General features: G+C 40.0%; 3 protein-coding genes and 1 pseudogene across 5 annotated transcripts; 2 read left to right on the forward strand and 2 right to left on the reverse strand.

The window, feature by feature from the left end:
- Positions 1 to 24,353: 24,353 nt before the first annotated feature.
- Positions 24,354 to 71,346, reverse strand: ntsr1 (neurotensin receptor 1 (high affinity)). Its single transcript, XM_044038928.1, has 4 exons — positions 70,602 to 71,346; positions 49,862 to 50,063; positions 37,186 to 37,270; positions 24,354 to 25,217 (listed from the first exon to the last, which is right to left on the reverse strand). The coding sequence occupies exons 1-4, from the start codon at positions 71,268 to 71,270 to the stop codon at positions 24,962 to 24,964; spliced, it is 1,212 nt and encodes a 403-aa protein (XP_043894863.1). The 5' UTR covers positions 71,271 to 71,346; the 3' UTR covers positions 24,354 to 24,961.
- Positions 71,347 to 106,239: 34,893 nt separating this feature from the next.
- On the reverse strand, positions 106,240 to 123,419 carry slco4a1 (solute carrier organic anion transporter family, member 4A1). 3 transcript variants are annotated; one of them, XM_044039365.1, is made up of 12 exons: positions 123,402 to 123,419; positions 115,727 to 116,768; positions 115,148 to 115,238; positions 113,920 to 114,041; positions 113,326 to 113,437; positions 112,430 to 112,584; positions 111,067 to 111,337; positions 109,589 to 109,754; positions 108,032 to 108,207; positions 107,712 to 107,776; positions 107,470 to 107,618; positions 106,240 to 107,002 (listed from the first exon to the last, which is right to left on the reverse strand). In XM_044039365.1, exons 2-12 carry the CDS (start codon positions 116,562 to 116,564, stop codon positions 106,832 to 106,834), a joined length of 2,316 nt encoding a protein of 771 aa, XP_043895300.1. In that variant the 5' UTR covers positions 116,565 to 116,768; positions 123,402 to 123,419; the 3' UTR covers positions 106,240 to 106,831. The 3 variants fall into 3 exon arrangements, with proteins under 3 accessions (XP_043895300.1, XP_043895298.1, XP_043895299.1); XM_044039363.1 differs by lacking the exon at positions 123,402 to 123,419 and adding an exon at positions 119,518 to 119,726; XM_044039364.1 differs by lacking the exon at positions 123,402 to 123,419 and adding an exon at positions 117,501 to 117,559.
- Positions 123,420 to 125,178: 1,759 nt separating this feature from the next.
- On the forward strand, positions 125,179 to 127,297 carry LOC122777799 (annotated as a pseudogene).
- Positions 127,298 to 128,045: 748 nt separating this feature from the next.
- Positions 128,046 to 131,924, forward strand: LOC122777798 (zinc-binding protein A33-like). Its single transcript, XM_044039283.1, has 2 exons — positions 128,046 to 128,371; positions 129,303 to 131,924. The coding sequence occupies exons 1-2, from the start codon at positions 128,105 to 128,107 to the stop codon at positions 130,851 to 130,853; spliced, it is 1,818 nt and encodes a 605-aa protein (XP_043895218.1). The 5' UTR covers positions 128,046 to 128,104; the 3' UTR covers positions 130,854 to 131,924.
- The last annotated feature ends 12,255 nt before the right edge of the window (positions 131,925 to 144,179 follow it).

Below are 144,179 nucleotides of genomic sequence, written 5' to 3' on the forward strand. Positions count from 1 at the left end.
TTATGACTAGCACTTCATAGTTTGATCTACTTGAAGCTCTTACTTACTTCTAGCTCTTATTTGTACTCAAATGTTTAAATGCACTTTTGTAAGTCGCTTTGGATAAAAGCGTCTGCTAAATGACATGTAATGTAATGTAATGTAATTTGTCTGTCTTATCGTTAATAAGGTAAAAAAAATACCAACACACCAGCAGAGATAAAGATAATTGAGTTGTCTGCATGACTGACGCGTGGGAGATGGCGGAGATAGAGCAGAGTAGTGTGTGTGTACATGTCTTAAGTAGGCTGTGTGGATTGTCAAGCAAACCTTTCTTTTTTGGCTAATCCACACAACTTTAACAGTTTTATTATTAGTATAACTCTAAAACCAGTATTAAAACCTGGTTTTAGAGTTAATTAGGTTTGATTTAGGGTTAGGGTTGTGATGGTTAAGGTTTGGGTAAGGGGGTTAGGGAATGCATTATGTCTGAGTGCCTGTACCAGAGGTGTTAAACTCATTTTTGTTCAGGGGCCACATAGAGCACAATTTGTACTTATGTGGGCCAGACCAGAAAAAAAATAGTATAATAACCAATAAACAAGAACTCTTTAACAAAACATATTATAACCAACCTACAATTTCTTGAGAAATATAAATGCAATTTCAACAATATTATGCCGAAGTTTTACCATTTACACGTGTGCATAACAACTTATAGATCACACTGAATCTACAAAGACACAAAACATTTAGTCACAAGTATCTTAGCTTCATCCTGCGGGCTGGATTGGACCCTCTGGTGGGCCGGTTCTGGCCTGTGGGCCATATATTTGATGCCCCTGGTCTACACAAAGAATACAAAACAACCAGCGTGTGTGTGTGTGTGTGTGTGCACACATTTGTATTTGTGAACCTTTTATTGGGGTAAGACACTGACCTTGTCAGAACCAAATCCTGGTCCTAATGAGACAGCTCCTCATCTCTGAGAAACTGGTAAAGTTTAGGGCATTTGAAATGGGGTGAGGTTAAGGTCAGGGATAAGGCTTTTTTTAGGCTATTCAAATTAATGGAAGTCAATGCAAAGCTTTGTAAACCTGTGTGCTCCTTTGAATTGATACTATCAGGTGTTCACACTGCGGCTAAAATCATTACACACATTAATTACAGTGGCTGTTACAGTCTGGAGAATCAACAGTGTCTCATTTAGAAGTCTTGGAATTTCTGCATTTGTCTGGGCCGAGAGCCAGCAATGGATTTTTTTTTTGCTGGTTCAGTGGCGAGCTGTGACTTCCTTTTCTTTCACCATAATAACCTAAAGACTGTGAGCAGCTGCAGGGATTAGTTCACAGCTCTGTAATTGTTTTTTTTCTCGTTTCCTCCAATTATTCTCTTAAGCTGGTTTTTAGGCTACTGTAAGAATGTGAGAAAAGGAAGGGAGTAAAGTGAGTGAGCTAAGGAAACAGAGGAATTGCGCAGTTGTCTTTTTATACTTAACAAGGAAGTCGCACTGAGATTAAAATCTCATTTATAAATGAGACAGGGTCAGTTACCAACACTATACATGTGACTGGACAAACAGCTCACAGTAACAACTTCCTTTATTTATGTTTTGGAATCAGTCAAATGGATGCGGATTTCGAGTTTGAGGCAGAGTCAGAGGCAGAGTCGGCAAAAGCTTTTATGAGGCCCTAAGATGAATTTGATTTGGGGGCCCCCTCACACCACCTCAGAGTAGCCGTTCCTTGATTACTATTGATACAAATGTAGCAAAACTGTAGTATCAATGGAATTAATTATACTTGTGTTATTCACATCTAACCAGTGTCACTCAGTGCCAAAAGTGGCCGAGTATTGATTTGCTGAGAGTGAAGCACTAAGTTCGATGATACTGAACTTGAATGAGCAAATCTTCAACTCCAAATTAAACATTAGATATGAAAATATATCTATTAGGGGTGTCACAATTCTCCAAATCCTTGATTCCATTTGATTTTCGATTTTAAGGTCAATATTCCATTTGATTCTCAATCTTTTTTTCTTTCTCTTTTAGCGCAGATAGATATGCCATTTTTAGACTTGATCTAGATTCATCTAGGATAATTGGTTTTATGTCATGATAACTAATTCCCATTTCGATTGTCTATATGGTGTCATGAGTTATATAATGTCTATCATTTCTTTGCAATATACGACACTATATATTGTCAAATTTAAGTAATTAATTAACAATAGGAATGTAACAATAACCATGAAATGTTTAAAACCAGGGGTTTTCCACCACTGAATAAGGTCACATGTTTGATGCTACAAACGAACATGTCTATAGCGCTAGTTATCACTTTAGCATGAGTTGAATTTGAGGAAGTTTTTGCTCCAAATGAGGATGGAAGAGTTGCCTGTGTTACCTGAGTTGTTTCTGTAGATACATTTATGTGCATAACATAGCTTTCACACCGTGGTGTTCTCACAGCAAACGCAAAATATTTCTGAAATCAGTAATGGTTGTAGTTACTAGATGGATAGATGGATAGATAGATGGATAGATAGATAGATAGATAAATAGATAGATACCTATGGGGGAAATTCACAACCTCCAGTAGCTCTTGAAGTGCAAAACAGGTATAAAACAACAAAAACAACAAACAATAAATAGTAAAAGCAGAAACTAAATAAATAAATATTTCACTGGGACAGATCAACAGTCATTGATAAAAAGCCTGATGGCTGTGGGGGCAAAAGATTTCCTGAACCTTTCTGTCCCACATCGTAGTGGAATGAGCCTCTTACTGCAGCTGCTTCTCTGTCCCATCAAGATGTTGTGGAGTGGGGTGTATACTACTAGTCGGCAGCAGCTTCAGGTTAGCGGGAGGAGGTATAAGCAAAGTATTCCGTCAAATGACACTGTCTGGTTGTTTATATATACGTGTGTATATGTATATGTATATGTATATATAGATATATTCTTGTCTCGTGAACACAGACAATTTATATATAGGGTCTTGCATTTCCTGTGTTTCTCAAATGCAGTTGCCGACCTGTGACCAAAGCAGAGGATCAATAACATGCAGAGAGGGACTGCTCCAAGCATCAAACAGCTTCATCATTAGTCGTTATACTGTATGTACCAAAAGTTTCTGGTGTGTTCTTCTGCTTTATGGTTTGATGTGCTGTGCATTCATTAATGGTTTTCTTGCAAACCTTAATTGTAACCAAGTGACAGTTATAGTATGTTCCAATTACAAGTCTGAACTCTTTAAAGCCTTGAGATTGTGCCATGTTTGCTAACAGAAATTCACAGATATCACCTGCTATCAGGCTCCTATTGGACAATAGGGTTAGGGTATATATGTAATAACTTCAAACATAAACTTCCATTTGAACACAGTTGTTTTCAAGGAGTTGCCCCCTGGGGTCTGTATATTGTTACCTCATCCACTTTTTATATACAATAAAAAGTTACTGTTGCCTTTCAGTCACCTCAAATCAGTCTGATCCTCCTCCTCTGACCTCTGAGATAAACAACATTTTCTCCCAGAGAACTTCTGCTCACCGGATATTTTATCTTTTTTCAGATCATTATCTATAAACATGAGAGACTGTTAAGTGTAAAAATCCCAGAAAGATCACTTTCTTAAACACCCAGAGCAGCACCGATGCCACATTCACAGAAAGTCACTAAAGCTGCAAGGAACCTGGAAATAGTTAGAAGCCGAAATGGAAGTGAAAGTGGTGTTATTGTGAATTTTAATGTTATTTTAAATCGTTGCCCTGAAAGTCCACTGATTTGAGCCTTTGTCCTCCATTGCACTGGTAGGAAGAGAATCATGTAATCGGGATAATGTGAGTTTACGTCAGGGCTTACTGATGATGTCTAAATGCATTTAATTGCTACCGTGTGATTGGCTGTTTAGTTAAATGTATTACATATCAGTTAAAAAGGTGAATAAGTAGCTGGTATGAATTTTTTTACATATACTTTAGGTTATATTTGTTACCTGAGAGCTGGTGAGGAAGACTGTTGCATATTGCACCTATCAGGATTGACAGAAAAATAAAACTGTGTGTTGAGCAAAGGCTTTCACTGCTCTGCACACATTCTGGTCCACCATCAACAGCTGCTGTCAAAAACAGAAAACTACAGGATGGTGAGTTACAGTGTCATTCATCTGGAAAAAAAATTGTTTTTCTTACAAAACTGGAAATAATCTGTCAGGTTAAAAGTTAGGAATTTGACTTAAAACGCTGTGTCAGTAAACATATTCAGTAAATAACTCCTGCCTCCTCTTCCTCCTCCTGTGTTTTAATAAGCATGTGACAACCAATTCTTTTCTCCCAGTGTTACTGGAGGCTTCCCAGAGCACCAGTGTTCCACTATCAGTTTGGACAAGAGATTCATTTTCTACCAGCAAGTCTACTGTACCACTTTACACCAGTGTGATTCATGCTACTCGTGCTACTTTGTCTTTCATTCTCCAATTGGTGAGTGTGCTATTGTTGTTTTTACCGGATGTTTTTGATCATTCGGACTGTCTTATTCCCCTACATTACCGATCATGAAGTCTAGTTTGTGAGCACAGCACCATGGTTCGTAATCCATCACAGTCAGTGTCTCATTAGTGCTATATAAATCTGAGACAAATCTCTGTAGTGAAGGTCAACCAGGCATTTCATATCTGAGGGTTAGACCTGACTTGGCATGGACAGGCATCTGTTACTGATTGATGGCTCGTTGCTTTGTTATCCGCCATCTGTTTCTCTGTATTTTCAGACCTTTGCATTAGTTTAAACTTTTAAGATTCTTGCTGTTGTCGTAAGATTGTGATATATGTCCCACTCGTTGCCTGCCACTCTATTTCCAGCAGCTCTATATTCAAGCTGTCAAGTGTCAACAACACTGCGTTAAATCCATACACCACAGTCAATTTAAATTCATGATCTTCAAAAAAACACCTTTGAGGTCCAAAGATGTTACAGTTACATTTGTTGGGAAACAAATGTGGACCATACAATCACAGGAACAGGCAAGTACACCTGTTCAACAGCTGGAAGAATCAGAAGGAGGAGAGGAAAGGTGTCTAAATCTACATTTACATTTAAGCATGTAGCAGACACTTTTATCCAGAGCGACTTACAAAAGAGGAATAAGCTACAAAGTAGAATTCTTGGAAAGAAATCCAGGAGATCGTTCAGGGCAAGTGCAGAAGAAGATCGTTCAGGGCAGTGGGTAAGGTAAGTGCTCTACTGGGATTTTAAACGCACAAACATCTCTAATGTTGACAAAGATTGTCATGGTCCAAAAAAAGAGTGGGCAGCAGTTCTCTGGGAGAAAAATGCTTCGTTGACGTCGGAGGTCAGAGGAGAACAACGTTGCTGAAATATGACTGCAACAAGTGGTTACTCAAATAACCACTTGTTGCAGTCAAGGTACAAGGGAGAGCATCTCTGAAAACACAACATGACGCCCGTTGCATGTGAGAACCTCCTGAACTGCTGGACCTTATATGCAGGGTTGACCCTGGACATCTGGGGGCCTTATCATAAAAAAAAAGGTTTTGGTTGGTTATTTCTAATAATCAGTTTTTCAAACCTGTCAGAATTCTACTAAAGATTCTGAGAAACCACTCTCATGTCACTTTCCTTGTGCTTGTAGACTCTAAGTGTCAGTGCCATGATCAGCTGTTCATCAGCTGTTTTCTTCAGCCCCATTAGTGCTGCAACACACCTGACTCATTAGCCAATCATCTGGGTGCTGTCTCTCATAAAGGTCTAGTGTGTCAATAGTCAACAGTCAGTCAACCCCTTATGACCTTATAGATGTTTTCAATAATAATATACATTAGAATCAAGAGTACCTACTCACATTCACCTACAAATGTCTTATAACTGAATGCACAGCAATCTCTTTAATTTTCCCAGCCGTTCATAGATTTTAGCATCGACATAATCTCCCTTGAGGCATTGTCTAAACTAGTTTCAGCATCAAAACCTACAACCTGCGGATTGGATCCTCTTCGAGCTAAACTGTTAAACGATCTCAGGGACATAATGCTGAACATTGATAGTCGATGACCTGCTAACTCAGGTATTTTTTTAAAGTGGCAATTTTTCACAAGTTTGTAGACACAGTGTGAGTAACAAGCTCTTGTATTTGTGCCAGAAAAACTGTCATACACCACAATCCCCAAACTTCTTTTTTTTCAAATTTATTTAATTTATTGATCAGTTCAAGCCTGATCATGGATTTTTCTCATGTTTGAGAGAATTTCTTTGAGTCCTCTGCTGTTGTTTTCTCACTGCACTTGAAAGAAACAGACAAGGTTTTTAAGAAAATATATTAAATTTTTAATATTATTTTTGTCTGTGTATAAATATGCATGTATGAGAAAATTAGCCCACTTGTCATGTAGGCATCCCTTCCTCTCTCACTTACTTGTGAAGTTTGCACAGTCTTCTGAACAAAAAAAACTTTGTGCCAACCCTGAGACTAGATCTTAGAATTAATGGAAAATTGGTTCATTTGTATGAAAAATGAATCATACAAAAAGCACAAAAAGGGTAATACATCCATGTTCCTCAATCGAATGCATTCACACAAACAGTTAATAAAAAAAATTCAGATCCTCACAACACCATTTTTCCTGCTTCATAGAAAGCATTCATGATACGATAATAGCAACGCGTGCTGCACATTGGAACAGTACTGACCACCTGATGATGTACCGATAAGCCGCTACTTTTTCCGCACGCTTTGAACCCTGCGGCCTATACAACGGTGCGGCAAATTTATAGATTTTCACTGGCTAACGACCACCGGGGGGCAGACTTTAGTGGCTTTAATGCGCAAGAAGAAGATGAAGATAGCGACCAATGACTTTTCTGGTAGGCTAAAGTGTTGTCTTTTCTAAACAGACGTGTTACTGTCGTGTTGGTGCAGTGTTTATTTTCTAACCAGGCATGTTGATGCCGTGTCGGTGCTGTTTTATTTTCTAAACATGCAGGCATGTTCCCACCGTATTTAAAGGAGACATATTATACCCTATTTCCCCAAGTTAAAATAGTTCCCTGGTGTCCTAATGAACATGTCAGTGACATGCTTTGGTCAAAATACCATAAGGATGAAGCACCATTGCAGTTCAATAACCCTGCTAAACCCGCTCCTTTCAGAACGCTCTGTTTTGTGCATGGTCCCTTTATATGCAAATGAAACACAGGCAAACACACACCCACTTCTTCCAGGGGGTTTCTTATTTGTCCTCTTTACAGCGCTTTACAGCTCTATTCGTCTCCCCCTCCCTCCACTAGTTCTCTGACAATATCAACATGTCAGCGAGAGCGCCGTCACAGGAAGAGACGTCCAACACAAGGATCGAGCTGAACACTGTCCAACTGTAAATCAGTTAAAAACACTTAGGACCAGCACCACTGATCGCCACAAAATGTGTGTGTTTGTACGTCGCTGACTAAATACGGCGACCACTGGCCGCAGTCTGATGTGAAGTGGTGCGAACACACAAACACACGTTTGCTGACTTTATCCGGCACATTAGCTTCATATATAAACTTCTCTGTAAAACACTGTGCTCCACTGTGCAGCCACCAACAGCACACTTGTCCCTCCGCATTGACATAATACCGCTTGTCCTCCCTCGCCTGCACTCTCGCAGGGACAAGGTGGAGCTAAGGTGGAGCGGTAACATTTGCGGTGAAATGCGCATGCTGCCGTCATAAGCGCAGGGAATTCAACATTGTGTGTTTTATCGCCTATACTTACACTAAGGGGGACCACGAACAAATTACTGAGTATTCTTTTTCCACACCTTGGCGACTGGTAGGGCCTCCAGTGTCCCAAATATAAGTACTGAAATGGTTAAAAAGTTGATTTTGCATAATATGTCCCCTTTAAATTATGTTGTTTTAATAAAAAAACAACAACGAAAAACTTCTGTGTAGCGTCTTTCTATGTAAATATCTCATGTTACAACCATATGTGGCGTTACAGGTGGGCCCACTTTTGTCCGTGGCCCCCTCGTGACCGCGACGCATCATTCAGTGCTAGTCACGCGCACTCACTCGCCATTCATAAAGTTGATGCATTCATTAACAAACTCCTTTTATAAGAGACTGAATCCTGGCACCGCTACTGATTATAACATGAAAGCCTGCGGCTTATATTCAAGTGCAGCCTATATATGTACAAAATTTATTTTCTTTTAAAATTTAGCTGGTGTGGCTTGTAGTCAGGTGCGCTCAATAGGCCGAAATTTGCGGTAATGAGAATAAACAGTATTAAATCAAAAAGATGAACTGCTCTGTGTTGAAACCACAGCAGTTAGAAACACTGCCCTCTCAGGTCCACCACAATTAGAGCAAATTGCAAGTCCAGTTTGCAACAGGATCAGTCAGTCCGTCTTGACAAATGCAGAGTGATGTGAAATCAATGGACATGATTTGTGGCGGTGAATGAAAGCTGGGCTTTGTAAAAACTGACACGTGGTCAATAAGCACTTCAGCCACCTGCTTGTCTGCACACTTGTGTTCTCATGCACACCCTTTGTCTTCATGTTGATGCATGAAAAAAGAAAATCTGTAGCGGGGTGGTTCATTGTAAACATGAAAAACCCCTGACTATACAGACGCTTTTAGTGATTTCTACCTTTCATTTCTTATCCAAACAAAGTCAAAGTCTGCATTTCACACACTGGTGCCCTTAGAAAGTTGCTCATTTTGTCTGTCAGTCTGTCAAGTGATCTGTTTGAAAGACATGTCAAGAGCAGAAACATGGTCATTTTCACAGAAAAGACAGTATGTGTGTGTATTTGTCATGTTGTGGGTGTAACAGACAGAACTGGACCCAGATGCAGGATGGTGGTAAGTAAAAAAGTCTTTATTTTAACACACAAAAAGTAGGCAAACCGGAAGGAAGATCCTAAAATGTAGGCAGGCGCGGGATCAACGTGGGACTCAACACGAGATTGGCAGTCACAGAAGCACCCATCCAGCAAATAATTCCACTGGTCAGAACTGTGAACCACAAGACTGCGAGAAGAACTCAAAAAAGATGTGAAGAAGACAATCTCAGGGGGAGTGGTTAAATACACAGAGGAATCAGGGAGACGACGAACAGCTGTGACAAACAAGACACATGTGAAACAGGTTGGGATAAACAGGAAGGTGAAAAGGAAAGTGCACGCAGACAAGGGACAAAAAAGACTTCAAAATAAGAGGGAACTTCACAATAAAATGAAATTGACAACGGAACATAACAGTGGGGACCTAAATGTGTTTACACACTCACGTTATGGGGACCTGCCTTCCTTATGGGGACAAAAATCAAGTCCCCATAACATTTAAAGGGGCAGACATGTTGTATGGCTAGGATGAGTTTAAAGTTAAGATTAGGGTTAGGATTAGGCAAGTAGTAGTAATGTAGTAGTAGTAATGGTTAAAGCAGGAACTTTGGTCACCTTTTTGCCTTTTTCTCTACAGAGCTCCCCCTACGGTTTTAGAGTACATATTTTTATGACACCACTGTAAACAAGCATCCATCCATTGTCTAACAATGTAAAAAAAGGTTTCACTGATGATGCTCCGCCTCCTTTCCTCTCTCCTGGCCATGAGCCGTGGAGTCATGTCCATCCCGGTCAACATTCATTTTGTTTACTTGTGTGTGACCTCTTGCTTGGTCAGTCATTTTCCTCTGGACACTTAATAGACAGATGTTCCTCAAAGTAATATGTACATATATATACATATACTATAAATTATTAAGATAGGTCTGGTATTTTCTCCAGATCTTCACATGATCTTAGCATCCCATCTGTCAAGGCTGTGGTTTGAACTTGGCAACATGGCTTATTTTTAACAACTCTTTTGAGAGTTTTAATAGCATCTGGTATCAAAATCTGTCTGTCCACCATTTTAACAGATAAGAATAAAGAAGAATCAATTCTGAATAAATTCTGAAGGTATATAATAGTGTACTGCTACTGGGCACAAATAACCTATAATAATGTGAATCTTCATATCTTCATATAAGTGAGCGCCAACCTACTGTATGATTATTAACAAAATATATAAGTATAATCACATTTTAGGCTTACAGGACTTTAGTATGATCAAGATGAGAACATGAATATGTAAAATGAATTCCATGAAACTAAACAAAACAACTTTTCTTAAATAACTGTGTTGTACAACTAGTAGATTATTGATGTGTGAAATTAATTGAGTGACACTCATTAATGGTCAATAAATATTCTCCAAAAATGTACTGTACTTTAGAATAACCAACAGCAGGACATTGATGTGTGAAATGAATTTGAATGGTGCAAATGCTGCATTTGAATGAATGTAGTGAATATTTCCTTTTTTTTCTGCGCTGCACTTTGCCGTCTAGGTTTTTCCAGCTCAAAGGACGACCTTTTTTAAGAAAATAAATAAATATTAGCTCATAGCCCATGGTCTACACTACTGCAGTTTGCGTGAGGTGTTTCCATTACTTTTCACTAATATTATTGATCGCTCATGATTATTGATCTTGAATCATTTGTTTTTTAATTAAATCCATCATTTTTTTTAATGTTTTGATTTCATAAATGGCACCATAACTTACAAAATGCCAGGAAGGGCATCTGGCATGAAAATAAAATATGCAAAGAAAAGAAAAAAATCAACTTACTTATAATTCTGTGTAATTAACGTGTAAGGCGTAACAGCACTTTGCGACGATTATAAAACAACATATTGCACAGCCCTGCCTGTCAAGTATTTTAAAAGCACTTATGTTGATGGTCTCCAGTGAAGCCGCAGACAGCTCTGTTTGCCGCTTTAGCCTCATAATCCTGCACATGGATTCATAATTCCCACCTTCAGATTTACTGAGGTGATGAAAGTGCGTTGAGTAGAGCTTTTTTTGTTACCTTGTTCGTGCTGATGTCACTGTTATTGAAAGACAACAATTGAATATAAAATGCCATTCGTCCAGCTGTCAATTTCAATTACCTTAGAGCTACAGGCTGCATTAGGCCCATTGTGGCACCACTGTCTCTCTGCGGGCTGTAACTGAGGCTGTGAATAACCTCATCACCAAGGGTGTCACTGTCTCTGAAAAAGCAATTTTACATAAGCATAAAACAGTGGTTGTGGACAGACCACAATTCAGACATTGTCATACATTGACACCGTGCAGCATTCTCTTTTTATAGATTGCAGTAACTCACATTGATCCCTTTACTGCATAACTGATGTTGCTGTAGCAGATAATGAGTGCGAGTACTGCATTTTTACATATAGAATTTTTTTTCTAAATATGTCACTCTTGCAATATAATTTATTTTAATTCTTGTTTTATTTTGCCATGAAGACAAACTTTCTCAATTGGAAAATTAGGTTTTGCAAACTGTTCACTCTCCCACACCAAAGTCCATAGAGAAAATCAGTGATTTTAGCTTATGGTGACACAGGAGCTGCTGGTCTACTGCTGCCTTGTTTGGCCAGTTTGTGTCACTGAGTTAAATCTGAACAAAAGATATAAAACAACACAATCACAAAATAACACATTTGGACTTGGTGATAGAGGCAGAAGTGGATCAACAGTTACTGTGCGCAGTGATGTAAAATTGCTGATTTTCTTCCATGGACTTTGGTGTAGAGGAGAGAGTGGTTCATAAATCAACACATGTCTCCATTTTCCCATCAGAAAAGACTTCTTTTGTTGAGATTAATCATCAGACATATTGTTTAGATACCACAGACATTTGGCGTGTTTCCACCGGCTCTACTCACCTCGGCACCGTTAAAGTAGTGTTTCCACTAGCATAGTAGATGGTACCAGGTACTATTTTGCTGAGGTTCCAAGCATGCCTCTTCCTGTCTCTTCCTGTCACAGGAAGAGACGTCCGACACAGAAATCAACCGAACTGTAGATCAGTTAAAACTACTTAACATTCCTAAAAACGTGGGTTAATCTCCAACAACTACCAGGAGTCTGGTGTATTTAGGGACAGCACTGCTGATTGCGACTGGCGAGCTGCATCACAGACCCTGCCACTGGGTTTCAGTCCAGTGACTGTGTCAGATGGAATCTGTGCTCTGGTCATGGAGGACGTACTGAAGTCACCGCAGTTTCACGCAGCCGTGTAGTGATGTTTCCGCCCACACTGAGAAGAAGTACTTTTTTGAAGTGGAGATGCAACCTAAACCGCACCGTGTCGTGCTGTGCCTAGGCGAGGCGAGTTTAGCCGGTGGAAACACGCCATTAGTTCAGAGGCTAAAATGCACAGCAAAACTCTCATCGTCTGTAACATATCAAAGCCTCTGTCTTAATGTTTGTGGCACTTTGATAAATTCAAACAAAGGCTTTCAAACCCTTAACCACAAAACAACAAAATGCTGGACACAGCATTAGACTGTTTTAGGTCAGTTCCTAAGTTTCCTTTTTTGTCCAAAGTTTTAGAGAAAATAGTCTAGGGGCAAATCCGATCTCACTTGGAAAAGTTTCAGTCTTTTAAGACATTTTAAGATTTGAATGCTCTTGTTTGAACTGTTGAACTCTGCTGTTCTGGTATCTTTCTCTCGTGACTTGAACTCTGCAGTCATTGAAAGCACTGTTCCTAAATGGTTTAAATCATACTTGTCATATTGACTCTCTCTCCGTTCATCTCAGCCAGGATTCCTTAGCAGCAGCAGTAGCTTGCATAAGATGTGGCATCCCACAAGGTTCAATGTTAGGCCCGCTCCTCTTTTTCCGTTATATGTTGCCTTGGGAGATCCATTTCTAAAAAAGCATAATGTTTCTTTTTTACTGCTTTACTGATGACTATTGAATTGACTTCACTGGCTTCCTGTGACCTTCCCGATCCAGTTTAAGATTGTATTACTTGTTTTTAAATATTCTTGATAAAAATGCACTGCCTTACATGTCTGAGTTGTTGACCTCAGTGCTCAGATGGAGCAGTTCCTTGACCTTGCATGTGCTTGACTTAAGACTCAAGGAGACAGATCCTTAAGGGTTTTCAATCTTCCCTCAAGACCTTATTTATCCGGTTTGTTTTTTTTACTCCCAGTTGAGCTTGTCTGTATTTATTTATTTATTTTTGCGCAAGTAATGTTGTTCCTTTATTTTTTCTATTAGGTGTTATGCACTTTGGGGCAACAGGGGTAAATGTGTTGTATAAGTAAACTTAACCTCGACATCGACTGACAAGCTGTTTCCTCTTGTGTGATAAAAAATATCACCTTTTAATCAATGGGCTCTGGTGAGTGTGGACACACGTGTCAATTTCCTGTTAGGTGCTCATGGCTTCTTGGTGTTACAGCCTTTTCTAAGTTGTCAAGGCAAATTTTTTTTATTTCTAAATCACAGCCGTGTTGATACAGAACTTGCTTCCACACACCCACGGATTCCTGCAGTTTGCAGGCAACCTTTGTGTAACAAGACGCTGATGGTGTACCCTCATACAACCCTACCTAAAAAATCCCAAACAATAGTGAAAGGAAGATTACTGATGATTGTTAAAAGTTTGTTTTTATTCCTGACCTGGTCCTTCTACCTGACTGTTTTCACTCCTTTGTCCAACTGCAGCTAATGAGAGTCTCCTCGTGGGTTAGGAAACCTGTGGGAAAATCATCTATAAACTCCTATGCTGGCTCTAAAACAAAATGTGTTGTGCAAATCCTCAGAGTCTGGATGTGGATTACCGTCCTGTGTTGCTTTATCTTCCTCCAGTGACTGAGCAGTAAAACATGGTTCAAATGCCTGACCACATCTCTCTCTCCCTCTCGTTTTGTATTGATCAAAGTGTTCTTGAAGACAGAGTAAAAAACATAGGATTAGGATAGGATTCCATGTTTGTTGCCTCCACACAAACAGAGCTACTTTATCTTTAATAACAATTCTGTTGTATTTGTTTCATAGTTAATCAGACATATTGCTAAGCTGCTTGTGTTTAAAATACCAGGTAGAGCATTTCTAGCAACTGGCATTGTTAACAATGGCTAATGATAGCTAGCCCAAGGTCAGTCCCTGCAGAAGATAATTTAGTGACAAATTACCGTAATTTCCGGACTATAAGCTGCTACTTTTTTTGTTGCTTTGGACCCTGCGGCTTATACAACGGTACGGCTTATCTATGGATTTTTACAGCTAACGGTCACCAGGGGCGCACTATCAAGGAAGCACAAGAGCGAAACAAACCAAGTGAGCCCAAATGCAGTACGAGAGATAGAAGCCACTTGACATCAGTGTGAATCGTGCTTTTAAAGTGGCACTACGAGTTCAGTGGGAGGCATGGATGACTAGCAGCGAGAAATCATTCACCAAAACTGGTTGCATGCGAAGAGCGACTTTTGCTCAGGTCTGCCAGTGGATCCTGACAGCGTGGACAAGTGTGAAAACATCCACGATCCCCAACTGGTTTCGAAAACGATGCTTGTTATTTTGTTAAGCAGCCGTGTTTCTGCACCTTTACTGCCATGTTACAGGCAAGCATTTTTAAAAACAAATTAAATTTAGCCATTTAACGTTATTGCCTCGTCAAGCGCTGTAAGCTTTGTTTTTTGTTATACTGCACTATACGGTACTATGACTGCAGGATGTGCGCTGGGAGCGCACCGTTGTATTATTTGTGCACTGCACGAATGCTGTTCGTCATGTCAAAGATTTGAAAGTTTGATTGATTTATTGTGTTTCTCAAATGTTAATAAATGGGACACTTTGCGTTTCCAAACAGTCATCTCTGTTCCGACAATCCCCTCTGTGGTAGCAGGAACCCTTATATACGGTAATTAAACATTAAAATACCTGCGGCTTATAGTCGGGTGCGGCTTATGGAACAATCTGTATTTCCCCCAAATTTAGCTGGTGCGACTTATATTCAGGTGTGCCTTATAGTCCGGAAATTACGGTATATCATTTAGGGAGGGCTGTGATCAGAGGGATGCAGCAGCGCTCTGCTGTCGTCCCCTCACCACGCTAAAATGTTAACCTTTTTTCATTTTAGGCCACGTTGAATCCCTCAGGACTAACTACTTAAACAACTATTAACATGAAATGTAACACATTTTGGATATATTGGAAGATTTAATTGCTAATGTTACCTTAGGGAAGTTGTAAGTGAGGCTCTGTGCATATAGCTACGTATTTCATTCTGTCGTCATCATTATATGTCATCCAAAACACATTGGCTTGACTTATCCATGAAGACGTTCACCTCTCATCCGAGAGGCCTCGTCAGTATAGAAGGTCTGTAGGGTGAAACCAAGGAGATTTAACCTCTGTGAGCAGTGGCCAGTGCTCACTGTAACTTGACTGTGCTCTAACAACAGTTGTTGAGCTGCTCCAGGGTGTGATATAAACTGCCACTGAGAGTCTATTACAGTCATCTGAGTGTTTAACTTACATGATGCCATGGCCCAAGAAGTTCATTTAGACAAGTCGTGTAATCTCCTGGGCAGAAATGAGCGAGCAGCATTATGAGTGGGAGATACATTTATACGGTGGTGTCACAGACCTCCTCATATCAAATGTGCACCAGTTTAATGTGAATTCTCTGTTGTTACCGAGCAGCAAAGGTCACAGCAGCCACACAGTCTGCAATGCATCCTCATGGATGTCACACCGCTGCTTTGGCCCGGTGACAGAATGCAGTGCATCACTCTGCGCTGCCCGTGAGGCTGTTTTGTAAACTGTTATGTCATTCACTGAATCACTGAGACCAGCGGGCCTAACATCGGTCGTTACAGTACAGCAGCGTCAGTACACCTGCAGGAGTGTGTGAAGGTTCTCCCCAGAGCAGCGGTGTATACGGCCAGCCAAGTGAGTGACAGCCTAAGAATGTAGGGATTATGGTTCTTTCTAACTAACAAGCAGGTTCCTCTCAGCCGGACGAAGCTTTGATCCTGTTCTTATACATGAAACTTTCTCATTAACTGCAGAATACTGATGTTTCCAGAGAGCCAGTGGAATTCTTCACGTTGAAGGTCACACATGAGAAGTGTTGCTTAAGTGGGAAGCAATGGACATTCCTCCTCCTCCAGTGTGAGATAATCAACCAATGAAATTCAAGTCAGCTATGAGGTTTCTAAACCTTATAGAGCAGTATTTTCCAAATTTCCTATATGGGTATCCACCTTTACGTTGATAAGTAGTTGTAACAATATTCTTTTGAATCAGTGAATTCATCAGTTAGATGTATATTTCGTACCTTAACAAAAAAGGATTGGGGAAATTTAGCAAATTTCTTTTGGCACCCAAAATGAGTCTTCTGCAACCCATTTCTGTGTCCCGACCCAGTGCTTGGGGCAGGGTATGTGACATTTTGCATGTGATTGCAAATACACAGTGAAAATACAGAAAAAACACGTACAATGAAGACTCTACAGTTACATTTAAATGTATCAGAAGCTAGTTTTAGTGGCATAGAGGCAAATAAAAACAAAAACAAAAAACACAAAAACAGGGAGAACACAAAGGCATTTTTCATTCTGAAATGGTTTTTATTACAGTCTTGCTTCAGTGGATAGAAAACTATCAAGTATGTGTGTGCGTATTTGTATTTGTTACCTCTTTAGGGCCTTTTCTGGTCTTTTCTTGTCAGGATCTGTAGTCCACTTGGAGAACAAAACCTGATCTTTGTGAAGCAGAACTTAATTTCTGAGAGTGAGTTAAGTTAAGGGCTACATTTTGAATTAAGGTTAGGTTAAGTTCAGGCTTAGGCATACCTACCTTTGATGGTTAAGGTAAGGGATAACACTTTGTTAAGGCTGTTCAGATGAATAGAAGTTAATGCAGTGTCCTGAGAAGAAGAGCTCTTTAAACCTGTGTGTGTGTGTGTTTTACACATTAAAACTTTTGTTTAATGTGTATTTTGAGCTTTATTTCAAAGTCTTTTATTTTACGCCTATAACTTAAACTATAAGCTTAAATGTCCATACAGAGAATTGCACCAGTTCTGTTTAACCATGATCCAGCTCTCCAGTCAGGTTGATGAAGAGGTGGATGTATAATTTTCTGTCTTCTCTCTGGTCTCGCCCGCGTCCACACTCTGTTCCAATCCATTCCGCCAAATGGAAATTTAAGCACATGGTAGACCACAACAAACAGAGGCCATACATCACCTCCAAGTGGAAGAACACTTTCTTTAATGACCAACAATGGAATTCAAGTGGGAGCATATGAGTTGCTTTATCACAGCAGGTTGACATTTATACACCCTCACCTCCCCCCCACTTTCTTTCTTTCTTTCTTTCTTTCTTTCTTTCTTTCTTTCTTTCTTTCTTTCTTTTATTTGTGTGTTTTCACGTCCATATCCTTCCTTGTTTGTTAAACACTGTCAGATTTTAATGGCAGAGGTTGAGTTGTGCACTGCCACAGGTGACGCTAGGCTAGACTCTAAACCTATTCACACCATTCCACTTTCCTCACCTGAGGCTTAGTCCTTGAGTTTTTTTTTCTTTTTCCCACAGTGGCATATGTTTTTCTGTTGCTAGGAAACCACCATCTGGCTGTCAATCACTTGTGTGTGAGGTGGTAAAAGCAGAACACTATCAACAGGAGCAGGTCCATAGGTAGGACTGATGATCTCTCCTGTGATGTGCTAAGGTCAACCTGTTGAGATGGTGCTGCAGTATAAATATTTCAGCTCAGTCCATTGAGTATCAAGTGGATGTTGTGTGTTATAAAGGAAATAAGACTGAAGACTGTCTGAAGGTTTTTCATTTCATTTTCATTTCTGTTCAAGCAGTTAAAACGTTTCAGGAAGGTCCTCGAACAACTCAATGCTAGACAGCATTTCTTCCAGTGGGACAGATGTTTGTAAACCTCTTACTCTCCCACACCAAAATCCATAGAGAAAATTGGCATTTTTAGCTCTAGGGAACAAAAGAACATGCCGTTCTTATGGTGGTTCTTCGAGCACTGCTCAGTTTCTTGTGGGTCCTTGAAATCCTTGAAGGTTTTTTCCCTAAATAGACATGGGGTCATTGAAAGTGCTTGAATTTTGTGCAAGAAAAAATAAAGTTGATATTTAAATAAATGTCTCCTTTGTCTGTTGCGACGCCACCTACTGTTTCATGTCCTGCATTGCTTGATGTACTCCTTCCATCTTAAGCTGTGTCAGCCCATTTGGTTCTTGAATTTGCGGGAACTGGCCCTGGAAAGTCCTTGAAAACTCTTTGATGGTGTGGGAACCTGGCTTATACAACCACACGTCTTCTGATTGATCATACCTCAGAACAGGCTGTGATTCTGTTGGTCAGGTCTGTGATAAAGTGTGACATGTCATGTTTTACACTTCTGACATACAGTAGTCGACATTTTCCATACATTTCATGCTTTCTACCTTCTTGAAAAGGAACTTGGACATTTCCTTTTTTTATTCCCCAGTTATTGTCTTCAGTGAGACATGTGGCTTGTTTCCTGTACTCAAATGCATGTACTTTCTGAGGGATATTCTCTCTAATCCTTCAGCTGCTGTCATGTCTGCACTTTAGGAAAGGTCAAACACTGTTGTGCTAAGTGGTGTCTGCTAAGTGTGTGTGTGTGTGTGTGTGCGTGTGTGTGTGTGAAATGACACGTATACTCATGTCCATGCATAAACAAGTTGAGCTAAAGTTGTAGCTGCACTACGCCGGTCTGTGAGACTACTGTCATTGTCCCACTACACAAGCACAAGTGGGGAATTGATTTATTGTCTGAAGCTTGTCAGCTTGAGGTGGTTTTTGGTTTAGTGTGCAGCTTGTCTTCCTAAAAATATCCGATTCTTAAAGCTGGATATACTGGACAGAATTTCCCCACGATTTTGTCACACTTATCTTACTCCTCTGAGTACTGACCTGTTTTATTCATTTAATCTGGGGTGGGGATGGTGGCACAGATCACCCAGATCCAGTTTGTGTCTGACTCTGGTCAGACTGAGGATGAATGCAAAAAATTATAAAAACCATAATCAATATTATTTATACTGTTACATTTGTATCAGTAATCAAGAACCGGCTACTCTGAGGTAGTGGGAGCGGGGGGCCCACTACAAATCAAATCCAGCTTAGGGCCCCATAAAGGCTTGGGCCGGCACTGACTGTGCAGCAGAAAAATAGACTGATGACTATAAACAGCAAAGTCAGTACAGCATTTTTCTTTATTATACAACAACATTGTATCATGAAACAAAATAACACTGTATTAGAGGCACGTGTGCAAGACGGTGAAACATAAGTGAACATAAGTAAAACACATTCATTTGATTTAAATACAATAAACACAGTGTCAAGACACATTTATGTCATTATACATCCATGTGCAGGTCTGCACTGCAAAGTCCAGAGAACAGAAACATATTACTGTGCATGCACTTTGTGTTGTTTGCAACTTTAAAGGGATATACAGTCTTTTTTTTCTACTTATATTCCATTCAGTATAGCTGTCCTGTAAACCCAACATTTGATACTACTTTTTGAACTCTTGATTTTTGATGTGTGTGTGTACATATATGCAGTGGTGGTCTGTCAGGGCCAGCAGGGCCTTCTCTGCTGGCCCTGACAATATCCAAAAAGTATTTTTTTTATAATTATAATTATAATTATAATAATAATAATAATTATTATTATTATTATTATTGTTATTTTTAATAATCAAATGAATGTGTGTCTGAACATGTCTGAATTGATGACTTTTTCATAATGTTATGATTATATTTCCAGAAAGAATATGGTTATTTTTGTGAAGCTGAGCTGGATTTTCCTGGATGTCATTAAATGCATCATAGCTCCATGGACCTGCTCTAGTAGTATTGCTGGCCTTTCGTTGAAGCTGCCATTTCCTATTTGGTTCTAACTTTGACTGACGTGTGTCGTCAGCCAATCAAAATGTGATATCATAGTGACAGAACGCCCCAGGCCCAGCGATGTGTCTGGCGCGAGCCCCCAGTGATGTCATCAACGACGTTTGAACCTTTGGCGGGTTTTGAAGTAAACTATGATCACTGCATTAACACCACTGATCCATCATGTTTCTCATCTACTTTTCACGGCGATCGTTTGGAGAAAAGAAGGAAATTATTTCAAGAGGAAGACCTACACCCAAGAGGTACATGATTTCCGGCAGTTTGAGTGTTAATGATGAATTTATAACATTTTTTAGAAGTGGTGAGGACAAAACTGTTGATCATAAATAGTGCCGCCACGTAGTTGACGCCTATGCTTATGTGGAAGCTTGTTTTTGTATCATATGGTGGCTTGTGAAATTGCGTGTTTTTTGTTTTTTGTTACTGAAGGCCCTGACTGAAATCACTACTGCATACAGTATATGTATATATACAGTATACAGTATATGTATATATACATATATATTACGTTATTACATTATGTCATTTAGCGACTAAGCGACTAGGAATTGAGTACAATCTGCCATGGGTGGAGTTGAACTTGCGACCATGAATTCTTTGCACACAGGGTCTTAACCACAGGTGGTCTTAACCACTGAGCCACTCCACCCCCACTATATGTATCTATATATATCTATATATATATATATATAGACACATATAAAATAACACAAACATACATACACTGCAAAGGAACCAATACACAGTACAATAAGAAACTGTCATCAATAATATGTACATTACTTAGAAAAATGACATGTCAGAGCAGAATTACAGGTGTTGCTGTAAAGTGTTTTTTTAGTGATGTTTGCACAAAGGTGTCGAGCAACTATTACAGTCTAACAAAGGGGTGCATTGCTGAGGCAACTGTTCCATAAAAATACCAATCATTTTCAAAATTGCAGTTCAAGTCTTTAAAGCGTCACTGAATCAGCCAATCAATAGAAAACAGTTAAGGTATTTTCTATTTTATTGTTGTTTATTATTTTATTTTATTCTATTTTTATGTTTGCATTTGTATGTAAGGTGACCTTGAGTGTCAGAAAAGTGCCAACAAATAAAATGCATTACCATTATCATTAACATTATTTTCAGTGCACTGCACATATGAAGGCTGGCTGACAACATTGTCTGCCATCTTACACTCATGTTTTAATTATTGACTGTAATTATTGATTCTACAGCCTCATGTAGAGAAGCTAAGTCTGTAATTATGGAACACTCTCCTCAGTGTTCAACACATGGACAAGTTTTCCAAAACAAACTGATAAAGACGCTGTTTTTATCAGATATTGTGATATTGAAAACTGGTGGTTTGTTTTGTCAATATTTTTGTTTGTTTAGTAAAAAAAATGAAAATCACATAATACATGAATCTGTCCTCAGAATTAACCTGATCTACTGTTATCTTCAAATGTATACACTTCTCAAGGCCGGTATGTGATTGATTTATTGTTTTATATATTTTAAAGGGATATACAGTCATTTCAAACATATTCCATTCAGTATAGCTGTCTAGTTAACCACTGGGGAGGTGAACTTTTGCCACTGTTAAAACTTTATCCAAGCTCTCTCTCTTTCTCTCTCTCTATATATGTGTGTGTGTGTATGTGTATGTATATACATATATATATACATATACTAATACTGTATAATATTTGCTATACTGAAGTGTCGATAAACACCCTGTCTGGTGAGCATGAAGACAGTGGTAAGTAAAATAAACCTGGATCCACACTCCCTTTCAAGTCTAAACCACATTTTAATGGCTTCTTCCTTGAGTCAAAGCCTTTCTCTCCAAGTTTTGAGGTCAAAATGTGTTCACATGCCAGTCACAGCAGTCTGTGCTGTCATTTTAAAATGGCCTTCACAAAAACGCTGATGCTGAGTCATGGATGTGAGGAATGCATTTGCTTAATCCTCGGCTCCGATCCTCCCTGTGCCTGAAGAAAAGTCCAGATTGCTTCACAGCCATCATGTTCCCACGTTAATAGAAATAGAAATTTCCATGTTTTGCCACTGATTTTCTCAAGCATCTGCTGTTGGGAAAACATCAGCAGCTGGCAGCGGCTCAGTGGCTGAAGAGCGTCTCTCTCTCTGGCCCACAGGAGCAGCAATGATGCTGCAGGCAAACACGCTTGTATCTCAGAGACAATTAACTGTGATGTGTGTTAACTTTCTCACACAGAAACTATGAAGACATAATGCTCAACATGCAGTAATTCTGACATTTGTTCATCTGTCAAATGTTTTTTTTAAGTTTGATATCTGATGAAAATCTCGAGGGAATCCGCTCCGATCTGTTTGACTCAAGAATGAACTTTCAAAGTAAATTTGACTCACAAATCAAGTCCAGTGTTTAAGAAATAGTGACTTCTAGTGGTGTGACTGCAGACTGCTACACATGTGGGAAGTTTGAAAAGTTTGACAAAAATGCAAAAGGCATAAAACAATATGTGGTGGTTTGTTTTTAGCGTCTGTGGAAACATGACAGTGCAGAATGTGTAAAAGACTTTTTATAAGGCTCTTTTACAGTGATTATATACTCTAACAAACAAACTTAAGGGTGGTATATTCAATTTCTATCGATAAACCTTTACAAATGTTAACGTACTGAACCTTAAAGTGAATGTATATGTTATACGAGAATACTAAAAATATGAAATGATGTACAAATGCAGTAAATTATGTGCAAATATTAGGAAAATGACATTAATTTGATTTGATTTCCAGTTGCATTTTTCCACAACTAAGACAGGACACGAAATGTTAGTGATCGTCAATTTTACCCCAATCACTTACTGTGTGTCAACATGCAACATCATTCATGAAAGAAAAGTACATTATAGAAATTATGGAAGGGACAGTTTGGAGAAGTGGGAGAGAGCTCGTCCACAGATACATCCACTGCAACCAGAGTCTGTTTTACTCTCAATAGGACCATCATTTACAAAATGGACGTCATAACACTCTATTGTCCTCACATGAAAATGACGTTGGTTTTTATTTACAGTCTGTGAATATAACAGTATTTCGTTTAGAGAGAATCACAAACCTGCACAGACACTTGTTTAAACACATACAACTTAGATTTTGCTTGTCAATCTAAAAAATCGTTGTTTGTTTTTATTATTTTTCCATGTGTTTGTGTAACACGGTCACCACAGCCACAGCCAGGGACAAACACTTAATACTTTCAATCGCAGCCAACGTCAGCCATGTGTTTACACTCAACTATGTATTTTTGCTAAATTTTGAATACGTACAAAATATGACCTGGATAAATAAACACATGATAATCACAAAGTGTGGCTTTGAAACAGATGAATGCGCCTGGCAGAGGTGGATTCACTGTTGACGTGGACAAACAGGAAGTCGAGGAGCGGGAAGTGTGCGTCCCATCACGGCACACAACTGCTCAAAAGTGGTCAGCATTAGGTTGCCATAGCAACCATAAATGATGGAAATGATTGACAGAAATGCATGGCATTTTAAATGTTCTCAAACAGATACAACAAGACAATGGAAAAACCCAGTCAGTCACAGTTTATAACTGAATCATGATTTGATTACAGCTTTCATATTTCAGAGATTCTCTATATTTTGCCTCATTGTCTTCAGACTCGCATTAATCTGGCTGTAATCTGAACTGTCACATTTTAATTAAAACCAAAAAAAATGATGAAGGCGATTCTTCCCTCACATCAGGTCAGAGATGTGATAACATTCTACTTTACAAGATACCTGGAAAAAAAACACATGACCGATGTAAATACTGAGTATTCTCAGTATTCCTATTCGACTGCAGGAAATCCCACACCTTGTGCTGCAATTAAAACTTGGTGTTTGTTTTCATGCTATCATAGCTGCGACGGCTTCCTGGCATTAGGACTGTCCACGTTTTACTCAAATTAAAAAGCGGGGACCTTTTACCTCATACCTGCGTTTATCACAGGGCAGCATTTGTATTTCAACTTAACATTCTAATGTCCAGCTTTTGAATAAATGCTTTTGTTTTGGTCTGACGTGCATGCCAGGGTTCCTACACCTTGGTTGACATCAAATTCAAGGACTTTCCAGGGCCAATTCCCTCAAATCTAAGGACCAAATATGCTGACACAGCCTAAGATCGGAGGGCAACTTGTAAGAGCTTGTCTTTGCCCACGGCGTCCACTTTTATTGATTCGCTGCACGCTCTGCATCTGGACGAGTGATTGTCCATGGGATCTTGGTCATAGTTGTGTAAATTTTCCTACCAGTCCTCCAACTGAAACGTACATATAGGTCGTGACTGTGGGTCGTTTTTTTCAAACCCCTGTATATATAACCGCTAGGGGCGCATGTTTTGAAAATGTAAACATAGGTCGTAATTCCTGCATACGACCTATATGCATGTTTTATTGGAGGACAGTCTCAAATTTTCTTTGGTGAGAGAGAGATCTTGGAATTTTCATTCCCCACTTAACGTTACTCGCTCATTGTTCTGCACGGAATCTCATGTCAAAGGTGGAGAGAGACAGTGGACATTGTCCACAACACCGCTGGTAACCGTTTGCTCTGCGTAGGCCTAGGTGGGAGGCATCGTAAACAAACATTTACCTAAATATTAACTTAACTTCTTTCTTGCACAAAATTCAAGCACTTTCACGGACCCGTGTCTCTTTAGAGAACCCTGGCATGCTCAGTTGCGCCGAGTCGCGGTGTCTCCCGATCAAGCAGGTGTGAATGATCAGTAAAAAAATGCACATATAGAATCACATTTTAGAAAACATTTATATATCAACTTCATTTGTTTAATTTAAAGTGTAAATTCTGCTCATGTCCACCATCCCTTCCTCCCATTTTTCACAATTCCTTTTCTACATATTTTTTTACACTATTTTATGCTCCGTAAAGACACAGAAGACGATAAGTGATGACACAATCAGAAATGGAATCACAGCAGCGTTAGTGTGATACCTCGATATCACATCAATAATGGCCACCACTGCAATGGATTAACCGTTGTACAGACTCTGACGCCCAGATTTCCATCTGCTTCAAAGCAGCAGCAGAAGCAGATGGTTTTTTTTTGTGGTAAATTGTGTGTCAGTGTGGCGCGATCAGTACGCCGTCTCTTTGATGATGTTGGTGGAGAGGGTGTGGTTGCTGGAGATGCTGATGGAGTGGCGGGTCAGCGGGTGGGGGCGCCTTCTGGGCGTGTTTTGGCAGGGCATGCAGAAGTAGCGCAGCGTGGCAAAGAAGATCTGACGGTAGGTGGCCGACACCAGGTTGTAGAGGATGGGGTTGATGGCCGAGCTGACGTAGAACAGGACGTTGGTCACCATGTAGAAATAGTGGTAGAAGTCGTACAAGATCCTGTGAGGAAAAACAACACAGGCTCAGTAAATAAGGCTTCAGTCCAAACAGAGACTCTTAACAAATGCTCCTGAAGTATCTGTGTGTGAATGATGTGTGTTAAAATGATAATGTAAAAGCCCAAAAGAGCTATACATGAATACTAGGGGTGTAAAGATAAACTGATACTAATTAGTACTACACTCCAATTGTATTTTTAGGGCATCAGCGAGCACCATTCAAGGTTGACCACAAGTGCCGTACACAGCCAAATCAATAAAGGAACAAACATAAATCAATACAGTGCATGATCGCACAATGCAGCAAACAAGTCCAGCTCAAGCTGAACTAAAAACCAAGGAGAAAAAGAAGGTTTTCAAAGAAGATTTATTAAAGATGAGAGTCTGGGTAGACCAGATCCTTCCAAAGCCAGTAGCTAGTGGAGCAAAGCCAATATTGGGATGATATGATTGCGTTTACATTTGTCGGTAAAAAGACGAGCTGCAGATGATTCATCAATGCCAAAATAAGCAAGGGGTTGCAGTAATCCAGCCTCGAGGTGAAAACATGGATTACGACAAGATGCACACAAAGAGGTGCAATACTGCCCTCCACAGTTCATGTTTCCAATCACATTTTGAAGTCAGTAATCTTGTAATCCCGTTCTTCAGCGCAGATCTTCATTCTCATCCTCATTCTTCTTCCCTGGTTTCTTAAAAAAGTTCGCAGCTCAAAGTTCTCCTCCGAAATGACCTCAGATCTTTCGTGGGGGAGGAGGCCTATGATATTTGCAAGATGGCTAAGTTGGTGAAAAGTTGAATGTCAAACTTAAAAGCCCTATCAAAGGTCATACTAACATTTTTGACCAGATATTAAGGGAAAAGATGCAGAGAAGGCCAGAGGGACGGTCAGAGAGTTTGATCTCAATCTTGTTTTTCATGAGATTCAACAAGTTTCCATTCATCCAGGATTTTACATCCAAAACATACAAACACAGTAGTATTGATTGTCCTAAATGCACTCAGAGCTGATCCATGTTCTGTGTCTTTATGTCATGAATGAGTTTAATGAAGCTGTTACTGTGATATTTCCTCACTGTGTCGCTTCATATGCTCATAAAAGACTTTCATGAGACTCACAACACTCACAAAAGTTCATGTTTTAATCCGTATTGCCATCGTGTGACCTCACTTCTCAAGTTGAAATGATTTGGCTTTAGAACTTTGAGGTATTATGAAATGAGAAAATGAATGTCTGTAAATAAAAGTGAAGTGTGTCACAAACAAACACATTTCTTCTAACTGTGCCTGTACATAAACATAATGACAGGTAATGTCTTTTATGACATTTCTCCATTTTATTTTACCATTGAATCGTTACATCATTTCCCCTTGAACCTTATTTTCTGTTGTTGTGTGAAGTTCCCTGGCAGCACATGCCTCTGTTTGGCACACAAACATGACAGACTGATTCCAAAAATGAAGATTAAGTTTGAGACATTCCCAGCTTAACCCGGCCCATAGTAAATTCAGCACTAGTTGACTAAGATGTGCTGCGGCTGTTTCTCATTTGTAAATGGCGTGCTACAGTACATAAAACAACAGAATTAATCACATCTTGTTTTATTCCACTGGGCAGATACACAATAAACTTTGCACTGAGATCTTGACAGGCTTGAAGATTTAGTCGACCAAAAAGTGAGGGAGAATAATGTCGAGTGCATACTAATAGCTGTTGAGCACGTATTCCACTGACGGTAATCTTCTTTTTAGATGTCACTGCTCATTTTAGGCCTCACTGGTCCACTGCCCAAGAAATAGTGTTGTAGCTTCCAATGCCATCAACAGCTCAAGGCAGCAAGGAGAAACACTTCATGCACTGGAAACATAGACGTCAGGAGCAAATCTTCAGCTTTCTAGAAACGCAGGAGATTTTTCTCCTCACGAACAACCTAAAGAAAACACTGCAAATATTTAGTTTTATACTTTATAAATGTGAAAGTCTTTTATTGCTAAGGGATTATAAAGAAAAATATTATTGAACGCTCTACACACCTGAAGAATAAAGCCTGTGGTTTGAACTGACTGAGCGGAGTCTGTGTTTCTGTTTGCTGTAAACAGAAATGGATGAGAAGAGAATCTTTACAGCCAGAAGACATGAAGGATGTGCTTATAATGAGGAGTGGGACATGAGACTGGAGGAAGGGAGGAAAGATGGAGGAGGAGGTTTTTAATCACAATCTTATTTTTCATCTATCTGGATCTTTTTTTTCCCAAAACTTGGTCAGCAGGGACCTCATTGGCAGATTAAATGAAAAATTATACTTCAGTCTGTATGTGGACAGCACATGTGTAAAAACAGAAGCAGCATCTAATTGAAATTACCTTTAATGCGCGGTTACTACGCCGCTCAATTGGACGAGTGTCCTTCAAGCACTAGTGGGGATTTGATTTATTGACTGAAGTGTTAAAACAGCCACTTTCAGCTTGTTGTGTTAGGCAGTTTCTGGTTTAGCTTGCGGCTAGTTGTTAGCATGTCAAATGCCATTCAGAGTCTTCCTTCCAACCATTAATTTCTTTGAACTGACATTAGTATCCTTGTTATTCCATCAAATGAACCGGCCTGGATTTGGTCGTGTTTTTGTCACTGTTGTTTGAGTCTCCTCTAAGACCAGGATGGACATGATTAAAAAGTTTTTTTTAAAAAAAGAAGTTAGTTTTTATTAATCCCCTTAGGGAAAGTATTCCTCTGCATTTTGACCCATCCTAGAATTAGGAGCAGTGGGCTGCCACACTGAGTGGCGCCCGGGGAGAATTGGGGTTTGGGTACCTTGCTCAGGGGTACCCCAGCCCTTTTTGGCCGGGTGGGGATTTGAACCGGCGAAATTGAAATGAGCATATTGGAGCCACAGCTCAGGTTGAGCAGTTTGCAGAGGAGGGACAGTGATTATACTGGACAAAGGATGATGGAGGAAAAGACCACAGACAAGGTTCATGGATGTTGTGAAGGAGGACATGAGGACAGATGGTTTAACAGGAGAGGACACAAGGGAGACGACAAGATGGAGGCAGATGATTCTGTGTGGTGACCCCTAAAGAGAGAAGAAGAAGAAGAAGAAGCGGAAGGGTGGGAACTGTGGTGCATGCACAGAACACCCAAGGACTCAATAAGACCAATTATCCACACATGTTAGTCTGACTCTGATGACCAACATTTGATTTGGTACCATTTCAGTTGAATGAACTTGCTTACGTCTTTTAAAAAGTCAGGGTTTAGTCGCACTGACACAATAATCTAAATGATGAGGCTTTCAATCCGTCTCTGTTCAAGTAATGTATTCACTCACAAGACACTTTATTGGTTCACCTGTTCAAGTGCTCGCCAATACACACATTATACGCCAATCTCAGGACAGCAACTCAATGTTTTTTGGCATGATTAGGTTTAAACTGGGACTTAATGTAGTAAGTCACCTTATTTAATTAACTATTGTTCTGTGGTGTTTAAGAAACTGCTAATCTACAGAGACATTCACATACAACACTCAGTAGTGTTTCCAGAAACAAATCCAGTGAGCAGCAATTCAGCGATGCCTGGAGTCAGAGGAGAAAGATCCGGCTTGTTGAACCTTGAAGCCGTAACCCTAACCCTAATCCAAAAACAGCCACACTGCAGCGTCTTTATTGTGCCCTGTGTACCTAATAAAGTGGCTGGTTGAGTATTACAAATAAAATTCAAACCAGCCAATAAATTCAGGCAAAGGTAAAGCTCGGAAGTCTCATCATATCAATATGTCTTAACACACACACAGTGCAGATACTCCTGAGCATCACGTCAGTCACTTGAATTCCGTGTATTGATCTGTTTTGCTCTCCCGATGGACAAGAATCATTGGAGTGTGCAGAAAGTCAATGATGTGTGTGTCTCTCTGCACACAGAGACACCATTACAGGCCAACGACACCATTACAGACCACCAGCGACAGTAGGAGTGAGAGGCCCCACAGGGACAGCATTGAACATGACCTTTTCATTATGTAAACTCAGGTAATTGTGTGGCCCGTGCTTTATGTAATACAGGACGACACACCGTGAGCATTTGCACGAGCACAGTTTTATAATTCCACATAACGTCGGCGGCGGGCGGCCGGTGGGCTTTATATGTGCTGAATTTCCACAAGTGATGATTCGGTCTGTTTCCTCTTGTGTCAGGTTTGCTCTCAGTCTATGTTGTCCAGAATGTATCAAGGAGGACAACAATTACCAGTGACTGTGTGTCTGCCAACACTCACTGATCCCTCTGAGTCCCAGTGATGTGAAACACATTATTTCCAGTGTTTCCCCGCAGATTTATACTGTCTCACAAATTCCATTTACTTACTTACTTACTTACTGCTGCCTCAAGTTGAAATGTGTTATTTTACCCGAGAGACACAACTTAGCAAACGAGGCAGCAGTAAACCTGTAGCTAAAAAAATTCCTTTTCTCTATGGACTTTGGTGGAGGAGAGTGAGCATGTTATAAACTGCCATCACCAACAGTGAGAAGAGGTTTTCTTAAGACTGTTTGTGTGTGACTTTTAACCCTTTACCGGGCAAAGACCTGTATTTGGAAACTTCCTTAGACGTCGAAGCTGCACGTTACCTCAGGTTACGCTACCGCACGTTATCGCATGTTACCATGCAATACAGAACATTACCGCACGGCACGTTACAGTGCGTTACCTCATGTTACGTTACCGCACGTTACAGCGCGTTGCGTTACCGCATGTTAAAGCGCGTTATGTTACTGCACGTTACCTCATGTTACGTTACAGCTTGTTACCGCACGTTACCAAACTTTTTTTGTTGACTTTTTCTTTTTTTTTTTTTTTTTGACCATGGACGGGCAAGGAACCATACATGAATCTTGATTTTCTACATGAAAATAAAAAAAAGAAAAATCAAACAAAAAGATGACATTTTTCATTTCCAATTATTTCAATGCGTGAACTGTAACAAATGTCTCTTACACACAAACCATTGTCACACAATGCTGACAATTCAGACTCTCTCTGTGCTTGTCACTATAGCAGTGTATGGATGTTATATCACACAACAACATGTCACTGCACACAGGAAGTGATTTCTGTCTTACACAGACGGAGGCAACGGCAACATTGTGCGACATGTTTTTCTGAGGGTTGACAAAGTCAGAGGAGATACTTTCTTCACTTTACAGGGACTTTTATAATCACCACCTGACAGAACATTTTATGGTGGTTATTCATCGGTATTCATGGCTTTAAAAAAAAAATCAATACTGTGACAGCGTTATTAGAACACAAATGAAGCGTGTGTGGAAAAAATATTACATCGACTTTTTACTTTGGTCCAATTGATTTGAATTGATTAAAATTGAAGGTGGGGTATATAACCTCTGCTTTGACTTGACTTCTGGAAGCAATCATGTTCTCCGTCTCTATATAGGACACAGTTTATGGCTCTGTAGGAATGAAAGTGATTAATCATTAATTTAATCCCCATTTGTGAATTGATTTTCAGTAGTTAGTTAATATATATCCGTCAAATCAGTCAATATATGTATCCAATCAGCCTAAGAGATGGAGGATGTGGTGTAGACTGATCTATGAGGGAAAAAACGAGTGCCCGCTGGTCTCTCTCTATCTCTTCAATACACTTCAATGCACAGATAGTGTAGAATAAACAGGCACCTTTCCTTCACTGCTTATCAGCATTTGCATTTTTGTTACGGTCCATTATCCTAGTTAACAACATTGTAACTAGTAATACTGTTAATGTGCACTTAGGCTGTAGTAAGCAAGATGATGATAGTTGATTTTCATCCACAGGTTGTTGAAATACTAACAAATACACAGTTTCATTATGCAACAAAGCCGGTCGTGACAGTTCTCTGGTCTGCTCCCACTGACTTAAAGGGGACACCATTGATCGCCAGCGGCGATCAATGGTGAAATGCGCATGCTGCCGTCATAAGTGCAGGGAATTCAACATGGAGTGTTTTATCGCCTATACTTACACTAAGGGGGACCTCGAAAACATGACTGAGTATTCTTTTTCCACACTTTGGCGACTGGTAGGGCCTCATATATAAGTATTGAAATGGTTAAAAAGTTGATTTTGCATAATATGTCCCCTCTAAATACTCTCCTAAAGGCTTTATGTTACCCCTCGACCTCTCTGTTCATCAAAGGATTGTCGTCTGGCGGTACCAACACCCATTACATTACATTACATGTCATTTAGCAGACACACAAGACAATCCAGACTCTTTTCGGGTGTCGTTCCACTGGTGGAATGACCTACCGGGCGCTACCAAAACAGGGGCATCCCTGTCTATCTTCAAGAAGCTCTTGAATACCCAGCTCTTCCAAGAGCATCTTCTATCCTAGCACTACCTTACCTCCTACCCTGCACTTGGATACACCTCTGCCCTCTCATCAGGCCACTGGTCCTATATAGTGAATTTCTTTCCAAGACTACTTCTACAGTACAGTATGTAGCTCATTCCTCTTTTGTCAGTCGCTTTAGGTGAAAGCGTCTGCTAAATGTTTAAATGTTATAATAATTGATATAAATACTCCAAGTGTCTACTTCTGATCCATCGAGCTGTCGCTCAGAAACTCAGTAGCCAATCTGTGAGAAGCTTCCGAAGGCTCAGAATCGAAAAAAAAACAAACCCCGAAACAAATCTATTTGGTTCATTTTCGTTTGCTAAATTCATAAAGTGTTGTTTGCTTCTTAAAAAAGTGTTGCCTGAAAATATTGACACAAATCTAATCCCATAGAATCACTGAACTGGTGACATGGAGGACACTTCCATTGTCCCATGTGTAATAAAACCATTCTCTGCCTATAATCAGCATCTCCTGTTTCACTGGACGTGTCAGTTTCCTCCTCAGTGCAAACAGTCACATCTGTTGCATCCTCTCCCCTGTTTCCACCGTCTACCATGACCACACGTCTCTGCCCTTTCTGAAGTAGCTGCTCCTCCTCACAAACAAGTTCCGTCTGCTGAATTAACAGAACTGTCAGAAGAAATAAATGGTTTTCCACTTTGTGTCACTTAGATATAAATCTGCAACAGAAGCTTCCACCAGAAATGCCTTCACTGAGTTTCTTGCATGCACTTCAAGGCCTGACGGTGGAGTCACAACATGAAAGCAAATGAAAAGTGTGGAAGTATTTTGGGTTCTACAACAAGGATTATAGAATTTATTTAGCTGTTTTAGCAGATTTGTGTCATGTAATATTTGTTTGAACTTAATTTTAGCTAATGCCAGACAGCTAGTGACAGGTGTTCAGATTGCTGGCACAGGTCTTGAAAGTATTGGAAGTAAAGGAATATGGAATTTTGAAACGTAGTTTTCCAGACCTTGAAAAGTCTGGAATTTTGTGTGAAAGTCTGGAAAAAGTCTGGAAAAAAGTTTAGCTCATAGTAGAATTGTACAGTCTGCACATGTTTGTGTGGAATTTGTTTTGTCAGTAAAAACTAATTTACTGTAAATTTTGCTTTTATTAAAATTAACTTTTCCACTAAACAAAACAAAAACAATCTCAACAAGAAAGTAGGCATGAAAGTATAAAACTTGGAAATCTGCAAAAACATGTTTTCGGTTTTGAAAAAGTCTGACATTTTTATTTGCACAAAGGGCAAAGCAGCTCCCTGTCGGGACAATTTAATTCATTCATTCTGTCTGTTTCTCCTGGTTCTTCACAGAGCTTTTTGTTTGTTTTCAAATATCATATTTCAACAATTGCTTGAAATGTTAATCTATTCTCCACTGCAAAATATCACTGATGTCAGTGGAAAAAGACGGAGAAACTTGCCTCATCATTCACACACTCCATCACTGCTTTGTTCGTCTGTGACTGATAGGTGAGGTCACCTCGACTGAGCAGAAGACAAAAGAAACCCAGAGAAGAGAAAAAACAAACACAAAAATACAAATGTCGCAATATTCAGACGAATTTGGCTGAGTGACCTTTTTTTTTGTCGTGGCTGAGCAAAATAATTTCCACTCTCACATTTGAAATGAACCAAAGCTGGAGAAGTTTGTCTCGGCCCACGCTGTCCTCATGACAGCCACACTGAGTGCTGGTCCCTGCAGGGTTTGAGAAGCAAACTGAGAGAATAATAACAATGTTCTTCCTCTCGGTAATGAATCCACTGCAGGCAGGATGCACAAATCACACCAATACAAGATGAGAGTCAAAAGGCTGCTCTTTTTGTTTTTGTTGTCTTTACAGCCGGTGTTGGGCGACACACAGAGAAACTAAAAATTCAACATCTTTTCCCCCCAGCAGTGAATCTGAAGATTGACACATTGGTTAATTCAATTGTAAAATAACATTAATAAGACTTTGTAACTGCACTTTTTGGGGAACATTTGTGCTTTATTTGAGATTTTATAGTTTTTCATTCTGATAACGTTAACTTTTACACTAATTATAGAGCTGAGCAAAAATTCTAGAACAATAAATATCACAATTTCATTTCCTTTGCTCTCAATATAACAGTTCAATAAATACATAGATATAATGATCATGCAGTGACAAAAAAACACCTCAAATACAAATGGAAGAAGATGCAACAACAACATCTTTTCTACTGGTGATAACACTTAACATTATAGTACAGTAATGACATGGCAATAATTCAGTAATAATTCAGTAATATTATGGTTGTAAAATGTTATTTCTAATGTTTTTTACAGCTTAGTAATACCAATGTTAATACTGCAGTAATAAAGCCGATATTGCAATAATACCATGTTATTTACAAAGTAATATCCAGGTAATTGTACATGGCAATCAGTGTAATACTGAGTATCAAAATGTAAAAATATCAAAATATAACGTTGAAATTCATCCTGTGTCCCACACACACATACACCTCATCATTATTACTAAGCTATTACTAGGTTATTTCAATATTTACTTCCAAAGCAATGTTGACCAGATAATACTAATACTTATAATACTATATTATTAATGTACAGAGTTAAGAGGAGGGAGAAAGTTAAGGTGAGGTGGGAGGGAAGGAAGGAGGAGGGTAAGGGATAAGAAAATGTATTTGGTTTTTATTTGTCTGGGTTTGAATATTCTTGTTTACTTGTTACATTTATTTTCTACATTTAAGTTGGTGAAATGTCATGATTCTCATGATTAACTAATATTCATACTCAAGTAGTGTGAGTTTCCCATTGTTTAAGACTTGCCCCCCCCCCCATAAAATAAGTAAAAAGTGAAGCTTGAAGTGCATCCATACACAGACAGCCCATAAAAACTAACAAATAGGAGCTTTCATTTTATAATAGGCAGATGAGAAATGTGTCCACTGCACAGCGCTTCTCCTCTGTCAGTGATGAAGAGGAGAACCGAGCAAAGACTTTAATAAGAAGCACGAGTTGATTAGAAACAACATATGGCAGACACTCTGTCACCTCAGTTCATTGTTGCATGTCTAAAACTAATAATGAGAAGCTTTTATCATTTGACTTCTTATTTTTCTCATATTTGAATCCTCCCGACTTAAAACTGTCACGTTCTACATACTTCTTCTTAGAGGAGGATTATATAGCATGGATATATTTGTAGTGATTTTATTTTTCCACTGTTGATTGATATGTTGACATCGTTTTCTGGATTAACTGATGACAAAATAGTCATCAATCAATTTAATACGGGATTAGTTGTGTGGTCACCTCATCCCCTCCAGGCGGCCTTATCATCAAAACTCTGTAAGTTGTTGCCTGTAGTTGTTTAATTACTGGTAATAATGTTACATTGTTATCAAGTATTATTAAGCGTAGTAGCAATGCCTTAGTAGTTCAAAGGGAGTGGAAATGTAAAAGAAAAAAATCACACACACAATATTCATGGCTGAGGGTAAGTGTGCCATACCCCCAGAAAACAACAGGAGAAAATAGAAATCAAAAAATAACAGACTGCAGAAATTACCATGGCTCTCAGAGGCATCTCTTCCCCTTTCATCTCCCTGAGCCGAGCTACTTAAGGATAATTGAGATCGTTCCCATTTGAGCAGTGAATCCTCGCTGACTGTTCCTGCTACAGAGAAAATCACGGGCCTCCACATCCCTTCAAATTCCTCCAGCCTGTCTTTCAGGACACTTTCAAATCCTCTCCAAATGAAGGGTTTTATTCAGAATTGTTACACAGGCCTCTGAAGGAAACCACATTGTTGTTTTTCCATCACAAAGTGGCCAATAGGACAAAGGTTGTTGCAGTTTTAGCATGTGGTTCAAAAACATGAATATTTTACCTTTGCACTTTTCCATTTGTACAGTTCTAACACAACTCAGCTCAACTCGGTTTGGTATCAGTCACATCGTTTTCCAATACTTCATAGTACCTCCTCAACATGAGCGTGGTCATCATCGCACGGCTGTGTGAAACTGCAGTGACACAAACACACAAACGGCACCAAACACAAGAACATCTGCACCTCGTCGACAGTCCATGGTGTATTTATGCAGACAGCAGCCTTATATGTTCGCTGCTCATGACGGTCAGTCAGTGGCCGGCTGTCTGTCAAAGTCACATTTTAGTGTCGGATCAGCTCACCTGGAACCTCATCAGAGCAAGTATTAAAAAAAGCACCAGGTACGAGGTATTATTATAGCAAAAAGTTAAGTCTAACTGAGGTGAGCAGTGCTAGAACTGTATAATGTTAAGTGCCAATAGTATTTAATGGAACATTTCTCACCTGGAAGTGAAGGACATGATGGTGGTGGTCGTAAAAAGAAAAAAGTGAGCAAAAACAAGACGTTTGCCAATCAGCAGGTCACAGTTTGAGACGCAATCAAGACCAAGTCCTATTCTGATTTCTCACTTTTACCAAAACCTCTTCCTGGAACCCTCACCCATTAGAACTGAGATACAGGTGGTGGTTCAAATGCAGTCCAAACGAAAGCATCATTTATGGTTTTTGTGGCCATGCAAATAAAAACAATTCAGTGTATCTAGTAATAATATATGTTGATCTAGGTGCAAATATTCACAGTTTAGTGAGTATTAAAATTAAACCTTGTTACCCTGTGCTCAAACACCAGCTACTGCAATTACTCAAATGTTACCATTGCTTTCTCTCTTGCCTCACTGGTACAAACTGGGACAAGCTTTCATCACACTCTCCACCAGCTCAGAGGCAGCGAGAGGCTCGTTGTCCCAGATTCCTCCACCTTTTGTAAATGCTGGAGGTGTCACCTTTCTTTCTCTAGTACTTGAAGCACCTACTGTCCCTCCCTTCTCCAGTTCTCAGCCCACCTCTTGGCATTATTTTTTTCAAATCAGGCACTGGGCAGTTTAGTTGAGACACAATCTCCAAATGTGACATGACTCTAGCACTGGGTCTGACAAATCAGTTCCATTCATGTTTGAACCAAGTCTCTGTCTGGTTGAACTGAACGGGCCGAGTGTTTACAGTCAACGACTCGTGATGTGAATGTATGATCGTTGTTACTGTCATTTCAGTTACATGTTTTCATCTTTCAGGACGAGATGAAGGAAGAAAAAAAGAAAGAAAGAAAGAAAGGCTTTCACAGCAATTACATGCATTTTCTCAAACGGTGTCTGACACACACACACACACACGAAGAAAAGAGGGTGAAAGAGAGCGAGAGAGCATGAGAACGTTAAATGAAGGCAATCTAATCAGTAAGATGTATCAGTCCCCTTTGTCAGATGATCTTAACTGATGACCCTCTAAATGATCGCTGAAGCCAATATTTGTGTGTGTGTGTGTGTGTGTGTGTCCGTGTCCAGTTTGCACATGTGTGTGAATATGAGTCATCTACAGTTCAAGAAGCTCTGTGTGTGTGTGTGTGTGTGTGTGTGTGTGTGTATAAGCACATGCGGCCGGGCTGTGAGTGTTTCTGTGGAGATAAACAGAACAAACCCGACTCATGGAGGTTCCATCACACGAGAGGCAGAAGAATCATTACTCACTCAGACCATTCGGAGACGTAGCAGAACATAAGGCGGCGAGCGTGATAGGGCAGCCAGCAGACCACGAAGGCAACAACCACCACTCCTACACATGAGTAAACAAAGACAGACCATCAGAAACACAGAGTATATGCAGTATACATACATTTTTATATATACATATATATCCACTTTAAGTCAAATATACAGTATAAATACATTTTGGCATATGACTCAAAACTTGGGAATCTAGTAAATTTCTCTTAGAATGGGGCATCGTTAAGGATGCACAATATTCAATACGGATATATACTGTGCGTCATACTGCAGAGGTCATTTAGTCTCTTCTGTAGTGAAAGGAACTGTTGGCATAGAAGTCAAGGAGGTAGCAGCTTTTTCAGCCTATGTTTTAGTCATTAGTCATATCTCGGTGTGTTTGCCAATAATATTGTGCATCCCTGGGCATGATTCATTAATTTGATCTATAAAGAGACACTGGACACCATTTAGGTCCTTCTAAAACCTGGTTTATACTTTAATGCTCAACATATATTTGTGATATTTGTGGTTTGACAAAAACCTGACAAGTAGTGCGACATTTTCAATTTACACTCCGGCAACATTGGGTCGTTTCCATAGTAACCGGTGTTGCGTCTTCATCAGAGTACAGTTTGGTAAAGTAACGGTAAAGTCCTGGTCAGGTTGTGGCTGTTGAAGAAACGCCAGCTATTGACATTTTCTGTCACCCAATCAGCTGACTGTCATGGGCTGAGCCCAGATTGTACCCTACCATTTCACTGCGGTAATCCAAAAGAAGGGTGCCAAAGACATGGAACGGTTGGGGTTATTTTGGTACTATTCCTAATGGAAACCTAAAAAAATACATACTGTACAGTTACAAACTGAACCGTTCCACTCAGTGGCAGCACGGCTCAACTAGGGTTTTGATTCAGTTGTAAATATAATTGCACAGTAGGAGCTTTTGAATTGGCTCTTACTGAGAGTTCAAAGACTCAGCAGGGGGCAGAGGTGGTTCATGGGTCAGTTGAAACAACAAAGAGAACATATTTTGGTCCAGTAATTGAGAATCACAGTGCCAGAGGACAGTACCAACCAATACCACTGTGCAACAAAACATCATCAACCTATAAACACTTCAACAGGTAAATGACTGGAGGAAAGAGTCAAGCCACACTGATTTCTCTCCATTTCTGTTGCTTGTCAAATTTAAAAGTATAAATCAGAAGTGAGTCATTGCTCATTAAATATGTCTGACAAAATGTGATGTAGCACCATGAAAAGATCTGTTACTCTACCAATAAATGACGGTCATTTTGTCGGCTTTTTGTTTGAACTGAGCCACAAAGGATCATTTGAAACTATTTGAAAAAAACAGACCTTAAATGCACTCTGAGTCATGTGAAATAATATCCAAAAATAGAGTTTATACATATTATATAAGACCATCCAGATGAAAAGCTTCTTTGTGCGGGCACTATTCATTTGATTCTCAACTTCTCAACTTCATGACTGCATTGTCTGTAATGAAGTCAGACTTTAATAAAGTTGAGGTAAAAGAACACGTGATTTACGAACAACTGTGGCAGAAACAATGGAAGATTGATCAAACTAGTCATGGAAAATGCAGCCAGTTCTTCTAATAAGATAAGATAATCCTTTATTAGCCCCACAGTGGGGACATGAGCAGTGTTACAGCAGCAAAGACAGTAAAGCTAAAAGGAAATAAATTATAGCAGTGTTAAACACTAAATTCAACACAAATGCAGATTGTATCTTAGTGTTAAACTGACACCTTTTACGTTTCACGTCGTAAACTCTGACTTTAACACTGCAAAATTTACTGTGTAGCATGTGTGAGTGTGGAATATTAATAATCAAAGAAATATCAAATACCTGGTGCATTAAAAACAGAATGAAAACACCACAATTTCACATTAAGGGAAATCTTTATAGGACATCATCATCATTATGTCCTCGTGTCAGTTCCCTCCATTTCTTCCGGTCTTTGGTGTCCTCGGGCTTCAGATTCCAGGTCTTGCCAGGTCTTCTATGGCCTCCGGCGTTTCCTCTTGGTGGGTGTCCACCTTTATCACGATCGCAACATACACAAATACATCTGTACTAATGTGTCATGTGAGTCTTCTTTCTTGGGCCTTCACTGCGATTCTTCCGGCATTGTCATTGTCACCTTAGCCCTAAATACTTGAATACTAACTAATTGAAGTGCCAACCAATGAGTGAGAATGCTACATTCATATCATGAAAAACAAGTTATTTTGAAAGAAAAAGGTAGGCTGTTCCAAATTCTGAGAAATAATCAGAAGAGCCATTATCTGTGGACCTCAGGTCACTACCTGGAACACACAGGATTAGCAGCTTAGTGAGAGAGTGAACGTGTCAGGCCAGAGAGGGCTGCAAACGTATAAGGAACTTGGACTCTATTTTAACTCCGAGTGGCAGCCGATGAAGTGCAGCTCAAGCCAGACTGTTGGCAAATCTCCCGTAGTAATAAATCACGTAGCATCTGCAGATGATGTGATGACTTTTGGCTGATTTATGAATACTGGACAGGGACATTAACCGCTCTGCTGAAATCTTAATTTTACAAGAAAGACAAGACTTTATTTTAGATTTCCTTAATCGAGCTTCAAAGCACAGTGTGTTTTTTTTGACAAGTGGCTTCACATAAAGTATATGAGATCTTACAAGACAGAAGAACAAACAGGAGACTCTCTGGTTTATCTGCACTCAGGCGGAGACACGTCTCTGCTAAATGACACAAACCCATCGAATGAGGCAGCAGGATTTTGTGGATTTTGGTGCGGGAGAGTGAGTGGTTTACAAAGTTAAGTTTCTAGTAGAAGAAGGTTATCTTGTGTGTAATAATATGAAATAAAGATTCTTAAGACATATTTTAACTGGGTTGGCCGTCGGTGAAAAAGATTTTATCCCGCTGGTGTCCCTGCTGACGGCAGGTTTACAGTCGGAGCCATCGTCCTTGCCTAAGGGCGGTTCCCAGCACTTTTGTGTCAGGTGCTGATTTGCTGTGGTAAATAATGTCCCTCTGGTTCTCTTTAGTTAGGAATCCAAAAATATAGGAGACAACTTGTAAAAACTTCACATTACTGTAATCACATTACATGTCATTTAGCAGACGCTTTTATCCAAAGCGACTTACAATAAGTGCATTTAAACATTTGGGTACAAATAAGAGCGAGAAGTAAGTAAGAGCTTCAAGTAAACCAAACTATGAAGTGCTAGTCATAAGTGCGATGTATACGTTTATTTGCCAGGGCAAATATCTGGTTTAATAGCCGGGCGTCTCCTCACAGCGGGGTATTATATTTCCTCCACTGAAGAAGGAAATGCACAATTTGAAGAAGCCTCCAAAGTGTCCACATGCCTGATCATTTCACTTTGTTGAAAATAAACCTACAAAAGATAACCCAGGTCCAGAGAAGTGTCTGCACTATGAAAAGCCTGTAAAACTTAAAGGTGACATCAGCAGGTGCAGGTGAGCTGTTCTACACACCCACGAAAGAAACTGGCTGCCAAATAATGAGCTGAAATTAACAGGAAGTCAGGTTCTTAATTACTTCTGCATTCAAAAATAAGGTCTATAAAAAAAAGCAACTTTGGCTGTAGTCAAGCGTTCATTTGTGTCATGGCCACTGAATCATGGATTATTATGGCCCAAACTGTGACTGTGCTGATAACATGAGTGACAGCTCCATGTGATTGTCCAGGTCAACTACAGTCACAAAAGGTTTCAAACGTAGGAAGATTCTACAATCTGCTGCAATATTTCTTTCATCACCTCCCTTAATCCCCCATGACCCTGAAAACCATATTTGTTTGAATTCAGAGTGGATTGCTGCATTCATGACCGCATTTCTCATTAAATCAGAAACTACCTTACACAAAAATCTATACACCAGCAAACACACACCATGCGACTCCTTTCTCATCATGTTAAACTGAGCTGTGTGAACTGAGAGTGACACAAATCCATGGTTCCTCGAAGCAGCGGTGCAGTGTCTTTAACGAGATTTATTCAGGCGCTCCTCCTTCTCTTGTTCCTCCCTCTTGTTCTTCTTTTTCATTTGTGTCTTCTGCCTCACAGGACTGTAGCTCAACTGGACCTGTCACTTCACCCAATACGATACATGTACGTATTTCCTGGACACAGCTCAACTGAAGCTGAGACTGGTACCCCATCTTCTGTTTTAGCACCTGTGGTCTTGGGCAGTTGAATAACTTTGCTTTGGATTAACAGACTTTATAACTCCCCATGTAGAAGTTTAGAATAATAAGGAATAAAATTCAATTTATAGAATAGATAGATAAAAGTTTTTGTCATCCAAAGGGGAAATGAAAAGCAGCGCTCAAGTCATTAAATATATAAGTATGAATCAAAGTGCTCATGTTGTCTATATTGAATTTGATCTTTTGTGCTGAAACTAATCAACTCTCACCGCCAACTTCATTATTCCAAGTTATCTGCTGAGTGAGAAAGAAATAAACTTCTTCTTCCAATAAGTTCCAGCAGGCTGAACACAGATTCAATACAGCGCTCCACACTTCCTAGTTTCGTAATCACATTTTGAAGACCACAGTCACAGTTCGAACCTCTTGAACCCTTTATCGTCATCTTTATTCTTTATCCTTAATCTGTCGGTTTATTCCATCTTGGTGGTTCTTCAGCACAGAAGTACAAAGCCTCTCATTGCAGATCAAACTCTCTTCTAAAAAAGTTTCTCCTGCTTCATATTTGTATAGACAAATATGACTATAAACTGCCTTAATGTCAAGGTGAAAAGTCTGAAAGAACATCTATTTTTTTTAGTTTGTAGAATCAGTAATCAGCCAAACTAAGATATCATCTCAAAGTCTTCCATTGCCGTAGGCTCAAATTAAAAAATCACCAAAATATATGATCAGTTTCCCGGCCACAGCTTTAAATGAACCTAAAAAATAAATACCACATATATGTAAATGAAATCATGGGATTCCTTGAAATCAAAAGTAAGTGTCACTGCTGAATTTAACTCTCGTAATCTTTGGAAATGTGCAACATGTATGAGAGTGCGACAGTGGTGGTATTTAACATCGTCTTTCCTGACGTCAGCTTCTAATCAATACTCCCTCTTCTCGTCTCTTGAAGCTCTGCTGTGTCCGTGAGAACGCCTCAGGTGTGTAGTAAGTGGTTTGCAAGTACAACTCGGGTATTCTTCAGACATGTCTCCTCGTCTTGAAGAAACACTCTCAGCCTACGATGTTACATATATCTGTCCTGTGGTAGACATTCAGGCTCTCATATGTCATTCATGATAATATTTACATGATAATAAAAGTGGCATATTATGATATAAATGGCACAGCTGCATGTTGATGTATTTAAGCCATAAAGCATGATAATAATACAAGGATGGCTGAAAGCCAGATCTGTTTGCTGGGACACAGGAGCTGTTTGTGTTATTCAGGTAAATCCTAACAAAGGATTCCAAACGCAGTCATCACCAAGAATCATAATTGAATGGATGGAGGCAGCAGTGAACCAACAACAACTCCCGTTTTCTCTATGGACTCTTTTGTTTCAGTTAGCGGCTTTCTAGCTGAGAGATACAATTTTATTTTGAAAGATAACAACAGTACACAAACCCCACAGGAACAGAGCTTAGAGAAACAGCTATGAGATGCATTCAAGGAACTCATCACACCAACTGGTGCTGATACCAATTTGTGACATCAAGTTCAAACTAATTAGGCCCTTTTTAAACTTATTTTTAAGCATATCCAGAATGTATCTAGCTTGATTTTTTGGCAGTTTGGACAGCTAAAAACACACCAATTTTTACAAAGCTGATTCAAACAACATACTGAGGTTTTGAAGGGGATTCTGATTGGATTGAAAGCGTAACTCGAACGGCAACAACAACAACAACAACAACACCAAAGTAGAAGTTAATTGGATAGATGCGCAGGTTCGCGCCGTGGCGCTACATAACCATTTGGGACGGAAACAGACAGATTTCTGTCATCCATTTTGTTTCAACTACCTGTTTTTCTGGGGCGTGGCCTGAAACTATAGAAATCCATGTGGAAGAATAGACTAGACAATGTCAATATGGACACAAGCAGACCGGATCTGAGGGAGGGAAGACCTGGGAGATCAGATTCTTATTGCATATGCTTACAAATCTGATTTGGGCTGCAGTCTGAACAAGGCCTAAGTCATCAGCTCAAGTGTTGGAATGGACTTTTTGGTACTCATAACTGTTGCTCTCTGTCGGTAAAATCCTCATGATGGATGTCATATCACTGTATTGAGCTTGTATTAACCATGTGGACTGAACTATCAACACAAACTTAACAGTGCACACAGGTGGTAGAGAATGAGGATGGAGTCAGCATGATTGATAAATGGGTAAAGTCTGTGTGTGTCTGTGTGTGTGTGATGACCAAGTGACTTAATGGGGGCAGCTGACAATGACAAATTGCAACAGGCAGACAGCTGAGGAGGGAGGTGATGTGATGCAATAGACAAAATGACAAATGAGGGCGTTTGCATCGGAGTCATTGATGGATTAGAGAGGTGAATTGCGCGCACACACACCAGAAACTTATTTACCCAACACACTCACATCTATTAGAAACATTTACTCTGAAGCCAGAGGGATCATTCTTGATCCACAAGACTTTTTTTCAGATGGTATGCTTTAATATTTAATGTAATGGTACATGTACATTTCAGAATTAGGAGTGTTTCATACCGTCTGATAGCAAAATAACATGGGTTAGACTGCACTGAAAAAAATGGGAACATATCAATACTGTATTTTGGAAACAAGTCTCCAACAAGGCAATCCGACTTCACCTCATTCACGCAACAAGCCTCTGTCGGCCTCTGTTGGTCTTTTTGACAAGTGAAGAAACACACACAGACAGACAGACAGACAGACGGACAGACACAGAGACACTAAAAACATTACTTCACTTCCACTGTGTGAGGTGAAGTAATGAACAGAAGCTCTCTGAACCACATTGTGAAGTGGTCCAGTCTGCTGATTGGTGAGCAAGAAAAAAACTCTCATATGAATGAATATAACAGATGATGGTTGAAACACAGTGGAACAAAGCATAAAGTGAGTCACTGCAACCTGCTTCTGCAGTAATGACAGTGCTGCTGGAAGGCAAACAGGGCACTGGGATTTTGTCAGTACTTATAGGAGAAGCGATAACGAGCACCAGGTGAAAACAATGAGCAACAGGTGTGAGTGAATCAAGGCAGTGAGAAACACAGAAGCACTGAAAGTGGAACAAGACATGATGACAAAAAAAAGGCTATGAAATAAAAGATAAAACAAACAAGGCACACTACACAAGCACATGAGCCCAAAATATAAAGTCTAAACTACAGAAAAAATGACCACAGAGTCCAAGTGGAAATATAAGTTAAATGGATGTATCTGATGTGCATCCACTTACATAAGTATGGACTCTGGACATGTAAAAAACATTCAAGAGGAAAAGGAAGACATGTCATTGTGTTTATCTATTTTACAACAGGCCTATTTTATTACTTCTGTAGAAGGACCTGTGGTCATTTAATGAATATCATTATAACGGTGGACTTTTCTGCTTCTTCACTACGTAATACTGCACTGTAGTGTGTTGCATTCATGGTCTGTGTTATTGTAGGAAGCAGCTATGCAACCATTTTATAATTGGAACAAAAAAAATACAGAGAACACAATGCACCCTTCAAAACGAGACAGATTGTTCCTTAACATTTTTTTGTCTAATTAGTTTGATTTTTTACCTCCTATCTGCTCAAACAACCAACATTTTTAATAGGGCTGCAACATTCTAGGATAAAATTAATTAAGCTGAGCTTAATAGAGCTTCTGCTGCAAGTGACAGGGCTGCAGCTTTGCAACACACACACACACACACAAACTAGTGAGGACACATCATTGATGAAATTCTCTCATTCTCTAATCTTCTTTTTGACTATGCAGGATGTCGTTTTAAGTTTATAATAATAATAAAATTAACTGGCTATGGTGCTGAGGAAGAGGAATGTGGTGGGGGAGGGGTAGCATACGGTACCTACTTCTAACCATAACCCTAAAACCAGGTCTTAACACTGAAAAAAAGCCCTTTGTAATTGTATGGCCCAGATAAAATGTCCTCACAAGGATATGTTTGTCATTTTTCTTTGGAACTCACAAAGTACACACACTTTCTTACACACACACACACACACACAAAACAAAACACTGTTACACTGGCAAAACACTCGGCTACTCCATATGATGATGTGTCCTTGGGCGAGACACTTAACCCCGCGTTGCTCATGACGGCTGTGTCGGCAGCGTGTGAGTGGGTATGAGAGATGAGTAATGGAAAATGAGCAGCACATAGATGCGCTGTCTGAAACTGTGAGTGAATGGATGAATGGCAAAACTGTAGTGTAAAGCAACTTTGAGTGGTCATGAAGACTATAAAAGTGCTACATACTGTAAATACAGACCATTTAATAATAATGAAAATAACAATAACCATTTAAATCTGAAAACAACATCCTACACAACAGGAAACAGACACACACACACAAAACCATCCAGAAAGTTTTCCGCTTCATTGTGGCCACACAGTGTATTAAATTCATGATCTGTATCATGTGTGCATTTCTAAAAGCTTGAGCAAACAGAAGAAATAAACTTATGAAACAACTTATTTTTCCTCTTCACATTTGCGGCTGTTTCTCTACTCACTGCAACTCACTGCCGGCAGCTTTAATTATAGCAGGATGTCGGACATTATTGTGCTGCAGAGTGATTATTAAAAGCTGTTGCTGGACTGTTAAACAAAGCAACAGGTGGACAGAGACAGTATAATTATGATGACAAAGAGGGTTTTGAATTTGCATCTCCTGACACACAGAGACTTACATATACAGAGGAGGTGTAATGAAATCACAGAGAGGCTATAATGATGGAAAAAGGGAAAAAAGGTGAAATTAATCTGCGCTCCAGTCCCGGTCAATATCTCGCTCTGCTTTTGTAATGAATGGCCATAGAATGAGGAGGTCAGACGCTCCGTGTCTGTGTGAGGGCAGCTACAGTCCGAGCAGGGATCAGAAATCATTGCAAAATGCTTTTAACCTAAATTAAATTGCCTGACATTATCAAACCAATTGAATTGTCACAAAAGTGCAACAGCAACGGCTGGAAATGCAACTATTTCCAGCCAAACTGGGCCCAACTGGTCACCACTTAATCCAATAACACCTTCAAATTATATCTGTGATATAACGATGCAGGTCAGAATAATTAATGCAAAATCATTTGAAAAGCCAGCTAGATTTTATTACAGATACCAAAAAATATCAAAGGGACCCTTTACAGTTGCCTGTTTTCTTCATTTTACGTCGTTTTCTATATGAACATTACAACATTCTGACCTAGATGGAGCTGTTTTTCTGAGCGTTTATTTTCACTTATTCTAATTATTCTTTGACTGGATTTGAGACGAGAGTGCTTTCAAAAATCACATCTTTTTGTGTCGCTCTGTGATTGGATGTATATTGTTTGTGTTGTGAGGAGAATTTAATCATTTACAATACATCTGTAAAGCATTTACAAAGGGTTTAAAAGCCTTGGTGTCCATTTTGACAGCACTCACAATTTGATGAACATGGATTATTGGCTGAATTATTGTCATTCTCTGTAAATTAATTTAGACCAATCATCTGTCCAACGACTCCAGAATGCTGTGGTTCGCCTTTTGACAGGAAAAAAAGAGGAGAGACCATCTCACCTGTGTTGCTCCTCCCTCAATTCAAAACATGTTAGAATGTTAGCTACATTCGGTCAGGTTGGTCCCTTGTGGTGGCGGCTCTGATCAACCCTCCACCTGACCTTGACATTTTGTTGTGCAATACCAGTTGTTGTATAATGACAATAAGATGCTTTCCTTCCTTTCCTTTCCTTTCATTTTCGCAACCTGTCCTGAGCTCTGAGGTCTGATAAACGGTTGCTTTTAGCTGTGCCAAACAAATCTGACTTGAACCTGAAACTTGGGAACAATTTACCCATTGGAATTAAATCTGATGCCACCACTGAACATTTTAAATCACATTTAAAGACCCAGCTCTTCTCCTTGGCCTTCATGTCAGGATGAGAACAGTCAACCTGGACACTTCTATCTATATTTTTATAATTGTATTATTTTACTATTTTAGTGTTTTTATTGTTTTTATGCCTTGCTGCTGTGTTACGTAACATCGTACGTAAAATGCGACCATATGCCGTCTCTTCTCTTTCTTCCTAACACTGTAATTTCCTCCGTGTTGACATCCAGGTAGATCAACCTAACCTCCGTACCTTTTAGTTTTGATTGGCTCTCTTCATATTATTCTTCTCTTCTGATTGGTTCTCTTCCCAGTTTTTATTTGTTGCTGAAAGAGTCACTAGATTTTATCACAGTTTTTGTCATCTCAACTTTAACTTGATCAAGAAATGAACACTTTTATTGAGGACACAATGTTTGGATCCGGTGTGATTTCCACCTGTGGACTATATTGAGACTTGTGTCCTTAATTAACTGTTTGTGGCATGGAACAAATTTGCAGGCCCTTCCACTGTTTGCATTTTGCATTCTACCAGCCTCGCACATTCACGAGGAAGAAATTATATAATTACCTAGCATTAACTACCATTAATCTAATTATAGTGTTTTGGCACGTCCTTATGTTAGAGTAAGATGGAACATTGCTTCGTTCCAGCATTTCAACATTCAATAATGGAAGCTGGTGGTACATGTTTGTGTGGCAGTGGCAGTTTATAAAGCAGTCACATTGTCCCACGTTGTAACCATTCATTTGGAGGGCAACATGAACTTGTCAGATCATTATAACACATCTGACAATTATGTAAATGTTTAGTGTTTATAATCAAGGCTGTTACAACAGCCGCATAGTAATAGAACACCAACTAGAAATGAGATGGAATTAAGAATTAATATTACATCTGCCCTGAAACACATATAAAAGTCAAAAAAGAAAAGACCTGACATCAAAACAAAAAAAAAAGAGTACAAAAGAGACAGTTCTCATCAAGATACACGACAATCCACTTTGTATTTTCAAAAGTTAATTTGAGTCAAAGTTACAGCTCGTGTTTACTCCTCAGTTTGGCAGAAAAACAAAAACAAAGAAAAGCAGAAAACAAATCAGAGAAGTGTTGTGTGCGTTTGTTTGTGGATACAATGATGATCAGCTGCAGCTCATAGATCATTCTCCTTTGAGTCACCACTACATCACTGACAGTGATAATGATGATTAATGTTGTGGTTTCAAGTATTTTCTACATTTGAATAAGAGTGAAGTGCAGAGCAGTGACAGTTTAATGGATTTGACTTATAAATGTCCTGAAATCTTTCCTCTGTGTGTGAGTGTGTGTGTGTGTGTGTGTATGTGGGGATGGGGGAGATTGAAATGTTCATATATTTAAAATGACTACCCTTTGCAAAGTCCTGTCCCCTCTTAGTTACTGTTGCTAAGTCCATCAAGCTTTCTGAGCCAACATGGTGCTCCCACTGCTGCTAAATGCACACCATGGAGAAATCCACACAAGCTGACCGAACAATCTGTTTACGTACATGTTAAAAGTCCGATTTTAGTCAGACTAAGACAATAATTTGAGTTTTCAAATGTCATGTAAAGTCTGACTAAGACTACCTTCAATTTAGTTGGACTAACGTGTTTACATGACATTAAGAACATCTAACTATCATACCTGGGTAATGCTATTCATAGTCCGATTACTCCTGCATGTACTGTATATTCAAGAGGCGGGTCTTAGAGGAAGGGCATGGCATCGCATTGGTGACTCAACATCATGCTGTCCATCAGCCTTAGGCAACCTGCCCAATCCTCCCAAAACTAACTAATGTTCTGCTGTTAAATCTGGGGTCTAGAAGTCTGGGAAAGCTATAGAAATAGAAGCTTAAAGCAGTAAATCCCTCAAATAAATAAGACTCTATCATTACAAATCTTTACCATTGCAGGATCATTGAAAGGGCTCTTGGGACTTTGTCCATGTCAGACAATGGCCTGTGACCAGCTTCCTCAGGGGATATTGTAAGGGTCAGTGCAGGAATATAGTTTTCCAGGACTGTGACTATCAACCATCTGGCCCATGATTTGTGAAAGAGATGTATCTTTATTCCCGGCAAGAAAACAGTCCTGTTCCTGGTGGGTATTAGCTTCCCCCAGAGTCTTCATTCATGTGACAGGAAATGTATGGAAACATTGTTATGGACATGCACTTCAAGGAATCTGAGGAATCTCAGCAGTCATGCCTGGTGGAAATAGCTCCCTAACGCCAAGTTGCCATGTCAGATCATAAAACTGCTGGTCAGTTCATACTCCTCGTCCTAACTTTACCACACAATCAGGTCAAGGTCAATCAAACAAGTTCCATCTTTGAACCTCTCACGGTACGATGTAGGACAACCATGTAGGAGCCAAAATCAAAGAAATCACCATGATCGTACCACGTTCATTTGAGACAACCCAAAATCGTACTCAGTATGTCATTTTTTAGTCGATTCACTGATGCTCATATGAGCTTTGCATTGCGCTTTGTGTGTGTGTGTGAATACTTACTGAGAACAAGTACTCCATGGCGAAGTGACTGAGCACGGTTGGGCTCCACTGTGACGTTGAGCGTGGTGGGATTTCCTCCGACGATGCAAACTCGGTTGTCTTGCTCTGCCTCACGGAACATCCGCAGCAGCTGATTGGCTATGACCCCATTCAGCACAGATATGGCCACCATGGGAACCACGAAGGACAGAAAGGCATTTACCTGTTCAGGGAGGGAGAGGCACAGAAGACTGTTTAGGACAGTCAACACACACTGATCGAGATCAGAAAGTATGTAAGAATTTCCACTGTTTTTATCTTGATCTTCTCATAATGCTACAAAATCAAATCAAAGTTAAGGAACAAGTGCAAATTAAACTCAAGTGATTGAATTGCCACAAATTTGAGCTGAATCTACAAAATATGAGACAGAATATGTGTATTGCTCAACTACTATGAAACATGCACTGGGGTAAACAGCTGTTGGTGCTACTTGTCTCAAGTGTTTATCTCTGCCTCATTGTTTTTGTCTCAGGCGGTTTGAATTGTCAAATGCCTTGCACTATTTACAGGCCTGTTATTTCCACTGCAGTTTATTTGCGTGAACGTGTGCCAACAACAGGTGGATGGAAATGCACAGGCAGAAATTGTCTGAGAACAGGTGGAAATTGAGTATCGTCTTGATTGTCTCATTTCCCTTTTACTTTTAAACTCAGAAAAAACTGAGGTTATTATACTTGGCCCTAAACACCTCAGAGAAGAACCTTGGAGTTACTTTTGACCAGGAAATGTCTTTTGATTCACACATAAAACTAATTTCCAGAACAGCCTTCTTCCACCTGTGGAACATTATGAAAATTAGAAACATTCTGTCTTTACAGGATGCTGAAAAACTAGTTCATGCTTTTGTTACATCTAGATTAGATTACTGTAACTCCTTATTATCAGGATGTTCTAACAAGTCTGTTAGAATCCTTCAGTTAATTCAAAATGCTGCAGCACGAGTTCTGACAGGAACTAGAAAGAGAGACCACATAACTCCAGTGTTAGCTTCTCTACACTGGCTCCCCGTACAGTTTAGAATTAAATTTAAAATCCTCCTCACGTACAAAGCACTTAATGGTCAGGCCCCTTCATACCTGAAAGACCTAGTCTTACCCTATCACCCTAATAGAACACTTAGGTCACAAAATAGAGGATTCAAAAAGGAAAAATCTTAAGTAGGATCGGACACTCGGTAAGTGATAGAGAGATGAGACTAGTGGGCAAAATTGTGAAGCAGGAGAAACAGGGAAACATGTAATAGTGCAAGAAAGAGCAAATTGAGGCAGTACATTTTATTCTTTTAAGGGAAAACCTTTTTGCAACCAAGATAAGTCCTACTTTCATTACAATAATTTAGCACACACAAGTGAAAAAAATTGATCAAAGGGATGCTTTTTGCGAGAATCATTTTCTTCACACTGCTGATCAAAACAAAACAAAGAGGGAAGAGAAGTGAAGTGAAGAGTGACCATTAATGAGAGAGAAAACGAGAGTGAGATGTGACAGACATGAGTTACTAGAGATGACTTTCTATTTATATTATAAATGATGAGAAGTGATACAAAAAAATGCTTAAAGGGGACATATTATGCAAAATCAACTTTTTAACCATTACAATACTTATATTTAGGACTCTGGAGGCCCTACCAGTCGCCAAAGTGTGGAAAAAGAATGCTCTGCTGTTAATTTCATTTTAAGATCGACGTCAGAGGTTATAATCACTGTCGTTACCTTACAAAGTCCAAGTTTTTCCTTCACAACAACTGACAGAAAGTAAGTGAGCTGGCTTATATTCGTCACGTTAGTGGCACTTTATAACTGGCATTAAGGTCCTGGTATACTTCCACGATATCCACGCAGCATGTGTGTGGATATCGTGGACCTGGTTTATCTGTCTGTATGTCTATTAAGAAACGACGTATGTGAATGAGGTGTTAAAATCCCTTCTCCAGCCAGCAGGAGCGCTGCTGAGTATGAGCTTTAACACTCACACACTTCCAAGTCCCCACTTTGCTTAATATTCGTTTAATATTCATATTAAAAATTCTTAGACATGATTATAGATTGATTTAAAGCATAACAAAGAGGGGACCTAAAAAATGTCCCCTGTTCAACGTGGAGTCCCCTCTTTGTGAGTGTGTAACGACGTCAAAGTCCCCTGTTCTACTGGTTCACTGGCCAAGTACACGCACACACACGCAGACACACACATTTGCAGCTCTGCTGTTTTTCTTGGGGATAATCACGGTTGAAAAATGTTAATGGCTTTAATGAACAGCCTGGATGACTTCAGAGGGTCCCCTGCCTCCAAGTCATTGATGACTGATTAGAGTTGAAGTACAGCAGAGGGAAAAGCAAGAAGGCAAATGCCGGCTTAACAGCGAGACAAAATCCCCATCTCTAGTCGAAAGGAATTAAAAAAATAGATGAAAAGCAGCCAAAAAAGTGGGTAAGATATTAGTGATGGTTGAGTGGAGGAGGAAAGGGCGACACACTGGGAAAATAACAAAAAGTTATGACTCCAGTTAAGTTTTGAAGGTGTTAGGTCAAGAACATATTAAAATTAAAATGTTCTTTGCCTTCACAAGTTAAATTACAAAGGGTTTACTTAACTGACCTCTGCCAGAGCATCTGCTGCAGTACAATAATGAAATTGACAGCCCATGTTTCTCCTTTATCTTCTTTTTCGAGCATCACAATTGGCTGCTTGTGGAATGTGACTGTTCAAACTTGTTGATCGTGTTTTGTTTGTGGACACAGATCGGCATCAGTGCTTAAACTCGTGCAGTACCTTTGCCACTTTTATTAAAGGGAAGCACATGCATTTGTTTGTGATGGCTCCAAAATCACTATTTTGTGTCTCGTACCAATACCGATATGCCAACCTTGACTTGAACCAGCATAGTGTTTTGATTTTGTGGCTTGTAGGGCTTTAAAATGCCAGTGGAGTGTGGGTGACAAGCTTATCTGCAGCAGAACAGTGTGTTTTTAAACCAAAAGGGAGTCGTGAGTACAGGAGCCAGAACAAGCTGAAAAGAAAATCGTTTTACAGGCAAGACTTAAATTGATTTTGGTAATTATTTTACCAGTTTAATAGATTGGAGATCTAAAACAGGGATGGTGCCCGGATTAAAGCGGACAGTTGTCACTAATCAATCATTTCAAATAACCTTTCAACAGAATGCACATCAAAATGTGCCATTGTCACAAGTCGACTCAAAATGGCAGCCCATGTAAACGAAGCCAATATTCTTATTCATATATTAAAACTGAAAACTCAAACCCAACAGTCAGTCAGTCAGTCATCATCTAACCGCTTTATCCTCCACCAGAGGGTCGCGGGGGATGCATCGGGCGATAGGCGGGGTACACCCTGGACAGTTTACCAGTCCATCGCAGGGCCACACACAACTAGAGACAAACAACCATTCACTCTCACAATCACTCCTATGGTCAATTTAGAGTGTCCAATTTACCTAATCCCCACATTGCATGTTTTTGGACTGTGGGAGGAAGCCGGAGAACCCGGAGAGAACCCACGCACACACGGGGAGAACATGCAAACTCCATGCAGAAAGGCCCTTGTTCCAACCGGGGCTCGAACCTGGGTCTTCTCGCTGCAAGGCGAGAGTGCTAACCACTACACCACCGTGTGGCCCCAAACCCAACAGTATAAAACATATTTCTGAGTAGTATATTCAATCTCTGCCAATACATTGGACACAGAGGGACTCATCAACTTGCTCTTGGCGATGATAATGTGAAACAGAGGATACTCGGAACCTGAAGGACTCTTCTGGTTTGCTCTGTCAGCCAAACTGTGTGGCAGGCAGGGCTTTGATCAGGGAGATAAACAAGAACAAAAAAAAGAACCCCAACAATATTAATGGTGAAAGACAGGCTCTGCTCATCAGCTGGTTGATACCATCATTATATGGAGGGGTGAGGGGCGTCAAGCAGTGGCAGGGAGAGTAAGACCACTCACGACTGAGGGAGGGATGCGGCAGCAAAAACAGAGAGGTGCTCGAAACTCTTTGATCATGACAATGACCTGTTCATGAATGGTCCATCAAAGGCTGAGATTTAAACCTCATTGAATCGGGGGTGGGAGGGGCTAAAGATCGCAGTTTCATTACAACACTTATGTGAGATTATCTGTGAGGGAGAATCAGAGGAAGAAAAGGTGGTTATCGAATCACCTAAACGAGCTACAATTGTGTCAGTGCTGCTACCAGCTGAGCATGTTTGATTTACAACAAAGTCTTCCACCCAAAATAGATTAACCGCCAGTGCGCTGTAAGGGACAGTCATTTTCTTAATGCATGAGGTGCAGGTGATGGCACGGAGCCACTGTATGCAGCTTTTGCCTCCAGCTCGGCTCCCCGAGCTTTAGCTCATTTTGAAATTCCACATTTATTATTCACTCACTGCTTTGGAGGGATCCAAGCCAGTCTCCTGGGAGTAAGTTTAAGACTGGACGATAATGCATTCTCCAGTGCCAATATTTAATGGTAGCCCTCTGCAGTAGCATATCATTGATTTCCTATCAACTGAGAGCAAGGACTCACAGATGGGTTGAGTACTTTCCAGCCTTTCACATAAAAGGTCCATTATACAATATGTCACAGGGTTTATCTGCAAAAAGTAATTACACTAGCCATACGTAAGTTTGAGTAAGTGTAAAGATCATTTGTGGAACGCAGTGAACTCGTGGGTGATGTCACTTCCGATCTAAATGTAACACAGCATTTGCTTTACGGAGGCCATCATGTTTCTAAAAGCAGCTTCAATGGACAAACCAGCTTACGACAAAGAAAGTAGGAAACGAGAGAGTGGAGAGAATTGTGAAAGTTAATTTATCATTGTGCAGAGGAGTCCTCTGTTTGTTGCACTGTGCAGACTCACCATTGAATGTCAATAATTCTTACCCAATTAACTGTGAATTATTATGTTATATATAATATAATATAATATAATATAATATAATATAATATAATATAATATATTATATGTAAAAGGCTGTCTCATGTCACCAATTCTTACAAACTGGATCTTTAAACATAAGTTACTATATGTGAAAGAATGTGGTTCGTCTTCAAGTAAAACATGTTGATAGAGGCATCATTTGAGCCTCTGTTTCCAGTATGTGTAGAGTAAATGGTTTTCTTTGATTAATGGTGGATGCTCCACTCCAGATCTATGTATGTATAGTGCTGGGAAGTGTATTGCCTTCCTTGTCACTTATCATAAAGCCAAGAAGAAGAAAAGAATGTATTGCTCTCAGCCAAGAGACTAAAAGCACACATCATATAAGTCAGAATGCTGCTTTAAGATCATGGCATCTGGAGTGTCATTATGTGCAATTCATTTTGTTTTTTCGTGCTGAAATGATAACCTGACTTGTCAGGTCCTTTAATTAGACTACCTGTGGTTTGTCCGGCTTTTCCTTTCGGTCCACTGGCTGGTTTCAGGTGCTTCTCTCACAGCATGGGTTCACTGTGTGAACACTGTGCCATGCCACTCTCTCCTCTTTCAAGCTCCCATGAAGGGATCAGATTTTCTTCAAAGAGCTTGTTGAGAACTCAAATATTAAGTAAAAAAAACACACCCTCATCCACACCAGATTTTGTTGTAACCCTCCAAAACAAACAATTTGTAAAACACTCCCACTGCGCACAGTGATTGGCTGAGGTGACAAGGCTGCAGAGGAGACCGATGTTTCTAGTGATACATCTGTCACATTTTTACAGATATCGCTCACATTTCATATCCAAACACCGCCGGCACTGCACACACTGGTAGCCTTAGTAAATCGTGTTTTTGGACAGTTATATCATCGACAAACGGATGTTCTTTGTATTTATTTACAGTATATGACGATCTATCTTTGTATTTTCGGCTGAAAGCGGTTCACACAAATCCAGATATTCTGCTTTAAAAGGTCCTCTGTGTGAGAATAACTGAAGATTTGTGACATTTAATGTGAAACAAAATATAATAAGCCTCAATCACTTAGTATAAATCTAATTTGTCACACGCTTGTCCCCTCTCTGCAGTTTGGACACTGCCGCATCTCTTTTTTTCTCTCTATATAAAGACAAGTTTGATGATTTATGAGCGATGTCCGACTAAAGGTGAAAAACAGGAGAATGAGAAGACATGATGAAGCAACAGAGGTGGAAGTGTGTCCTAAAGAGAGATGATGACGAAGGCAGGGGAAAAAAAGAAGTAACTGAGTTGGTAATCCTGTTGATTACCAACTGAAGTAGGTGTTTTAGTCTAAAGCCTTTCCATTATATAAAAACTGCATTGATTTGACGTGCACCAGCTTTGGCAACAATAACACATTATTGTGTTTAATAATTCATCATCCACACCCTTACGGTCACCAGTAATCAGAGTGTCACTGACAGCCTCATCAATGTTTATATGAGAGAACTAGAGAGACGCGATGAAAGAGTGCAACAGAAAAGATGAAGAGATTAAAGCTGTTGTTGTCAAACAGGCACAAACTAATTATTATCACCATCATACCTGAAGCAACAAATTGCACTTGTCAGATTGAGTGTTTACATTTTTGCCGCTGTGTCATTTCTACGACTGCATTAAAAGCGAGAGATTTGAGCGCTTGTTCCTGAACCTGACCTTCTGTTTGGATAGATAATAGAAATACGCAGCTACATATGCTCTCTGGCCACTTGTATAGGTCCACCTCCACAACTGCTGAGCTGTTTCTATGTGTTTTATGTGTAAGTAAAGAGAGGAATGAAAAACAAGAGTCTAATTTGTATGGATGCTCATATTTGGCCAATAAAACCAATGCTGGCTGACTTTAATTTTCAAAATTAAATCGACTTCAAACCAAGAATTGGTTGATTCTCCGCACCCCGAGCTGGACTCGATGGATGCAGTATGTGTTGCACCATCTCAGCCTTGAGAAACTGAGACTTAAATGCATGGCTCCTTGGCCACATTTGCAAACGTTTGGCAGCCGCTCACATACTACATCAAAGACAAGCTCCTAACTCCCTCACCTCATCTCATTTGAATGTATGTGTTTTTGACTGAGAACAGTACCATACCTTGGTCGGCGGGTGAGGGCCACAACGAACAATGAGAGTGAGTGCCAACAGACAACATTGGCAGGCTGCTGTTAGCTGGCATGTTCTTCTTAGTGGTAGAGTGCTTAGACTACGTCTAATACTGTGGTGCTAATGGCTGCTGATTGTTTGTATGTGTAAAAATCATTTCCAGGTTCTCTTCCATGGCCGCTTACTTTCTATTTCCAAAAAAACAATTAAAAAACAAAACTTAAACCAGAGCACAGCAGAAAACACATGACTCAAATAATCCAGCATGACCCAGGCAAAATATAAGAAATGAAATACAACCCCCTAGTTGTTGGGGGAAAACTCACAAATACAAAGGAGATACGGCTCCTACAGTGCTATTTAAAATTGCCTCAACTTCCGTGGGATATTTATGCAGGTTGCAATAGTGACATTTTTCTGTCACCCAATCCAGCCTAGCTTTGCTGTACCATTTTACTGGAAGGGGTGCCATAAAATGCATACCGTATTGTACCAGACTGAAGTGCTCCACTGGATGGAAACACAGCTCTAGAGTTTGTTTCTTTTCTATTCTGTCCTGTCCAACCTTAATGGTTGTAAGAATCCATTTAAAGTACGGGTGGATATTCAGAAAATCTGCAATTGGAATGTAAAACATGAAAACAATAATGTTTTTTCCAAAGCTGATGTTGAGTAGTTGTGATGGTCTGCCCTGTGGCAAACACGTTCAACTGGAGTGTCCCATAAAACAGACGACTGGGAATAGAAAACCCAGTTTCTATAGGTCTACAATTTGACTCAAACAAACAAACAGCTACTTGAAAGATGTTCCATGATACAATCAAAACCATTGAGAAAACATATGTACAAGATCATGCATGGGTGTACTTGGTAATCAAGATTACAGGGCGCTTGATTGACTATGAATAATGAGCGTAGAGGCCGATGTGGCTCTTTTGATGATGCAGCGCCAGACTAAACAATTACAGGAGATGAGAGCAAAAAAACCTCTTGAGTGTCTGCAGCTCTTTCTCGCCCCCGCCTTCATGCCCGGCAGATTTTTCAGTGACTGGAGTTTTTGTTGGAAACACTCTCTGTCTGTTAGTTTGGAGAATGGAGATGGGATTTGCTTTCCCTTCACTTCACGGTTTACATTTCACCCCGTCTTTGAGCTCTTAGACACTGCTCGCATGCACACACACACACACACACACACACACACAGACCAGACCTCTGTCTGCTCCTCTTCGTGTTGTGATAGCTCTTCTTCACACCTTCTTCAGATGTTGCCCTCACACAGCGCTCTTCACCTATACTTGGCAGTTCTTCTGGGACACGATTGATGTTTGGTCAGTGTTGACTTACTTTCGTGTGCTGATATTGTTTGTTCAGTTGCAGTTTGTCATGAAGTGTTACAGCTCTTCTTTACTGAGCTCAACCCCAACAGAAATGGCTGTCACGTGTATTAAATATTCAGTTAAATATCCAGCAAACAACCAGGGAGTCATTAACTGCAAATGATTTTCAGCCAAGTATTAAAAGAAGCTTTTAATTTATCATGATTTGAGTTTTTGTCCCATTATTTCCGAGCTCCGGAAAATGGACAATCATGTATTAAAAATGCTTATAATTTCTCAGTGGTCAATGCAATTATTTTGTTCAATCCCTTGAATGAAAGCGGAGAGTCCACCCTTAATCGCATCTTGAGTGTTTCATTTCCACTTCATTGTGGTGGTGATGACAGATGACAAAATGTGTCTTTGTCCAAATATATATGGACTTCACTGTAAATACTGTATACTCTGGTGATGATAAAAGCTTAAAGTTCCATTATGTGTCTAATGTATAACATTAAAGAGGGTTTATTGGCAACATTTGATTAATTAAAATAAAAGTACTTTGGTTTTTGTGCCAAACTGTGTCTTGCTGCAAAGGTAAGATTGCCAACAACTGCACCAACCGTGCGGCCCCTTTGAAGTGAAATCCTACTACACATCTTTCAGGAGGGGTAAGGCGGAGAAGTCCTCTGTTTGTTAAAATCTGTAGTTTTACCATTAGATTAGCACTATAGTTATATTCGTTTTAAATACATTACAAGTGCAAATGTGTGAAAAAGACTGAGAACTATGAATTACGGAGCTACAGAGTTAAACCAATAAACAGCTGTTATTCACCCTTAAGTTCAGAATTTCTTGTGCAGAACTGTTGAATTTTGGTCTAAAATGAAAGTTGAAGTGACAAACAGCAAATTTATGAAATACGTATGCTTGTGTTTTTGCTGCAGCTGCTGGTTCAGTAACAAAACAATCCCACTCTGGATTAAGCAAATGTAAAAATATGTTTTATAAACTAAATATATATAATATTTTAAAAGGTCAGACGTGTCCAGGATGTACCCTGTCTTTTGCCCTATATCAGCTGAGATTGGCACGACCCACATGTGGAGGATAATGTGATAGAAAACAGCTGAATGGATGGATTTCAAAGGTCATAAGACATTCAGGCAGATTTCAAAGGAGTCACCGTTTTGTTTTGCAATCTGCAGTCTCACCATTAGATTCATACATTCACTACTTTTACTGGCTTTACTAGTTGAACATTTTAACTAACTATGTGGGTAGAAATTTACAGTACAGGAACAACATAATACAAGTATGGTGCATGTATGGAAACACTTATAATACTGAGGGAACATCATGGTAATGTAATGTTAATTGTAAAGCAGTTTTCAGCTTTAAAGCGTTTGTATTGCATGAATATTGTCGTTCTTAGGGTCATAGGTTTATAATGGATAAGTTAAAATTCATCCTCTCTTGTGTCCCACACACATTTACATTGCTATTACCAAGCTATTATGTAATATTATTATAAAACAACAACAAAAATGTTATAATAATAATAATAGCATAATTACTGCTTTGTGATGTTAAATGTTTAACTCACTGACACGCTCTCCTAATATTTATGCACTAAAAATGGCAGTGTGAGTATGGAAGCAGAGTCAATTGTGAGACGGCAATAAAACCTCTGATTGCAGAGCAGTTCATCTTTGTTTGTCCAACTGAAACTAGGTAACCAGTCAAAGCAAAACCACTATACACAAAATACAATGCAAACATGGAAGCTCAGTCTGCCAATGTTTAACAATTTGTTATGTAGCTCCTGTCGTATGAAGACGACACACGGTAGAAGGTTTAGTCCACAGGTGTAATAATTCAGTTTGTCTATCTCTAACAGATGAATCAAAATGAATCATGTGGTTGACTGAAATTTCATTTGTACAAGGTGTCTGGACTCATACCCATTGTTTAGTGTAGTTTTATTGGCGGTAGAAAGCGGTGTGTTTATATCCTTGCTTACACAACAGTAACAGAATGTTTAAGATTTCATTGGCGACATAAAATGCTCCCCCCTCTCTCTCTCTCCCTCTCGCTGTCTCTGTGTCTTCTTTGCACAGATTCACTCAGAATGTCCGTGCTGAGGCAATGAAATAGAGAAGAAAATACAAAACCAATTTACCCCCAAATAGCAGAAAAACATTACCACTCATTCAATAGATTCCTCGTTCCTTGGAGGGTCCACTCCGAGGTTCACTGTGTGACTCTACATCACTGCCGTCAGAGCACCAGCAGGAAGTCTCTCTCTGTTTTTCTTTCTCATTTCAAACATTATGTCCTATACAAGTCCTCTTAAAAGGGACATACGAGGATGTCTTCATTGGTTCTCTTCTTTTCTTTTCCCCAGGAAACATGAGGCTTGTTCAGTGAAACCTTAATGGAACCTTACTACAAAAGAGAATGGTGCCGCGCTCAGGTAATTTAATTTGAAAGAAAAAAACAACCAATAGCAAGAAACAAATCAAAGCAAAAAATAGCATTTCTCAAAAGCAGACCTCGGAAATTCAAAAAACCCTGCAGTAGAGTGTGTTGTTGAGGTTAATCTCTGCTTGTCTACACGCTGCCGTGTCCCGGGACACAATTGCTGGTGGTGGCTGTGCCAGTAGCATGATAAGATGTGGGATAGATAAATCGCTGCTAAAACACTGCCCAGCCGAAGAAGTCACAAACTGCACAGCACAATATTTTGCTTAGTGCCTATTGTTCAAAGCCAGTGGACAGTGTCATGATGTGCGGTTGCATCAGTTGGTCAGGTCGAGGTTAATTAAATTTATCTTTATCAAATAAAGAGGTCAGCTGAATGAACACGTGTGTGTGTGTGTGGCCGCTGGCATCGTGAGAGGTGTTTAGTGATAGCTTCCATGTGCCAAAACAGAGCAGAGGACGACTGTGCCTGGTACGTTTCCACCTTCAGTGTTTGACAGACATCCTCACACACTCAGACTCTTCTGCATTTATGTGACGATAAATCACCAGATTATATTTTTATTGGTGGATTCAACAACCCCTGTTACGAGTTGAGTCTGAATTTAAACTCGGAAGATCTGAAAGTGGCTCTTGAAAATGACTACAATGAAAATCAGCAATATTATATGCTTAGAGCAGGTCTCTGATTATACCTCTGACTCCATGTTGCGCTTGTGTATAGGTTGGTTGCTTTTTTTGTGCTGCACTTTTTTAAGTAATTTGCTTCTAAACTGTTTTTTCATTGTTCCTGCAACAGAGACAATAAAGATCAGATACGTTTTCAACAGCCTGTTCTCAAATCTACAGACACTTCAGAACCAGGTTATTCAAATGATTCTGTATGTGCATATTCAATTTAGAAAATCCCAATCACACACTGATATTGTACAATCACAACTCGTATCACCTTGGTCCACCTGTAATTGTATTCACCTCTGTGACCTCTGAACTTCTGTGACCACGATTGCATAAGCAAGTCTCATCAGGTCAGTTAGCGGCTATACTTGGTCGCTTTCCTGTTTTCCTGTTTTCGTTTTGATTTTGTGAAGCACAGGACAGTTTTTATTGCTATACACTGTGAGAAAAACTTACAATCTACTATTTATTTATGCACATAAACGTTTGTAATTATTCACTTTATTCTTTTGGACTGTGTGTGGACAGGGATTTGGGTTTGGAGGCCCGGTTTTTCTTGGATACAAGTGACGGGTTCAAGGATAAAAAGGTTCAGAACCATCGCTTTAGAGGACAATGAGTCTGCCGAAAAAAAGCGATGCTGCAACTATACAATGGTTAGCCTGATGCTAACTGAAAGTTTAAGACAAGTCAGCAGATGTAACTGCAATAGCTTGGGCTTATGTTCTGTACTCAGTGTCTTTGAATGCAGAGCAGAACATTGTGTATGAGCGGAATTAGCTCGGTTGCACCTTCCTTTGTTGCTAAAGCCAGGCATGACTGAGGGTTAACATTGTCTCTGTGTCACAGGAGGACAAGAGCCACAGAGGAGAAAGGAATGAACAAACAAAAGGAATAGTAACAGGTTTACATAAAAAGAGTTAATGAGCTGTGGAGACACGTTGTGTCAGCCGTGAGCACCTGGTGGACAGGAAGGGGTATGAATAATATGAATAATACAGAAGACACAGAGACGATGTCATGTTTTCTCCTTGACACAGAGAGGATCTTCCAGTGCAAGTTAATAAAGCTCTTAATGAGAATGACGAACCTGACCTAACAAATTGCACTAAGTGTTCACACACTGTTTACAGCCAGAGAGCCCGTTTATCTTTTCCTCTGGCACACTGCTCCTGTAATTGTCCTGACCTGGTTGTTCATATCCAAACAACCATCTATCCCATTTTCTGCAGGGGGAAAACTCTAAACCATCACATCACGCTGATAATATTTAGCCCAGAGTCTGTGCACAGGCTGCATGTCGTGATGTTTTATCACCTCCAACACAAACTCTTGTCTACAGCAGTGTCATCTGTGACATGCCAGAACAGGCGAACAGAAGAACAATTTTTTCCACACAGTTTTCCCAAACCAAAATAATTAAGATTACAATATTTCTCGGAGAAAATGGCAAAAAAAGAAAACGAAAAAGAGTTTTGTGGCTTGACATTGACATTTGTAAACCTCTTAATCTCCCTCACAAAGCTCACAGGGGCTGACTGTCAACTGCTGCCTGGTTTGGTGAGTTTATGTCACTTGGGTAAATCTGAATGAAGAATTTCAAACCCTGTTACAGCCCAGACCGCAGGGTGGAAAGGGAAGCAACACAGGAACCAGGGTTACATTTGGTAATTAAATGTATTCAACAAAGATGTTAAGCACAACAGAAATGATGGCAAAATCAAACAGAAAAGGGAACAATGGATGCTATTTAAACACAGAACATCAATAAACATCAATAAAACAAAAAAACCCTGTTGAATTAAACCTTATTCAGAAAGGAGATAACCAAAATTACTCCTCCAGAGTGTACCCTGACTTCTGCCCTTATGTCAGCTGGGATTAGCACCAGCAGCTCCCTGAGAATGGGTGGATGAATGGATGAAAACCAAAATACAATAAATTGTTTTTCGACATAAAATTCCTGACACACAAAACAACAGTTTGTAAAACTAAACCCTGTTTGTTCACAATGTTACGAATCACATTGAGCGAGGTGCTCCAAGTCTCAAGTGCACCGTGGAGGGCTTCTTCTGATCTCTTCACTTGGTGGAAGGTCACCACATCGGTCCAAGCACAAGTGAGGAACCACACAACACTACTTTGCATAATGAACTGACAGACACAGGGTTCGAGACACGGACTCAACCATCTCAAAACATGGTGCTTCACCCTCTACAGTCATCAAAGTTTATCTATCATACATCCAATCAGAGACGTTACAAAACGAAGCACTGACACTGGCTCACAGACTCCCATCAACAGCCACTACACACATGCAATAACAGCCTGGAAATATTTGAAGACTGCACTAACCAACCCTGCACTGCCGAAGACCATGAAAGAAGCTCATGCGTATGGACAGCAATGGATAGAAAAGGCCACAAGCCCTGAGCTATCTGAGAGCTTTTGAACAGGCTGTTGGAGACTTAGACGCTGTTTTATGTGAGGCCAAAGCTCCCATGGAGCTACTGGTGTTATTGGGATGTAAACATGAAGGTCTGGACTGGTTCCTTTCAAGAGGAAGAGCCAGTCAGAGCCAGAGCAGATCCACTGAAGCTGAGAAGGATGTTTGAAGAAGAGTCCCCGCTGTCACATCATAGAGATACATTGTGAGTTTTAGCAGACCTCCAGTACTGTTGTTTTAACTTTTCAAGATGTTTATTTACTCACTAAGCCGAGGTTTTAGACTAAAGATGACCAACCGCTCCTTTTCTGTGACATTCAGTCCATTTTTTTTCTCCACACAGAATCAAATAGTGTATTTTCAGATGGAAAAAAAAACTTCCTGGAAGTTGTAGGTGGTGAAATGAAATGAGTCAAATGAAAAGGGCTGATGGAAAAATCACCTTCGCCATGTTCCTTGCAGCAATTGCAATAACTTCCAGGGACATGGGCTGCGTGACAGCAGGAGACAACGGGTTTATGAGAAACACTTACGCCGACACTGCTGTTACACAGAGATCCTCCTGCCTTCAGTCTCATCATGTACGGGCACAAAACTGAGTTTTCAGCACGTTTTAATGATATTTGGTTACATGACTCAAGTAGACTAGACATGCATCTTCTATATTTAAATGTATCATTGGCATTATGAGAATGTGGATTAATGAGGGATGCATGAACTATACTTGTGAAACAATTTTGTCTGACAATAAAAGTTAAATGAAGGGTAAAATAAACATTTGTATATCTTTTTGAACATGTCTGCATATGATGCTACAGATTTAGTTGTGAGGCTGTAAACAAAGACTAGATGAGGTTCATTATTTCTCACATCACCTGATTTGTCATTATGTCTCAATGTTACTATGGAATTATTGACGGAGAATATCCTGCCTAGAAAAATGTTCATAATTAGAGGTCATCTTAGCCAATTAACTGAGTTGCATAGCATCAGAAGCTCAATTGGCCTTTATTTTTCAAACTATTGTTATTATTTTGACCTTTAAAAGATCTGTATGTCATAATTAAGGTTCATTTATGGATATTATCGGCAGATATTGGCTTTAAAATGAATATATCATATATTGGCTATATGACTAATGACTAAAACAGTAGCCAGAGAAAGCTCCCTCCTTGACCTCTGTGCCAGTGCCCCCTACAGCTACTATTTTGTTATGCTTATTTACATTGCACAATACAGATAATTAATATCCACTTCTGCTAGTATGAGTATGAAAAATATTATGTCAATTTCACGACTAAATTACCTCTGCATTTGGGTAAAAGGAAAGACGTAAATATCGGTCATCGGACCAATCGCTCCTGCTATATCGGCAAAAAGTCCAATATTGTGCATCCAGATTCAATGGTAGTCTCTCATTCTGCAACCTTTTTAAATGAAATTATATAAAAAACATGCATAAAACGTCTGAATTTGTTCAAACTAAGGAAACTTTAAATGGAAAAAACATCTTTTCTCATTCACCTCATTCCCAGATTCACATATCCACTTCCTGCGTCACACACTCAGATGTGTTTCAGAAAATATGTTACACATGTACATGCAAGGGTTTTATTACCCTGCATGCCGGTGTCACTATGCAAGCAGGGTATTGTTATCATCCCTCTGTGTGTGTGCGTGTGTGTTTGTGTTTGCATATTCTAGACATATTTATTTTACTCACAAAAACCTGATACATTTTACTATAGTAGACATCACAGTACCTGTGTGCACAGCCCAGACACACTGTGTGTGTGGAAAAGTGAATAACTTGGTGAAAATATGAGTTTCCTCTTGTGCCTCCATGTGCATCGGCACAGTTTCACTTTAAAGCACCTTCCATAAAAACTTGGTTCTGCAATAACACCAAGAGTCACGAGATCTACAACCAGAGGTCAGTGTTGTATTCCCAGATGTAAAACCACTCTTGCACAGTCAGCATTTTCATATAAAGCTATAAAGCAGTGGAATAAGCTCCCTGCCCCCAGAACTTTTAGCACACAATTTTACCACCTTCTCCAGAGAAGTCACATATGTGCGCACTAATCCCGTCTGATTGTCTGTAACTGCACTTGTATCTGGACAAACTGAACATTTTATTGTTTGTGTATAAATGAACGTTATGTTGTTCAGTCTGTTGACGTCACATTTTAGTATCGGCTCAGCACGCGTAGAACCCTGCCAGAGATAAAGAACAACAGGTACCAGGTTTTTGCTTATTTTAACCATAAAAGTGTTTTAACAATTTAAAATGAAGAAAAACAAAAAGGTTTACTTGGAAAAACACAGCAGTTGTACACGAACAATGGATTTTGCGTGTTACATTTGAAATATGAGCAGTGTAACACATATTTACAGTGAAAATGTTCGAGTCCGTGCAAAAACAGGCCAAATAATGGAAACTATGTACCGTTGTTCTTCCCACTCTCTCCTCTCTGGTGACAATTCACCAGCTTTCTGAAACAGCACGAGTGAAATTTCTGTAATAACCACAATGCTGGCTTTGACGTACAACTTCTCAGTTCTTTCAGAAACCGTTGGGATTTTTCCGATAGCACAACCCTATCACAACCCTAACCCCAAAGTGTCCTCCATCCTCGCTCTCTCACACACACACACACACACACACACAACCTTTGTCTCTGCCTTTAGTGTCACTCACTGTTGTCCGTACAGCCAGAGTGTTTGGGGACCCTCCAGACCAGAAGCCCCCTCCCGAACCAGCTTGTACTGCATCTTTGATCACACACACACACACACACACACGAAGTTCACAAACAAACAAATTGTGCGTGTCCAGACTCTGCTCCAGTTAATGTAAAGAACAGGAAAAAAAACGAAAAAAATCAACACAAATCTTATGTGATTTCTATAGGTTAAGACCTCTGGTGTGGGAACATGTTTCCCGTCTGGCTCATAAATGCCAATCAACTTAAAGAAAGCATGGGAAGATAAGAGTTGTTAGCCTTGGCACTGTTTCTGGTCAGTCACCATCATTTAGGAGTGATAGATTGAAGAGGAGAAAAACATATGTAGCATAGGAGGAAGAGGAGGAGGAGATATGCAAAGACAAACAAAATGGAGAGACAAACATAGAGGGAAGCTCAATGTGATGCTGAATACCAAAGACAAGCAAAAGCAGACATTCCAGCGATGATCACAGGTAACTACACTATAGATGGTGCATTAAAAAAAACAAAAAACTAGTACTGTAACCGTGAGATTTGCTTCTACCATTTTCCTGAACCTAGTGACTGACACCATCAACTCCTCAGAAATGTGTTTACAGATCTGAGTTCCTTCTGCAACCAAAGGAGGTAAAACTTTATCTTTGTAGATAAAGTCAACTTCACTGTTGACTTTTTAATATGTGATCAACAGTAATATTAGTTTCATGTCAACAGAAAATCAACTCATAAGTGACGTACAGTGAAGTGATCTGTAGGTTATATCAGCATCTCATTAGTTAAAGTTAACAGGATTATGTCAACATAATTATGAAGACAAGTTTGATCAATTTTTAGTTGATTATCTGTTAATAATGTGCTTATTGTCAAGTAAACATCAAGTCATAGATGTCAACTATCCTATAGTAACATGTGGGCAAACACAGGAGGGGTCACCATGGAAACCACGGACAAACTCGGTTGGTACCCATATTATCAGCCTGAATATCACCCTCATGACATCTAATGAAAGTGAATAACAGTTGAGAACAGTAAATATATAAACGATTGTCAACTAAGTATCTGTTGACATGACACTGAATACCTGGTATCAATGGTGGACTCCCCCTGGTGGCCAATTTCAACTTCTGCTCTACCTCCCCAGGTGTCACTTCTGTGTCCATTTTTTTAAAAACAGTCTGAACACTGGACACATGCAGCGCTGACTGCTCACCTCACCTCATCACTTCTCCTTCCACACAGCACAAAGAACACCAAGAACCTCAAAGAACTTCTGAGATTCAGGGACATCACAACACAATCCAAACTAACTACAAGTGAACCGAGATAGCCGCTTTTCAAGCATTAAGGCAATCTTGAATTTAAAGGGAGTTCTCACAAATTTCTCATTGCTGTGGACAAACGTAATCAGCTGTAGACAGAAGGTCCTGAGCCGTGGGGGGAGATGGGCTTCCCCCCTCGTTATGTCCCTACTGAGTCCATATGTCAAATATGTGCATTGTAAACAGAGCCCAGGAGATTAGCATAATCATTTATACAAACTGCTCAGCAGTATCATTTATCTCAGCGAGCAGAGGGGACAGCCTTGAGAAATCGTTTTTTTTGTGAGGACACAGCAGCTGTGCAGTATTTTCTGTCTGCCTCGCTCGCTTTTGCCTCACGGACTCTTTCTCTTTGAGACAGATGTTCCTGTTACATCCATATAGGGCCACGACGGATGATCATGTCTGTTGTTCTTTACATCGTATGGAATCTAGGAAATCATCCTTTTATTGACTTAAAAAGGCACAGTTTGGGGTTTTTGTGGTGGTTGCAAAGGAGTACAACACCAGATACAGCAAGATGCCTGCTCTCACTGAACGGACATAAGGAATCATAGATTTTAGCCATTTGACCAAAGGCTCACTAGTCATTTCTATGCTCGACTACAGTAAGTCAGTAAGTGGTGGAGTTAGTAAACATCTCTATCTCCTGCACCAAAGTCCATAGAGAAAATCTGTGTTTTTAGCTCACATGGACACAGTGGTTAATAGTCGACTGCTGCTTTGTTTGGTCAAAGCTTGTGACACGCAGGTAAATTTGATATTGGATGAACACCAAAATCACAAAAACAACACATTTGAACTTAATTAAGGAGCCAACAGTGGTTTTACAACTATGGTTTGCTGTGATGTAAACTGGTGATTTTCTCTATGGAATTTGGTGCATGAGGGTGAGTTCAGTTTTCTCAGGCCAGAACACAACAGGACATATTCTTAAGATATCACAGACCAGACGAGGATCAAAGTGTGGCCCGTGAGCGAATCACTGCCCTCGGTCAGATTTTCTTCAGCCCTCAGCTTCATTTTTATGGCCAGGGATGGACTGGGACAGGAAACCCCCGATTATGTTATATCTGACTGTGGATGTGAAAGAAAAGCTGAATTTTGTCTTTTGTTCACTCCTGTGTGGCTTAGATTTGATGACATTGCCAGTGAAAAATGACAATTAATAACAATGAAAATAAAATGATTATAAAACACTGCATTGCCATATTAACTTTTACTGTTAAAAAAGGTCTGAAGGGACCAAATCTGGTCAGCGCTGCCATGGACCTAAGTGGGCATAGATTTCAGTAGGTCAGCCTTTTGTGTGTAAACAGACGGCTGCGATATGAGGATGTTTTGACTGACTAATTAAAAGCTGAAGTAGGGTCTCAGGGTCAGGAGCCACACACAGTTGTATGAGGTAATGACAGACACATAGTCAGTGCTGATGAACAAAGTGTCACTTGAGAAACCTCCATTTGTAGATCTTAAGTGGCATCACAATGTTATATTTACAGAGCTCAAAGTGTATTTGTTCAAAATAAAGGTCGTGTGACAACATTTACTGCTGTTACGGCAAAAGTCACTTCACCAACCAAACCATAAAATGACTTCACTTCATATGCTGCTGCTCTGTTATGATCCAGACAACCCGAAATCAAATATCCATGATGTTTTGAAATGTTAGAGGATGGGTTAAATGCAGATAGGAATTTCCCTACAGGGATTAATAAAGTACAAATAAATAAATAAGAGAAATTGTAATTAAGCAACCTTATTTGTCTTTCCTCGTTTTACAACCCCCACAAGCGTTTAATAAAAATGATGCAGGATGAGTCTCAAATTGGGTGACATGACTTTTTATTTGTTCAACAAACCGCTGCTGAGATCTGTATACAGTCCATGAAGAATGGACTAACACACCAAAACTGCAAAGGTAGTCACATGAATCCATGATGTAGCAAATACAAGAGCAATAAATCATCAGTTTAAAGAAGCCAGAATATAAATATCTGTGTTTCTCAGAGATATGTATTACAAATATTCAAGGATTGATTGCAAAATGTCTGACTTCATTTCTGATTATTAATCCAGTCACTTGAGAAAACATCACACCTGTTAGTGCCATATATACTGCCACGTTTCCCATGATTTAAGTGCTTTTCTCACAAAATCAGTGTTTTCTTCTCCTCTATATTTGCAAGTAAGATTCCTTACTCTGCGTAATAGGCAGGAAAAATGCCTTGTATTGATAATGTTACAAGAGTCTGCCTCATCAAACACTGGATTAAAATAAGTCTTGGTAATTTGTGTCATCTGTGTTGTGTGAAAATCAACAGATGTCAGAGAGTTCCCGCGCGTAATAGACGCACGAGCGCTTGTGTGCGCGTTGTGACACAAGCAGACAGATACAAATCACTTCTCCAGCCTGCCACTTTGGAACAGGTGTCGTGCCAAAAGGTGACATCTGCCCGAAGTGATTCGGGTCCGCTGGAGCGCGTACAGTCCGTGTTGGGAACGTCACTTTTTGGCACTGCACTTGGTGGACGCCAGAGTCATCAAATTTCCGTCATAAAGAACACCTGTGTGTGTGTGTGTGTGTGTGTGCGTGTGTGCGTGCGTGCGCGCGCGCGCGCGTAAAGCATCTAAACTCTCCCATTACACCCACCTGAAGAACCGTCTTCATGGTGACGAGGGAGACAACAGGCGTGCAGATCTTCTCGCCTTTGCGCACCTCCTGGCCCATGATGAAGAGCATCGGCGTGGCCAGCGCGAAGGACGCGAGCCACATGGCGCTGATGAGCTTCTTGGTGCGGCTGCGGGACATGATGCTCTTTGCCTTGAACGGGTGGCAGATGGCCATGTAGCGCTCCACGGTTAGACTGGCGATGTTGAGCGCGGTGGCGTAAGAGCAGCTGTCCCGGAGGAAGTAGTAACCCCGGCATACCGCGTCCCCGAACACCCACGGGTGGTGGAACCAGATGAAGTTGTAGAGCTCGATGGGCATAGAGAGGATGAGAATGAGGAGGTCGGACACGGCGAGGCTGGCCAGATGGTAATGCACGGTGCTCTGCAGGTTCTGCAGGGTCTTTTTGGTCAGCAGCGTGTACAGAGTGATGGAGTTGCCCAGGGAGCCCACAGCGAACAGAGCCACGTAGACGACAGTCACGATCACCTTCGCGTAAACATTCGTGTTGACCTCCAAGTCTTCCTCATCTGTGACTGAAGCGGCCGTGCTGTTTTCAAACTGAGCCAGAGAGTGATTCCCGAAGAGTCTCTGCGCCAGTGCGCTCCAAACGACCAGGTCGCGCTCCGAGAGCGTTATGTTGAAATCCATTTGCGCCTTTTATGCGTGAAAGCGTAGAAACAGTGGATGAGAGTGAGGAAGCATTTGCTAAATCTCACTTTCAGACCAATCTGAGCAAAAAAGGGTTTAGTCTCTTCCAGTCGGAGGAGAGCAGCTTTAATACTTGGCACAGCAGGAGGCGGGATCGTTATTGGCGCTGCTGCGGTGACGCACGAGCATTCAGTGAGTGGACCTTTTACCGTTTAGTCGCTTCATGTTTCACCTTGGAAACCAAGAAAAAAAAAACCACTCAACCAATAAACCGAACACATTCAAATGCTCTTATATGTTTTCCTCACAAGTGAAAGGTGTATTTATTAAATTGTGTCCAAGGCTGTGGTGTCTTCCGCGCTAATGTTCCAGTGACAGTTTCTGTGTCATCCCTGACAAAAACAGAGGAAATGTCACTCAAATGGTTCCTGCGCAACAGCTGCCTCTGCAAGGAGCAAAGTAAAGCATGTCTCACTCACACACACACACACACACACACAGGTTTGCCACTGCATTCATTTGGTCAGTCAAAGCAAAGCGTTTGCTCTAACCACAACATAACCAGTTAATCTTAACCCAACAACAATTCACATAAACCCTCAGGTTATTAAGACCAGGTTTTGGGCTCCATGAGGACTACTTAGGCAACAAATACAAGAACACACACTTCCGAGGACACTGCACTGAATTCCATTCATTTGGACAGCTTTAGCTTTTACGCTAATCTTGACTGCACCACATTCACATCTTACCTTTAACTGCCGACGATTTATGCTATTTATGCTAAATGAAACAATTTGCATTTTCTCCCTGTGTGTGTGAATTCACTCTCCTCCCACAGCCGAGCATTTCCATGGGCTTGTAGAACTCTACGTGACCAGCTGAATGTTGCCACGAAGCAGCAAAGGAAAGACAGCGGGAGGAATAACACTTCTGTACGTCCTCCAGGAGCTGAATTAGGAGAAGAACGCTCTTTACACAAATACACAACAAAAAACGTTGTGTATGTTTGTTTTCATTTAAGTGAATCTTTTAAAATAACGGTATCAGACAAGAGAATGGTGACTTGGTGTGTCCTAGTGGTGATATGCACTAACAAGCGAAAAACTGACTTGCTGATTATGGCCACTGTAACCAATAATATATAAATAATGCTCTGCCTCATTAGGACTATAGGCTTTGGTCCCAGTGAGGACAAGGAGAGGAAGCCAAACAACTCATACGTTAGTTGTAAGGAGCATTCACAAACCAGGATAACAAATGTGCAGGAGGGTAGGACCTAGTGTGTGTGTGTGCCAAACTAAATGACATTAACAAACACAAAAGCAGGCCTATATCGTTCAGGCTGTCTCTCACATTAAAGCCAAACAAACCAAAGATGTTATCACCAGCAGAGAGAAGGCTCTGAGGTCTTATAGACTGTGTTCTGGCTGCTGATTGGCTGCTCAGCAGGCAGCAGGGCCAGACACAGGTGGCTGCCAATCACACCAATCAACCTATAGAGTGCACAGGTGAGGGAGACAGAGAGAGAGAGAAGACAGGGGGGGAGGGTGGGTGAGCATGTATCACACACACACACACACACAGTGAAAGAGAGACAAAGAGAACATCTGTTTTCACACTGTTAAACACCCAGTGACTCAGATCGAGGAGTTAATGTACTTTGTATCTTATCTGTTCTTATAGATGGATCTCTGCGTGAATCACACATTCACTCTGGCTGCATGTGTGCGTTTACATGCTCTGCTGTTCTTATGTCGCAATGACAACAATGATATGAATGATTATAGCACTTCAATTTTCTTTAATGGCGGTTAGATGTCCAGTCTGTGCTCTCCCTGCCTGGACTTCACACACAGAACGTTCATAAAACCTGCACATGCCTATGTAGAAAAACATCAACATTTATGTGCGGGGAAAAAGACAGAATAACAGCTCATCATGTTTTATGCTTCAAATGTTTCTCTTGCAGCCTTTGAGGAGTTGCGTTACTGGTCGCCTCGAAGCAGGAACTTAGTTCCAGTCCAAGTCCAGATGGATTTTCTGTGATCATCGCGAGATAAAACCCGAGCTTGTGTCTGAAAAGCGCTCAGAGAACGTTCATGTGTCGCTCAAACACTTTGACTCCAACACAAACAATATAAGCCGTTTAATAGTTTAATGGCTTAAATAGCTGGTCTGAATATGTTTTTCTAACACACATCTATTATTATCAGAATTATTAATTACATTTGCTCCTTTACAATTCAAATAACTCACAGGAAGAGAAAATAAGGAAGAAGAGTAATAGAAAAACACAATATTAGCAACAGATAAAAATGAAATGTAAACATGTCAAAAAATATTTTTGTTTTTAAATTGAGTTAGTTTGAATTACTTTTCAGAGCAGGTTTGCTATTAGTTTGTATTAGTTTTTATATAAATTCTTAGTTTTTAATTATTTTTTTGTGTCTATTGTTTGTATTTGCCAGGTGCAACATTCCAAAAGGTCATAAGAAGTATTGTGTGTCATAAAAAACAACAAAAGATTCCGTTTTAAAAATGAACATGACAGGTCTACAGGAACATGTGCAAAATACAGCTGAGGAGCATTAGGGCCACATGTAAAATTAATATTACAAGAAAGAAAAAAAATAGAATTCTGAGATTAATCTCACAATTCATGCAGTTCAGTTTGTTTGCCAGGTAAAAATCACAGCCAACAGACTAAAATCCCAAATTGAATATCCATCCATCCATTTTCTACGGCTTCATCCTCCACATGAGGGTCGCGGGGAGAATCTCAGCTGACAGGGCAATGGGCGTGGTCACAGTCCATCACAGGGACACACAAAGAGACAAACAACCATTCAACCACACATCTGATGCCCATATTACATGTTTTTGGACTGTAAGAGGAAACACATGAACATAACAACATCAATTATAATAAATAATAGAGCCACGAGTCTCACAGTGCTCAACCTGAGGAAAATTTTGAAAAATTACAAAAGATTAGAACGCTAATCCACAGTAGTTTCAAACCACAATGACAGGACGAAGCAATTGTTAATCACTGGCATTGAGGTGGATTATCAATGATATCGACTGATTCCATTTTTTCTAATCTGTGTGCTGAGGGAGTCGGTCTATGACGCGGCATCAACGACCTGCTGCTGACACGTGTCTCTCTGTGAGGAAATGCCCTCTCTCTCTCTCTCTCTCTCTCTCTCTCTCTCCCCCACGTATAGAACGAAACTCCAGCTGTCACAGTTTGGCCTGTTTCCAGCAGCAGTTGTACACTAACAGTGCACGAGCAGAAACTAATTATCTGCACTAAACCTTAAATATCTTGTCTACTTTGGGACAGGAAGTCTTATTTTAACTAATGCTTTCTTTTTTCCCCATATCTCATCCTCTGTGCCCGTGTGGTGGGCGAGAGTAGTGATGGGCATTCAGATTAGAAATGAGATGACAGGAACATTGACATGCTCCGTTTTTACTTTCAACACTGAGAATAAAGTCGTAATGTTATGAGAATAAAGTCAGAATTATTATTCAAGCTAAATCTCAGGTGATCAGCTGCAACATTCAACCATTTGTGAAGATATATTCTGGTTTGGGCTTCACAGATAAAGTAATACTTTACATTATCATCAGCATCAGGAAGATTATGAAAGAAACTGAGTCTGTTTGGAAGAAAGAATCACAGACTTTTGTGGAGCGGTAAATGGCTGTTAGTGGTCGACTGTGACGCTGGCTACATCCGTGTTCTGTTGCTATTTAATAATTATAGATTTAATTAGATAATGATAAAAAGAATATCATAATATTAAGACTATATTCTCATAATATTACGACTTTATTATGGAAATATTACGACTTTGTCTCGTTTTTTTCTTATCCAAACAAAGCAACCTGTCCTTAACTCAGACGATGATTTAACCACCAAATTCGACCTGTAGGAGCTTTTCCTAATGTACTGCTCCATCAGTATGAGAGGTACAACACTGATATTGTTTAACTCAATTAAGTGTGCGTGAGGTTAGTGTTTGGGTTAAAAAACACTTGGCTCGGCAGTAAAATTATAGTCAATATCCCTCACATTTCTCGTCCAGACACTTCTAAAGTTGGCAGTGAACACACTAGTGCCCTCAGTGAGTTAACTGCCAAGTTTGAAGCCTGTCAGACAAACGGTTGGGCAGTGACGAGATCAACAGGCGGAACAGAGAGATTAACGTGTTTGTGTGGGTAAGTCGGTGGTTATGTTGTCAAATCATTGCCAATATTACAGGTATATACATACTACCTATACATATATATATGTATAGGTAGTATGTATATACATACATATATACATTGTGTGTGTGTGTGTGTGTGTTTCATGATCCACAAATAACATTTGATTTGTGAAGATGTTAATGGTGAGCTTCACATTATGGCCTATCCCTTTCCTTCAAGACATAAGATTTTTTATTAAACTATAGGACAATGAGAAAAAGTTCCTGTACTTTACATACGAGTGCATAATGTGACCGAGAATAGAAAGTTCTATTATTATTGTCATATATTGTTGTTATATATTGTCCTTTGGTGGAAAGACTGAAGATCTGCGATCTGATCTGAATTCCTCATCTGCGGTCATTTCCTCTGCAGCGTAAAGCAAACATGTCCAGCCCTGAACACAGCACTATGTACAGTGAATGCACACATGTGAAGGGAAAACCCAGAATGAAACTGGAAACTTAATGAACCCGACATCAAGTTTACTGACTACACTGATGTAAAAACATTGTCCTGTTCTTACTTACCGTCTGCTCTTCAACATAAAATGGTTCGCGTTTGTATTTAAAGTGTAGGTGCTGATCAAAGGACGGGAAATTGATTTATTTTAACCATGATGCATTTGCCACAGTGCAGAGCCAGAGTGCCATCCTTTTAGAATCAGGGAACCTCCACATGTCTTCAGCTATAGACAACATTTAGTAAAAGCCTGACTTTTTACAAACAGCTTAGCCACAGAATTCTGTTCTCACTTTCACAGTTTTTTTTTTTGCACCTCTTTACATTTTCTTTTGTAGAATTTAGGCAGACTTTTTTTTTTTTTTTTTAACTGTGTGAACTTTCAGACTGCTCAGGGGTTTGGCCTTTCCTGAGATAATGACTGTGCTCTGCGAAAATGGTAAAACTTAATTTTAGGGACTATAAAAAAAATATTAACCTTCAAAAGAAAAAATGCTCAAACACTAAAAAAATATGAAATAAACCATTCATGCTGTCACATGTGCACTCCCAGGGTCTTCTAGATTGTTTTACATTTAAATCTTCTGCTGTTTGTATTATAATAACCCCATGGAGTGGGAGTGAAGTATTGTTTTTGGTGGCTCTGTGTGTCTGTCTGTTTGTTTGTGCGTCCACACTTGCAGCCTCTGTTGGTCATATTGGGTGCAATATGACCAACAGAGGCCGCCACAGGCTTGTTGTGTGAATGGCATGAAGCCGGCCTTTTGTGATTCAGAATCAGAATCCTTTATTAATCCCCGGGGGGGAAATTGTTTGTTTGCTTGTTGTAGTTTTCTTGTGTGATGTCTTGTGTAAACGTTTGTTTTAGGTTGCCTGCCTTTTCTTCTATGGATGTAATTAAGCAATTGTGTTAATTCCAGCATATTTACAGTGATAGTTTTATTCATCTGTTGATTATTGTGCGCTGTCCTAATTCAATAAACTTGATCATAATACTAATAATTATTCAGTTTCATTGATTATAGTGGCAAGAGATGATGGGGTTGACCCCTCTCTGTTGGGACAACTATTTTGTTCAATATACCACAATTATAATAACATTTCTTTGTTCATTGTGCACAGTGTGAGCGGCACAAAGGGAGACACAGACTCAGATGTTACCAAAGGACTGGCTGAGGAAGCTGGAGGACCACAGAGAAGGAGCTCCAGCAACACCATCGAAGCCGGGAGAAAACCACAGAGAAGGAGCTCCAGTAACACCATCGAAGCCGGGGAGAAAACCACAGAGAAGGGCGCCAGTAACACCATGGAAGCTGGAGGACCACAGAGAAGGACCTCCAGCAACACCATGGAAGCCTGGAGAAAACCACAGAGAAGGAGCGCCAGTAACACCATGGAAGCTGGAGGACCACAGAGAAGGAGCTCCAGCAACACCATCGAAGCCTGGAGAAAACCATAGAGAACAAGCTCCAGTAACACCATCGGCGGAGAAAACCACAGAGAAGGAGCTCCAGCAACACCATCGGCCGGAGAAAACCACAGAGAAGGAGCTCCAGCAACACCATCGGCGGAAAACCATAGAGAAGGAGCGCCAGTAACACCATGGAAGCTGGAGGACCACAGAGAAGGAGCTCCAGCAACACCATGGAAGCCGGGAGAAAACCATAGAGAAGTTGGCCACAGACAGATTGAAGTGGAGAGACTTTGTTGCTGCCCTATGCGCCAACCGGCCTAATGTGGCTAAGTAACTACAGCACTGGATGATAGTCGAATACTGCAGTCAGTTCATGTCACACATTGTGGATCAAGATGGCTTCCTGCCGGCGGCTCAGTTACTGCAGCAGCCCAGAATACCCTCCTGCCTGCTTCACCTTCATCATGTTTTATTGCTCCTCTTCTTTAGACCTCGACTCCACAGATCAGCCATACATTTATGGAGCCCGGTAGAAAAAATATCACATGGCTTGTGTGCATTAATAATGTGTCATTTGCGGCTATTTAATGGTGCGTAGATTTTCGAGCCTACTGTGTTTCCTTTCTCTTTCTCCTTTTGTTCTTCTTCATCGCCTCCTCGCATCTCCTTCTGTGATGAAGACAGAGACACGTGCAGCTTCTTCAACAGTCCTCGCAATGATATTACAGGTGTATTTAAGACGGACAGACTTGCAAAAACAAAACTCAATTTACTGAATAATTCCATAGAACATGAACAGGCACGGGTAACAGTCTGTAAAATTGGATTTTCTATCATTATCATTAGCATTATTATTATGAAGACCTCAGACGGGTAACTAGCAGATATTGAGGTAATGTGTTAGTGTCATAAAATGTTTCATCCTCTGTGACACACTTATAAGCAATAAATCCATAATAAATAAGGTTTTACCTCATATGTACATGGATAATTCACTGTAACTACGTACAGTATATTATTTGTGTTTATTTATGTACACATGGGTTCTATAGACACAGAGCAGTCCATTCAAATCTATTGATATCATTCTCATCAATCATTGTCCTTTTTATTTGTCTCAGTAAATGAAAAGAGCGTGTGAGTCAAATTGAATCGTACCCGGATCATAAACTGCTCATCTTTCTTTGTGCATTGAGTGTTTCATCCAATTAGGTCTTCCAAGATTTGACTTTGTTGGGTGAGATTATGAGCGTTTATATTGAATTTTATGACGAGGTTCTGCTTGTTTTCTGTGTCACTGACAATATTCAAAATATAGCACACAGTGGTAAAATGTGGTTTTCAGTTGTTGTTGTTTTCCAGCTCGGTCTGTTTTCTTACATGCACACTCACTGCAAAACAACAAATGAATCTGGTATTTTGGTTCCCTTGTTTATTCCTTAAAGGACTGAACCAAGGGCTGAAATAGAACCGATGCTGTGCTCCATATTTTGTATATTTTAAAGTTATTTGATGTTATTATAGCACTGCTTGACTACCTCTTATTGATTTATTCTACCTACATGTGTGTGATTAATCTATTTATGCGGCTGCTGCTGCCCTACTGGACCCTGAATAAAGTTTGATCACCAGAGTTTTTATCTAATGTAATTTAATCTGATCTAATCCAATCTCTTCTAGCAGGTTACGTACTAAGAGCTGTCTACTCCCTGACACACGCACACATAAATAAACTTTCCCTTTAAATGTACTGCCTACAATGATGGGATTGAAAATACTTAAAGAGTGGATTATAAATGTGCAGTAAAGTTGTTTGTGATTTACTTCCTCTGTCACAATTAACTGATCGGTAGTTTTAATGAGACTTTTCCCTCAGAAGAAATCAAGTCTATGAGTTAAGGACGTTACTGCACAGTTTTTCTTTCAAACAAAAAAAAAAAGCATTCATTTAAAAATGGATGAGGCATTTATGCTGACACTGGGAAAGATGCACTTTAAATGCACACATATTGTTGCATATCTTAATGTGGAAGGAAATGCTTCTGTGTAGCCTGCAGTAAAAGAAAAAAAAAACCATGTCATTCTATTTGACAGGAAAAACTCCGTTGCATCACCAAGAGGGAGGGACTGCCTGCAGACACAGCAGACTGCACAGCATATTGGGACATTTCTCTTCACAGAAAATGTTCTTTTACGACTGAAGATGCTAAAATCTCTTCATTAACGGCTGAGAGCTGTGTTCCATAGTTCAGATTATGATAAGAGGCTTTGGAGCAGCGTTTGCTGCACAGAGAGATTTAGAATTCCCACACCAAAATGCCATCATTCCGTTTGAACGTGCTATTTAAATCATCTGCAATGATGATATCTCACCACGGCTCTCCGTTATGTATGCAGTCGCTAAATAAGCAGGTGAATGAAAGACACCAGCTACTTCCGTTTGTCATGTAAATATCATGTCCAATAATAAGAATAATACTACTACTACTAATAATATTGCAATTGTCAGCCGTGGAGTTTGTGACTTTGGATGATGAAAGACGGTGCTATGCATCAAACACAAGAGTCTCACCATAATCATCTGTTGAGGACATTTTCTTTCTATTTTTCAAAGGCGACAAGAGAAATCAAAGACACAGGACTTTGACATTCTCATCAGCTTCAGCTCTGTTGTAAAACAACAGCCAGGCCATCACTCCATCACCAACTGACTAATGCAATTATTTTGTGTTTAATTGTATCATTTACCCGACAACTTCCTATCGACTAATTATTCCCTTTACTGTCTGTAATTCTACAAGATCTTGGAATTTGATTAATCCCGATTTGATGAACATTTTATTTGTATGTTCTCTTGAGTCTACATGTTGAAGCTCTTTTCTGTAAAGTAAACAAAGGTTTTATATTTAACATATATGTGTTGCCCCACACTTTCAAACCATAACTAAAATAAGGCAGAACAATAGAACAGTAGAACACGTACTTTGCTCTGTTCAAAACAGAAATATTCCTAGACAAACTTTGTTACATGTGCTATGTGAGATTTCTGTGTCAGCTTATCAGTTTATGACTACACCCAAAAACTTTCAATATTCACACATTTATGCACAATACAATATTTCCTTTGTTTTTCTGTTTTGTGAAAGTTCTTCTTCAGATTTAATGATAATTTATTAGAAATGTCTGTTAAACATTTCAAATCATTCCATGAACTAAAAAAAAAATGGTATCATCAGCAAATACGACAAATTGAAACAATTTAGATACATCACATATGTCATTAATATACAAAATGAAACGTTTGTGTATGGTCTTATGGGGCTCAGCACTGCCCCCTATCAGTGCGGCACAGTACTTTCTGCCTCACCCTGTGCATTCATGGCCGATCAGAAAGCCTAAACAGGTCAAACAGATTCATTAAATATACTAGACAGACTGTGGAACTGTGTATAATCAAACATATACAGAGAGGCAGCAATGGGCCAACTGCCTGCTTCAGTCAGTGTGTGTGGGACAGAGCGGAGGCACAGCTCATCACTGCTCTCTCACCGTTCTCCCGTGTATTTGAGCAGGAAATGTGTCATTTCAGAGATTTTGACCATAGAAATGTTGAAATCATACAGAAAACTAATTTACAGAACAGTCAAGTGGACATAATGATTTTCTTTCATCACTGTTAGTATTTTTCTTGTCATGATGACTCCCCTGACCACACATCACTGCACATGCAGGCCTGGCATATACATACTACAGTGGTTAGAGATAGATTTGGCTGGTTTCGTGTGTATGAAGAACAAAAACGATGGTGGGTAAACTTGTGTTTCTGTGTGGATAAGACATGCATTAGTCACACTACCAAACTACTAACTGTGTAAATGAATGGATTGGACTATATTACATATATGTAAAATGGAGGCCATTCCCATGTACTCATTCCATTCAAATGGAGTTCTTTTCGCAAACAGTAGCGTCGCCCCTCTCTCTCACTCTCTCTCTCTCTCTCTCTCTCTCTCTCACTCTCTCTTTCTGTCCTCATTGTGCAGGATCCAGGATCAACAACGCACTGGCAAATGACAAATGAACTGGGGACACTATATAGAGGAACCCACACCAAAAGTGACATGAACTTAACGTGACTTTAAACCTAAACAAAAGAACTGAACTAAACAAGACAAAAACACTAACAGAGCTGACACTTTGTGACACACTGCCCATTTCTGTTCTTGCGCCACCTTATTTTCCTTCTCTCCTTTGTAAAATAAATTCTTTATTTCAATTTTACATCTTGGTTTTTATGTTGCTTCCCGTCCACCACTAATGAGCTGGGTCGTGACATAAATTGGGGCTCGTCTGGGAATCACTGCCATAAAATGTGCATCAAGTGAGAATAAGACCGTTATTAACCTCCACATGGTACAAACTACACTGTTGCATATGATGATTGATGGGTTTTTTTAGAGGAACATTAGTGTCACATAAATCACATTACGAGATGATTTGGGGACCAGAAGTGGATTAAAAAAAAAGGTTTAATTGATCGAGAAAGAGAAGACGAGTACATCAATAGTTAATATGGAATTTTTGTGATGCTCCTCTGACCCATTAATGGCCTCATGCGGTGCAAAAATCAGCAGCTTAGACAGTTTTATTTTACACAGAGAGTTTATCTCAGCAGGAAGAGAAAAAGACTTTCAGAGCTTGTGTCCTGATAAAAGGATGAGACACAGGGAAATAATTGCAAATCAGGTGAGGACTACTGTAAATCTCTTGGTGCTTTTTTTGTTGCTAATCTTCCTTCAAACCCCCCCAAGTGACATCTGCTTGACGTCCCAGCATTAAGAAAACTTCCACCGCTGCATGAGTGATCAACCAGGGACTGTGTTGGTGAAAATGCCAAAGAGATGACAGATACTCAGAGAGAGACTCGTCTGAGAAAATGCTCTCCATCATTTAAAGACCTCAGTTTCCTCCCTGCGGCGCAGTCACACTCGCAACCTATTGATTTGACTTGGTCAACGATACAGTCGTGCGTGTCCTGAATGTACTGTTTCTTATTTCATACATGTGACACAGGAAACACCCTGAGGTTGTGGGCTATTGATTCTAGTACCGCTGTGAAATTGGATGACACAGAGTGGAAGATGGGGGTTTACAGAAATGTCAGAGTTGGCAGTGGCACTTATGGAAAAGTTCAGGTTAAAGGTCATTTGTTAATATACACTTTAGCATTGCTCGTTTAATTCTAAGGAGAAACAGGTTGTTAATTTGACAGGAAGGATTCTGGGAGGCACGTGAGAATATGAACCAATATGAAAAATATTGGGATATTGATTTACATCAATATGGAGTTCACCGCTTCAGTGACTTTTGGATAACTATAAACAGGATGACATGGACAATGAGTTCCTTCTTCTTTCCCTTCATTTACATTATAGTTATAATTTCCATGTTGAATTCCCTGCGCTTATGACGGCAGCATCCGCATTTCACCGCGAATGTTACCGCCCCACCAGTACGTTTACTTGGAGAGCTCCACCTTAGCTCCACCTTGTCCCTGCGAGAGTGCAGGCGAGGGAGGAAGAGCGGTATTATGTCAACGCGGAGGGACAAGTGTGCTGTTGGTGGCTGCACAGTGGAGCACAGAGTTTTACAGAGGATTTTATATATGAAGCTAATGTGCCGGATAAAGTCAGCAAACGTGTGTTCGTGTGTTCGCACCACTTCACATCAGACTGCGGCCAGCGGTCGCCGTATTTAGTCAGCGACGTACAAACACACACATTGTTAAGAAAAGGTCACATAGAGGTCATAACTGACCATTCTGACACGTACTAATTAAAAATATTTGTTCAGTCCCTCCATGACCGGAGCACAGACTCAGTCTGATACAGTCACATACAGTAGCAGTTTATGCAGCGATCAGCGGTGGATCAGCAGTGCTGTCCCTAAGTGTTTTTAACTGATTTACAATTGGACAGTGTTCTGCTCCATCCTTATGTAGGACGTCTCTTCCTGTGACGCACGCTGCCATGTTGATATTGTCAGAGAACTAGTGGAGGGAGGGGGAGAGGAATGAGGGGAGGGACCAGGAGCTGAGCGAGTGAACGCTGTAAAAAGGACAAATCAGAAACCCCATGGAAGAAGTGGGTGTGTGTTTGCCTGTGTCTCATTTGCATGTAAAGGGACCAGGCACAAAACTGAGCGTTCTGAAAGGGGCGGGTTTAGCAGGGTTATTGAACTACTATGATGCTTCATCCTTATGGTATTTTGACCAAAGCATGTCACTGACATGTTCATTAGGACACCAGGGAACTATTTTAACTTGGAGAAATAGGGTATAATATGTCTCCTTTAAGATATCAAATGACTGTGAGGTTAAATTGTAATATTAGCTTCAGTGATAATAACACTGATGCAGCCAGAATATTCACAGAATTCATTCTTATTTTTGGTTTGGTATTTTGTCATTAATGTAGCTTGTAGCAGTTATGGTAAATGGTCTGTGTTTATTCATATAGCGCTTCTACAGTGCATCTCTGTGAGGTGTGTAGTTATTATGTCCGTGAAAAGTCCAAAGTGCAGGATTTATTCCCTGCACCTGCAAGCAAAGCTTTGGCAACAGGCCTTTCAGTGTCGCTGCTCCAATCCTCTGGAACTCACTTCCTCTGGCTGTTCGCCACACACCAATTCTGGAGTTATTTAAATCACTGTTGAAGCGACACTTGTTCCAGCAAGTTTTTGCCACCTGATTGTTTGTTTGTTTGTTAGTGTTTGTGTTTTTGATCCGTCTTTTTTCTGTTTTTCTACTGTACAGTGACCTTGGGTTTCATGAAAGGCATTTTATAAATCATTTTGCGCTGTAAAAGCCCTCTTCTTCAGCCATTCATTCACTCATTCATTTGAGCAGTGCCACCGTGAGGAGATATGAAGTAGCGACGCCCGGCAAGTTAAACTGACAGGGACGGTTTACTTTACAGCGCCTTCATTTGTTAAATAAAATATGGATATTTTGCCTTGCGTACCGATTCTCAAATTGCACGGGAAAGACAACGATATATAACCATATGGATATTTAGACCACGCCCCCACAGAGCTAGAGCCAAGATTGAAGTCTGTCAAGCGACCTGTTGGATAGTTGTGCAATTAACAGACTTCCCTTGCATTTATAGACAGATTCCCTGCTGCTCTAAAGCAGACGCACGTTCACTCTCCTGTTGCTTCTTCTTCTACTTTCAGCTACTCTAGCGGTCGCCACAGAGATCATCTGCCTCCTATGTTGCCCTATATATATATATATATATATATATATATATATATATATATATATATATAATATATGCCTATTGCTGACACACAAACATTAATCAAATAGCGTTTTGATGATTATACAAATAAAATGGGTTTGCAGTAACAAGTAAAATGTTGCTGTTTTTGTTAAGACAAAGATGAGGATGGAGACTTGGACGTGGACATCAGTGGAAGGTTGTCTCAGCATTTCAGATAAGTGGCAGCTGCTCTAAGATTTAAGGTCCTCAACACAACCAAAACAAGTCAAACAGGCCGCGTCACAACTTCACACCCACAGAGACATTCTTTATCCAAGCCACTGAAAGGTTCATTATATTTGACAAAGTTTGCTGATTTGTGGTGATTTAATTCCATCGTGAAGCTCACGTTTCATTTGAATGAACATGAGCTGCTGAGATGTTGCTCATATCACCGGCAGAATAAAAACAGAGCATATGTAGAGCAGCATGGTGTCATAAGAAAGTAAACACAGTGGAGATTAATGTGTAATAGTGCTATGCTCTGGTGCGACACATCAATCATCACGTGTCCTGCTGATTTAAGATGGCTGCGAGGATTTAATGAGCTGAGGAGACTTTAATGCACTGGGGCAGAAGCTTTATTGGTAGCGATCATTTCATTTTCTTAGTCTTGCAGTTCACCACGGCGAGTGTTTAACAGGTCAGATGCAGGAGTTCATGTACCATTACGTGACAGACGTGACGACGTGTTTCAACTCTCTGAATTTCTTCAAGTATTCTGGACGTGAAAAAGTAAAAAACCCTTTTTCGAGAGTCTGGCGCGTGTCATGTCCGTCATAAACTCACCCCAGATTCATTACACTCTATTTTGTTCGCTCGTGTAGATTAAATCTCACAAAGTGACAAAGCACTGCAGTTGTAAATAATTTATTCCCTCTATCAAGGTTATGGTTAGCCGTGTTTGTGAGCAGGATTACTAAAAAGAAAAATGCCAACAGGCCTGTGAGCCATTTGTAATCCTCAGTGCCAGTTCAGTCCAAGATCAATGTTCTTTATTGTCATTTGCTGAATAACAATCCCAGTAATTTGTAGTTTTAGTATCAATTGTATAAACTTTACAAAGTAGTAGCAAAGAAACAAGTCCAGAGCGCACACTCACACACACACACAAACACACACCAGCAGCAAGAAATACTAATGTATTGTGATGTCGACTCACAAAGAAAATGAGAGTGGAGAAGGTAAATTAATTTAATACATTATCCATTTAGAAGCACAGAGTGTGCAAATGGAAATGACTGTTATGGCAATTATTTGGTCTAATAATCCTCCCCCACACCTCAGAGAACACACACACACACACACACACACATTCAGACAATGGAGGAGTGTTAAGAAACAATGTGTGTGAATGAGGTGTTAAAATCCCTGCTCCAGCCAGCACGAGCGCTGCTGAGTATGAGCTTTAACACTCACACACTTCCAAGTCCCCACTTTGCTTAATATTAAAAAAAAAATCACCAGAGCGCCTTGGACATGATTTTAGGTTGATTTAAAGCATAACAAAGAGGGGACCTGAAAAATGTCCCCTGTTCAACATGGAGTCCCCTCTTTGTCAGTGTGTAACAACGCCAAAGTCCCCTGTTCTACTGGTTCACGAGTACACACACACACACACACACACATGCAGCATTTTGGTAATCAAAATGTTCACACCTGAGCAAAAAGGACTGTTTAAAATCGGATTGAATTTGTGAAACACGTCACAGTTCAAAGTTCACTTGTCTCGTTTTCATGAACAAAAAGAAAATACAAACTCTTTATTTTGTGACTTCTACACAATTATTGCTACTTTATTACACTACTAAAAATGCAATATAAAATGAATCATAACTTTGACTCAACAACACATACGAAGACAGAAAAAAACATGAGCACCAGGGTTATTTGGTTCTGCCTCATTAAAAGACACAATTTTAGTCTCTATGAGGACGACTGCTCCTGACAAGGTCAGTGTTTATGCCAGAAAACTCACAGCAGCGGCGGCGGCGGCGGCAGCAGCAGCGTGCCTTTCGAATGAGGTTGAAAACTCCCCAGTGTGTACGTGTGTATTAACGATGCTGCATGTGTAATGAAGAGAACTCTATTTTTTGAATTCTGTGCAAATTAAGCCTTGTGTTGGAAAAAAATGAAATTTACTTCACTAATAAAAGCATGAAGTGGGAAAAGTCTGTGGCATTTGCAGACACTTGGGTCTAATATATTTATCATCATAAAGATCCAAGTCACTTTAATGGTGACTAACTGCAGTGGTAGTTAAAGGCTTTAAGCAATTTTTAATTTATAAAAAGGCAGAGGAATTTGTGCAGCAATAAGATTAATTGTGCGTGAATAAATAATGTATTAATTTCTCACAAACAATTAAACAACCCTCTGATAAATACTGTGATGGGAATCTCAATAACGCATAATCTTTGCTTATAGCAAATGTAATGGCCCCTAATCTGTAGAACACTTTTCAGATTGAATTTCATCATTTCAGCCAAAAGCGCCACAGGCTGTTGAAACACTGCATGTCTGCACACATGACACTAAACAGTACAAAGTCATTTTGGTTCAGGAAGTCCTCAAACTGAAACGGAACTGTGGGTCATTTTGGTCAGCCACTGAATATGAATAATTTAGCGCAACTCAACTATAGGCACAAGTGTTAGTGAGGTTAGGACTAAAACAAAGACAGTCGGGTAGGCAGTAAGTTATGGCATGTTTCCACTAGCACGACTCGCCTCGCCTGGTTCTTTTTTTAGTACCTGTTCTGGAGCGGTTGAGGTTCAGTTTATTGTAAAATGTAAATATGTAACAGGAGTCTGGTGTATTTCGCGACAGCACTGCTGACTTCGATCCAAAGATATGTTTCAGTGTTTTGCAATGTGTTTCTTCTTGATGTAATTGAGAATTATTTTTTTATTTTCACTTGCTTTCAAACATGAGTTTGAGACCTTAATTTCATCTGCTATTGTGGAATATTTTTCTTCCTTTCAAACAGTTATAATGGGGAAAATTCTACGCTGTGTAATAAAAGGTATTTTAAAAATGTCATCTATTTTCATATTTTCAGCCTGTTCAGCACTTTGGTTTCCACATGCTGTATAAACTTGACTCAACGAGAAATGACTTTCTCTCAAGGCTCCTTGCTGTCTGTTCACCCGAGATTCTGCAGGATGTGGAACAAACTACAAAAAACAATAATTTAATTTATCTTTTTACATGAATCATCTGTACGTGCACGGCTGCCACTGCACAATATTTTCCAACAAAAACACACAATCCCTGGAAACGTGGAATCGCTGTTATTGGTGATAAACCTCTACAACATGAAATATATAATGTGATTATTAAGCCTGTGGTGCACCTGAAATAGCACCAATGTCAGCAATCTGGTCCAGGAAATTACATTTCAATGAAACATGTTTTCTAAGAAACAGAGCTGAGATCTGGCATCTATGTTTCTTTAAGTCTACTTCTTTAAAGAAGCTGTAAAAGACATTTCATATGTGGCAAACTGAATTAACAAGTAAAAATGTCACTATTCAATCACTGAAAATAAAAGGTAAAAGAAAAAATGTATTTAACCCCCAAAAATTGTCCAGATCAAACGTTCAAGTGACATTTTCATTCAACTTTCAAACAAACACTACAACTATACAAGCGCATCTACTTTTTTTTCCAAACTTTCTCAAACTATTTCATTCATTGAAATTGTCTTCATGCAGCGACGGGGAAAACTTTGAGTATCCAAAACCAAGCTTTTGACGAAACAAGTGCTGTGCCATTTGAACTCTTTCTCTCCATCTCTCGTGGGGAAGTGAAAGTAAACTTTTCTTTTTTTCTCTCATCCCTTGAGCCCCCTTAAGGTATGTGCAACTGAATTTATTAGGTGTCATTGTAACTCCATGCTCTTCAGTTTGATAATCTCCACCTCCATCAAAGAGGATTTACATCTGTTTGTCTGTACGTTTGTGATTGTGAAGTCGTTCTGTGGGGGTGGAAGTTTTGGCCTACAGGCAAAATACACGTTCATGCTTGAATTCAATAACTTAGACACTAGACAAGACAAAAATAACCACTACAAAAACAAGTTTTTCATCTTTTTTTCATTGCTTAATTGAAACAGACCATGCAACCGGTACATGATGTGTTGTTGTCTATTTAGTGATGATGACTAAATAGACAAAATGATTGGTCATGTTAATTATTATAGTTATTATTGCGATGGTTACAGACAACAGATTCCCCCCCCCAGACATGTTTATTTATTGATGGTTATTAGAAAGTGAAAGATTATTTACAGAAATACATAGAAAGTGACAAAACAGCTCTAAAGCTGATCCCCTTCTGTCGTGGGCTGGACAGGTCTACCCTGATCCTGCATGATCCGTCTCAGCCTGTGAGGCTTCAGCTTTTGTCAGTGTTGTTGTTCCTATAGACCTTTAAATTGTCCTCTGTGTGCCCATTGTTCCCTACGATTGCACAATCGATAGCTCTCAGAGCCGCAACAAGGCAGACGCAGATGTAGATGGACTCTCATTATCACAGCATTCTACTATGACTGTGAAATACAAATTACTTTTTAAGGTAATTGAAGTACATTGACATCGCTGAAATATCCTTCCACTGGTCAGGTGAACTCAGGTGAGTCTGCCAGTGATTTGATTTTTCTCACGTCTGACAATGACAAAAAGGGCCTAGACCCCCATCCTCACCCTCGAGTGAGGATAAACTCCACCAAAACCCTCGAAGAGGATCCCTCAACAAAACCTTACAAACAAAACCTCACATTTACAAAGAGAGGAAACATAGAAAATGCAGAGTGTGAATCATGTTAATCATTAATAATGAGTTATTAATGAGGATATGTGGACACAAGGCTGTGTGTTCTCAGACGCAGGTCACATCTGAACAGTTTGGCAACAGTTTGGACTCTGCAAAACTGAATGAACTCGAGTACCACTGCTGGTACACATACCACAGTTTCAGAACCATGGCTGTAATGTATGGCCTCTGTTGTTCTCACTTCCTTTTAATCTGCTCTTCTGTGGCTTAAACAGCTTTCCTTTGAATGTTATAGACATTGTTGCTCTTGTGATATTGTGAAATTGACAACACCATTACCTCCCGACAAGTTATCCATTTGGATCTAAAAGGCACTTTGCTTGCATGTCAGGTATATAAATACGAATCTTGTCTTCCCTGCTGGCTGCAGCCAAATCTTTAAATACATAGATGATTGTATAAAGTCAGTCTGTTTCTATCTCTAGATCAGGATTGTTGTTGTTGTCGCCGGTGAATGATGAAGGTCTCCACAATGTCAAGTGTTCCTGCCCCTCACATAATTAAGAAGATTCCATAGTCCATAAATAAATGCTTATTTCATTTTGCTTGTAGTCAGACTAAGCAGTCTCTAAATTAACCGCTTCACCTTCCTAACTTCAATTTATTGCCTGCCTCTCTGCATCCATCACAACACAATCTGTCGGGGGAGCAGGTCTCACACAGGCCATGAGATACATGCCACAAGAATATTAACAGGTGCTGATTTACTCATTTACTGAGCAGGTTTGATGATATCATTACATAGCATGTTATTGTAGCCCCCTGGGAAGATCCATGTCATTACATACACGGTGTACATTTAAATTAGTCTTGACTTGTGCTTTTGACAAGAATAACTTCACAAGAGTGAAGTAAACTGGTGGAGATGGCATCGACTCACTGCTATGAGGAGCAGTAGTTCTTGTTTTATACTCTCTCCACTGTTTGACGTCTCAATGCTGCCTTGATCCTGTAGCCGGTACCTGGCTGGGAGACGTGTGTGTGTGTGTAGTGCTGTAAAGCGAATTAGTGTTTCTTGCATGACCCGAGACATTGTGAGACCTCTGATTTTCTGGCTCGCTGCCTTGATCTTGCACGGCTGATTTTCCACTAAAAGACAGTTGGGGGGAGTGAAGACAACCCCGCAACAAGACATTTAACCATCACAAGGACACAGAAGCTGTTAACTGTAAACTGTAGCTGTAAAAATACTGCATCGTTCCACTTCGATCGATCCTGGTCAAAACAGTTTGAACAGGTTACATAAAATTACAAGCTTTTTTCGTCAGACCTCAATTCAATTATTATTTATAGCACCAAATCACAACATAAATTATCTCAATGCACTGTACACAGACAACATCATCGTCATCAACGCAACAATTCACACAATGAGCAAACATGAGGCATCTTCCTTTTAACAGAAGAAGAAATCTCTGACAGAACCAAACTCAAAGACGTGCAGCATCTGCCTCGACCGGTTGAGGTGAAAGGAAAAATGGGGGACAGAAGACCTGAGAAAGTGAAAGAGACTTGAGCAGGAAACAAACACAGCTTCATGAGCACTGCGCAGCATCGGTAACTTTCAGTACTTTTCAGTGACGCTAACTTTTTTGGATACTTGATCAAATGACAACGTGATGCCAAAAAAAAAACTCTCACACTCATACAATCAGGGTGAGAAGAAGATTTTAAGCAACACAGTAAAACAAATGCTCCAGAAAATGACTTCCGACCCTACGGTAACAATAATAATAATTGTAATGTTGCATAAAAGGTGCTATGTAAAGATCTACATGAGAACCTAGTGTTGCACTACAATTCTCAAAACTTGTCTCACGATGTCTCATGAATTATCATTTAGCAACATTTTTGTGAAGGTGAATATGTGAATATCTGTATATGTTGCACAGCGACGATGGGGAAACATCTGGCAGGAAGTGTTTTCTGACATGAGAGAGATTGGATGCTCTGCCACATACAGACTGTTCAAAGCAGGTCAGGTAAAACTACAGAAGTGTTGACAGTTAATGGGCTGAGGCCATTAGTTCAAGGACATGTGTAGCAAAAAGTTATTTTTTTCTATTTCTGCATTTCACTTGAAAGCCACCGACAATGAGAGAGATAATGTATGTATTACTTTTACTCATTTTCACTTATATATGTAGAAATAAAAATAGCAATTCACCCTTTTTCACTTCATGGCTTCCTGTGTTATTGTGGCTTTGCATTTATTCTAAGTGGGCAGGTTTTATAGAAATGAATGATGCACCATTCACAGAGATAAAAGTCCTGGGTGTGTCAAATTCTGTTTAGTAAAATGTCAGTAGACAAGATGCTCTTCCAGGGCCAGGGGCCACACTGAGTGCAAACAAGAGGAAAAAAAATATATAGGACACTCTGGGTCCAGAGGTTTAACAATGAAAGGCCTTTAATATAACATGGTAAACACGAGTGCATTTGGGCTGGAAGTCTTCATCAGGTTGCTGAAATGAAACACAAACACAGACATTCACGTAGCACAACACCAGTCACACAGGAGTTGAATGTGTTTGGACAGAAGGAAGAATGGTCTACACAAATCACTCAGGAGATCAGAGTGGCACTGTGTAGTGTTGTGTGGTGTTGTGTTGTGTAGAGTTTTGCGTTATCTTTCCAATTCAAACCCTATCACAGACAAAGGGGTCAAAAAGTTCCTACTGGATATATATTACCCATTAATAATGAAAGAAGCCAGTGCACACAAGTGAGAGACAGTGAGGAAACTGTATAAAAGTCCAGGCTGGTACACGTTTATTGACTCTCTAAGAACTGAATCTTCTACGATTCATGAATAGTTGGAAGACTCGGGATGGCACTTCAAATGCTAGCCACCAGCCAAACTGCAAACTGCCTAATACTGACGGGCTGAAGGAGCACTTATCACCACCTGGTGTAGTGGAGGGGGACATATCTCATTCAATCAATCGATTCCCCACATGCTTGTATACTGGTTCAAGGGAACTAGTCCAACTAAATGGCGTACATCACTGTGCATGGACCTCTATTTAAGCCCAGTTACATGCATTTGAAAAATAAAATTAATTTAAGAATTTACAAGCCACATCATGGCTGTAGTCCACTGTCTCTCTCCACTGTTGACGTGAGATATGAGTAACGTTAAGCAAGAGAGAGAAAATGATCTTTGTCTCACCCAAGAAATTGTCAAAGACTGTCCTTGTCAATCACTCCAGTCCAGATACAGAGTTTGATGAAAAACCAATAAAAGTGGACAACATAAGTGAAGCGGCTCTTACAGGTTGAGCTGGTGTGGGAACCCTACATTTCTTCCCTGTGCTTTTACTCCTTTTGCTGATTATGTACATGTGCTCTCTGCTGGTGTGAATCTTAGCAAGTGTATGGGAAACAGACATGTCAGTCAATTGTAGATACATTCTTAACAGCAATTGACTGAATAATAGGTTATAATTAACATCCATTATAGAACTATAATCACTTATATTGCCATGGAGTGACTGCATCTTAAAGGTACTTTATTATTACTCACTCTTAAAATTAAAAGTAATATTTATTATCACAATCAGACTAGCTGAGCTTTTTCATAGCTGACATTTTGACATGGGAGGGCAGTGTAATTAAGATGACTGCTGCACAGCCAGACACCCCCTATTATGCACCCTGACCCATTGTCATGGATTAATACGAGTGAGTCATTCTTGATGTCTCACTTATGCCATGCAGCACTTTTCTCCTGTGAGAAAAGAAGGAACTATTGGAAGACCGAGGACCTTACTGGGTGCATTTAAACATTAAGCGGGGAGAACGCATACAAGGTCAACACAAGTACAAGTACATACAAGTCTCACAAATGCTGCAATGCAAATTCTGCGAAGATGCGACATTTGCATTGTTTGCTGGAGCCTGACAGGATGTTGTGACGACCGGTCAATGACAAAATTATCGTCCAATGTTGCGTCACACCGGCAGTGTGGTAGTTCACAGCAGAGAAAGACTGAACAAATGCTGATGTATCAGAAATTGGTGCTATTGAAATTGGTGGAGGTGGAGAGGCGGGAAGTTATTTCATACTGTTGAACATCTCTTTAACTTTGGTGAGACTGAAGAGAACTACACTGGCCTTCACATACCAGAGAGGACGATGTTCGTCTTAGTCTGACGAGTACGTTTCCACCTCACAATGTGAAACACATTAAAACATGTAGTTGTAACAATGTTTGTGTTGGGCTCCAGGAAGCAATGCCCTTGACTATGGTACATACACACTTTATATAAGGCTTACTGTAAGGTACGGAAAACCAAATGATTTCCATTTTGCAGCAGTTATACAATAATACAAACAGGTAATAATTTCAGTAAGCCTCATAAATATACACACTTGTTTCTCCTTCCTGTCACTTTACTAATGGTGGATTTGATTCTTCTTAAGTGGATCTCTTATTATTTACTTATTCATGTATAACCCTTACCCTCACCGAAACCAAATTCTAACCCGAAAAACAACAACCCTGAAAAAGGCCTTGGATGTTGTGTGGCCCAGACAAAAATATGTCCCCACAACATCAAAATGTCCTCACAAAGATACACACACACATACATTGGATCTATTCAAATGAAAGAGAGGGCAAGTTTGAGACCAAAAATCAAATGCATTACTTATATGTCTTATATGATAGATTATGTATAATCATCTGCTGTGTTTATTACCTTAGACTGAGCCCTCTATATTACATGTTCCAAAGAGTCCACCCACCATCTTGTACTGTGATGTTCTCATGGTACCCCATAGCATGGTCAAATGCTAAGGCTTTTCATCTGTTGGGCCACCTGTAGGCCACCGTAGTTTCTCATACAAACAATTGAATGGGGAGTTTGAGGCAAACCAGGATCTGTGATATGCGACGCCTATACGTGGAAGTATACCAGGGCCTTAAGACAAAAATAAGTAAAATAAGTAACATAGGAGACCTGGTAACTAGTCAACATAACTAGTGATGTTATCAAAACAGTTGAGATGAGCGTGATATAGTCAGCAACACAGTTTTGTTTAAAAGTATTTGAATGCACATCAACCACACTGTGCATTAGAACAGAGGTCGACGTGAATATCAAATCAGAACATAAATGAACCTGACTGAAGAAGACGGAGAATCATCAGGTTTGACCTGTGTGTCAGTGAAATGTCGTAGCGCATCACTGAGCTGATTTGTTTATGTCTGTATGCAGGAAACAGGCTGTCTGGAAATGACATGTTCCTCAAAGCATGAAGATGAACGTTTGTCTTTCCTTTCTCTTTTTTCTTTTCTAAATGTAGTGTTGGGAACGTACGCTGAATACTAAATAACAGTGATTCCTTACAATATCAGTCAACTCCATTTGTATTCTTCACATTATTTCCAGGAACAAACCAAGGACTTGATGTCCGTCTGGTCTGTCCACTCAGTGGGGGTCTGTTAAGTCTAATACCTTAAGTCCTACCATTTTTTTTTTTAAAGTTTGAATTTATTGAATAATGAAAAATAGAATGGTAATAGAATGGGCATGAGAAGGAAAGAAGGCTTTGTGCAAAACACACACACACACACACACAAACTATTTTAACCCCAGGGACATGTTAAAAGAGAAAAAGAGCTATATCTATACAAAAAGCTGTATTTGTTGATTTATATATTGTAATTCCTGTGTGTCTGGGATGTGTGTGAGGAAACAACATAATGACTATCGATTTTTGAGTTTGGGATGATGTATATTTAACACCTAAGCCTCAAAATGTCTGTTTGGACCTTTTTTTGCTTATTTTAACCATAAAAGAGCCTGTAAATAAGTGCTTTTGCCCATTTTCCAGAATGACTTTTAATATCTGGTTAAAATAGTGTATTAACAATTCCAAAAGAAGAGACACACACACCAGATTTTACGTTTGAAATTTTGAAATTTGAACAGTATAACACATGTTTAAAATAACGTGTTTTTGATTTTTGTCTCAATGTCCAGAAGGTACATAATGAAAAAAAGGAACTCTCTCCTCTCTGGCGACAAAGACGCTGATTTGCTTACTTCCTGCAACAGCACGAGTGAAATTACCGTAAAAAACATGTATTGCTTTTGACAATTGCAATTTCTTAGCTTTCAGAAACTGCTGGATTTTTCCAATAGCACAAACTGCCACATAATTACGGTAATGCAGAGTTTGCTTGCACAAACGTTATGGGATAAGTGATGCGTTCGGTGTTAAAGGCATAAATAATGAGAGGAAAAAAACATTTCAAACTAGAAAATGATGTGGTGCACATTTTTAAACATTTGCCAGCAGGTTACAAAACTATCCAACACCAGAGCATGAGATGAGGAACCAAAAACCCAGTTAGATTTCAATGATTCAGTCCAGCCTTTTAAATAAAACTTTTTTCTCATTTAAAGCTAGAATCTGCTTTCAACCGGTCAAATGACTAAACACAAGGTTTTAAAACAACTTTTTTTTTTAAGCCCTGACAAATGTTCCATGTGTCTTTAAACTGTCTTTGTCCTTTCCTATAATGTGAGACCATAGGTCCATAGTGACAAAGTGGTGATGTCTGTCACTGCAGAGTGGCTCATTTTACCAGCTGTGGACCATCACTTAGAACGGATGTTACTCCATCTATCACACTTCAGACCTATAGAATGAAGCTGCTTCACGTTGCTGCCTTTTATAAGCAAGTCATCACTGTGTAAATGTAAAAAGAAGGCATTGACCTGACCTGGCATAGATTCTACTTAACATTTCAAGCCTTTAATGAGGTCTTTGGACCTCTACTTGGATTGTTTTCCGTTAGCAAATGATTGGACATGAACAGTCTTATAGTAATACATTTACTTCAGTTATTATCAACCATTATTCACAGTTTTCTTAAAGCACAGCCAGTGCCACATTAAAGATTGTGTCATTCAACTCACCTGGGACTGTTCCAGCTGATCCAGCTCACCAAAGCTGAGTGCTGGCCTATTAATCACAGTTGTGATTTAAGGTGTTGGTGAGACACAGACTAAATTGGGCGTCGGCAGGTTTGGTAACGGCTGCTGTAATGTTTCACAGTTAATGATTACGACCTGCGAGTTAATCCCCTCGTCCCTCCAACCGCCAGTTTAGTGAAGTGACTGAGTGCAGTAAATTGTCCCATAAAGTGCAGCTACAGCAGAGAGAGGCACTGTGGTTGAACAGTGGATAAAAAGGCCAAACACCCAGTATTTAAACCATCACATTTGAGTTTTAAAATCTTTGTGAACTGAAGTCATACACACAGCCTTAAACAGCTGAACCATGCAGCCGCCCTGCTGTCTGTCCCTCCATCCACCCACACTTTAGAGACCACTCATTTCAGCTCATAATCCTGAAACGCTCTTGCTCTTGTGCCCACTCAGTGCCTGGGTGAAGAGTGCTCAGAATACCAACATGTCCCTCTTAGACAGCAATAAAAGCAGAATAACATAAAAAATGGGTGGGAAGTTTACTGGTCAACAGATGAGAAGTGAATGTCATAAAAACATTACAATGAGTACAGCTGTTAGAAGAAGCAATTAAATTAAGAATAAAGGAGAGACACCAGGTCTGCTTGAAGGCTGAAAGGCTCTGGTACACTTCCATGCACGTACCGTGCGTCGCATCTAGCAGACCCTGGTATACTCACACGTCAGGGTTCTGTAGGATCTGATTTCACCCTTGGGTGTTAGTACAAGTCTGGATGCAGGGAATAGGACGCATTCCTACCAAAGAAGCAGATAACGATGCTACAGCTCCCTCGGACACATCTGGTTAGTGCTCATCAGCTGAAAGGTCCGTCAGGCAGGGGAGTCACCCCGGCTCGGATGGCTATCCTTTACGACTACTTCTTCTGTTGTCGAAATGTGTTTTTCTGCTTGGTGAGCGAGATCTTTGCGTGCAGTTCCAAAATCTGAGCTGCACACGCAGGTTGCACGTTGCACACTGATGACGCAAATCATGTGCACGGAAGTTTACCAGGGCCTAAAGACGAGTTAGAGAATAACTGTGTCTCCTACACTTCACAATGCAGTCTCTTGTGATCTGAAGACTTTGCCGTCACATTGGGATCCCTGTAATGGTTTTTTAAACTGCTGCTGTGATCCTCTTTTTACACCGTCCTGGTCTCTAATTGGCTCAGGTGGCAAACTTCCAGTAGACTTTTTAAAACTGAACCGACAACATAATTGTAATACTGCACTGGATGGATGATAGTGCAGCAAGTTCCTTTGTATTAATAAGATTTAACAAAGCGGTGTCAGGGACAGTCCAGATGGAATGAGAGAAAACTCTCTCGAGACCTGAGACTTGACTTAAACTTGCAAAAAAAGGACTTTTGAACTCTCTAGAGATCTGCAGATCTGCAGAGATCTCTGCCAGCTGTGTATACAATCTCACACTTGATGACTCACAGGCCAGTTAGAGACGAGTTGTGAAATTCACAGAAGACCAAATTATGCAGGTGAAAATCTGGTGAAATAGAAGAATTCTAGAAGAGGTCACTCCTAAATTGTCTGCTTTTGTGTGTGTATTGTATATCAATGTAATCACTGTAAACAGCCTTGAGATATTCTGAGTATCACTCACCACCAGAAAACATCAAACTGCAAGGAGCATACAACAGAGAAACATTCATTACAGAGATGTACCTCAAGACTGAGGTACATGTGATGAGGTGTGGCTGCCATGACGATGATTTCAAGTCTTTTTTGATGGTTCAAAGTTCCTCACTGCACTGTCGATGGAGGGGAGAAGGAGCGAGGAACAGCTGATTCAGCTGAGAGCGATGGGGTTGTGTGTCATCGATGTGTCAAAAGTAAAGCAGGCGACGACAGTGAGGTTGACTCATGCCCCACACAGCTCTGTGCACAGATGCATCCTGGCACAGTTGAGCATTGAATCCCAAATGAGAGGATGTTTGGAAATATTTTTGTATCCTTATTAAAATTAAATATAGCACATACATACATTCATGCATACATACATACATGCATACACATATTTTTGGGCGGCTGACAGAGATCTCATTAACCAGAGGCCTAGTACTACAATGGAAACCCTATCTTGGTTGTTTAATGAGCAGACTGACAAGCTCCTTTTGATTTGATCTCAACGTGAAGCTCGATTAATCCACATCTCATCCAAAAAAAGCACCTCTGTCATTCACATGAAAGCCAGCGTACAGAACAAATTGTACAGCATGCCGCCTGGTACGCTGATGAATGTTACACAGGGAACATAATGCATCCTCTCTGTGATTATTCAATTTCATGGATACCATTTGCTTGAATTGCTCCATGTGACCCTGTGATTACCCTAAAGGAAGGTCTGTTCATTTTCCTCAGCATGAACAACGATTGACACAGATGTCAGGAACCAGGGAATTGAACGAAATGACGAGCGGGGAGAAACGTGGGGGAATTGAACAAAGTGGTGAGGACTTCTTGTGCTACATCTACCACTGACCATCAAATCCAATTACAGAGCAAAAAACATTTCATTGACATTAAAGCTGCAGCAGGTGGGGTCTTTAGAAAGATTGCTGATTGTTGAGTTTCATCTCCAGGTGGTTAAATGCTGATATTTTTGGATAGAAGCTCTCTGTACTGTGTGTCTCCCACCAGATGAGCACATACAGATGCACATGCCTCCAGATTTTCCTAGTGTCCCTGCTTACCACCAAGGAAAAAAACATTCTGCAAGAACAGTCTGCCATTTCCTAAAGATGGTAGAATGTTCTTGACCTCTTGTCCGCAGCTGTTGAGACAGGTTTTTTTTCAGATGCAGAAAAACACTAAAGAACTAGACAGCATATTAAAAGCCAAGAAATGACAGGATGTCTGTGTCATTCATTCAGGTCGATTCTTCAAATGTCACTGAAGCAGTAGCAACTGGACTTGAAGATTGGTTGGAGAATATTTTATGCCTCATCAACTTTTAGAAGACTCTTGGAAACGAGGTTGATTAGTCTTTGAGAAATCTGCATGTCCAGCTGCTACTGAGCAAATGACTTCAGACTGAACTGAGAACACTTCAAATGTTTTAAAAAAGACATCAATTCTGGAAAAACAGGCCGTAGGAGAACACGCTGCAGCAACAAGCACTACGAGGAAAACTGCTGATGGTTTGGTGGAAGAAAGTTCTATAGAGAAAGCAGAAAAAGTTATTAATAGCTGTGGGGTAGAGGCTGTGATGGAGGACTGCGCTCACTCCAAGTGTTCTTCCAGGAGAAAGAAATAATTGTGACGGTTGTCACGACCCGGCTCGTTTCGGGGAGCAGTAACATATGATTGGAATTAGAAATAAGGTGGAATACAACAACTGGACCGGTTTAGGGTAAAGTGAGGAGTTTAATCAAATGAGTGTGCACTTACACAAGGAAAACATAACAGAAGGAGGCAGTACAGGTGCTGCCAAATAACTAAAACAAAGTGAGGTCAAATAAATGACCGCTATTTAGCTCTTGGCAAAAAAAAAAACACCGAAGAACAAAAGGACATCAGCACCCATATGCTTACAAAATACATCTTACAATAAACATAAACAAACATGCAGCTATTCTATATATTATAATAGAGTGACCACACCCGTTTAGGTACTCTCTATTAAACTAAATAATTATACAAAGATTGTGAACACTGGCTAGAACCACTCCGACAGGTTCCAGACAGGCAAAACTAAGCGAACACACTCTCGAAATACTTGAATAAATAAAACACAGAAAGGTGTGCAACCCACAGCGAGGCGAACTGATCACTGATTCACAGCCGCCATGAACTGAGGGCACACAAGCTATTTATGTTGCAGCTGGGGTTGATTGACTTGGTCGAAGCACAGCCACACCAATCACAGACACCAGTGGACAGGAAGCAGGAAGTAGACCGCCTCTGCTTCAGAAAGACCAATCCTCAACAGGGAATCACACAGCTTGCTTTGCATGCCTGGTAGTTCTGAAAATCAGAGAAGACACAGCAGGAGAGAGTTAATGTTGGCAGCATGAGAGACATGATGTGTTTTTCTTGTTAGTTAAATGTGGTTTATCCTCACATCAGTCTCCTTGAGCCAAATTATAGTTTTTGCACCCAAAGTGACAGATGTGAGACCGACAATGTGTCTTTTCTCAACATGTGAAGCTAAAGTTCATTCATTAGTCATCTTAGTTCACACAGTGACAGCATGAAAGAGACTGACTTGGAAGAAGGAGTGGAGTGACAGAGAAAGGCTGAATGATGGTGAGAGTGTTTCCGCCTGGCAGAGGCCAGTTTGCTACTGACCGGAACGTTGTTTTTAATCAGTTTGTGTTTGTAGAGTTTTTATTCATCCGAGGGGGACAAGCAACAAATCAGCAGACAGAAACTCTGTTTAATGAAGTATGGAGGGATAACATTAAGGTATTGCTCATAATTTCTTTTCTCTCAATGGTCCCGTAAGACGGGGTTTTATTAAGGCTTTGCTGGAAGAAACTGAATATATTAACAAAAGTAGGTTTGTATAAGTGTGTAATCACTTCAAAATCAATATCATTTAGTCATCTAACTAACCATAACAAGTCTACGTGTATGTTCGCATCCATGTTTATGGAATGCGTTGATGTCCGAGATCTGACGCCATTAGAACGTAGCGTTACCAAGGAGAGACTCAAACCTTTCATCAAAGCACAACATTTTATTGGGCAGAAATGGTCAAAGGTGTACTGTAAATTCATTTTATGCTTGTAGTACATCCTTTTTAAACTTGTTAATCAATGCAGCTTTGCACATGGACCTTCAGTCAATATCTGGGAAGCCTCCTGTCAGGATCTCGCATTAAAATAATGTGAATTATTCTTTTTGAGATTTTTGTTGGTGCTGTTTTGTTTGGTGGTGGTGCTGATGATATTATTCTGCCTCTGTTTGGTCTTTGAAAAGAGAATCAAGGTCATCATATTATTTGAAAAATCAGGCCGTACCTCTAACCCATCAGGTTACCCAGCTCCTAGTACAGGATTTGGTCATCTCCTGCCTTCACTTCTGCAGAGCCCTGCTAACAGGCTTCCCGACCCCCAGAAGGTCCACAACATGGCGGCGTGCCCGGTCTTCAATCAGCCTAAAAGTGCACACATCACCCCTCTGTTCACTGAGCTCCACTGGCTACTGTTAGCCGCCCGCATCAAATTCAAATCACTGATGCTAACCTACAAAGTGCTTCATGGGTCTGCTCCCACCGACTTAAATGAAATACTTAAAACTCTCCTAAAGGCTTACGTTACCCCTCAACTACTCCGTTCATCAAAGGATTGTCGTGTGTGCACTAAGTATGTGGATTTCTAGTGGATTTCTTTCCAAGACTACTTCTCTGTAGCTTATTCCTCCTTTGTATGTCGTATTTGGTCAAAACTAAATGCTTAATTGTAAATTTGTATGCTGCTTCCTTTAAATTGTAAAACAGGCTGCGTTATCAGACCTGAATGAGGAACTTTTGGCGTGTATACAGCAGCAGAGCAGTTTTTATCTGCTCTGTCATAAAGAGAATCATTTCCTTGAGTGCAGTGCAAGAATGCACTGCCGCCGGGCGACACGAGATCCAAACACTGTACACTACAGCTTTAAACACAGACCACTCTGCACAATAACACGCACAAAAGAACCTTTTGATGAGGGAAAGCTTCTGCTACATAAAAGGCAATATTCGACAGGAACACAAGGACAGATCAAAGAGGGGGATTTAGAAGTGAGAGGAGAATAGTAATGAGACTAAAAAAGGCAAACCTTTCAGAGCAATAACAATGGTGGACGATTATGCTTTGGTGATCGCAGAAAAACAAGGAAATGGCAAATGACCCGGTAGAGAGAGGAGCACAGGTCTTGTGTGCGACCCGGAAATGATTTGTATGCTGAAGTGAAAAGTCCTCGATTGTTGTAGACAAAGTCAAAGAAAAGGAAGGAAAAGGACTGAGGAGAGAGTCCTGCTCTTCCTCTGGGACACAGTCAAGCTGGGGCTTGCTTGGGGCCCACTATTTAACTGCAGTGGTCACTATTATTAATGTACATATACATATATACATGTATATATATACCAAACATATACTCTCATGTCTAATTCACCCTATTGTTCTTTTATGGTTGTGTCATGGAGTAAATACAGACCATTTTACGATCATTTAAACTTCCTCTGATCAACCAACTGCTGTGCGTGCCTTCACATAACTGCTGTTTGTTTGAACTTTGAGTGGTTATTGCAGGCATGGAAGAAGGATATAAATGTGGGACAATTGTATTGTTCTTGCGGTTCCATTCACTTAAACCACTTCCTCTAAGCTGGTTCATTTCACTGAATTTAAGTGGAACCACAACATTCTTTCTGAGAATTTCAGGTGACTAAAAAAAGGTCAACTTTGAAGCTGTGTGTTTATGATATTCCACTAATGATGCCACACTGGCTCTGGGGAGGAAGGTTGGGAGGAATCGAACAAATCAAACATCTCAAGAACATAGTTTACGACCATTTTTCTTGTTTCCTGTTTGGATTTGACCTTCTCCAGGGAAATCCATTCAAAGCTCCTTGTTTCGAGGTGAACCTCTCTGACCAGGTTTGGCTACGTTTAATTGAAGTCTGTGTGTAAGTGTGAAAGGCTCTGTGACAGGCTGGTGATCTGTCCAAGGTGTACCCTCTTGTCCAATGTTGGCTCCCAGCAATTTTTTACTTTTAATTTTTCTATGGACTTTGCTGTAGGGAGAGAATTATGGGGTAAACTTCAGTTTCCTGTTGGGTAAATGGCTGCTAATCTGCAAGGTAAAGCATTAAATCCATCTGTCTGTCTCTTAGTAATATACGTAACTGTCATACAGTTGAGGGGTCACTTGACAGGCTTTAGACTTGGTAGGGGACTCACTAAAGACATCAGTGTGTGCAGTGGCAACTTTTGACATAGTGTGGATGAAAGAAATGCAGGAGATATTGGCTGAAATGTAACAAGAATCATGGGAATTGTTGTCCAAGGAGATTCAGCTGTAGCAAAAGGCAAAGAAAAGTCGTGCTCTTAAGACAGCACACTGGCAACTAGTATTACCGAATATTGACGTTTGATAGGAGGGTTGACCCAGAAGTTGTAGCTTTTTTTGTAGTACACAAATATGATTGCTCTTTTTCTAAAGTATGTGTTTTACAGTGCACACTGACATAAGTGGAAGTCATGCAGGTAACACTGTGTAACAAGCAGGAGAGCTGTACAGGTCGTTGCTCAAAGACTCAAAGTCCTGTAAAGCCTAACACTCATTTCACAGTCGCAGAGGCAGCTACAATGAACAATGTCATTAAAAGACAATCAGAATAAAAATGACTATAAATACAGAGTTGGTTGAGTATTAATATTAATATTAACTAACCCTAACACTACACAAAAACATATAGAAACATTAGTATGTTTAGATCATTCATTGCACAAATACTGTATATTAATATATTAATAAAATTGTTTTATTGACATTATAAAATGTCATTTGATAAGTCCTCTGGGAAGATAAGATTTTTACGAGCTTTGTGGACCTTGACTTTGTTGCAAGAAAACTATTAATATTAACATTGTGTGAACAAATACTTTAGCAATTAATTAATTATTTTTATTCAGAAATGAATAACTTCATTAATATTCAAGCATGTCTAATGTCATTTGTTGTTCTTTTTATTTTACTTTTTTTTATTTTCTTTTATTTAGCATAACATATACCCAAACATATGTGAACGTTTGATGATGGGACAGTGGCCCCTGAAACATTGTGACTGAGCTCCATCTAGTGGTTATAATAGGCGGTGAAGACGATAGGACTGTTTACAGTGCATGACACTGTAACGACATGCAGGGCTTTCATATAGAAAATATGTACGTGCCAACTTCTGACCCCACAGAAACGTGTGATAATAACCACCTTGCCAAATTTTAATGATTAAAAACAGTCAATAGTGTTTTAAAATGCAGAAATATTCTCTGCTCCAATGTCCACGAAAGTTGCTGTTCATCAGAAGTATAATGTAAACACACTTTGTTGCAGTCCTGCTCTCTGTCTCCCTCTTCCTCCATCAGTGGTACTGCAGGTGAACAACAGCAGTCCTCGAACCTAGGTCAGTGTTTCCCAACCCTGGTCCTCAGGGAACGCTGCCCTGCATGTTTTAGATGTTGCCCTTCTCCTACACACCTGATTCAGATCTGCAGCTCGTTACCAGGTTTCTGCAGAGCATTTGACTCAGGTGTGTTGAAGCAGGGCAACATCTAAAACATGCAGGGCAGCGTTCCCTGAGGACCAGGGTTGGGAAACACTGACCTAGAGTTCAACTAGAACATGCGTGCAGACCCCAGAAATCACACAGTGAATGCAGGAAACAAATACAAGTAAGTCATTTATTTAAATAAATAAAAAAAATTGGATTAATGAAAAACATTAACAATACAAGTTGGTTCCAGCTGAACGTTTTAAAGGCACCGTCACACTTTTCATCAGCTCTTAAAACTGGGAGTGTCACTTCACTTCACAAACACTCTCCGTGGATTTGCTCACCTGGGGCGAGAAGATGTATAAATCAAAGTGTTTCACATCAAGTTCACCTTAAGGGTTGAGTTATTGATCAAAGCTGCAACCAATACATTTCAGCATAATGTAATCCAGATAATCTGAGAAAGAAAAAGACTGCTGCACCAGCCCCCCCCTCTGTTTCTACCTTTGGATAAATCTGACCTGTAACCGGAGGCGTTGGGTTCAGCTATTGTCCTAGCTGTGCAACCAAAAACACAAAAGCACCTTAAAAGAAAGACATTACCTCAGGTGATCTGTCGTGTATGTTACAAGTGGGAGGGGCTCAGTGTTTATAGTATAGTATTTCAATGATCTGGGGATGAAACTCAACACCACCTGCATCATCCCACTGCTGGTGGAGGTTTCTACAAAGCCAACAACAGCTAACGTTGGGACTTTCCCTCATTCCATCAAAAGTCTGCAGATGAGAGGTAGCATTAACTGCTCAAGCTTAAATTCAGAAGTTGGACTTGATGTGAAAACTGTTGCTCAGATTCTCCACAACCTGGTGAACTGTGTGACTGCAGCGATTCTACTGTCAATGTGTCTCTGTTGTGAGTAAAAGTGAAAGCACCGAAGCTCTTGATAACAGCAAAAAGTGCAACCAGAGTGTAAATACAGAGTATATATGGAGTCCAAATGTCACAGATCTTTGGCACGTAAATCACATTGTAGTTATTTTCCTTTCTTTTTTGTTTGACCAATAAATAGAGATGGGTATATGTCAGGTTTCTCGCAATTATGGTAATGATATCAATACTGCTTATTGGTCCCGATACCCATTGATCTATTATGATAATTTGATGCTGAGAACTCACCACCACAGGTGTATGAATTGAACAGTCGTAAAAGGTTGTAAATGTCTTATTACAGAAATCAGTTGTTTCTTCAAAGTCACTCACGCTAACTATGGCAGCTGCTTCAATGACGCTCACTTGGATTATTTTGAGCAAAGATTTCAATCTCATAAGTGATTCACCGAGTGTCAGCGGATTGGAATTCAGCTTTCCATCAGTGTTGCAGCTGGAGAGAGGCTCTACATAGTACTTATAGAAATGATAGATTTGCACAATATTAGCTTTCCAAAAGCAGTCAAACACGCTGCACTGCCTTGTGTTTGTAGAGTGTTTAATTTGAAAGTGTTTCATGTGGTTGTGAGTGTTACCCTTTGACTTAAAACTCGAATTATATATATGATACAATTCTAAATACAGCAAAATGTCATAAACATTTAAATCAGTATTCAAGTAGCTATCATAATGACACATGTGCTTTGTTATTTGAAAATGCAGTACATTTGTGCTTGGCTTACAATATTAAATTCTGTGACATGAAAATGATTTGGCTTCATTATTAGTGATAGTGGAAGTCTGGTTCAGTGCATTAGACCATGGCTTCATCTGTAACTGACATCATGTCATACGCATACACCATATACAGTACAGTGGGGTCTCATCATCATCATCAGGGTTTTTAAAATATAAAGTCTATAGTGATTTCACATTGTTTTGAATTATGTGTAGAAAATTGTGTGTCAAAGTCACACACACACACACACACGCGCGCGCACACACACACACACACAGCAGCATGTTCAAACTGTTTAAGACGGTCAGTGCGTTTCAGTTTGCCTGTACGTGTGTGACTCAGCATCTTTATCACCACACCCACCTGCACACACACACACACACACACACAATCAGTCATTTGGCATGTGGGTTGACAATGACGCCATCGTCCGGCAGATCTTTGACGGGCAGGTCGCTCGTGTCTCCTGCTGCGTGGTCAGGAGTCTCACAGCCGCTGGTTTGAGGCACCTCGGGAGGAGGTCTGTACAGGATGCTGGCTAACATGTAAAAGGCTATTGAAAAAATCTGAAATGAAAGGTGGGGGGGGTCAGAGATGAAGGGCATACATTTCATGTGCAGATTAAGTGAACAGAAACACAGACACAGTGCATTAATGGTCACAATGTAGTAATTACAGTCATGTTTTATGTCTGGACTGTGGAACTGATCAGATTGGATAAGTTTATGACTCTTCCAGTGACGACAGTCTCTGACCAATCAGTGGCCGGCAGTCTGGCGACGTCTCATTTTAATGTCGGCTCAGCTGAGTAGAGTCGAGTCAAGTCGTGCTCGAACTGTCTAATGAAAAGGTGCCAGAATGGTGGCCAAAGAATTTTTGCACATTACTACATTGTGATAAAACATTTTCAAATGTATACAGCACATGATATGATATGACATGGCCGTACTGGTACCAGTAATTAAACTTTACAAATTATACACAGTCCTACCTGTGCAAATCTGTGGCCATAATAACTGAAATAAAGTATTACCCTAACTATGATGGAAGCTGTGAAACAGCGCCGGCTCATGGCTGAGTTCTCATAGAGATAACAGGAGCCAAGCTCACTGCTGTGATCCTGCCAGAGGATGCAGGACTTGTCAATTAGAGAGCCAAAAGCGATGGGTCCTGGAATAGTACCTGTGAAGAGGACAGCAACACAGATTAGACAATAGCATGTCACAGTGTGCACTTCTGGGTTTGAGATTTATCCAAAGACTCAAGTTGACTTACCAAGCAGGCGAAATAATATTGACTGGATACCAAGTGCAAAGGACTTCTGGCTGTCTGGCACACACCTGTACAGGAAGGTGTTAGTCAGACGTGATGTTGCAGCACAGATTAGATTAGATTAGCACTGTTGTTCATGATAGTAATTAGAATTATTCTGTCATTTTTCTTATCTTATCGGCAGAGGCCAAGAGTACAACCTATACAGCAAACTATGACGACCATAGGTGAAGAAAGTGTTTGTTTGTGGTAAAAGTAGAAAGCATGCATTTTCCAATGTTTGCTTCCACCACAATCCATAACCATGAAAGCAGTCGACCTACCTGAGTGTTGCGATGACTGTTGGGATGCTACACAGGAGCGCAAACATGGCAGAGAGGAAAAAGAAGGAGATGAAGACTGGCTGGATGTTGCAGGAGATGTCACACATCCCCGCCAGGGCATAACCTTCCTCGCCCCCGGATCTATTACCCAGCAAACAGCTACAGTCTGAGTAAACCTATAAACACACAGACGTGTTCAAAGTGGTGAAAACATGAGGCAAAAGATCGAAAAGAAGAGAAACACAATATGCAAAATAAAGAAGCAAGAGTGTAAAAGAGTTTAGGAGAATCTGCAAATGTTTTGTATGATACCTGCCGTGACTCCCGTCATGGCAGCCCCTCCTCCTCTGTTTGTGCTCTGTTTTCTCGTGTCTGTCCGTTCCTCCTGTTTCTTTCCCCCTGTCTGTGTGCTCTGTGTGTGGGTGTGGCCAGATCCTCCAGTTTTCTCCAGCTCGCTACAAGTTATTTTTTCCTGTGTGATTTTTAGAGAACTCTCTCATTTTTTCACCTGCTTCCGCTCAGATCCATTCACCTGCCTGCTTTTGCTCATGCGAGTTCTTTGTCACCTGAACAAACCTCCCACTTGGACGCTGGTCTGCCATTACACTTGCAGACGCCAAACAAAGAGACACTGACTCACTTGCCACCTTCACCAAACCACGTGGGATTCCCAGATTCTCCAGAACCGCTTCCCCACCTTCACATTTATTCACCATATCACAAATAAATATTGACTTCAACTGCCTTACTGAGTTCTGTGTCTTGCATTTGGGTTCAGTCCCTGTTGTTACATAACAATATCAACTTTTTATCCATATGGAACTAGAGGTTTGAGAGCCTTTAAACCCTATTTTTGAGAAACATGTCCTAGAGCAGGGTGTCAATGAACGTCTAGTCTGGTCAAGAAGGGAAAAACCCAAACAATTTAGTAGTGAGTGGACGATATCATCATATCATTGTTATCGTGGACAAAATTGTATCGTAGTGCAGTTGTGGGTCCTCTGTTTTGATGCTACGGAAATGGCCACCCTAATTCTACATCTAGATTTTGGATGTGTACACAGACCTTTTTTTTACCCTAGAAAATATTTTTGATGGTCCTTGTGGCTGATAAGATTTCATGCATAATTAATGCTGGACATACAGTATTCTTAAAGAAACACGCACATACACACAAACCCGTTTGGCAGGCGCACGCTGGACACGCGCCGGGCACATTTAGTGGTGGCATGAGTGGCACCGCTTCCGAGCTACAAATTCATTGGTCATCATGTGGTCACATGACCACATGATGACACGGGAAACTCTCAAGGAGATAAAATAAAAAATTTAATTTAAAGAAATCGTTTTATAGTTCTATCTCATTGATGTCTGAATGTTTAATACTTAATCACTGATTTAATTATTTGACACTTTTTTTTTGTTGCCGGCCAAATTCACGTGACAACGACCAAACACCGTCATACACCGGCTAACGTAAAGCCTGACACGGACAGTAACCCTAACAGAAGTGAAGTAAGACTGTGAAAAGTGACAGGTGCATTGTGTGGACCGCACCTGTTTGCTGGTGGAGGATTGGGTTTGGTTGATGGAGGAGCAGCCAGCATAGCACGGGGAGTAATACATCACACCGTCTTCTCCACACACGGGGTTATACAGCTCTCTGGCACAATCACACCGTGCATTGCAGCCCACCGTCAAGTTGTGCCACACAGGAGAAGAACTGCAGACATGCGAAGACAAAGAGACGGACAATAAGTGGAGGGAGGACGAGTCACAGGGAATAATGATTCCTTCTTCTGTGCAGCACTTGTGTAACTGATGTGTAAAAACACGTTTGTTTCACAAATCAATCCGCTGCCAACTTCTGCTTCATTCACTCAAACAATGAATTAATTCATTAATAATTTCATTTGACACAGCAACACACCGTGTTAGTGCATTCAACATCAATCCGAAAAGTTACACGGAAGTGTGTTCATATAACTTGTTAAGTTGAATTTATTGAATTTATGTGTGTCACAAACTGTCTTGTGCTACACAGGAGACTGTATCATAGATGTATTAGTGTGTGTGTTTTAAGTGAGGCTAATGCAGAAGTAATTCAATGATGTTTGTGATTTAAACCAACAACCGTCCATTACTGTATTTGCCAACACAGAATTGAATTAAGTTAAGTCAAACTGCTCATAAAACTTGTTAACATTAGTTTAAATTAACATAATTTGAATTTCATTTTGTTTGTAAACTTGTTAACTTAACTGTGTATGAGCAGTTTGTGTGTTACAAATGGAGTTTTTCTTGGGCAGCGAGACTGGACAATAAATACATGTATTAAAATGAACCTTCTTGTGTCTTAAAAGTTAAGATTTTTGAAAAAATGAGTCAATTTATGTACAACCTAAAAAACTTCAGTTGGAAACACACAAATGAAAGTTTGGCTTTTGTAACAGTCGTGACAGGATAATTAACTGTAGCCTCACATCTAAATATTTGAGGAAAACATAATGTTATGGGAATTATGTACCTCATGTAACACATGAAGACAAATGTTCAATACAACCGTTTGATGTGACCTGAGACCATTGACCCTTTGTATTGTTAATGTTACTGTTCGATGCGACTTGTAACCAGTGACCATTTGTATTGTTTTAGGAACTGTTTGATGTGACTTGTCAATAGAGACAATGGGTCTGTGACTCAGGGCAAGGTGATAACAGACCCAAAGAGGCGGGGGTCTGCACCAAATGGCAGGGTGATAGCAGACCCATTGAGACAGATAAATACCTTGTGTTTCCTACAGGACAGGGAGTCTTCACTTTGTAACTGGCCTGTGTGTGTTGCTTTGTGAATGTTCCTCTTGTACAAGATTAAACCCTTGTTTGGACACTGAGCTGACTCCGATCTCCTTCCTATGGATCTCAATTCTTTTGACACATAACATCTCTTAGTAAAAAAAAACAACCTGGTAAATATTATATTTCCCTCATTTAGTGTGTGCTTTATGACAACTTCAGAGAGTAAACATCGTGCACCTGTTTTTGAGCTGCATCCTGCTGGGTTTGTCAGACAGATGTTCATACTCGTCCAGCTGCCGTTGATCCATCACACTGGACTGGTATGACACCGTGACACCTGCCACCGCTACAGTGGGGCAGTGGATGAGTAACGGGAAGGTGAGGAGCAAACAACATAGTGTACATGTCATGCAGAAGTTGATGATTCCCCGACAGCGAAGGTTCAGTCTTTTCACAATGTAGCCTCCCAGAAAGGTGCCACTACATCCTGCTGGTATCACGATGATTCCTTGGGAGGGGAAGAAAAAAAAAACAGGTAGGCGCCCATTTTAGACATTGTTGTGTCACAGTGTATGCCTGAAAACATGTAACACAGAGAGACAGGACACAGACAATTATTTAGCCTCATTGGACATTTTACGACCTGTCATCACTGACGGGCAGACGTTGGCTCTGATAATGGCGTTCCACTGCTGCCGTCACCCATCTACATAAAAGGGTGGAGGCAGATTTTTTACAGGAAGGCTCCAGAGCAGTGGTGATTGCTTTAAGACGGCAAGGGAAGCTCAGCTTCTTCAGAAATGAAGTCAACAAACAAGAACACGATTAGAACGTGTCACTAGTCAGAGTCGCCTTACGTGGTTTTCGTATTCCCGTAGCAGCCTGCGTGTGTGTTATTTAGACCAGTGTTTCCCAACCCTGGTCCTCAGGGAACACTGCCCTGCATGTTTTAGATGTTGCACGGCTCCAAGACGGTCAGCTCGTCATCAAGCTCTGCAGAAGCCTGATAACGAGCTGTTCATCTGACTTAGACCATTAGACTGTAGACCTTTTTTCATTTGTACAAATACACTGTAAATAAAAACACCATTATATCATTACAGTTTCATCATGTGTCCTTGTTGTAGTTGTTTGAGGAACGGATGCAAGAATGTATGTAAAAATGACTTATCTTCTGACTAGTAGCCTGCTGAGAGGAGTTCACGGGTCAATTTGGTCATTTACTTTTGCTGAAGATGTGTGTATGTGATGTCCAAAATGACAGTTTAGAGACATCATGAAATCACATTCAAACTTAAACAGCAACTTGATTGTGAAGTTAGTTCCAAGATGGATATTCCACTGATTAATTCTTTCAGTTCAGGCCCCAATTCTGCTTTCTGACAGATTTTAAATTATATTTCTACATCAGACACAATTTTGTGAAATTCTAAGTCACAAAGACAAAAATATAGCTAGTGAGAGTGATACAGTGTCCACAGTGTTTCGTGCTTAGAGGAGCAGCTATGAGGTGCATTCAAGAAACCCTTGTTATTTTTTTCTTTATCTTTTGATTCTTTCTGTCTGGTTCAGTCTGTATTGACTTGTATTGGCCACTTACCAAACAGTGTAGCAGCTTTTGATGCGCTGAGACTGAACTGCGACTGAAAGATCTTTGGACTAAAGGTTGTTATTCCACTGGCAATCGTAGCTTCAGTCGCCGAAGCCAAACACAGGAAGAGGAAAGTGGGGTTCCTTAAGAGCAGCAGCACTGATCTGGATGGAGCAAGGGAGGGAGAGTGTTAGAAAGTGTTAAGAAACCCTTCTTGTTCTATGGCTGTCTGTCTTGCTTCCCTCTCAGTGTGAGTGTCTGTGGGACTGTCTGTCTTTTCTCTTGCAGGCTGAGGGGAGATTTTATTTTGTTCTGTTTCCCTTTAGTTCTTCCAGTTTTTGCCTCAGCCTTGCTGTCTGTGTTTTTTAACCCCTTTTGTGGACTGTCCTTTCTGCTTTTGATTCATTGAAACAACCTTTTGTTTGTTTTGTTTGTTTGACTGTATCTGGTGTTAGCCTAACAGAGTGATAGAGAAACCCATTGCATAAAATGGGCTAAAAGGATGATAACCAACATATGACACCCTGGTACCTAACATCTGGAAAGGGAAATTATTTGGGATTATTTAATAATATAAAGATGGACAATGTATAGTTTTGTCATTATCATCATGCAACTCAAGTAATAGAACTAGATCCATGCATGTAATGAACCTGGCACAATATGGGTTCAAGCATGAAATAGTACACAAATTAGGGTTCCACTCCAGGGTCATGCTGTTGTTCAAGTGTAAGTTTAAGTCACACTAAATACTTGACCATTTAACCTTTTTGTTTTCCATATTTTCTGGATGTGTTCCAATAAAGTGATTGATTAAAGTGTAATCTGTCGTCTCCAGGTTCTGCATATTCACATGAAGAAGCTGGATGTTTAGAAAGAGAATATAAGAATATTCAGTCCAACACCTTGGCATATCTTTGAGAGTTTTCCCAAACTGTGGGTCTAAGGCTGTGGCATGGCTTCCATGTTTAAGCTGGTGGGCCTCAGACACCCGCATGGCCAGGTGCTCCTGCGAGCCTGCAGGAAGAGACAGAGCAAAGGACACTATGTTCAAACTGGATATTCCATTCCAATATCTTTATTTAACCTGCTGAAATATGTTTTCTGCTCTTTTTATCTGTTGTCTTGAGATTATTATCGACTTCTCTCAAACATAAACGACATTTCTTGGCTGCTTGTGTGCCCAGAGCAGATTTATGTTCTTAAAGCATATGAAGATATGTTCAAAATTAAAATATGTCATTCTTTACTGTTTAAATAAACCCAGAACAATGATGTAGCATAAACAGCATCATATAGAAGAATCCGTGTCAGTTTAAGCTTCTGCTCTGTTTGATTAATAAAGGAAATTAACAGTTTCCAGTGGGGAAAAGCTGTGAAGTAGAAGATAATGACTATGTTACATCATGAATATGTAAGTATCTTAAACAACCAAGGCTCAAAGGACCAAAACATCCCTAGATTTGTCTGTGTGTTCATGCATAAGTTAGCAGTGTTACCTGGTAGCTGTTGTGGGAAACCCAGAATGGGGAATGCTACGAGTGCAGTTGCTGCTCCTGCTGCAAGGAAGCCAATCCACCAGGCACCGACCCACAGTGGGTCCTCCGGAGTTACCTGTGTCCTGGGATAACCAACGATGCCAGGTTCTGTTTTATTCATTTGCAGATGACAAACCATTTTACCAGCAAATTTTACCAGTGTATTTTGATTGGGAATGGCAAGGGCAACTTTACAAACTTGCCTTTTTACATTGAATTGATTATTTCATATCTAGAGAAGTGCAATAAGCTTGAGGAAACACAATGTCTACTTCAGAAAAGTTAATGTAATGGTCGTTCTAGTTTCAAAGCGTTTTCTGTTTCATACACACTCATGGGTTTCTCCAGGTACTTTATTTTGGACGTTTATTCAGTTTGGACTTTTTGTTGCTCGTTCCTCTCCTAGGGGCCGATTGCTCCACCTGTCACTCAAGTGTTTATAACCTCAGTAATGGCAAGGCTTTAGTGAATCAGACTTTAGTTTACTTAATATTTACACCTACCCCAGTGCTGGTTTAAGTGTAGCATTAGCTCGCTGTCAGCAGAATGAAACTCAAAAATACTCGTTTCTAGGGTAAATTGTTAATTCACCTGCTAGAACAAGAGGACGCAGAAACACATAAACAGTGAGTAGCCTAATGTACAGAGTATTTTATAGAAATAATCAGCAGTACAGTATTTTGAAAAGACAAGAATTAGTTACCATTGTGAATCTTGGATGCTAAATTGGTGTGCTCTCCTACTGATCATCTGCCCCACTCTAACGTCATCCACCTGTGTTTGATTATAACTGCTTCCCTGGTGTGTTTATTCTCTGTGTTCCTCAGGTTGTTTTTCAGTTCCAGTTCCTCCTGTTGCAAGACTATTTTTTTTGGTTTTTCAATCATGCATTTGGGGCCTAATCTTGTAAAATGCAACAGTATCAGTGGTGGGCAGATGAACTTATTAACACAAGTGAACAGTTTTGATTTCTGCCTAAGGGACTGAGGGATCCAGTTTTTTAGTTCCAAGGCCACACAACGGATATCAAAGCCCTGACTCCTCCTCTCTAGCTAATGCTTATCGTCTTCCTGATTTGCATTAAATGGGTAACATACTTTCACGTTAACATTAATGTCTATAGATGCAAATAAACAACATTTATGAGAATGCATTCTAAATTTGAAGAAGGACGTTTGCTACAACTCACACGACGTTGGTATGTGTAAAGATGCTGAGAGTGTATCCTCCCAGCATGTAGCCTGCAGCCGGACCCACGATGCTGGCAGTGTAGAAGATTCCTGGGGGGGCAGAAACAAACCATGGGTGTGTCAGTACAGTAGCTGTTTACTTCCCTTTCCCTGTTCAAGAAGTTGAAAGTTGAAAAGGCCCCATTGTTTTCCACGTTTACGTTTCGTGAGATAAAAAGGGAGCTTGAAGTGAAAAACTGGCCCTTAGTGATAATATTACAGTGGCTTTTATTTAGCATCTTTTTGCTTGTGTTTATCTTTAAATCAATCGTTTAGATTGGGCCTTTTCAAAGTGGGCCCCAGGGGGCCAACGTTGTCCCGCAAAAGGGTTTCATTTGGCCCACAAGGCTTGCATTACAACTAGATCAGTCGTACTCCGACCTATCTGCAGCTTTCTTAGTTTATTAGCGCAATATGCACTACAGTTTTAAACGCTCCTTTTAAGAAACAAAACTAATAAGATATTTATGGAAGAGGGTACATTTTCTACTTCAAAACCATTGAAACAGAAACATACTGAGCTGAAAGACTGTACTCACCTAAATACACAGGCGCATAGCTGGACTGGACATTCTCATCGAGGTATGTGACCCCTAATGTGTAGAGAGGTGTACCTCCCACACCAAGTAGAAACTGGCTCAGCATGAACACAAAGCGATAACTGGACAATCCCCCTCCCTTCGTCTCCTGGGACGGGCTGGTACTGTTGGCCGAGCACAGTCCTGTTCGCTCGGGCTGACTGACCTGGTAGGGAGGTGTGGTGAAGTGAGGCAAGATGAACATTATGGAACCCACAGCCATGATCAGCAACCCCCATCCCAGCCAGCGAGGCTTGTGCCCTGTCCCGCCAAAGTACGTGACGAAGGCCAGGCAGACGCAGCAGGCGATGTCGTAGCAGCTGACGATGAGGCCCGCGTCGTGGCTGCTCAGGTCAAAGCGCCTCTCAATGGTAGTGACCACAGTGCTACTCAGGCCAGAGACAATCAGGCCCTGAAGGAAAGCGTTCACACAAAGAAAGAACAGCACCCAGCGAGGAGTGTTGAAAAACTGAAGAGCTTTGGGTTTTAGAGTCCCCCAGCCATAAAACTCATCCGAGTCAGCAGAGTGTAGTCTTGATCCTTTAAGAGTCTCTGCACTGAGTTTTGCTTTTTCCCCATATAACTGGTCAGGGAGTGTGGAAGCCACAGTATAAATATGAGGGCCATCACCTCTGAGGCTGCTGGGGCTTGTGGGACCCAAGCCTATTGGGCTGCCTATGTGGGGGTCCACAGGACTAGGGGTACTTAGAGACAGACCTCCATTAGCAGGGGACTCTTGTAGGTCCAGGAGCTCCTGCATGGAGCTGAAGGAGGCATCAGCATTTAGCAAGACTGGCATTGCCCCTTTGAGAGCACTGCGGGAGTCCTGTGGAGAAGAGGGTCGGTCAACGTGGGAGACAGAGTGATATGAGGACCACGCTTATCTATTCCCAGCATGTGTCGTGTTCTCCATGTGTCCGAGGTGCTGAGTGTATCTGAAGGCTCTTCTGCTGATTCTCATTATCTGTGTGAAGGCTGTACGAGCGCCGGAGGCTGCGTCATACTGATATAGGAAAAGAGAAAACACGGAGAGATTACTTTCATTATCAACAACCCTTTTGATTACTTTCAGCTGTGCCATGAATGAATGATGCATAAGAATTAGAATTGCAAAATGAATGTCTGATTTTGTCACATGTTGAGGTAAAATGGTGATGTTTTGTGCCAATAAGGAACCACATCAAAATAATACTGTAGCTGTCCAGATAACATGGCATGGATATCAAGATACATTGAGAAAAGTTGCTTTACATCAGAAATATGGAATTAAAAACGATTGATGATTGCAAATTAATGCAATTTTAAACGTGAAAAAAACTATTGAACGTCAGCAAATAATCATTTGACGGCCCTTCTAGTAATATAACGTCTAAATAAGACACATTTGAAAAATAGATCACAAGCTGAAAATTGAGACTTGAGAAGACATTTCTTCTTAAAACTTGCTGATCCTTTTAATTATAATATTCTGTATGAAAGAATGAATAAATGAGATACAGAAAATAATAGAAAATAACCTACTTTAAAACATATTCAAAAAGGAGTGGGAAATGTCACTTTAATTATTATTAAATCATTAAATACAACCGCGTGCACCCTAATTCAAAATGAAATACAAATGTACACATTGACTAATCTGTCATGTGGCCTTGCTTAACTTGAAAGCCACAATAAAAGTTGGATGTTTTATTAGTAACAGTAGTATAAACAACACAGGACAATGCTGTCACTTTACCTGTGGATGAGTTCAGAGATGGATTCTGGGGCTCAGTCTATTTAAGCTTTGCACAATGGCACAACACAGCCCACAAAGAAATGACCATGAGACATGCACAGTAACACACAGGCTTCATTACACAACCTGCAACTCTTACACACACACACATGCACAAGGGCAATGAAGCGTGCTAAGCACTCAGAGCTCCAGCGAGCACAAATACAGATAACAGTTTCGATTAAAACTGCCAAAAAACATGTGCAGAAGAAACAGTATGATAACATAGTTTTCATTTTATTCATTAGTGCAAGCCGGAATTTCAGTAAACAAACTTATGTTATTCAAACACTTACAGTTTTGTTTATTTTAAGGTTTATTTTTACAGCTTTACAAAGCATATGAGTGTGTTTTAAGAAAAATGCTCCTGTGGTACATTTTACTAAACAAATCAGTATCAGTCATGCCGCAGCGGCTCAGATACTAGACGCGATAAGTTCATCGGTCTGCATAACCATGAGATAACCTTCTGTAAACGTTAGTTTTTGGCGAAGCGTGAGCTTACATCATTTTAACATTTCACCTGTAGTTTCAGATATGAGGTTATGCTGGAGGAGCTCTCTTACATTAAACTGTACATTGAGAAGAATAATGTGCAAGTCTGATCTTCATCTTATAATACCACACAAGTAGAGGCCGAGCGAGCTGACTAACTAACTTTCCCATCCCAAAAGCAGTTCAACATTAGCCTAGAAATCTAGACTCCCCCTAGTGGTAGCAAATTTGATTGCAACCAGGGTTCCCAAACTTTTGCACAACACACCATATGCAGAACACTTGCCCATGGACTCCTTTCGGTCGCTCTGACTACGGCACTTTTTACGTTGCTCTGCCCAAACATTATGATGTAGGTCTGGTTTGCCAGGCTAGTTCAACATTAGCATTTGTGCAAGATGGCTACAAATACCTTGGGATCCAAGCCACCAATGCCTACACTGACATAACTGCTTGGCCAAAGGATAACATAGAGGCCACTTAAATTAAGCAACAAGTCCTCCAACTGAAACGCGACTATGGGTCATTATAGCTAACCCCTGAATACGAGCCACAGGTACGTTTTAGCACATCTGTATTTTTCAACTCAACTAGGTACGAAGTGTTAGTGAGGTTAAGGTTAGGGATTAAAAAGATAGGGCTAAGCAGTCAATACAAAAACAACTAGTGTATAACATGGGATTGGACCCTGTGTCAAATTACAATGTTTTAACCACTATTTGAACTGCCGGTGGAAACCTCACCCAAGGTACCAGATTGTTATTTACTTTTATTTATTTTATGTTATTGTTATTTTTCCAGAATAACTGTCACTGTCTGGCATTTATGTACAATTTACAGAAGGTTAAAGTAGTGTATTAACAATTTAAAACACTGTAGTTGTACACCAACACCAGATTTTGCATGTTAAATTTGAAATTCAGTACAACAGTATAACACATAGTTAAAGTAACATTTGTTTGAGTCTTTTTTGTCTCAATGTCCCAAAAAAAACACTTGGTGTTAAAGGGTTAAGACGAGAAAGCTATATATATATATATGTATATAGTAAGTTTAAGTTAATAAATAAGACTTGTTTTTCTTGAACAACTTGTTTTTTGTCAATATTATCATTAACATCTAATATGCTGTTACCAAGAGCAAGCTAGTACAACAGCCTTCAATGCTTCAACAAATGTTTAACAAATTTGCAAAATTGCAAGATATCGCCAATTGTCGTTATCGGCAAAATCCCAAAAAATATTGGGATATTGATTTTCATCAATATGGAGTTCACCGCTTCAGTGACTTTTGGATAACTATAAACAGGATGACATGGACAATGAGTTCCTTCTTCTTTCCCTTCATTTACATTATAGTTATAATTTGATAAGATTACATGCCATAATAATGTAATAAAGAAAAAAAAACAAACCTTTAACAACTCGTGTTTCCAGGTCATAACTGCCCATAAAAACACAAACACTGATATTGAGGCTCCTACCTCTGTTCACACAGATGACAATGAAGAGGTGTGGATGAAATCAGGTGGCGATAGCGTGAAGGAAAGATGAAGAGGCAGAGACGCCTGTCTCTCTCTAAGCTTCTTATAGCATAGAGCTGAGACTCACACACTACGCCTCTTCAGTGAAAACCTGCAGACAGCCTGAGGGGAGGGAGGAGATCATATCAACCTGTTAACAATGCACCACGGTGAGGTAAGACCTTCCATCTCACTTTTTAAAAAGAAAAAACAAAACAGCTTATGAATTAAAGACATGAATAGAACAGTTCTCACGTTTATTTTTTATTATTATTTCATTGCGATTTACATCTTGCCTTTTAATGTCTATTTTCAAAGTGTCTTATTTTGGTGTTCGCTCAAGAAACTTATTTGTCTTGGACGAGGCAAGTCTTTCCTGTTTTCTGATGCACAAAGACTTTAGAGGCATCGAGGGGAAGTCTCTCATGTGGTTAGCACACACACACACACACACACACACACACACTCAACAACCGACTTTGAAGAAGTCAAACTGTGTCTGCACACACTGGTGTGAGATGTAGGAGTAAAATCTATCTATTCGCTTCAAAACAAACACGGTGCTGAATTACACTGAAGCCCAGGTGTGATTGGACTGAGTCAGCTGTGAGAAAATGTGACTGTTTATGCTCATGTAATTCCAGGAACTCGTCCTTTGAATGTCAACTTTGAAAAGCACACATCGCTAAATTAAGCAACAGTGCCATTGTGCATTTGGCCTCATTCACCCTGAGAAAGTTTTGAGGCAGAGTTAGGATTGAGCCATGGTAGCTCAGTAGTACGGCAAGTTGTTGTCCAACTGCAAGGTTGTGCGTTCAATTCCTGGCTCTGCTTGCCTATGTATGTCCTTGAGCAAGACACTTAACTCTGTGTGAATGGGTATGAAAGATGGTTGAATGGGTGAAAACTGCAGTGTAAAGCAGCTCATCAAGACTAGAAAATCTCTATAACACCAACTCTTCTTCTTCTTCTTCTGATTTTATTTGGTAGTAACAAGTAACACAGATAGCTAGAGCTGGGGTAATGGAAGTGTAATGAGCTTCGCAGCTCAGTGATGTAGGTTTTAGGTTTTCAGGTAGTTCCGCTGGTTCCACATGAACAGCTCACTCCCTTCAGTCCCTGTTGACTTCATTCCTTCATCGTCATGTGAGCTTTTCTCTGTGCTAAGTAGGAAAATGCCTCCAGACAATTGCGCACTTTTGTCAACTTCTAGTAGCACAGCAGTGGAAACACAGCACACCATGACTATTCCCTCTGACTGAGGGGAAAAAAAGCTGCTTGATAGAGACACAAACACTCCTAAAGGCTTGCTGCCTCCTGGTGGTGGTGAAGTACACTGGTATAAATGACTCCCAGAAGCAGCAAATAATGACAGATGGTTGGTTCCATTTTAGACAAAGTCACTCTGGACAGTTCTGCGTGATGTGCGTTTTATATTTAATCACAGGGTACGATATGATATGTAACACATGGTCCACGATACCAATAATATCACAATACAATGATTCTGTCACAATCATATAGTGATACATCACAATATCTGTCTAACAGAAGAAAACAAAAAAGTCCATGTAAAGAAAAAAAGAGAGTGCTTAAGGTCTATGCGTTGAACGCAGATGGAGCATCTCTTAACGTAGCTTTCTCCACCATTAGTCTGCTGTAAACTCACTCTTCTTGAGAGAAGACTTTAGAGCGCCTTCATTTGTAAATTAAAATGTCAATATTTGCCCTGTTACTTAAATGCTTATGTTTACATGAATAAAGAGAGAGAGGTAGAGAGAGCATGTGTTTGATTTATCTGCGGGTCGGGCCGAGCTTCGGGCTTTTTCCGCTCATAAAACACATTTCTTGTGGGTTGTAAATTATATGTTGTTTATTGTGAATCATCGATGTTCACGTGTGGTGAAGAGTAAGAAAACACCACACTTTGATCAATGGAACCGTTGAGAACTCTAGCATGTGTCAACATTAAGGTAGTGATATTGGCTGAAATCACATATTGGAAAATTAAAAAAACATAAAACATAAAAAAACATAAATATCATATAAAAGCTTCACGAAGAACAAGCTACCACCGACATGATGTGACCCAAACCTTGAGCTGTCACTCAAAAACTCAGCAGCCAATCAGCGGGAATCTTCCTAAGGCCCACCCATTGTCAGAATTGCAAACAAGAAACCAAATCAGGGAGCACACAGAACAAATGAGGAAGCACAATGAACAAATGAGGGAGTGCAACGAACGAGTGAGGAAGCACAATGAACAAATGAGGGAGAGCAAAGAACGAGTGAGGAAACACAAAGAACAAATGAGGGAATGCAACAAACGAGTGAGGAAGCACAAAGAACAAATGAGGGAGTGCAATGAGCAGTGAGGCAATGAGCAAATGAGGGTGCAAGAGCGAGGAGGAAGCACAATGAACAAATGAGGGAGTGCGAGCGAGGTGAACACAAAAGAACAAATGAGGGAGTGCAATGAGTGAGGAAGCACAATGAGCAAATGAGGAGTGCAGAGCAGTGAGCACAATGAGCAAATGAGGGGTGCAGAAGAAATGAGAGGTGCAATGAGCAGTGAGAGCACAATGAGCAAATGAGGGGTGCAAATGAGTGAACAAATGAGGGAGTGCAAAGAACGAGTGAGGAAGCACAATGAACAAATGAGGGAGTGCAAAGAACAAGTGAGGAAGCACAAAGCACAAATGTGAGTGTTGTTTGAAAATATTGACACAAATCTGATTCCATATGGAGTGGAATTATGTGTCGAAAAAGGAAGAAAAACCAAAGGACGTCTTCATAAGTGACTGATCAGAAAAATAAAAGAGAGGAATTAATAAATATGCACCGACATTTACAGGGAGGTGGAACTGAAATGTTAACAATCGGTTCACACAGTGAACCCATGTGAAAGAGAGAACCATAAACTTCCTCCAAAAACCCAACTTCCTAGTCCCACTGTCATTTTAAGACCCATTTTGAAAACCCATGGCTGAACATATTGCTATTCCCCCCCTGAAATAGCATTTTTTAAGAAAACTGTCATGAGACATAAATGTTATATGTGGAGAGGAGAGGAGACACAACAATCACAATCCTGCAAGTTGTTGGACATTGAAATACAACACAAAACCAAATAATTGACACACTATTTTGTCCAATAAAAGAGTTTTATCCCAGGTGATTATATCGCAGAAGACACAGGAACCAGACTTGGCAGATGAAATGGAAATTTAATGCCTTGTAAATTGTGTAATCCAAATTAGTGCGAAGAGTGTTCTGGTACCGTCTGTTTCTGTGAACTGGGTCAGAAAATCTCATCTTCATTTTACACCTAATTAGTTCCACTCCATGTGAACATTGTGACATTTGCAATTTTAGACATTTGTTAGGTTTGCATTTGTTTTCACGGTAACAATGTAAAAACAGTTGTTCGGTGCTGACTGTGTTCCGGCTGAAATCGATGCTCATTTTGCTTCAGAAAAATTAAATAAATTACATATCCCAGATATTTCTGTATATAAAAGTAAATATATCATAGCTACATGTTAAATTTACTCCACATCCTAAAGCTATGTCCGCGTTTGTTTTGAAGTACATGCAATGACAATATTTGCATAAAATATGGCTTAAAATAAATCTCATTGTGAAGCATTAATTAAAAGGATGAGGATGAACCAGCATTGTTTCAATGTATCCATTTAAATCCAAAGAAAACAAACAGCGAGTGTGTCTGTTGTTGTTGACAAGCATGTCTGCTCTGGACATGTGGACGTCCACGCTGCTGCTGCTGCTGCTGCTGAGCGCTGCATCATTCATCCACATCATCACCAGTGAAGAGATCCACTTACCTTCAGTCGCATTATTATGAATTAATCCGATTGCACTGGCATGACATCTGTTGTGCTGCTGGTTCGTGCCGTCTTTTGTGCAGAGACCAGATTGTAACCATACTGCGGTGTAAGCGCCTCTGTATGGAGGGTAATCTGTGCCACTGAAGGAGGAGGGGCGGGGGCATTTCTAAGAAGCACTTTAAAAACAGTAAGAGCTGAAACAAAGTGTTTCATCAGGGATACAAAAATATAGAAATATACTACCTAAAAGACCTGAAAGAGAATATATATATGTGTATATATATATATATACACATTTATATAAACCTACACAAATAGTTGTACAATAAAAATAATTAAAACAGGTCAAATCAATGTCTCATACTGGGTCAAAGGCCAAAGACTAAAAATAGGTTTTAATATACAAATGGACAGTAAAGGGGCGTGTCTAGAGGAAGAGAAATATGCCTCACATAATGTCAAATAAAACAAATAAACTATATAATATTGAGTATTGTGCAGAAGTCTCAGGCCACCATTAGATGTATTGTTTTAGCAATACCATAAATACCATATTTACCGTGTAATTGTTTCCTGGAGCAAATCCATACACATGGAAAACATTTGAGTAAGATTAAATGCAGTATAAATGGCATGCGTGGGCATGTGATTAATTCATGTTGGGATGATAAAGGGAGGCTTTTTTGTATGAGGGAGTGGCCTCTTGCTCCAAAACACCTGGGAAGCCTTCACATGGCGAACAAAATATAACATATCTTTCTATTCCAATGACCTAATATGTCATATGTGGTGTATGTGTTACTTTAATAAGTCAGTGACCTTCATGAAATTGAAATGAATCTTGAACCAGCTCCTCTTAGCTCAACGTGCTGTAGATCCTGCAGAAGTGAAGACATTTAATTTGTTATTACAAATTTGTACAGTCCATCATAAGTGAATTACACAAGTAACACAAAGGATTTGATGGACATGAGTCAGGGTGGTATTTAGGTACCAGGCCGGTGGGTAACCCACAGTGACTAAATTGCTAACGTCTTTGCTGTTAAACTTAGCTGTGGCTGCTAGTCAAACGTTTCTGAATCATTTTTTGTGGCATACATTCTAATACAGTACATTAAAGTAAAATAATGGTACATTTTGTAACAATGCCTCTGAGTGTGTTTTTAAAATAGCATGTATGAATGTATGGTTTGGGAATTAGAAAATAGAAGAATATAAGGACATGTGATATGATGATGAAGAAGATGATGTAATAACTGTATATCTGTGACAGCCTTAAAGAATGTATGTGTTATTGAAAAATGCATAGAGAACTTATACATGGATGCTTTGCATTGCATCACTGGATTTTGTCTTTTTTCTTTGAACAAATAAAGTCTGATGTTTTGTCTCTTTGTGGGATCCACCCTTTCCTGTGCTTGTAAAGCGCCTTTAAAGAAATGTATGAAACAATATTACTTACATTTAGAATCAGCAAGCTTTTATTGTCATTGCATGTACCACACACAACAAAATGATGCCATCTCTCACACTCTCACTCACTCACTCACCCTCCCTCCCCCATTTAAATACAACAAAATAAAAGCAATAAAAACAAATAAGAACATATGGCCAATATAAAGTGACTTGTGACACATTATAGAGTTTGGTTCAGAAAGCTCTGCCCACACGTATCTATGATTTCAATAAACATACAAGCCCAACATACTAGATTATCTCAGAGACTGTGGTGCAACTGAGGCAGGGGGGAGTGGCTCTTCTGGGAAGTAGGAGTGACTGTTTGAAAAGTGCTTTGTCAGTTGGGTTGGCAAAACAAGGGCCAGCACGAGCAGCCATGGCTTCAGCTTCCTACTCAGAGGATTTGACTTGCTCCATTTGTCTGTCGATCTTCAGGGATCCTGTGATCCTCCTGTGTGGCCACTCTTTCTGCAGAGAGTGCATTGAGAATTCTCTGACTTTGCAGCGTCAGTGTCCACAGTGTCGGGCAGACGTTCCTAAAGAAGGTAAATATCTTTTGACCAATCACATTTTGAAAAATCTTGCTGAAAAGGAAGCGCAGAGGCTGAGCACAGAACAAGGAAATGGCAGAGAAGTAAGTTTGTGACTTTAGAGTCTATATGTCAGTCATTTTTAATGCTTCTTAAATAATATATATATAATGATATATAATATTGTGTTTTTTGTTTGTTTATAGTTCTCCGAGGTCGATGAGCAGTTGTGTCCTGAACATGAAGAAAAGCTGAAACTGTTCTGTGTCACAGATCAGCAATTAGCTTGTATCATATGCCGAGATGGGGAGAAGCATGACGGGCACAGGTTTAAACCAGTCAAAGAAGCAGCTGCTGTTGTAAGGAAGGGGGTGGAGCCATTAGTGCAAAACATTTCTGATTACGTCTGTGCTACAGAGAGGCTGGCCAACAAAGTGAAGAAATAACAAAAACCAAGGGGAAGTCTCAGCAGCTGATGACTCAGATCTGCAGTCAGTTTAAGGAGATGCATGATTTTCTGAGGAAGAGAAAAGACCAGATCAAGAAAGAGCTGAAACAAAAGGAGGATGATGCTGTCCAGAAAATGAGTGAGACATTAAAAGGCATGGAAACAGCTCTGACAGAGAGCAGAGAGCTGGAGGAACAAGTGACATCTGCTTTGAAAATCACAGACTCTGAGAAGTTCTTGAAGAATTGGACTAAGAACAACAGCAAGATGACTCCTGAACATTTGTTCAGTTCTATAGCCAAAGACTTTCAAGTGGTGAATAGTTGTCTTTCTTTAGGACCTTATGAAAGTCACCTGCAGTTCTATGTGTGGAAGGAGATGCTTCAGGTCATCCAGCCCCGAGAAGAACAGCTGTCCCTCCAGAGTACAAGCAGAGACATAACTGTGTCTGATGATGGGAGGGATTTGATGTATGGTCCCCAAATCATCCAAAGTAACAACTGCACACCCTGTACATATTGTGCCAGGGATCGTGTAAGAGGATTTGGATGTGCTTCCTATACTTCAGTGAGATGCAGGGAGAACACCACAGAACGATGTGCTTCTGCACTCAGCTCCAGTGAGTTCACCTCAGGGCAGCATTACTGGGAAATAGAGGTTGGAAAAAGGAAATACTGGAAAGTAGGAACAGGAAAAAATTACCTGTGCTTTGATCAACAAAAATATGTCACATCTCGTCCAGACACAGAGTTAGAACTTACAGGAAGACCACAAAAGATTGGGCTCTACCTTGACTGCGTATCAGCAGAGCTTTCTTTCTATGATGCAGAAAACATGACTCTTTTACACACCATGACAAATTGTGACATGTCAGCACCAGTGAAAGCATTTATAGAATACAAATTTAGTAAGGGAGCAGATCACAACCCGCTAAGAGTGTGCTGGTTGTGAAGAGAGAGAGAGAGAGAGACACTGGGGCCACAGGGAAACTCCGAGCTGCAGAGAGACATCCAAGATGATGTCTGAGAAGGTTCTTAGTCATCCAGGATATGTTCCCTCTCAGAGAGTGCACATAGATTGAAATGTACTTGCTGGTCAGCCTACAGAGGCTTATTACCTGGACTTTTTCTACCAGTCAGTCAGAACTACAGACAAGGACCTTCTCCACTGTTTTATTAAAAAAAAATGACAACAGTTTTTTTTTTTAAATCTGACTGATGCATGAACATTTAAGGAATTATTCTTTTGTGTGTGTTTATGTGTGATATATGAATGTATGCTGGGGGAATCAGAAACTAGAAGCATGTAATATGATTATGAGGATGATGATGTAATAACTGTATATCTGTAACAACCGTATATCATTTGTACAAGTATGCGTAGAACATATACATGGATGATTCACACTGCATCACTGGAATTGTTTTTTTCTTTGGGAAAATAAAGTAGTAAAATTATTTGATTCATTCTTTGAGTTCACATTAACAATCATGGGACAATCCATGTTCATGCAATCTCAAGACAAACAACAAGCTACACACACACACACATGCACAATTTTTGTTTTATATCTTAGTGACATCATACACATAATACCAATCCCTGGCATCTTACCGTAACATCACAACCAAGAAACCTAACCCTAACCCTTTACTCTTAAAATGTCCTCACAAATATATCAGTTAATGTACTGACACACACACAAACTCAAGGGCGTGTGTGAAGTGTTTGGTGACATTAGTGTATTTTCAGTGTCAAGTGTCAATTGTTGTGCTGAGCTGCTAAAGATCACTGCATGGAGAGTTCTCAGAACATGAACTCAGCCCATTTGTTTCAAAATTTCACCACTAGAGTGTAGCATTTCTCTTTACTGTACAATATATACCCAAGACTGGGTCTTAAACAGTCTTAAAAATGTACAGTTGTGTTATTCTGGGTACTTATCTTCCAAACAATAGGGGTGTTTTAGTGCATTTGGGGAGCACAAAACACCTGGAGGAATCACATAGGTAAAACTGAATCTCAGGGCAACAAGTTAGTGAAGTAGAGCTGAAGTAGAGTAGGTTTTAACCATGATGTTGTTGCCACCTTCCTACAAATGTGTAATTCCTGTAATCAAACCTGAAAACAGTTGCCTTGCCTGCCCAGTTGCGCGATGACTTGTTGTTGACGCAACAGTGGGTGTGGCTTTCCAGGAACGAGTGTCTTAAAAAAAAGAAAACAATGTCTAAGCAGAGCAGAGAGAAAAAACTAACACATCAGCCATGGCCTCGGTTCCTTACTGCCAACATTTGACTTGCTCCATCTGCTTGAGCATCTTCACCGACCCGGTGACATTGCTGTGTGGCCACTCTTTCTGCAGAATGTGCATCACAGACGCCAGGAACACTCAGCGCTTTTGTCCAGAGTGTCGGACGCCCCTTCCTCAGGAAGAGACCCGTCTTCCAACCAGCCATATACTGAAAAACCTCGCTGAAAAGGCTAGAAACACAAAGGAGGCGAAGGTGGAGCATGAATTTGAGAATGAAGAGGTGTGTTGTGTTTTCTTTCATGTTTTGTGCTTATAGGTTGCCGTGATAGAAACATTGCATGTGGCCAATCTGTATAGATCATTATATATGCAGCTTAGTTTAATCCAACATTTTGGTCCAAAATGAATTTGGGGTATGTCAAAACCCGTTTTGCTCGTTTCACAGGGGTTAGAAAATGTTGCTCCACCAGTTGCATGGTTCAGACGGTGTTCACTTACTCATCATTACTCCTGGGCTTTGTAAACCTTCATGAAGCACTGGTGCTACAGAGGTTGTCTGTTAAAATATCTTAAATGAATTGGGTAATGCATTTCCCATCACTTTAACTTACACAATTATTTTATTGTGAAATAATTCAGTGCTCAGAAGACAGGATTGTTTGGAATTTCCTATGATTGAAAATGATGAATCTCCTCTGTGCTTGTGCGTGACATGACATAATAGTTTTGTCATAGAACAAAAAGACATGAATGAAATGAACCAAAATTACACTGAGTTTAACAATTGTAGGAATACTGTGCATCCCACACTACTTGTCTTGTTAGGAGCCCTGACTACTATGACTCATCATGAACACACGTGATCACAGAAAACATGAGAAGTGACAGGGAATGATGCAGCACAACTTTTGCCAGCCCGGGTTCATGCTTCGAGATTGACGGCTGAACATTTCACAGCAGTGACGTCAGTGGTGTCTGTCCCCTCTGCTGCAGAGTGGCTGCTATGTTCTACATAGTGTTTGCCTTTGAAAATGATAATAATATGATTTTCATATGCCTACTTACTCAACTAAATGTCGAGACTGTATGACCCTAAAAAGCAGGGTTATCAGTATCCCGTGACTGGGTCAAACCCATTCTAAAAAAAAAAAAATCGTTCATCATCTCTCTGTTGCTATACTTGACTGAAATATTTATATTTTTCCACACAGGTGGCCAACTTGTGTCCTGAACATGATGAGAAGTTGAAACTGTTCTGTGTCACAGATCAGCAGTTAGCTTGTGTCATATGCCGAGATGGAGCGACTCACCAACAACACATATTTAAACCAGTTGAAGAAGCAGTAGTGTCTCTGAGGAAGGAGCTGGAGGCACTGGTGCAGCGCATCTCTAATGATGTTGGTGCAACTGAAAATCTGGCCAACAATCAGAGTGAAGAGATAACTAAAACCAAAGAGAAGTCAAAGCAGCTGATGACCCATATCTGCAAACAGTTTAAGGAGATGCATGAGTTTTTGAGAAAAAGAGAAGAACAGATCAAGACAGATCTGAAACACAAAGCGGAAGATGCTGTCCAGAAAATGACTAAGACATTAAATGCAATAGAAACAGCTGTAACAGAGAGCCTAGTGCTGGAGGTAAAAGTTGCTTCTGCTTTGGAAATCACAGACACTTACAAGTTCTTGAAGTGGTGGTGTGAGAATAACAGTGAGCCTCCAGAACATTTATTTAGACCAAGAGCCAAAGACTTCCAACTGGTGAAAACATATCTCTCTTTGGGACCTCATGAAAGTCACCTGCAGTTCTTTGTGTGGAAGGAGATGCTCCAGGTCATCCAGCCCCGAGCAGAACTGCTGTCACTCAGAAGAAATAGCACAGATATAACAGTGTCTGATGATGGACGGAGTTTGTTTTGTACACCCAAAAGCATGCCACCTCATTTATACCCTTCCTTGGTTCACAATCCCATTACAGGACATGGCCAAACCAAGCACAGTCCATTATTTAGCCCTCACACAGGATTTGGCCAACTCATGGCCATTCCTTCTTTGACGTCCGGTGCAAGATTTGGCCAAACCCAGACAAATCCTCAGTTTGGCTCTGGTGCAAGATTTGGCCAAACCCAGACAAATCCTCAATTTGACTCTGGTGCAAGATTTGGCCAAACCCAGACAAATCCTCAATTTGGCTCCGGTGCAGGATTGGTCCAAACCACAAGCAGCCCTTCATTTTACTCCAATGCAAGATTTGGACAAACCAGGACAAACCCCCCATTTACCTCTGGTATGGGATTTGTCCAAACCACATCAACCCCTTCATTCAGCCCTGATGGAGGGTTTGGACAATTTATGGCCAATCCTTCTTTTGGGCCCAGTGCAGGATTTGGCCAAACCATAATTTCAGACATATATAATGCATTTAGTGTTGATGAGTTCTATTCAGGGCATCATTACTGGGAGGTAGATGTTGGACACAGAGAGTATTGGGAGCTAGGGATCAAAAATACTTTCCTAAAATACGATGGCCGGAAATATTCCACCTGCAATTCAAACATAATCACGGAGCTACAGTTTGAAGGCAGACCAAGAAAGATTGGGATTTATCTAAATTGCTCATCCAAGAAGGTCTCATTCTATGATGCAGACAACATGACACATATTCACACTGTGATCTCACGAGCCATGCCCTCGCCAATGTCAGCGTATTTTAACATCAGATACAGAGCACCAGATCCTAATCCCATGACAGTGTGCTGGTACTGACTTATGGCCAAATGCATGTCCAATGAAAAAGACACATTTGGGGCAAATAACAAATGCAAACATGTTTTCTGTGTTTTGGGGGGCGGGCATTTACTGTTTCCATCACAACTTAGTTTATTCATTCTCTCTATGAAAACAGACTGCTACTGTAAATAACACTTGAGAATGTCCGTATAACAAATTACAATTTGCAACTAATCTTTTGATTGCCTTCAAAACTCATACCAAATATAATAAGATACACTTAGTGAAAGAAGGTCAACCAACAGATACAATTTTTTCTCAATACCTGATATTAGGACTGGGACTCTAACTTTCTTATAGCTTGTCTGTTTGCTCGTTGAATTCCATGAATTTTGTTTGCATTCATATCACGTTATGGCGCGTTAAGCAATTACATCATGTTACCATTATGCTATTACATGTTACACATTTACATTATGCCACACATTACGTTGTTTTGTGTGTGTTTGAATTTAAATGGTCATCATACTGGTTCAAAAGAGACAACATAATGGTTTCTGTAGATATGAAATTGTTAATGCTGCATACTGTTTGGGTTTTATAAGGCATTATTTGAACCTGTGAATTTCTTTTATATTTGTGTTTTGTTTTAGATTTGTGGATGACGATTGACAGGTAAAGGGGAACTGACAGACAATCAGGTTAGTTTGACCAATAATGAATTTAAAATATGCTGATGACACAGTTATCTCACAAGGAAAGTTGTGGCTCATTGACTTGCTTGCATTGTTTTTCTCTTTTTTTTTAGAAGTCAACAAAACAATTAAACTCTGTTTAATAGTACAGATTCTAAAGAAAGTTGTTTACAGTAGCCCCTCTGTTTTTTGTTTTTTTTAGTAGCCATGGTATACAGTGTTGTACATGGTGTACAGTGCAGAATGCCAGTTCAAATTAATTTCAACATTGTTTTCTGAATTTGACTGATGTGTAAATTTGTCTGTGTGACTTTGTGTGTAGAATCCCTGAATTTGTGATTTAGCAGGTTTAACACTGTCCATAAAAATGGTATATTCCAAAATGAATAAACTGCTGTTTTACTATGTATCATGAAGGTGTCATTGATGTCATTATTTGCATGTTGACAGGTGTGCATATTAATCTGTGATGGTGTGAGTTGTCCAGTTCGCCACAGCGGGGCAGCAGCCATCAACTATGGCCACACACAACCTCCAGTGTGTGCACATCCCAGGCACAGTGGAGGGAAATTTAATATCACTCTGAAACTATCAATTTATCTAATCATCACCATTATTATTTATTTGTACATGGAAGTAAAAGTAGGTACACTTAAAAATGACATGTATGAAATATGAGGTAAACAGTGTGGCAGCTGTAGTAATAATAATATATAGAAGTATAATAAAGGCATATGTACAAATGGACACTGATACACTACACATTTTATAATGGCTTTTTCATCATTTTTGAATCTTTATCTTCATATATTAAGATAAATTATATATGTCATAATATTACATGACCTTGTATATATGGAAATATTAGTTTAGGGACACTTTTGTCATATATTGCATTTGAATATAATTTACATATTATTCTTAATTAGTTTTTCTGGTTTTAATGCAACATATTGTTGCTTTTCTTACCCTCAGTGCAGGACACAGTGTAGTCAGAATGTCACATTGTCATTGCTTGGGAAAAGGCTGCCAGCATTGATGAATTAAAAAATATGCATTGCCTTTGACCTCTAGTACATCTCTCATAAATTCCTGACAGTAGCAATGTGAAATTGAGAAGTACTTTTCCTTTTTGTTGCCATGTGTTTTTCCATGTGAGAAAGGTACAGTAACATTCAGAAGAGTTAGCGTTTACAGGCGGAGGAAAACCTGACAAACCTGTAGTGTTGTTCCCGTTTCTACTGTGCAGCCACATATTTGTGATGTGATAACATGTACCGGGAAATGTACATTGTTGGTTTAGTGTAGTTCCTCTTTCCTCAACAATGTTTGAAACTCGAAAAAAGGTCTTTAAAACCCCCAAAACATCATGAGTTTCCATTATGTTATGTAAAAACACTGGACCAGCTGTGGCATTTTAGTTCAAAAGAAGTGCAAACACCTATTTATCATACTGATCGCTCAGAAGGTAAGCAAAATCAAAAGTGGTTTCAACTGGTTGAATGAAAGTGTATGATGCCACACAGTAAATATTAGAGATGCTCTGTATTCTCACAAATGTCAGTGCTGTCAAGACTCTTTGTTTTTGGTCAGCATTCTATAATCATGTGTCAAAGTCCACCAAAGTATTTAAATACCACAAATACGTTTATATTATTAATATTAAAATACAATTAATTATTAATTATAATAAATGTATAACTGCAAGAGGGAAGAAAATAAAGATTTTTGCTTTGTTCATATCACGTAAACATATGTTACTCAAACCCAAGCAGACCAAAATCCTTCATATTTCCTTTGTTTCTTTAGATCACAATTATTATTTTTTAATAATATCTATATCTATATCTATCTATCTATCTATATATATATATATATATATATATATATATATATATATATATATTTATATGTATATATACATTTTCTTTTTAATTTCTAAAAAAAAAGTTTAGAATAAGTTCAGTTTTACAGTATATGCAGATGACTTTTGAAATGGATTAGGGTTAATGTTTGAAATTGTGGTCTGTCCAACGGGTTTGTGAAAAAGTCCACAGTCAACCATTAAAATGATCATGGTATACTGTTCATAGAGCTACACTTGAGTAAAACAGATATACACTAGTCTGTGTGCATCTCAAATCAGTGACATCAGATTAGTGTTTTTCAGTTGTGGTCCTGGGGACCCACTGTCCCGCATGTTTCATGTGTTTTCACCTGCTTAAAAGGGTCCGCTTGTCATAAAGTTCTGTAAAAGCCCAATAACGACCCATTCATATGAACCAGGTGTGCTGGAGCAGGAAAACATCAAAAACATTCTGGACAGTTGGTCCCCAGAACCACAATTGCGAAACAATGGATTGGAATGTCTACTGCCACCCACTGGGCAACCAGCAGTAGCACTCCAAGCATGTGCTTTTCAAGAGCTGTATGGATGACATCAATGCTTTTGTCCAACTTAAGATTCATTTTTTTGGACCAATTAAGTAGTAAATTTGATCATTTTTCATGACACTTCTGACAGTCTTGAGGCAATTATTAATGAGAGAATTTGAGGACATTTAATGGTCATTAATAAATGTCATTTTACAGCTGGTTACTCACAAGAGACTTGTAGAAGTCCTCAGATTTTTTGTTTCCTTTTTCAATTATGTTATTTTATATAGGCAACGCAGCCATACAAATAAATAAGCACCAAAAATAAGTCAATGAAGCTGGAGACTAAAGAGAAAAACACCACAGAAGAATAATAAAGAGATATTAATCGCCCACCAAGATGAGAGCAGGTTGTTGTGGAACAGTATAATTGAAGTGGTTTTAAAAGCTCACCTTTCAGTATTATGTGAATGTATGGCGGTATATAATTAGTGTGTGTGTGTGTGTGTGTGTGGGTAGGTGGTCTCATTGTAGCTTTAAGTCCACTCTAAGCTTCTTCATTTGTCCTGAAAGAAGGTGCTGCCTGGTTAACCATGATTAATACCCGCTGAATAGTTATCTGTGGTTTGGGCTGTAGGGCGCCAATTCTGCTGGTGTGAACCAGCGCAGTATCTTCATTAATCAAAACAGCAGCTGCTGTCTAGTTAGCATTTATCATGGACTATATTATAGTATGATATTCAGATGATTCAGTGTGGAGGAATATGTCTGCTGATCCGGCCTGAACAGAGACACAGAGGGAGGGAGCGGGGGGGCGTGGGGGGCGAACGGGCCGAGGAAATCAATGCATGTGGGGAAAGGCTGTTCTCAGCACTAAGAGGTCCAGAGCTCAGTAATCGAGTCTTTTTCTGCCAAATTAATGAAAGGGCTTTCGCTGTCGTATGGGCTGCGGCGATCTGTCGACTTCAACCCTGACGTGGCCTAACAAACAGAGGACGTGCTGACGCAGGAGCTGGAAATATTAAACAGGATGATAGAGATTCAGACGACAGACAGTAGAGCAACGTGTCCTCACACACAAGCACACACAACTCACAACAACAATACGCCACTGGTCTGGCGGTCTGGGCCAAGTGTAGTGTAATAATCTGTCATCACAGTCGTGGATTTTACTGCTCCGTCTTTATTGTAACAGTTGGAAGTCCACTCAGATTATTGCTCTCTGTGTAAAGAGGCGATGAGGAGGCCGGCAGAAAACTTTACGGCATTCCTTTATGAGAAGCAGGCACCCGTGTGCATTATGTGGTGTGGATAACGTGCCATGTAAAAGTGAAGGATTGCCCACAGTTCCGTGATGTAATGCCTCAGAAATAATCCGATTTGGGCCTCGTGAATATCACAGTCTGGGACCGTCCATCTGCTTCATTGTGTGGCGAGTGTTAGTACGAGTCGAATGATAACTTATCAAAGAAGAGGAGTGCCCTTTTTGAAGAAGCAACAGTAGAAGACAAAAAATACATTTTCTTTATGGGACTGCATTTGACGCGTGGAGCTGTCGAGTCAGGGTCACAAAGGTTCAGGCACTCCGGCCTGTTGAGCACTAGAGGGCGCCCTCTGCTCTCCATACGCCCGCTCCACAGTCCGTTGCCCACAGTCCGTTGCCCTCAGTGTGAGATATTAGTCGTCCCTGTGAAAAGTGCCAACGATTTTCTCCCTGTTCTTTGTAATTAAAAGGCTGTTACTCAGACGTGGACAGTGAATGCACCATGTATTCGTGTGGACTGTTTGTATCACTTCTTGACTGTTTCACCGTGGGCGAGTATTATTGCTTTTACATTGATCTTGGTGACAGATAACAGCTATACAATAGCGACTGGTGAGTGGAGAAGGGAGCCGAAGACAATTAGCTGAGCCTGTTGTGGCTTCAGGGAACGGAGAAGCTGAAGGTACACAGGATTAAACGCCTTATAGCTTGTCTGTGATGTCTCATATTTGCTCTTTCTGATTGATGCAGTATAACATGTTCAGCAGTCACCACTTTGTGACACACAGTGATAGTAATTGGACTAAATGTTGGCCCTTCGATGGACTGATGACCTGTCCAGGGTGTACCCCGTCTTCTGGCCCCCTGTGTCAGCTGGGGTTGGCTCCAGTGGCCCTGCACACCCTCATGTGGAGGACAAAGCAGTTGACAATGAATGAATGAAGAGGGAAAAAAAGGAACTAAGTGACTATTATATTATTACTGAAGAGGTCATCTCTTTTTCTGCCTGTTGCACTGCATCCTGTAAATGCTCATATACATAGTATGTACAGTGAGGTGCAAAAGTCTTAGGCCACCACTAGCTTAGTTCATGTGTGTTCGGTTTCTCCCCTCACTAGTGCCCGCCACATCAGATCATTTGACTTCTTTCACAAATTGTAATCTGTGGCATTTTGAATAGAATGATGTGACTGTTAATCTTGTTATTTCGCCAGCTTCCAATGAGTTAAATTAATACAACATGTATGTGTAATACTCAAGAATGCCTTGAGTATTAAAATGTGAACAAAACCTTTGTAAAGAACTTTGTAAAGAAAGTTATTTGATTTGATACAATTGTCATATTTCTGCTCCTGGTCTCTCTCTTCTGTCTCCACCTCACCTCCCTCTTGTCCTCTCTCTCCCCCCTTTCTGTCTCCCATCTCTCCTCTGTCAGCCGGGGGAGGCAGATGCTGTCCATCTTTGATTCTGGTTCTGTCAGAGAGTTTTGTCTCCACTGAGGTGTAATGCTTGCTCATTGTGTGAACTGTTGGGTTTCTCTGCTCTCCATGATTGAGATAATGTATGTTGTGATGCAGCGCTATACAGATAAAATGGAATTGAATTGAATTTGGCCTACATGTACACCCTGCCAACTTCTGTAGTGGACAGGTTGCAGGAAGGTTATCAGAATGAACAGTATTGCTTGTCTTATTTTGTTAGGTTTGGAACAAACTATATGTTTGAACTATGTTGGAACACAGAAAATACATTTTTCAGAGAGGGTTTTTTGAAATGAAATAGTAGGACATAGTGTCGGTAGTGTCTCTTTCTCTGTCTGGCTTCCTTTCTGTGGGTGATTGCAGGAGTGGAGTCAGGTGTGAGTCAGGTCACCAGCTGCACTGCATCCTCATCAAGCTCTGCTTACAAATACCTGGTTCCTCCCTCAACACTGTGCTCGATTGTTGACTGTGTTTGTATCCAGTCACCTGTTAACAATTACTCTGTGTTTTTGGACTTTTTTATTGGACAGTGAGACAGCTCAGTGTTGGTCAGGGAACTCCATATCCAGCTTCAGACCCTTTCCCAGATCAATACTACTTACCTGCTTTAACCATGATTATTAATAATTTCCATTAAACTAAAGTTTTCCTAAATCAAACCTGCCTCCAATCTGTGTTCTGCTTTTAGGGTTTACCATCTGCTGTTTTATAGACATTAATTCAGGTTCCACTTCATTTGTGTTTAAAAGACCGAGAGTCCTGCTATTGTTCAAGTGTAAAATGTGAATAATTCACACTTTAACCTGTGTTTTGTGGTTGTATTCTAGTTCTGTGAGATTAAGAAATACTTTTTTTAGCATCACTGAAACGACAAATCTAATGGTGGCTTAAAAACAATTGCACTATACTGTGTTACTATATAAATAAAGGGAAAAAACATCATCAAAACAATTATGGAACTGTATTTTATGGAGGGACCAAAGACATTATTCTATTCTATTCTATTCTATTCTATGTAAACCTCAATCTGAAAGCCAAAAGGTATTAAATAAAAATAGGTACCACTAAAATGGTGGTCCCTTTATTATTTAATTTATCTTATCTATAATTTTCAAATTGTGTGTGTGTGTATATATATATATATATATATGTGTGTGTATGTATATGTATACATATATACACATAATTTACTAGTTTTATTTTTGTAAAAAAAAATGTATGCACTTGTGACTGTATCTATATTCTCCATAGGAGTAAATGCATGTATGGTATATGTGTCATTGTTGTATGTATGATGAATATTATAAGTACCTAATGTTGCAGGTGAGAGTGCTTCTATGTGTGTAAAACAATAATAATGTGCTTGAAAGAAATAAAATGACATATGCAAATAAATCTTTAGTTTTTTATTCAGTTTCCTCCACTGACGACGTCTCTGTTTCACCCACACTGACTCGCTCATTAACCCAGCCTCTCCCGTCTCCTTCACCTCGTCTGACCTCTCCCCGTCTCTCTGGTGCACCACCAACACCACCGGGGTGGGTACACTCGTCCCTGACCTTCACCATACAGCCTTGGGAGAAATCCGCCACCAGACGCTCGCTCACACAACAACACGTGCTGCACCAGGGGTCAGAGTGACGCAGAAGCTGAAGAAGATGGAAAAGAAGAAAGTCCACCAGAAGATCGCACATTTGCTCTGAGGCAGCCATTGAAGCCGCCATGAAGCTTGAAATGCTCATTTGAAGTGTGGGCACGAGTGTAGGCCATGTGACAGCTGGCTTTCAGATGGACAGATGAGAGGGTTAACAGGTTTTATTGGTGGCCAGTGTGACTCCTAATGAAGACATTTGTGATGAGTTCACTGACACCGAGCCTTTACAGACGACATAGATCAGCGACGCCAGACTGAAGAGACATTTTAACTGAGACTGGGGAACGTATACGAGGAGAGAATGGAGGGATTCAGACGCTCGGTTCGGTCCAATGACTTCATTCAGTTTGAACAGTATCTGTGAACAGTAACTGCCTTGGTGTGTGTGTGTGTGTGTGTGTGACACACAAAGGAGGAGGTTTTCCTTAAACTTATTAGTGCAGGTGCAGTAGCATTGAAAATCCATTCAGTGCTGCTGTCACAGCGATTCTCCTTCCATTGAATTAAGAGGGGTCAATCCTACAAATCAAGAGATTACGTTACTAACTGCTCACACACACACACACACACTTGGTGGTAGAGTGTTTGTGAGGACGCTTGTTGATGCAATGAATACTAAATTCTGAAAGAACAAAAAAAAAGTCAAAAAAGTCAAATACGAAATTCATAGAAACAAACACACACACACACACACACACACAGAAAGTGAGTCTGGTTCCCAAGACTTCAGAGGACATTACACTGACATTCATTTCATGGAGACTTACTCTAACCGTCAACATTTACGTTATGGGACTTGATTTTTGTCCCCATAATGTGACCGTGTACTTGTCCCCACAACATGGGTCACACCTGGACACACACACACACACACACACACACACACACACTTTCTTGTACATCATTCTTACCGATCTGGAAGAGAAAGCAAATTCTAACCTATGTAATACAACCACACACACAAGGTTTCTGCAGCTATTCTTTTCTCCATAGGACCTAAAACCACAGGTGTCAAACTCAAATGACTTCGGGGCCAATGAGTGTCTATCTCTTGTCGGGGGGGTCAGGAGAAGAAATGTGTCCCTGTGGGCTGCCAGTTTCACACCTCTGGCCTAAACAAAGCATCATTGCTAACATGAACCAGTGAATGCCTCACCCTAAGCCCAACACTTAACCCACAGTTTTAAATCTGAGCCTCAAACTCTGGGCCAGTTCCACTGAAATTAGGTTCTGGTTTTGGTCTCCATGCATGAGCACTTTTCTGGTCCTGACAAGGTCACACACACACACACTTATTTTTTTTAATGTTGTATTAATTGCGAGATTCATTGATATGATTAAAATGATAAGACATGAGGAAAATGTCCTCACTTTTCCCCAAAAAATCCTTTGAGACTAAAACTATAGAAGAGGTCCACACACACGCACACAAACACACACACACACACACACACACACAGTAAACCTGCTCTTGCATGACGAAGCTGTCGCGCTGCTGCTGCTGCTGCTGCTGCTGCTGCTGCTGCCGGCAGGAGGAGAGGTGGTTGTTGTAATTGTGCTGAGTGGAACAATCTTGAGTTTGGGGACCACGGCATTCATCACAACCTCACGCGAACATTACTTACACACACACACACACACACACACACACACTGCAGTCGCCCTGCGGCTCGGCCCCGCTTTAATTATTACACAGCCAGCTAATCAATAGCAAAGAGGCTAATCCTATTTCATTCCTTCATATTCATTTATGCTGGTGTCAGATTTAAACTACCTGAGCTATGATTCCCATCATGCTGCGTATGTATATGACTGTGTGTGTGTGTGTGTGCTACTGCTGAGGGAGTGTGTTTCTGCAGCTGCAGCTTTAACTTTTATCCATCAGTTGGTCTTGAATTAAAGTCATTTTATTCAACACTACATTTTGTCTATATAAATATAGTATTTGAGTAAATATTTATTTGAATCTGTGACACAGTTTCTTTGATTACACAGACACTCTCTCTGTCCCCCACTCCACCTTTATAGTACAACATATTGGTAAATCCATTTAAGTTCAACATTTACATCAACATCAAGATTTACGGGGGGTTTTCAAACACTTTTCAAGGTCCATTTGCACATTTTCCAGCATGTTACAGCTGTCTTATACTGTACTTACAACAAATACATGCAGACATTGAGTTTTTTATTGCATTAAATAGGAGAAAAGATGCTAAGAACAACAAAAAATGTTGTTCTTAGCTGGAGATCGATACAACATTTATGGAAGAGTTTTAGGGCCACATTTAAAAAACAAACAAAAAACAGCAGGAACTGTGAGATCTGTGAGAGTTAAGTCATAATTCTGAGATTTAAGTCAGAATTCTGACTTTTTTCAGGAAAAAGAAAGAAGAAAAAGAGATTAATGCCGTTTTATTTTTTACTTTATTTTGTTTTACATGTGGCCCTAATACTCTTTCACATAAATTAAATCAAAGCACATGAACATCATTTTAATCCGCCAATCACATGGCAGTAAGTAATTGCATTCAGATGTTGACATGGATGATCTGCTGAATGATTTAACAAAGGCATTAGAACAGTATTAGTCCACAGCTGCCACAAATGTTGAGATAATTAAATAACATAAAAAAGTTAAATAAAATCTGTCCCATTTTTAGCTGACGATATTCCAGTATTATTAGTTTGCAGATCAGACGAACGACGGGAATTGTGGGTGAGCGTAAAAACACTTGCCAGGTACATACTGTACTCAGTGTATCAGCCCCTGCACACACTTCCTCAAGTGTGTCCCTGGAATTGCTCTAATGTATACACAATGCAGCCGCTCTTCCAGGCTGCAGCATCTCAAAGGACTGAGACGCCGCAATGTTCCTACAGCTACACGTCTGAGAACCGTCTGGCTTCAGGGTTCAGGAGGTCGAGCCTGTCGCTGTACCTGTAATGAAACCCTATGCTCAGCTGTCAACAGTGGTGTTTTAATCTCAGACACTGATGTCTCCGATTTTCTCTGTGGGTTTTTGGTATGGAATTGAATGGCGTTGACTGTGTTGACTGTAGGCAGGGTGCTAACAACACAGGAGAACTGCTGCAATCACCTGCTTCCTCTCACAGTGTTTATTGGACATTATAAAGGTGCAATGGAACCTTTCTGATTTCCCCACCAGGCCTCACCTCGCTGTGATGATGATATGATTATGTACTCATGAATGTTTCTGCACAGTGATTTTAAACGTGTAAGAGTGAACTCTCTTTTCAAACACACATTTGCTGTCACTTTCTAAATTGCCCTTATTGCAAAGGGGTAACGATGATACGAATGATACAAATAAATCAATATAAAGTGATTAACATAAGGCATGAATGACTGTTATTAACATCTCATTAAAAGTGATGCCATCACATTTAAATCTCACATATAAATGTTAACCCTTTATACAGAGGTTATAAGAATATGCAACAAAGAGTGTCTTGTACATTAAATCTCTTCTTAAAACTCCCCTCGTTTCATTGGCCTTTGACACTGTTTTAAGTTGTTATTGATGTTATTTCCATTTAATTTAGTTTTATTTATTTAGTTTGATCTATTTTCATTGTGTTTTTTATCCACATTTGTATGTCTCTTAATGTATTTGTTGTTTTAGATGTGTCTTATCACCTTTTATTTATTGTGTCTTTTATTTATGGATTGGATTGGATAATTGACGTCAACCACATGTCTGTTTATATTCTGAAGTCATGTTTAAATCAGATCCCAAATCCCTGGATTCTCCTACCTGAAATGTTGTGTGGTCTTGTGTCTTGACTGGATCATCTAGTCCAGTGTTTCCCAGCCCTGGTCCAACACAGCTGATTCAGATGGACAGCTCGTTATCAGGCTTCTGCAGTGCTTGGTGACCAGCTGACCATCTGAATCAGGTGTGTTGGAGCAGGGCTGAGGACCAGGGTTGGGAAACACTGGTCTAGTCTGTGCTTTCTCAGGATTAAAACATTGAATCAACAAGTTTGTTGTGTCTGTGAACCACAGCCACTCACACAAAAAGGAGGACCATTCAAATAAGACTCATCGCTCACTCATTTTCTTGCTGGAAAACTTTTGCTGTCTTTCTTGTTCAGAGTGAAATAGTCTGAAAAGTTTAAAATATGATTCAGTCTCTTCCTTGGGCTCCCTCTCCCTGTTTTGGCTTAGCATGCTGTTTGAGAAATCCACGGAGCATCTAAAGAGCGGAGTCATCAACGCCAAGTCTCGCTGCATTTTCCATTTTGTTGCAATAAATAGTTTAAATGTGATGAGGGTGTTCCTGACTGAATTAGGCTTAAAGTGGAGACTGAAAACAGGCAGCAGTAGGTGTGTGGTTACACAAAGACGACTGTAAACTTCCAATGGAGTTTGAATCGTACAGTCTTGAGTGAGATAGTGTTAATTAGGTTCACGGTTTGGGTAATGGACAATCTAATGTGTCACGAGTGTGCTCACAAGTCTGGAATGACAACACTGCGTGGTGATTATTCTCTGCTTGTGTTTCTTTTGGTGTGGAATGAACTGGTTGGCGGCGTTTTTTTTGTTTTAAATGACAAACTCTACAACAAACTACGATGTGGGCAACTGTGATGAAGAGCTAATTAAAGTTATGAAGCGGCTAAATTCAGAAAATTTATGGAAACCAAAGAGAGAGAGAAAGAGAGTGGAAGACGATGAGACTGATGAGGTCGTAACGTGAACCTCAGCCAAAGAGTCTGACTCTTTAAGTGTTTCCAAGATTAGAAATGAGACACTCACTTTTCTCCCAGACTACTTAGTCTCCTTTGGTTCATTACGCTGTCATCACACACACACACACACACACACACACACTTCTTAATGAGAACACAGTGATAGTCAAGGAAACTATTACCTGGTCATCTTTGAACATATATTCTGTCAATGAAAAAGCACATGTATGTGTTTCCATCATAATTTAATGTCACCACAGAAAATGAATAGAAAGGCCCAAATTGACAATTGGTACTTGTGTTTCCATTTTTACACACAAATCAAAAATGTGCATGAGAGAGAGAGAGAGAGAGAGAGAGAGAGAGAGATTTATAATAACCTGTCAGGGTAATGTAAATCAAGTCTCATCATCGAGCTCTGGCAAAGCCTGAACGACATTAACATCCGACTCACCTTACCTCGGCACGGCACGGTTTAGGTTGTGTTTCCATTACAATATAGCACCGACACACAGAAACGAGTGACTAGTGACTTGTAAAGCAGTTGTTTTCACTGTAACTGAATCATTAGAATCATCCATCCATCCACAGCAGGGTCGCGGGGGGTGCTGTGGCAATCTCAGCAGACATAGGGCAATAGGCGGGGTACACCCTGGACAGATTGCCAGTCATTAGAATCAGTTAATTAAAAATATTTGTTTAATACTTCCTCCATGACCAGAGCACAGACCCTGTCTGAAATATAACAGCGGGGTTTGTGATGCCGCTCGCCGTTCAGCTGTCACTAAATAAACCAGACTCCTCTGTTAAATACTGAGATTTTAAACATAGAATCATAATATTTGCTGCTGCAGGGTAATTGTTAACCCACATTTTTAGGACTTTTAAGTCTTTTTAACTGATCAGTTCAGCATTGTTCAGGTTGATTCTTGTGTCTTCCTCTGACAACACTCTGACCAATCAGTGGCCGGCAATCTGGCAACACCACTCATAGTATCGCCTCAGCTTACTTGGAACCTTGCAAGAGCAGGTACTAAAAAAATATGCTATGCAAGTGGAAACACAGCATCAGTTTTGAGCTCTAAGAGTCCTCAGTTTTCAACACTGCTTGATGCTAAAATGCAACTATTGTCGACTTGGTTGGAAGACATAAGAGCTAAAGACACTAATATGGGT

The sequence above is a fragment of the Solea senegalensis genome, linkage group LG11 (genome assembly GCF_019176455.1).
Source record: "Solea senegalensis isolate Sse05_10M linkage group LG11, IFAPA_SoseM_1, whole genome shotgun sequence".
NCBI lineage: Eukaryota > Metazoa > Chordata > Actinopteri > Pleuronectiformes > Soleidae > Solea > Solea senegalensis.

Excerpts from the sequence above, each read along its gene's own strand:
- slco4a1 (XM_044039365.1), bottom strand. The coding sequence starts at position 116,564 with ATGCCAGTCTTGCTAAATGCTGATGCCTCCTTCAGCTCCATGCAGGAG. Across the intron at positions 115,239-115,726 it reads CTATGCGCCTGTGTATTTAG|GAATCTTCTACACTGCCAGC; the intron begins GTGAGTACAGTC and ends CTGCCCCCCCAG. Across the intron at positions 112,585-113,325 it reads ACTCTCAAAGATATGCCAAG|ATCAGTGCTGCTGCTCTTAA; the intron begins GTGTTGGACTGA and ends TGCTCCATCCAG.
- ntsr1 (XM_044038928.1), bottom strand. The coding sequence starts at position 71,270 with ATGGATTTCAACATAACGCTCTCGGAGCGCGACCTGGTCGTTTGGAGC. Across the intron at positions 37,271-49,861 it reads CCATGGAGTACTTGTTCTCA|GAGTGGTGGTTGTTGCCTTC; the intron begins GTAAGTATTCAC and ends ACTCATGTGTAG. Across the intron at positions 25,218-37,185 it reads TACGTCTCCGAATGGTCTGA|GATCTTGTACGACTTCTACC; the intron begins GTGAGTAATGAT and ends TTTTCCTCACAG.
- LOC122777798 (XM_044039283.1), top strand. The coding sequence starts at position 128,105 with ATGGCCTCGGTTCCTTACTGCCAACATTTGACTTGCTCCATCTGCTTG. Across the intron at positions 128,372-129,302 it reads ATGAATTTGAGAATGAAGAG|GTGGCCAACTTGTGTCCTGA; the intron begins GTGTGTTGTGTT and ends TTTTCCACACAG.